Genomic DNA, 144,179 nt, shown 5'->3' with positions numbered 1-144,179 from the left:
AACCGCTGTCCCCCGAAACACAACTCCACGGTCCTCGTGCCGTAGGTGCGGATCGGGTTACCGTTGGCGGTCGTCAGTCGCGGACCCCCCCCCCCGCCGGCGGTGTCCACCACCGTCGCCGGTAGGACGCTCCTCTGTGCTCCGGTGTCGCAGAGGAATTCTCGACCAGAGAGTGTGTCCTTAATGAAGAGTAGCCTGTTCGACGTACCTGCGCTCACGGCCGCTACTGGGCGCAGGTGTTGGCGTTTCCCGCCCTGACAAAAGTACAAGGCGGGCGGCACTTCGTTGCTTTCGCGCCGAAGCGTGCATGGAAATAACACAGGCCTGTGTCATTATTGCCGTCGGCCGCGGCGCCCCTCTCCATCTTCGCCCCTCCCCCTCTGGGCATGTGCGCCCGTGTCGGGGCCAGCACCTCTGGGGCTAAGTGCTGCGTGGCCAGGTAGAACCGATCTGCCTCCTCCGCCAGAGCACGGGGATCCACAATGTTTGTATTGGCCAGCGCCGTCTGTACCCGCGGCGGCATGTGTCTGAGGAACAGCTCTTTAAATAAAAAGTTCGGCTGCTCGGCGCCCAGTAGATTCAGCATCATTTCCATATGCACCGACGGCTTGCTGTCTCCCAAGCCACGTATATCCAACAAGCATCGGGCCCGCTCAGACGGCGACAACTCAAAAATCCTGAGCAGGTGCGTCTTAAACGCCTCATATCTATCCCGGGCCGGCGGAGCGGTAATGAAGCCTACCGTTCTCGCCGCCGTAGTGTCGTTCAGACTCGAGACGGCGTGGAAGTATCGAGCGGCGTCATCCACGATTCCCCGTAGGGCGAATTGCGCCTCCGCCTGGGCGCACCACGCGGCCGCCGACTGCTCCCAAAACTCAGGCAGTCTGAGAAAACCAGCGTTGTTTGCCATGTTCGTCGTATTCTCCGTCTCGGAAACTTCCTCGAGACTAATGTCGGGGTCACCAGTGTAGCGCTGAGAAGAAGGAGTCGGAGGCGGTGTCTCGAAGCTAAACCTAATTCCTTTATTCATCAGCGTAACAACAAATCGACGTAGTCGTATCGACAGTAAAATAAGAATGCCGGTGGCAGGAAGTGCCACCCTATAAATCGTCCGGGGGGAACTACCATTCCCAACGAGTTCCGTGTGAATTATGTACAGTCACTACAATACTCTCTTTTCTAGACTATTTTTGTATCACAGAAACAGTACTGTATTTGCTAATCTGGTATGTCATAAATGTCTAGATGTAGCAGTAGGCCTATTGTCTATCTGTATGTCATGTATGTTATGATGAATTGAAAATGGGGGACCCTGATGTAAACAAGACGAAAGTCTTTCTCTGGTCTGCATCCCCTTAACAATTGTGTGTATTGAGCTGTACTATTGTACTCATTCTGCAATCTGTTAATAAAGTGTTCAATCAATCAATCAAAACCAGCCCTGATTCCAAACTCTAAGCAAATATCGGAAGTGTTGCGGTGGTCTATAATATCAATGCGGACACCATCCCAGCAGATGGCGGTAGTGAGCGAGCACTTAAAACAGTGCAGGTTCGTGGCTGCCTTCGAGATACTTCCTTACTTTCCGCCAATCAGCGCACGTCCTGTGGCTGGCACAAGCTTGCCAGTGAGAGGATTATCCAGGGCTGCAGCTGGAGGCTACTCGCAATACGACTAGGCTGTATCGTGTCATCCCCTGTAAGCTACCTATATTAAATCACCATCTATGCTCACCTGCCTACCTCTCGTCTTTTCTACAACTACGACAATCTTTGATTGATTGATTGAAAAGTTTATTAACAGATTGCAGAATGGGTACAATACAGTACAGCTAAATACACACAATTGTTAAGGGGATGCAGACCAGGGCCCTGTTCCTCGTACCTGGCTAACTGAGTTAGCCGGATAATTTTCAGGATAGCTTGACTTAAGCCAGACCTTTCTGGTTTGACACCGACCCCAAACGCAACGACACAAGAGAGTAGGATTCAGAGTTGCCAAAAACAAGGGCTTGTTTATTTACACTAAAAAAACAGCATAGACTTGGTAGAGTTCAAACAAAGACTGGAATACAAGCAAGGATGAATGTTGCTGCTCTGCAGCTTCTCCCGGGATGGTAGTCTGGGGAAGCAGACGATGACGTCAGAGCCGCTCTGCAGACTTCTCTCGGCAGAATCTCCGAGGTGGTTGCGGGACCGAGAGGGAGAGAGGGAGCGAGTTAGCTCAGAGTGCAGTTGGAACAGAGCAGGTGACAGGAGAGGTGACTTGTACCCAAAAACAGAGTTATCCAAGTGACTGAATCTTCGGTGTATATACACACTGTGAGTAACGTTCCAAACACAATCCCACGTGATAGAAATCTTCGGTGCAAAATAAACACTGTGAGCGAAGTCCCAAAATACAAATCCAAGTGATAATATCTTCGGTGTGTAAACACACAGTGGGCGATGTTAGGCCAAAATATTATCCCAATGAAACAATCCAAAAAGGCTAAACGCTGGGTGAGTGACTGTCTGATAAAAAGCAGGAAATCTTCAGTGTTATATAAACACACGAAAAACGGAATAGGATCAAAGACAGTCATAAAAACTCACCCAGACGCTGTGCGTAAAGAGCGTTGGAACAGAACGGAGCGAGCGCGTCGCCACGGGGAAAGGGTGTCCAAGAGGAATGCTTCTTGAATATCCTGGAGGCAAAGCACAGGGAAAAAACAGCAGGCAAGGCAGGAACGGCGAATGCAACTGAAATATCAAAACGATCCAACAAAACTTGAATGGGGAAACGGGGTATAAATAATCAGGGAAAGCTTAATTGACAAGCAGTGACAGCTGAGGGATGTGATTGACAAGCGTGTGGTTGGGGGAGCACCAATCAACGACGTCTATGGGAAGAAGCGTGTGAATAGGGGAATGCAATGATTAACAGAAAACTAATGGAAACAGAGCGAGTAGGCTTAAAGGAAACGAGCGAGTAAGTGAGCAATGGACAAAAACCTCACAGTACCCCCCCCTCCACGGGAGCCACCCGGCGACCAGGCCGACCCGGCTCGTCAGGATGGGCACGATGGAAGTCAGTGATCAAGCCGGGATCCACGATGAGCTGCCGGGAGACCCAGCTACGCTCCTCAGGGCCGTAACCCTCCCAGTCCACCAGGTATTGGAACCCCCGGCCCCGCCGACGAATGCCCATCAACCGGCGGACCTGCCACTGGGGGTGACCATCCACCAACACGGGAGGCGGAGGATCAGGAGCTGGAGGCATCAGGGGACTGAGGGAGACGGGCTTAACCCGGGAGACATGGAACACGGGGTGAATGTGCATGGACGCAGGAAGTTTCAGGCGTAGGGCCGCCGGACTGAGTACCTTCAGGACCTCGAAAGGTCAGACGAAACGGGGGTTGAGCTTCTTGGCCGAGGATCGAAGCGGGAGGTCCTTTGCGGAGAGCCACACCCTCTGCCCAGGGTGGTAAGTCGGCGCAGGAACCCGGCGCCGGTCGGCCCCACGACAGGCGCGCTCAGATGTCCGGAGCAGCGCGGTCCTGGTGATCTCCCAAACTCGTCGGCAGCGGTCGAGGTGGTCCTGCACGGAGGGAACTGCCACTTCCGCCTCCTGTGCGGGGAAAAGAGGGGGCTGGTAGCCCAGGGAAACCTCAAATGGTGAGAGGCCGGTGGCAGAACTGACCATTGAATTGATGGAGTACTCAACCCAGGGAGGAAACGGCTCCAGGATGCCGGTCTCTCGGCTGCCACACACCGAAGAGCAGACTCCACGCTCTGGTTCATCCTCTCCGTCTGTCCGTTAGTCTGGGGATGATAACCAGAGGAAAGACTGACCGTCGCCCCCAATCCCTTGCAAAAGGCCCGCCATACCTGGGAGGTGAACTGGGGCCCCCGGTCAGAGACGATGTCCTGGGGAAACCCATGAAGGCGGAACACGTGGTGAGTCAGGAGGTCCGCCGTCTCGGCCGCCGAGGGAAGCTTGGAAAGGGCCACGAGGTGAACCCCCTTGCTGAATCGATCCACCACGGTCAGAAGGCAAGTGTTCCCCTGGGAGGAGGGAAGACCGGTGACGAAGTCTAGCGCCACATGTGACCAAGGACGGCTTGGAACGGGAAGTGGCTGTAAGAGCCCGGAGGGTGCCTGGTGCGAGGCCTTGCTGCGGGCACAGACCGCGCAGGCCAATACGAACTCCTTGACGTCGTTCCGCATGGTGGGCCACCAGAAACGACGAGCCAGGAAGGAGAACGTGCGATGGACGCCCGGGTGGCAGGCGAACCGGCTGGTATGGCCCCAAAGCAGCACCCGGGACCGGACAGAGTCGGGGACGAAGAGACGATGAATCGGAACGTTGCTTGGAGCACGCTGGAAGCGTAGGGCACGTCTAACCACACCCTCGATGCCCAAGGTGATGGCTCCAACCACTCGGGCCTCCGGGAGGATGGGAGTCGGGTCCTCAGAGGGTGGAGCCCCCTTGGAGTGTAACCGGGACAGGGAGTCGGCCTTCGTGTTGCGGGAACCGGGGCGGAAGGTCAGGGAGAAGTCGAACCGACTGAGGAAGCTGGCCCATCTCGCCTGCCGACCGTTGAGGCGCCTGGAAGCGCGGATGAACGTCAGGTTCTTGTGGTCCGTCCAGATGGTAAAAGGCTCCTCGGCCCCCTCTAGCCAATGACACCACTCCTCCAACGCAGCCACGACCGCCAGCAGCTCCCGATTGCCGGTGTCGTAGTTCCTCTCGGCAGGGAGGAACCGACGCGAGTAGAAGGCGCAAGGATGTACCTTCTGGTCCGAAAACGAACGTTGGGATAAGACAGCGCCCAGTCCAGTATCCGAGGCGTCCACCTCTACAATGAACTGTCTCTTGGGGTCAGGGTGGAGCAGGATAGGGGCGGAAGTGAACCTCTTCTTGAGGGAGCGGAACGCAGCACATGCCGCTGGGGACCAGTCGAACGGCAGAGCGGGAGAGGTCAGTCTGGTAAGTGGCTCCGCCACTTGACTGTAGTTCCGGATGAACCTTCGGTAGAAGTTGGCGAACCCGAGGAAACTCTGTAACTCCTTCCGAGTGGTGGGTTCAGGCCAATCCTCCACAGCTTGGATCTTGCGAGGATCCGCTCGGGTCAAGCCCTTCTCAACGATGAAGCCCAGGTAGTCGACGGAGTCGGAGTGGAAACGGCACTTCTCCGCCTTGACGAAGAGCCGATTGTGGAGGAGGCGCTCCAGCACACGGCGGACATGCTGGATGTGTTCCTCGAGGGTCCTGGAGAAGATGAGGATGTCGTCCAGGTACACCACCACGAACACCTCCAGCATGTCACGAAGGACGTCGTTCATGAGTGCCTGGAATACCGCCGGGGCATTGGTGAGGCCGAACGGCATCACTAGGTACTCGTAGTGGCCCCTGGGGGTCTTGAAGGCGGTCTTCCATTCATCGCCCTCACGGATACGGACAAGATGGTAGGCACTCCGGAGGTCCAGCTTGGTGAAGACGGTAGCCTGGGTCAGTGGCTCGAAGGTGGAGTTCATGAGAGGTAGAGGGTACTTGTTCTTGATGGTGATCTCGTTGAGCTGGCGATAGTCGATGCAGGGTCGCAGGTCCCCATCCTTCTTCCCAACAAAGAAGAAACCGGCCGCCACCGGGGAGGAGGAAGGCCGAATGAGTCCTGCTTCCAATGACTCAGAGATGTACAGATCCATCGCCTTCTTCTCCGGAACGGTCAGACTGTAAAGGCGGCTGCCGGGAAGGGGAGCCCCTTGGCGGAGGTCGATGGCGCAGTCGTAGGGGCGGTGAGGTGGAAGGGCCTGAGCCCTGGATTTACTAAAAACCTCCAAGAGGTCGTGGTACTCGGGAGGTATGGAAGAGAGGTCCGGAGGCGACTCACCAGCGGACCTCCGGGGCGGGGGACAGGACGCCGCCTGCAGACACAGGGCGTGACAGGAGGAGCTCCAGCCCTTGATGGTACCGGAGGACCAGGCGATGTGGGGCTCGTGCAGCGTGAGCCAGGGCCTACCCAGGACCACCGGGACAAGGGGGGATCGGGTGATGAGGAACTGGATTCTCTCGACGTGGTTCCCAGCGATGGTCAGCACGACTGGGCCGGTGCGTTGAGAGATGTCGGCCAGGCGGTGTTGGTCCAACGCAAAGATCTCCAAGGGCCTCACAAGGTCCTCAAGTGGAATGTTGGCTCGGGTAGCAAACTCGAAGTCGAGGAAATTCTCGTCTGCCCCAGAGTCGATGAGGGCCTCCACCGTGGCTCGTTGGTCCCCCCAGGCCAGGGTGACGCTCATCAGATGGCCAGGTGGTGCGCGGCTCTGGGAATGGGAAAAACGGCTCACCAGGATTTCCCGGGGTCTCGGCGAGCCTGATCTTTTGGCCGGGTGGGGCAGTTGGCGATTCGGTGTCCCTCCCCTCCGCAGTAGAGGCAGAGACCGGACCTGAGCCTTGCCTCACGTTCAGCCTGGCTCAGATGAGAGCGTCCCAGCTGCATGGGTTCCTCCTCGCGAACCGAATGGGAGGATCCGCTACCACCAGTCGTGTTGAGGGCAGGGCGTCCAGGAGTGACGTCATGCGTCCGGGGAATCCGGGGTACCTCAGGAGGTAACAGTCGGGTCCTCTCGCGCCTTCTCTCCTGGAGGCGTCCGTCGATGCGGATGACGAGGCTAAACAGGTCCTCGAGGGAGTCGGGCACCTCCCGGGTAGCGAGCTGGTCCCTGACCGTGTCACTGAGCCCCCTCAGGAAGGTTAGGCGAAGTGCAGGGTCGTTCCATCCACTCTCCACCGCCGCCAGTCGAAACTCCAGGACGTAGTCAGTCACCCCGCCGCTCCCCTGTCGGAAGGTCCCCAACCGGGCTCCAGGGTCCAGGCCACGGGCTGGATGGTGGAACACTCTGCGGAGCTCCGCCACGAAGTCTGGATAGGAGAAAACAAAATCTGCATCCTTTGCCCAGGAGGAAGTGACCCACTGGGCAGCCCGGCCTGAAAGCAAGTTTGTCATATAGGCCACTTGGGACCCTCTAGAAGTAAATCGGCTTGGTTGATGACGGAAAACCAACTCACATTGCATGATGAATGTGGCACACTCCTCGGGATTGCCGTCGAACAGCCGTGGGACGGAGAGACGGGGTTCCCGAGGTGCGGGATCGGGGTACGTGGGAACTGCTGGGGCTGCGGGGAATGCTCCTGAAGGAAGTGAGGGGAGTAAAGCGTTAACGGTGTCACTCAGCGAGTGAAGCTGAACGAGAATACCAGATTGTTGTCCTGCCAGAGCGGCCAGTGAACCTTGAATAGGCTGGACTTGTTCCCTGAGATCCTGCACCGCAGCCGCAGCCCTCTCTAGTTGGTGACTGTGATCCTTGGTCAACTCGATCTGATTAGCTAGTGCGGTTCTGACCCTCTCTGTGTCGGCTGGGGTCGTCATTTTGGTTGGATCGTAATGTTATGGTTTGACACCGACCCCAAACGCAACGACACAAGAGAGTAGGATTCAGAGTTGCCAAAAACAAGGGCTTGTTTATTTACACTAAAAAAACAGCATAGACTTGGTAGAGTTCAAACAAAGACTGGAATACAAGCAAGGATGAATGTTGCTGCTCTGCAGCTTCTCCCGGGATGGTAGTCTGGGGAAGCAGACGATGACGTCAGAGCCGCTCTGCAGACTTCTCTCGGCAGAATCTCCGAGGTGGTTGCGGGACCGAGAGGGAGAGAGGGAGCGAGTTAGCTCAGAGTGCAGTTGGAACAGAGCAGGTGACAGGAGAGGTGACTTGTACCCAAAAACAGAGTTATCCAAGTGACTGAATCTTCGGTGTATATACACACTGTGAGTAACGTTCCAAACACAATCCCACGTGATAGAAATCTTCGGTGCAAAATAAACACTGTGAGCGAAGTCCCAAAATACAAATCCAAGTGATAATATCTTCGGTGTGTAAACACACAGTGGGCGATGTTAGGCCAAAATATTATCCCAATGAAACAATCCAAAAAAGGCTAAACGCTGGGTGAGTGACTGTCTGATAAAAAGCAGGAAATCTTCAGTGTTATATAAACACACGAAAAACGGAATAGGATCAAAGACAGTCATAAAAACTCACCCAGGCGCTGTGCGTAAAGAGCGTTGGAACAGAACGGAGCGAGCGCGTCGCCACGGGGAAAGGGTGTCCAAGAGGAATGCTTCTTGAATATCCTGGAGGCAAAGCACAGGGAAAAAACAGCAGGCAAGGCAGGAACGGCGAATGCAACTGAAATATCAAAACGATCCAACAAAACTTGAATGGGGAAACGGGGTATAAATAATCAGGGAAAGCTTAATTGACAAGCAGTGACAGCTGAGGGATGTGATTGACAAGCGTGTGGTTGGGGGAGCACCAATCAACGACGTCTATGGGAAGAAGCGTGTGAATAGGGGAATGCAATGATTAACAGAAAACTAATGGAAACAGAGCGAGTAGGCTTAAAGGAAACGAGCGAGTAAGTGAGCAATGGACAAAAACCTCACACCGTTCCCCGACGTCGGATTGTCTAAATCGCTATGGCAACAGATCAAAAAGTTTGAACCTGGTCGAGGGCAGGGTTTAGTTCAGTTAGCTGGATAAACCATGGCCACGCCCTCGCAAAGAAATGCTAGCTCCCTTCCTGAAATAATTCTCACAGTCTAGATCCCATTATACCATTCTGAATTATGTTTTTGTGCTTCGTTCTTCTAGAGGGGGCTTTTGAAATGTAAAATAATAGACCTAAAATGCTGATAATAAATTTACTTTGTCCTAAATAATGCACGTCATATATACGGCGCTCGTGAGGTGCGATACACACACTATGTGGTTATTTTAATAACGCGGAGCATTGCAAATGTGAATCCCGCTGGGATATTTTTAATGAATGAAACCTATCGGCTTTTGGCTCTGATTAGTTTCATCTCCGCTGTTGATGTATTTGGTTAACGGAGCGCCCGGATTGTGTTTCATTCAAGCATAAATTGAAGCGTCTTTATGCGTGCCGTGTGGACTGGATTATGAATTACGAGGAATCTGAATCTGTGGATTGTTGAATTGTATCACTGTCACTCACACGTTATTGTGATATTGTAACTGGGATTAAAATTTCTGAGATGCGCTGTCTGACGGATTTGAGAAATTGAATGAGCCGTTTGACGTTTTGACGAATGAATTTGAGAAAATGCATTTATCTGTTCAAGCACTGTTATCTGATGATGAACATGAGGTGTCACTGGTATAAACCAAAGGTTAATCAATTCAATGAATGTATGGATGATGTCCGAAACAGATTCAAACCTGATTAATAGTGAAACTGTATAGTCTCCCTCCAAGCCTCTCTGACACCGTTATTTTGGGGGTCGCGCCTTGAAAACGTTGTTTATATATAAAGTACATGATACCTAAGCCGAGCACATACAGTACAGATATCCTCATAAGTATCTATTAATTCGTATCAATTAGATACTCTTTGTGCTTGTTTGTATCTACTTATTCTGAAAGAGTTGAACAAATTATTTTCGCTAGCAAGATCTCATTCGATTATTCGTTCCATTAAGCCTACTGCCAGCAGGCACATTTAAAGAAATATAATCTGATTGATTGGGGTAATGAGGGATTTAACATTAGCCTATAGATTATGCATTTAACTTGTCGGCGAGGCTATTGAGCCCTACTGTATTGTACCCATTCTGCAATCTGTTAATAAAGTTTTCAATCAATCAATCAATCAATCAATGCCGTTAGAAAATCAGGATTTCTGCTATCAACACCTGCTGTCTTTTCAGGTGAGGCGGCCACGCGCAATTATCCTGAGTATCAAGTCTGGTTCGAATTAACGAGACTGAATCAGCGTTCGAGGAACAGGGAAAGCCTGGATTCAAACATCGGGTTAATTGAATCTGGATAATGGGACTTTTGATCAACTTAGTTGAACCAGGTACGGGGAATAGAGCCCAGAGAAAGACTTTCGTCTTGTTTACATCAGGGCCAAAGAGGTTCAAACTCGAACCTAATACATCACAGCATAAACACATACTATTGCAATACAGGCTGCTAAAGTGATGTTCATCCTGGCCGTTATGTGTTTTCCTTTCACTTAATACAAACACTCATTTGTATTTGTAGTCAGCAAGCAACAGCAATGTCCGCCATACAAAGAACAGTGACTTTGGTTCCTGAAATAGCTCATACATTATAATTTAATATCATTGAATATTATTAAAGGAGGATTAACTAGAATCAACGATCTGTACACTGTGTAAGTGCTACACTCATCTATGGCTACACTGGCATTGACAAAATAAACCTACCGCAAACCGGAAATTGATCATACGCCTGGGCGGATCCAGAGCCGTCCACCCATGTACATGCAGGTGAGTTAAAGGAGAAATGTAGGTGTCATGGGGGGGGGGGGGGGGGGGGGTACAGGTATGGACAGGGTAATAGTAGAAAGACATAAATACAGGCAATAAAATGTCATCTGAATATAAAAAATATGAGAAAAATAAACAGTATTATTCAGGCGAGGGTCTGTACCCTAACTGGCATGATATACATTATAGGTGCTGCAGGTTTTGGTGGTTAAGAGTCAGACACAGTTAGCAGTCAGACATTCCTAATAGTCGTGCAGCCATTAGTTCTCCAGCTGCTGGCAGCAGCATCTTTGAGGGAACAAAGTGACAACTAAACACACATCCTCCAACTGTTGACACACTGACTCTATTATTACATGTCTAGATGTAACATTACTGTCTATGTATAATGTACCTATGTAAACGAGACGAACCCCGCCCCCCCCCCCCCCCCCCCCCCCATTCGCAACTACTTGTCCAGACCACTTATACTTGTCCAGACCACTTATACCCGTCCAGCCTGGCTCTGCGGCTCTGCAGATACCCCCTACTCGTATGGGCGGATCGCCTCACTAATGGTAGCGGCCATTTCCGTACAGTAGGTGGCGGTATGCGCCTTTTGTGGTCGCGACCCGCCATTAAACCCATTGAAGAAGAAGAATAAGCGGCCATTTCCTACAGGATTAAATCCACTAGCGGCGGTATCCTCCCGAGTCCCGACTCGAGTCCGTGTGTATGTGTTGGCTGTGTTGGCTGTGTTGTTGTTGTTGTCAACAGAAACACGGCTAGCTTTGACCTAGGCTAACTAACGTTAGCTCAAGTTAGATATACATATTCAAGGAGGGAACAGGAACACTATCAGATCAACTTGAGCTGGTAAGTTGTGGTGAATAATTATTACGCTATAGCGTTAATAATGGTAAACGTCAGCAACACATTGCGTAGCTAGCTGCTGGTTAGGCTGCTATACCAACGTAATGACAACCTGTTGTATGCAGTTGGCTTATGTAACGTTAACTTAGTATACGTAAATGACGTTAGTAGTATTAACGTCAGCCAGTTGAGATTGATAGCTAAGTTAGCTAAAAGACTAACTTAGTTAATGTAGACATTAATACATTCGTCTATTACCATGGTAATGCTAACGACAACAAATAAAATGCCAACTATCAATGTTAATATACGTCAACGTTAGCTAACGTTATCTTCTGTAATATTTCCTCATTCACCAAGTAATTTATTATTTAGCTAGTTTGCATACATTGTTTTTTTCTGAGTTTAAGTTAAACTAATCCACATTTTCACACGTTCCACCGTGAAAGTGTGACCTTACATTCGACATAACGTTACTAATCTTTAGATGGATATAGATAATCGTATCAGTCACTCACTAGAATGGATGTGTGTATTCAACACCGCCTTTCATTTGTTTTTCAATTATCCTAGGCTCTGCTTTAGGCTCCAGCCTTGGCACAGATTGATTGATTGATTGAAAACTTTATTAACAGATTGCAGAATGGGGACAATACAGTACAGCTCAATACACACAATTGTTAAGGGGATGCAGACCAGAAAAATACTTTCGTCTTGTTTACATCAGGGTCCCCCATTTTCAATTAATCAGGACATACATGACATACAGTACTGCTACATCTATACATTTATGACATACCAGATTTGCAAATACAGTACTGTTTGTGATACAAAAAGAGTCCAGAAAATATATACATTTGACGTAAAAACGTGGAGTGGGGGGGGTGGGCTGAACATTTGGGGTGGTGGGGGGGATAAGGAGTTGAGACATTGGTCTAGCTAGCAACAGAGTGCCCTGCCATAGTCGTTTGCTTGCTGGTTAACTGACTTTGAATGAAGTTGATTCCATAGAGTTTAACTCTCATGTAGTTTGCTGAAGAATAGTTAGTCAGCACCAACCTTTTTTCCCCCTCAGCAATGATTTGTGCAATATGCATGGATTGGTCGCCAGAAATTCGGTGTAAATTGTGTAGTTCTCCAGTTATAGATCCCCAAAAGGTATTGCATTACCTAGATTAGGCTGTTTTTTAGTCTTTTTATATTCCACTGATTCATGTCTTGTTACTACTGTTAGGAAATGTTGGGGTATATCTGGCAGTATGTCTATGCATCCTTCCTTCGATACTGGCTGAAGTGGTTCATCAGACACGCTACAGGGACATGTGAGCTGCAGAGACTATGTGCTGGGTACAGGCCTGGGGCCACCAGGACAACAAAAGCAGGTGAATTAAGATATCCATTCAGTCAACTCCTCTCCATGCTCTTTTTAACCATAGTTGTGTAATGTGCACTGTGTTTTTGTACATATTATTAACCTCTTGTTGTTACATTACAGAATATTCTCTCCAGTCGTCAAAGAGCAAGGTAAGAAATATCACCATTCACTGTCTAGTTGGGTGTGTTTGAGCTACAAATGCAGAGTTATTGTGTGAGGTTTACCATCACTTTTATCTGTCATAGTCATACTTTTACAACTTAAGTCATACATTGATCACTATACGCTTAATTGTGGTGGTTATAGCTACCTAAGCACTAGAGATGCGGTGATTTGGAAATCTCACTAGTTAGTTTCTATTTAGTTTCTTGGGGGTCACGATTTGATTAAAATCGATTCTTGATTCAATACAAGTGTGGATTTGATTCTAGACTGCTATTTTGAGTTACTTTTCCCATTTGACTGCGGCAGACACTTGAATAGTGAAACACGGGGGGGGGGGGGGGGATCTAATGTAAACCTTTACTCAATGTCCACTCAATAGGAAACGTAAATGCAAATAATTTAAACAGAAAGATGATAAATACATTTTTGGAATTTGTGAATGGATTTTGAACGAGTAGTGATGGAATCACAATTCTTATGTGAATAGATTTCTTTCCAACACCCCTACTAAGCACATTCTGATCAACAGTCCACTCAGTGTGGTGACAGACGTATCCTTTTGCAGTGCTGCTGAGTTTGACTTTGGTTTACCCTATATAGCATGGCTTTTGTTGAAAACCATCAGGGCCATTATTGGCCTGGTAACTAGTTATACTGTAAATGCTTTACTTTGCTCTTACATCCTCCTTCCTTCTCTACATATCTCCCCTTTCCCTTCCCTCCTCTGTAGGTCGTAAGATGTGCCTTGCAAGCCAGCGAGGAGAATCTGGAGCAGTGTGTGGATCACATTATGCGAGAGAAGAATGTCAAACCTGCGAAAGATCCCAAGTAAGGTTACCTCCTATCTAAAGTTGCCGTATTGTCATAAAGGTTGCTCCTGTATCCAAGTCTTATCAACTCAGTGTGGTTCTCTGTATTTTGTATTGTTCGGTTTCTTTTTGATGTTCATGCCTTTCCTCTCCACCCCCCCCCCCCCTGTCCTATAGGTTCAAGAAAAACTTGCATCTGTGTCTTTTACAAATAACAGGCTACAGGAGCCTATATACGTGTGTGGAAGACTTAAGAAAGGAGGTCTTTGACTCTGAGAAAATGGAACATGAGGACATGCTTTTGAAGGTATGGTGGATTATACTGCATTCCTAATTATAGATTCAGTTGTTTATTAAAGCCATGGGAGACTCGGATCAGAGCCTTTCAGTTGTGTCATTTTGTTCGCTTCAGAAGCACGAGAAAGAAGCTATAGCTTTGATTCAAGATTCAAGGGTTTTATTACATACATACACAATACATGCAGTGAAATATAGGTGGCCATGCCCGCCTGGATTGTGCAAAAATACAATGCAAACAATAAAAAAAATAGACATAAAAAGTAATAAGAATAAAACAGTCCTAAATGTAAAAAGTAATACTATACAAATATACAGTGGATTTAGAATATAAAATATGTGCAAAGATGTATACAGTACAGTTTTTTTTAAAGTGACATTTTTTGTAGTGTATTATGTATGTAGGGGTATGTGAGAGGGTGTTAGTGAGGATTTGTAGTGTGTGTGGAGAGATCAGTGTTGAGTGTTCTGATGGCCTGAGGGAAGAAGCGTCTCAATCTCTCTGCTTAGAAGAGCAACAACAGGAGTTGAAAATGTTGACTTTGCCACAATATAATCTATGACTCAACAGTCTTTTATGTTGTAAAAGTCTACTTTGGCTGCCAAGTAATTCAACTGGCAGGTGAGGTTCTGAATTCATTAGTCACTGTGGTGCGAGCCACTGAACATTTTCAAGAGATAATCGTCCTCTACTACCTGTTACATTACTGTATATTTAACAGCCTGTTTTTCTCTCCTCCTTTTTTTTTTTTAACTAATCGCCTAACTGTGATATGATTTGAACATAACTGGACATTAACTTCCTAATTTAATAGCATAGACATGGCTCATAACTTCCACAAAAAATGCACTGAAACTAGTTGACTATAGATTAAGAGAAACAACACATCCCACCTAGTGACCCAAAAACGATTTGACTGAAATAATTGAAATTCCCAAATGTTATCCAATACCTTTTGGACAGATTGTACATTACCACCATCTTACCTACACCTCAACAATCTTCAATACATTGAGAGTGAAGATAATTAACCATATAATCTTTTGCTCATATTAACGATATTGTCCTCTCAGCTGTGGGACCTGTTGATGCCAACAGTCAGACTGGAGTCGAGGGTTACGAAACAGTGGGGTGACATTGGTTTCCAAGGAGATGACCCCAAGACCGACTTCAGGGGAATGGGCCTGTTGGGCCTCATCAATCTTGTGTGAGTGGCATTTGAGTAATGAAGATAAGAGATTTTTTTCCCTACTAAATTGTATTGTTTATTTTTCTCTGTAAAGTGTCTGAGCATTCGGTAAAGCGCTATACAAAATGTATTTATATTTTGCTACGTGTGTTAAAGCTTGCTGCAGTACAAATTTCCCATTTTGGGACAAATAATACTTGAACTTGAGCTTGAACTAATGCCAGATGGCCACCTCTCTTAACTCCTGATCATTCGCTTAAAAGGGTATCAGCTGGAATTTGCCACCCCTGGTCTATCTTAAAATATCCCCTCCCTAACGATACAATATTGAATAACAATGGTATAAATGTTTTTTTTCCATCAAATCATTCAATAAACTACTGAAAATGGCTTAGCAGCACCTCTATACCTTTACATACACATTGAAACGGCAAGGATCTATGAATACGCCAATTGGTGCTGCTGTAAAGGTTGTATTTGTTACTAGCCATTTGTGACAAATCTAAGTCAGTTTGATTAATTGTGAATGATAATTTGACTAATGAATTTGTGGTTTGCTACAGGTTCTTCAGTGAGAATTACACGGATGAGGCTTGTCAGGTGCTGTCTCATGCAAACCATCCCAAACAAGGGTAGGAACTTTTAACTACTACTACTACTATTACCACCACAATAATATTGTGTGTCAAAGTGGTCTTACTGCTTACTGCTATTAATCCATCTCTAGATTTAGCTGAAGCAGTAAATATTCCTGTCGTCATTTTAGTTGTATTACATTGTATCTAGTCTCTTGGTGGCACAGAGTAATGTTTTGAATACTACATTATTCCAGGTACTCGTATGCCATAGTTGGGATCAACCTGACAGAGATGGCCTACAGTCTTGTAAAGAGTGGCGCTCTGAAACCCCATTTCTACAACACAGTGCCGGGGTCAGCTCAACTACAGCACTTTCATCAGCTATACTGTGAGTCATGTGTTTTTATTTTATATTAACACTTTGATCGCCATGGTTCAAATTCATAATTTACCATCTCTAGCCAGCTCTATTTGTCTATGGAGAAGTTCCCCTTCTTTGCAGGGCTATAACTTTTTAAATTCTATAGCTAAATTGCCATTATTATGGCCCATTCAATGTCCTATATCCATTGTTCAGGGTGTAGCAACGATATACTTTTTCATTCACATATTCATACTAAAATATGGTCTAAAGTATAAGTATGTTTTTATCGTTTTCTGCAGCTTTCTCCAGAACTTGATTTATAGCTCCAAATGCATTATATTGATGATCAAATACAGTTTGGTAGCGATCGTTGCCAGATGAAAAATTTCAACTGGAGGTACTTCTAGAAGTTACTACGTATCATCTGATATTGACCGGATGGGCGAGGGGGCGTTTATAATTCCGTGGGCAACGTTATACCATTCATCTAGTGTGGGTCATATGATCATCAGATCAGTTAGTATAGAATACGTTAGAAAATAACGCTGGATCTTACCGTATGTTCCTCGCGCCGTTGGACGATCAGCGTGGAGTAGACAGTTTTCGATTATGGGATGTTGATCCTGATGAACCATTTCCAGGTTGTATAATACTATAATACTTTTTTGTAAACAAAAAAAAAATTGAAGGAAATCGAACATGTCACCAACGGACCGCAGGATCCACAGCACGGCGGCATACCAGTTGAGCTAAGCGTTGAATGAAAAACATCGGGGATTACGGCTACATAATGCCACAAGCTCTGCTCTGCGGCTGCAGCGGGGCGTGTCGCAGCCAATCAGGGAAAACGCGGAAGCACTCGGCAGCACTCTTCCGCTGGGAATAAAGAATAGGCTGCCTGGACGGATTATGGATGAGCACTTCCTGTTTGGCGCGCCCCTCCCTCTTGGCCGATCGGCCACCAGATGGCGCTCTTGAACCGTTAGGCAGTTGAGTGGATCTCACCAGTACATCTCATGTCTCCGGAGGAGAAATATGATTTCGATCACAGATTTTTGAATTATTGATATCAAAGACGAGTTACGGCGTCTTCGGCAGAATGAGCATGGCGAGGAATGACGTCTAAACACGTCATCGGCGATTAAAGTGTTAACAGGTCTCTTGAAAATTATATATTTTGTCTGACTTTACACACAAAAAGAATATATTGGTAACACTTTACTTTAGGCGGCACAGTTCATTATTAACTACCTGGGAACAAAAAATAAAATAAATAATATATATATGATAACGTACATAGGAATTTACCTATATCAAACCCCACCCTCTTGTTTGTCCGAGGGAAGCTACAGTTGTGATTGGAGGATCAAGAAAAGGTCTTGCACGGAATGTTTATGTACCGTACTACCGTAGTTCCCTTTCTTTCACAGTAGAATAGTAATATGCTTTCCCACTGCACAGAAATATTTTTTGAAATTGGTTGCAAATTGGTGTGTTCCTTTAAAATGACCATGTTTTGTCTCAGGTTACCTGGCGTACGAGTTTGATAAGTTCTGGCTGGCGGAGGAGCCGGAGAGCATCATGGAGTTCAACCACTACAGGGAGAAGTTCCACAGCAGAGTGAAGACACAGCTGCAGGACCCCACCGTGTCCCTGGTCGTCAACCCCCAAAACTAACCTCCAGGAACCCCCTCGGACCTCCATACCCCCCTAATGTTTACTTCAGCTTATATAGAACTACAGAGCTACAGTACCAGACCAATGCTGTCCAAATATGGACAGTTCACACCAAAACTGCAATTTCTTTTGGATAGGGCTAACAATACTGGTATCCGTTATCACGCCGATACCAGGCTAAAACAGGGTATTGGTATCTGATCATTTCCCCAATACAAAAAATCTGGTACCAAAAACATGTAACATGTCGGAAATCAAAGTAAAGGGGGAAAAGGAAATTCATTTTTGACACATGGAAAGATGGTAGATCTCTCTAATGGTGAAAATGTATCGTATCGCAAGTTTTGTTCAATGACCTCAAAGTAATGGTCAAAGTAAAATTTACATTTTAGACTCCGAATTGGTATCGGCAGTGGAAAAGTGGCATCGATGTCATCCGTAATTTCGGCGCAAATCTCGGACCACTCAATAAGTGTTCTTCAAAAACGTAATGTGTGTGTTGCAGCCTGATAGTCACAGCTAGTTTTATTTTTTATGACGGTGGTAGTTGTAGAGGTTTTACAATAGAGCACAAAATGTAAACCCTATACCTCAAAAAGTGACCATTCCAGATGTGATCTGAATGAAGGGAACGTGAGATAGAAAACCATAGTCATTAGTAGTAGGGTGCGCTTGTGATTTTCTTCTAGTGATGACTTGTGCACCTTTCAGTGGACAGGGAACCAAACAGTTTACCCTACATTCTTAACAGTAGCTATAGAAGGAGTGTTATTGAAGATTAGCAGGTAACAAGGCTTGAAGTTTATTTAATCCTATTTTGAGCTGTCTTTGTGTGCGTGTATTTATACAAACTTTGTTCTCATAATTTGTCCTGCTCAGGAATTCAATATTTATGTCCAGAATGTCAGACATATGTAGGGAGCGCAGTAAGGAATAAATACAATTGGTGCTCCATTTTGTTGTTCACACACGATTTAATAAGGTCTGCATGTTTTAATGCTTTACAATTGATGCCATTAATGTCATCTATAATATAGGTGGTGTTGATCACAATGGTTGTCTTACTGTAGTTACCGACCATTTCACACATTCGTATGTGACCTGAGGCTGAAATAATATTATCTTTGCCTGTTATTTATACAGTGTATGCTGTGATCTGCCTTTGAGGATGATTTGTAATTTTGTACGCCCAAAATTAATTACTTTGTAATGACTGACGCATCTTGCTCAATGTTAATAAATACACATTTTGATGTGCGTGTGTGTTTGTGTGAAAGGGATAGTTTGAACAAATTGAAACAAAGCAAGCATGGTATGTGTAAATACAAGTCAAATATATTTACATAAATATATGGCTTTACATTGGTCATTGTACATACACTAACTGTATATCAATGTATGGTGCACTTGCTCAAGCTGCTCAAATGAGATCGGCAGAGTGATTTTGAACTGTAGGTAGAATCTAATGTTTGTTTGGTTGTGATGTGTGGGTTGGAGTAAAGTAAGTTATTATACTGTGCATTTCTCCAGACCTCTCGGCGGAGCCTGAGGTGTGGCCAACAATGGCAACCCTTTCCGCTAACTGACCCACACATCAGACAAAAACAAAGAATTTAAACAAAGTGCAATACCAATGCTGTTTCAACAGCATTACAGATTTGACCTTTAAAGTGTTAAAACAAGGGAAACCATGTCTTATTTCTCTGCCTGGTATATTATGAGAGTAGATTATCCACAGTTGTTCTTCAGCTACCATGATAATGGCTTGTTAGGTTTGTTAGTCATCGGGAAGCTCATGTTACCTACTTGAAGTACCAAGACGGAAACATTTCCCCTACAAAGTGAATGTGCTTGGTGATGAAAAAGAACACTAGGAGTCAAAAGGTCAAAGTATCACTTTTAATTCTCCAAACAAGGTGAATATAGCAATACACACTTCACATTCACTCCAGGTTGGAAAACTGGGCTCAATAAGATCGGTCATAATAAATATAAAAAGGCAAATACCCCTCGGAACAATTCTCCCTAGTATAGTTTACAATACTGCGAGTTAAAGGGGCACTTCACCAAAAGAAAATGCTGATTTAGTTTGCACATAATCGCACACATCCAATAACTAAACACTTTGCACACATTCATTTACTTTGCGTTATTGAGAGTAAATTAGTTTTGATATATGGCCACCAGTGATGTCGTCTGAGACATTCAACCCTTGTGTGTATTACAGCTCAATGAAATTATAAGGTAGCTGGCCCTATAAGACGAGGTACACAAGGATTCAATGTCCCCGATGACATCACCAGTGGTCATATTCAAACATAGCCACATACTGCTCAAGGTAGACTACATGAGGCATACTCCTTTTTCAACAAAGGATTTGCTTATTTTTCACCACAGGGCAAAAAGCCTGGACAAAACAAATAATGATGCATTTTATATTGTGGTTATAACCTACCAGTGTGGTTATAAACCCAACAGTGTGGTCAAAGCATCTGATTTTCTGTCTGCAGCCAGTTGTGGCTCCAACCCTGTGTGGCTTCGGTTTCTTCAGTTCATTAGACTTTTGTTTTAATGAACTGAAGAATCCCTTTAACCCTTCGTGGCACACCTCAGTGTCCGGCTCCATATAACCATTGAAGTCTCTACTTTGGTAGAATCTGATGCTGTCAAACAGCAACCTCTAGGATCATTGGTGTTGCCCTTTGTTTAAACTTTTTTGGGTTGGGGATAGGGGAGGGGTTATGTTCACTAATATTTCTTAGTCCCACAGGAATAAAATGTATAAATTCAGAAAATGGGCATAGTTCCCCTTTAAGCTGCAACACATGGATGTCAGTAAAGGAGACGTATGCAATTCACTTAATTCAAAGTGAAACCTTAGCTTAAGTGTACAACTGACCTTTACATAGCCATCTGAACAGGGAACCATCTGATTCTATGTGGTTTCTACCGTCGTTTAGACCACTGAGGTTTTATTACAGATCTGTGATGTTAAGACAACCACCAGGACATCAGACCTGTGCCATAAAGAGTTAAATAATAATTGTGTCTGTTTAATTCCGCTCAGTTACTGGCCTCCTCCATCTTCTTCTTTGTCATCATCATGCCCCTCTTGATCTGCTCAAACGACACAAACATCACTACGTTCCATGACCCCAGTCGCAGAAACGAGGGCACAAACCTACAGGGAGCAAGAGAAAATAGTCCTTTAGTTCATTGGATGGCTCTGTGTGTAGCCTATATGTTGCACACTAGGAACAATAAGAACACTGATCTCTCCACACACAAGCACACATGAACACACACACCACACATCCTCACTTGCACTCTCTCACACACAAACACACTACAAAAAAGGTCACTTTAAAAAACACAACTGTATATTTGTATATTATTGTATATAGTACTCATTACCTTTAATTCTTAAACTTAGCATTCTATTGTATTTTATTCCTATTACTTTTCTATTCTATTTTATTATCTATTCTATTTTATTATTTGTATTTTTTGCACAATCAAGGCGGACATGGCCAGCTTCATTTCACTACATGTCTTGTGTATGTATGACAAATAAATCTCTTGAATCTTGAATGGTGCAATAAAGTAGCTTCATCAAGTATCTCTGTCATCCATGCTTTGATGGACTGGCCTGTAGTGCAACGTGAAATTCTTCTTAGATGCTCAATTGCCCTTTTACACCAGTGAACTGCTGGCAAAGCACCCCTCCCCCCCAGCCAAAATGTGTGTGCGTGTGCATGGATTGTGCAGAGAAAGGACTCTACCCTTTGGCAACAGCATTAATGAGTATAGGAAATAGGATGTGTGTCCAAAATTCATGTGCATGTGCGTGTGTGTCTGTGCGTATGTGTGTGTTTACCCTTTGTAGAAAGCCGTTGGCCCCTCTTTAGTCACCATGGTCCAGGAACAGTTGATGGCACTCTTGTACTGTCCAGGTGGTGAGTTCATGTACCGAGTCTTCACCACATCCACCGGAGAAGCAATCACCGTGGTGACAAAGCCGGCACCAAAAGCAGACACAAAGTGACAAGGCAGGTTATCTGTGGGGAAAGATTTGAGGTATTTCATTGAGCAGTGAGCCACACAAAATATAACATGATAGTTGGCAGGAAAAGTAAACCTCCCCATATTGTGGAAGTCTTAAGACACACTTACAGAAGAGATGCACAAGTCATCACGTTTTAGTCTTAAAGTGAGAATCTGCAAGATCCTTATTTTGACAACATCTATTGGTGATAAGCGATCATTGCTGTTTTGTTTTTGCACTGTATTGACTTGCTTTCCCTCTTGAAAATTCATGCTAATGAGTTTGTCTTCTAATAATTCCCAAAAACTGCTGCTGGTGAAACACAGTAAAACATCACTTCCTGTGTGCCAGATGATTTTCCCGGGAATGTCCGCTGTTTAGAACAGCCAAGAACAAAATGTTAAAGCACTCAGGGACTGGGTATGGGTCAGAATCACTATCGTCTCAAATCAGTTGGCAATAAGAGTGGCAAAATAGACATCTATTTACCTGATATTTACTTTTCGCTTACAAAATAGTAGCATGTTAAATGAGACCACAATGTTATTTTCAAAATGGATTGTTACGGACCCTGTCCTTATGTATGTATATAGAGGGAGTTATGTATGTTATCTGTTATATATATAGGCATGTTTTGTTTGTTCTTGTTTTGTCTCTCTCTTGTGTCTACATATCCCCATTCTCAGGTGTCTCAGTTCCAGCAGCAGCTGGTCAATCACCATCTCACTCCAGCAACAGCAACAGCAGCAGCAGCAGCAGCAGCTGAGGCTCGTCAGGCAATCAAGCTCCACACCCCTTCTTATGTCCCGGTCGCTTGAAGCCTTTTTACAACGCATCCGCGTTTCCGGGTTCCCGTTTTGCGTGGGACGGCAAGTTTCTACACTGGTTAAGCTTAGGCACTCTTCGAAGTTGGTTAAGGTTAGAGTTTGTCTTAGAGCGTGACGGCAAGTTATTTCGCCGGTTAAGCTTAGGCACTCTTTCGAAGTTGGTTAAGGTTAGAGTTTGTCTTAGAGCATGGCGATAGAATGCCAGGTAATTTGCAGGCTGTTCGACGCGGAAATGGGCAAACACGCTATTGGGCGCACATGTCACATGACCTGGCCAATCAGAGCGCCGGAAACGCGGTTGCGTTGTAAAAAGGCTACACGCGTCCCAGTCTTTGTGTCAGTTCCCTCTCTCTGTTGTTTGCTATAGAGCCGTGGCTCTTTGGGGTATGTTTTGTAGAGCTGGTGAAGGCTCTGGTCTTCTGTAGAGCTGGTGAAGGCTCTGGCACTTTGTGCTGTTAGTTTGTAGGAAATAGCTTTAGTGTTGTTCTTTATTGTAAAGCTGTATCTTTAGTGTTGTGTGTTCTGTAGAGCTGTGTCCTTTTAGGCATTCGGTTGGTGTAGAGCTGGTACCTAAAGCTCTGGTTATTTGTGCTATTGTTTAGTGGAATCCTTGTATATTTTGGTGTTTGTAGTACATTTCTGTTTAACCCTAACCCTGTGTATATTTATTCCCTTGTCACCCAGCCTATGGTGATTGTCTTTCTTTTGTATTCATCTTTTGTTTCGCACACAGGGACAATTGAGGACAGGAAGATACCCTGGGGTCTACATTTTGCATCACGTAGGTGACCTGATGTTAAAGACACCAGCCTTAGAGTGAGCACCGCCACCTGTACTTTTGGGCGTCAGCGCCTGTAAGGGGGGGTGGGATTTCATTTCCTTTTATATTTCATTTGGTGCCACTGGTAGTCCTCCTTGATCTCTGTGTTGCTGTGTTTGTAAAAATAAATACTATTATTTTGCAAATTGTTTCCCTGGTTTTGTGTCACTGCACCCTCACCTACCCTGTCTGTGGCCTTGTGTTGAGTCTCCTTACTGGGGTATGTAACATGGATATATAAGTACCTTTTAAAAATACATTTCTTATCAGGTATTTCATAAAACAATGAACCGGACATAATCTACAGGACAAGGCCTTTGTTCTGAGCAAAGTGAATGAGGCAATATGAATCACTGAGATAAGTGCAGCATTAGTCTTGTACAACAGAGTGTACTGTACCGGCGTGTGTGTTATCAGCTGGGGACGACGCAAGAGTCAAAGGGAGGACAGGGGGTGTGGAATTGTGGAATTCTGCCCCATCAGCTGTCTCGTTTGATGGGCCTGTGTGTGTGTGTGTGTGTGTGTGTGCTTGTGTATGTGAGATAGAGTGTAGTGTATGTGGATATACTCTAAATATCCAAAGAGGTGGGTACAGGCAACTTAATAACTCAACTACTCCACTCTGTGTGTGTGTACACACGCGGGCATGTGTGATCACTCACCTGACAGCAGCTTGTGTTTGAGGATGGCCTCCTTGATAAGGTCATAGGTCACCAGCTCTGTGCAGTTGACCAATGCGTTTCTCGTGATGTTAGGTAGTGTGCCTGGTGGGGGAAGTTTGGTTTAATAAACACTAATCATCATTATCACACAGCAATATGGAGGTGTAGTGGTTACGTCATTGTTGTTTCGGGCCGGTCCACCTCGCTTGAAATTGCAATGTATTTCCAATGGACACATTTCTAAATCGTCTCGTTTAAAACAAATAAAGCATGAACATTGGCATGGTGTACCTTTCTGTGTGTATTCATCCAAAATCTATAGCTCAACATGAAACAATTCGCAATTAATCGTAAAATAATTAAGTATAATTTTATTTCAACCAAAAAAGCTTAAACAATAATGTTAGTGATAGAAGGGAAACTAAAGTAACGTCAGACTATAAATGGTAAATGGCTGCATTTATATAGCGCTTTTATCCAAAGCGCTTTACAATTTGTTCCTCACATTTTACCCATTAATTGACACATTCACACACACCAATGGCAGAGGCAACCATGCAAGGTGCCAACCTGCTCATCGGGAGCAATTAGGGGTTAAGTGTCTTGCTCAAGGACACTTAAACACGCTGCCCAGGAGGAGTGGGAATCGAACCGGGAACCTCTGGATTTCCAGGCGACTGCTCTACCTCCTGAGCCACTGTCACCCTAGACCTAGACTATACCTCCCTATTGGCTTATCAGGAGCTTATCATTCACAACGACCGATGCCGGATACAGAGTGTGAACGCGATAACTCACTGTGAACATTCACCACCTCTAGAACCCTATTGATTTTTGTGACCCCATAACCTTACCTCTAGCGCCACCATCAGGCCAAACCTTACATTTTCAAATGAGTGTATCTCCTGACCCCTAGTTAGTTGTACAGTAAAAAAAAAATAAAAACGATGCCCAGAGATGTGGCTCCTCATTTGACAATACATTTGCCGTAAGGAGGACCTATGAAGTCGGCAATTTCCACAATTTTTTATTTGTTTGAGGATGTATTTTTCCTCTACTGCTGCTAAGCGATTTACCCGATTCTCACAATGCCTGCTATGTGGCATGTAGAGGGAGCAACCTATATTTTACTGGCAGATCCAATTGCATTTTGGAAAAACGTTGTGATCTCGTTGTTCGATTTGCACCAAACTTGACAAATATGTTTGTCCTTATATAGCGAGGAGGCCTGTGAAACTGCCTCATAGTGGCGCTATCTCACAAAACTAAAAAAGTTCTACTCCTCAAAGGCATGACAGCATTTGAAAACTGTCATATCTTACTTATATACTCAATATGAAAGACTTCATTCTCACTAAACTTCTTGTGTGGCATCTATGGGCAACCATCTTTAAAAGTTGCATAAATAAAAGGTAAAAGTCTAGTTTTTAGATAGATGCTCAAAACAAGGGTATTGGAAACATTCTTAATTTAGACAAATGAAGAATGCTGCACTCAATATTCAGCTTTGCTTTGTTGTAATTGTCGGTCGATGTCTTTCGACACAAGACATTTCTCTCGAGGCTGTCTCTTTTACAGAGATGTCAACAGACGATAAAGAAACAGCAACTAAATTCTAAATGCCAAGAAAAAGCTCTTAATCCATAAAGCACAACGTGCTCCTTCATTTCGAGTCACAGGTATTGAACTAATGCGTCTGAAGCTGCTATTCTCAAAGGCCACCAGACAACATCAGCCCTGAATCACTCACACTGTACAGCAGCCAAGAGCATCTGGCTTTTATTTCCTTACACATGGCTATTAATACCCAGGTAATACATCCGTATCTTAAGTCAGCAGCACGTGTAACTATAACAATATATATATACTAGATGGTGCAAGGCGGAGTCTCCATCCAGCGTAGTTCACCGGTGGCCATCTTGTCACAGTCAACTATTCTGGTATATTCTATGGTAGCTGTTGTAAGGTGAGTGATCTGCTGCACAAACAAAAATACTCTTAACTCGCTGAAATCTTGACGGATTTACAAACGGTTTGGTTTATTACAAACGTTATTAACGTGGCTATGATACGATAGTTGGACGCGTTGAAATAATTTTCATATGAAAGTCCATTGTAAGTATGCAGTATGATAACTACATCTCTGACATGTATAACAAACCAAACCGTTTGAAAATCGGTTGGACATTTTGCAAGCTATGGTTATTTCAATAGTACATGCACCATAAACATTCACGTTATGAGTGGGCAGCATGTTATAAGTAGGGATGGGAATCGAAAACCGGTTCCCATTGGGAACCGGTTCCTAATTGGCCGATGCCTGGAACCGTGTGGCTCCTGTGACTTTCGATTCCCTTATCGCTGCCTACAGTTGCGCAATAACGTTACGTTAGCATGTAGCCATGGCAGACTCTATTTGATTCCTTAAGGGCTCGAAATTGCCTGGGTTTTGGTAATATGCTCCCGAAATGCTCCCGCTGTTTGGCTACTTCTATGTGCAGTGAAAACTACTTGAATGCTTTAGAACATAGTCATTGATTTAGTTTAGGGTGAGCTAAAATTAGCCGCGGAGCTATCGCTAGCTAACGTGAGCTAACGCTATTTAATCAAGCTCACAAAGAGAGATAAACAGCTGACAGCGGATAGTACAGGTACAAATACAATAAAACAGCGGGTGGGGACTGTTGTGTAAACCTTGTACTCTTTAGTTCACATATAATAAGAGCCGGATTGTTTGTTTACTAAGTCTCTACTATATAACTAGTGCTGCCTGTGGCAAGATGGCCGCTATGTGGCAACGTCGGTCTCCTTTGGCCAGCAGCGCGAGTGAGTAATCTAGCCTTTATGTCTATGACTATAACTACCAACCGCCACAACAATGTGGAACGCCCTACCCAAAGCTGTAAAGGAATGTAAATCACTACCCACCTTCAAAAACACTCTCAAAGAACACCTACGGGAGACTGCAATTCAAAACTGGCCCCTACAAATGTCCTAACCCAGTTGTACAATAAAGACCAAGCATGGCTTTGTCAGTATTCCAATGTACAGCCCCACCCAACCCCACCCCACCTACCCAACCTCCTCCAATGTACAGTTTCCATGTCAAATGTATGTCAGTATTCCAATGTACAGTGACCCCCCCCCCTACCCAACCCCCCCCCCCCCCCCCCCCCCCCCCACCTCCAATATACAGCCCCACCCCACATACCCAACCTCCCCCAATGCACAGTTTCTATGTCAAATGTATATACTCTTCTTCTGGATTTTTTTTAGTATCACAAACAGTACTGTATTTGAAAATCTGGTATGTCATAAATGTATAGATGTAGCAGTACTGTCTATCTGTATGTCATGTGTGTCATATGATGAATTGAAAATGGGGGACCCTGATGGAAACAAGACGAAAGTCTTTCTCAGGTCTGCATCCTCTTAACAATTGTATGTATTGAGCTGTACTGTACTGTACCCATTCTGCAATCTGTTAATAAACTTTTCAATCAATCAATCAATCAAACCTTTCCAGAGGCCACGGAGGCCCTCGTTTTGGAAGATGTGCCTGTAGGCCTGCATGGTGCCGGTGTAGCGGCGGGCAGCGCCGTCCAGGTTCGACTGGGCCTGGAATCGAACCTTCACCACGTCGGTGGGCTGAGCAAAGGACACGGCCATGGCCCCTGTGGTGCAGCCGGCCAGGATACGTATCAATATGCTGGCGTCTGGTCGACAGGAGCAGGAGAGAGGAGGGTTAGTGAGCCTTAGGCCAACGTTACAGTCCAACATACCAACGGCCCTTTTACAAAACATGAATGAAGTATTTAATTTTTTACTTTCAAATAAAATAATTCATTTTACATCATAGAATACCCATCGATCATCCTTAGCAACACTACTATCACCGACATCCAAGAAGGGGGATCCCCCCTTGAATGGCCCTTCTAAAGTTTCTCTCCTCCACATTTCCTGTGGTGCTTTTTTCCTATTGCTAGGTTTTTAGTGAGTTTTTCCTTACCTTCGCTGGGGTGTGTCTGGGAGTGCCGTTTTGGATTTCATGATGTTTTTTTTTTGTTCTTGATTTATTGTGATGTTTCTTCTTGACTTGTTTAAAGAAGACTTGTCCAGCCCATGGGGACATTAACGTGTGATTGCGGGCTTTACAAATACATTTAATTTTATTTGATAAAACCCATAATTATTCACATCATATGACAATAGTATTGTCAAACTGTAGTATAAGAAGGTGGTTTATATTCTAGGTATATTTCCTGGTGTATTAGGTCTATAATATCTACTACACTGTGGAGCCTTATACAGCTGGCATTTTCTCCACCACCAATGTTCAGGCGTGCTCAAAGTCCTGCCTCTTTTAGAGAAACGCTGTTTGAAAAAGGTGCTGCCCATAACTGCAATATGCTGCCAACTTACTGTCCGCACCCCCGGTGTAGAAATCTCTCACAGTGTCGTAGAGGCCGATTCTGATGGAGGCAAAGCACACCTGCCTCTGTAGCCCAGCTATTAGCCCATTATACAGAGACTTGGGCCCCTCTGTCCGGACCATGGTGCTGATTGTACCAAACACCCCCCTGTAGCGGATGCCTTTCGCTGCCTCTTTCTCCCCCTGAATCTGGCGTCACAAGATGGGTAGAATTAGAGCTGACCGCAGTAGTGAAATGTAAATGTGCTGCATTTATGGTAAATGGCTGCTTTTTTATATAGCGCTTTTATCCAAAGCGCTTTACAATCTTTTACTCACATTTTACCCATTCACTCACACATTCACACACCGACGGCGGAGGCAACCATGCAAGGTGCCAACCTGCTCATCGGGAGCAATTAGGGGTTAAGTATCTTGCTCAAGGACACATCGACACGCTGCCCGGGAGGAGCGGGAATCGAACCGGGAACCTCCGGATTGCCAGACGACTGCTCTACCTCCTGAGCCACTGTCATCCACTGTCACTCCTGGTAGTAGAGGAGGTGGTTGTATCTACTGCTAATGGGAGGTGGTACTCTGACCCTTCCATCCTGTATTTTTATGGGAATTATCAGCACTTAGGGATATGTATATTTAAATACAGAGCACAAGAGGTGGGTATATATGTACACAAACACGGTGGGTTCACCGTGTTTACCATGTGTATACAACTAGTAGGCTACTTAACTTTAAGGCCAAGTTTACACTGCAGGACTAGGTCGAGTATTGAGATTAAGCACTGTATTCATTACAACTGTGCAGTATTGCTACTCAATGAGGAAAGTCAAAGCTATACTGGTTGACTATACCATCCACACCATCAATAAGCAGCTTCCCCTTGGCAGATAATTGGAAAACACAACAATATATCCCAATAGCACTATAGACGACGAGTGGAACCAGTGATACTGGAGAATAATCTATGAGGTGAAAGTATTTCTCAATATACACAACAGCTCATTGTGTCTTATATCTTATGTCAGTGAGTCAGATAAGGTTTCAACGGTGGCGGGGTAGTTTCTAATTGGCCCCAAGAATAGATGTTAAGATGTTATTAGCTTGTTAGAAGAGCCTCTAATGGCTAATAAACTATTATAACGCACTGTGAATGAATGAAGGGTTTATTTTGAACAATAAATATAATCAAGAAATAACAAAACAAGGATAATTTGCTGTGAAAAGAAATAAAATAGTAAGATAAAATAATAAACAAAACAGTATTTTGTTCGATAAGGAATAGGAAGAAGCAATATGCTTATCAGGTCCTACCCCCTTATTGCAATAAACGCGTAACAATCTTTTCAAACAGTGTTAATTTCTTTCAACAAAATCATCTGCAAACAAAATAGCTTATCCATCGATCAAGTTAATATAAATAATAGTTATCAATTCATAATATAAATAAATGATGGCTGCATTTCTTCCTCCCTCTGGTGTTCACTACTGAATAGATGCTGTATATATACTGTACATACCTGCAGTCGGACTTTGGCCGTGTCCAGGGGGAAGGTGACCAGGTCAGCTATGCAGGCGGCCAACCCGGCACTCGCCATCTTCACCCCCAGAGGAGGAGGCACGTCCGAGGGCTTTAGTCCCACCATGGTCCCTTCCACTGATACACACAGACAGGCGGGTTGTCACTATTTCACTTTCCCTTTCTCTCTCTGACAGCCACTACTGCTAGCCACTAAACATACACATCAAACTGGTCTGTCAAGTTGGTGAAATCCTGGCTGAGAGTTCAGTTCATTACAATTGTCAATATGTATCGCTCCATTGCCATGTATTTTTCTGACCACCATTGTCAAATATAACATTTTAATATATTTACATTTACATTTTGTCATTTAGCTTTAGCGGACGCTTTTATCCAAAGCGACTTACAAGTTCTGTACAACAAGTCAGCAGGAAGGGTACAACTCTTTCAGCTGAGATATATAAATGAACTTACATTGTTTTGTCCAAGATATTAAATTCCTTTAGATCCTTGGTTTCTGGCAGGTTTCGAGGGCCAGATTATAATCCAGAAGGATCCCAAGGAGACACTGGGGGGGAAGGAAGGGTTCATTTTTTGCTCCGTCTTTATATGATATCTAGGTGACTGGTGTTTTTATGACGTCCCTGGCGGGAGGCGTTCCTGTGTACAAGCGTAGAGGCAAAATCAAAGTCCACTCTCTGAGTGAAAGTCAATGTTCAATTCCTCCCTTTAGTTTAGTGCTGCACAATAGCAAATTATTATTATAGAATTATAGAAAAACTATTATTGTGTACATGGACACAAGTCTAATAATTTTATTTCTATTGCCATTTCTTGTCTTTGTATACCCTTGAAAATTACTTTAATATAAAATAGGATTTTGGAATTGTGTAATAATTTCTTCAGCTCTGTGTCTGGTACTAACTCAATTAAGTCATTCATTATTCCAGGTATCTGTCCTTAACAACAGTCACAGCGTCTAGAGAGAACCATCCGATAGGTTGATGTTGAGAGGATTGTCTTTACTCTCAGCCAATGACTGATCAGGTGCTGATGGGCACAGGGGTAGAGATAGGAGCCGATTGGCTAAGAGACCTCCTGGGTACCTCTGTTTCAAATAGGTAAGCCAGAAGGGTACCGTTTTTTGAAGATGCATTACCCAGTTGTGTTGAAATATAATTAATTGTACTTTATCTGTAGAATTATATGGTAATAATTTGGTCTTTTGAATGACTTGCAGCAATACCAATAAGCATTCTTGCAGCAAAAGCAATCTCACAGGAAGTTATTTCACGAACGGGTTGGTCTTGTACCTACGTAGTATAGCTTATATTTACATTAGTTTGTGCCAGAGGACTGTAGATGTTTTTAAATTATGTTGTATTGTGCTTTAATCTTGTCCCCAATGTAGTTATGTTGTAATTATATTTAAATATAGCTGTAACCAACGGAGGGACTGGGAGACCCATGACCAAACACTCAGTAATGGCACCTTTAAACTTTGGTAAGCTCCATTTAGTAAACTCTCAATCAATTACAACCTGACTGCTGCCCGTTTGATTTCGAAATGACAACCAGCTCACTTCTTGGTCACTATCGGACACCGGATGGTGAATGTGGACATCACAAAAAGGGTGTTGAAAAACATATTGAGCAAAACGATTTCGTCAATGAAGAGGTTACAGAGGGTTGTAACGTGAATGTGCGTCTAAAGTGCATTGTGGGACAGATAAGAGCCTTGCATCAGGTATTCTCCCTCTCAGCTGTGTAGAACTATTGCCCCCATTGCATAATTCCATCATCCCATCCCCTAATACTACCTATAGGGTGAGAGGGGGGTCATTTCACTGAAGTGAGACTTTCAAACTGTCTCAAAATCACTAAAGCACTGTGGTTGAGGTTAAAAATGGAAACAAGCTTGGTCATCTCATAAAAACACTACGACTGAACAACCTGCCAATCAGCTATATTCTCCGTTTGTCGCTGGATCACCACTACAATGGGAACACAAAGGGCTGCTTCACGTCCAAGTGTGCTTAGTGTGCACCAGGATTTTAGTTTTTGAGTTAATGGATGCTGAAAATTTGGCATTACGGTACTTGCTAGTGGAGGTCAATGGGGGCATGAAGCATGCACGTTGCCTAGCAACAGTGTGGTGTATTGAAATACGAAATTAAGTATGCAATTGGCTATTAACCAATAAGCATTCTACCTCGGTTTAAAACAGTGTCATATAAAACCAATTTTATATGTAGTAATAGTATATTATAGTAATAGTAATTGTTTTGATGCCCTCTATGGTGATTGGTTTAGACAGTCAGGGGAACTGAAGGAGTCACATCTGTACTGGGAGTAACTAAAGAAAGAGGCAGTAAGGGGGATGTCCGCAGCCCACGGACTGGTAGAGGAGCTGGTATTGGACAATGGACCACATCAGGTCTCAAGAGTTTGAGACTTTCTTAGAGCAAACCAGCCACCAGCCAGCTTCAAATTAATTAGAGTAGTCCTTAAACTACCTCCACGCACTCACCTAGGGCCAACTTTCTTTAGGCAACTAAACTGGCTTCCGGTCAATAAAAGGGTAATTCACATCAAATTAGGTCTCACACACAAGATAGTTCAAAATACAGGTCTGAAATATCTATCTAATTATTTTAATCGATTCCGTGACAATCATTCATACTCCACTAGAAGGAGCAGTACGGATTTTATTCTGCCAAGATTTAACTCCCTAATGGGCACAAATACATTTTTATATTCTGCAGCACTGGAGTGGAACAAGCTTCCAGTGGCCCTGAAAAACATCGAGGAGGGGGGAAGTTTTAGACGTGCCACAAAGAAATGGCTAGCCAGTGAAGTATAGAATAGCCATAGGAAGGAGAGGGTAGGAAGTGCTTTTTTGTATGAGGTTGCTATTATGTTTTATTCTGTTTTTTATTATGATGATCTTTGTTTTATTATGATGCTCTATGTTTTATTATGATGCTCTATGTTTTATTATGATGCTCTATGTTTTTATTATGATGCTCTGTTTTAGTATGTTTTATTATGATGCTCTATGTTTTATGATGTCTGTCCATGTCCAAAATCAGGGACCATGATGGAAATAAGTGCTTGCACTTTCTCATGTTTTTATCCCTTGGATGCTGTCTTTTACTCCACAATAAAAATCAATCAATCAATCAATCAATCAAATGGAGCAGCAGAGAGGCTAGTTCAGAATCCAAAACAGCCTGTAGAGAAGCAGAGGGTCGGGGAGGTCACTGCAACATGTGATGGACCGTTTTATAGGAACACACCACATGCAACTACAGGTAAAACTCCTGAAGAGTGGTTTATACAGTAGGAACACACCACGTGCTACAGGTAAAACTCCTGGAGTTATTTATACAGTAGGAACACACCACGTGCTACAGGTAAAACTCCTGGAGTTATTTATACAGTAGGAACACACCACATGCAACTACAGGTAAAACCCCTGCAGAGTAGTTTATAGGAACACACCACGTGCAACTACAGGTAAAACCCCTGCAGAGTAGTTTATACAGTAGGAACACATGCAACTACAGGTAAAACCCCTGCAGAGTAGTTTATAGGAACACACCACATGCAACTACAGGTAAAACCCCTGCAGAGTAGTTTATACAGTAAGAACACATGCAACTACAAGTAAAACTCCTGCAGTGTCGTTTATACAGTAGGAACACACCACGTACAACTACAGGTAAAACCCCTGCAGAGTAGTTTATACAGTAGGAACACATGCAACTACAGGTAAAACCCCTGCAGAGTAGTTTATAGGAACACACCACATGCAACTACAGGTAAAACTCCTGCAGTGTCGTTTATACAGTAGGAACACACCACGTGCAACTACAGGTAAAACTCCTGCAGAGTTATTTCTGAAATGAAAGGTTCTCACTAGTGAAGCCAAGCTTCTCAACAGAGATGCAGGAGACAGGATGATAAAAACAAGGGGAAGCCAGCACTCTTTTCAGGACAAGCAGTGTTTGTCCGAGATTACAGGGGAGGAGAGGAGGAAATGGGAACCAGGGAAGGTGAATATGATACTAGGCCCTGCAATCTACCCTGTGGAGAGCAATGGAAATGTGTGTAAGAAACATGTGGACTACTAGATGATGGAAAAGCACAGAATGAACAATGGACACAGTCCGACATGTCGGAGAGGAACGCGTCACAGCGGAACATTGCAGAATATGGACATATTGGAAAAACATATTGACACTGAGCAACATGGACTTGAAACTGAGATCACAGTGAGTCCAAAGAGGAGCCTCCTGCAAGATAATGTGGACTGACAGGGATGCGATTCTGAAAACAAGAAAAGAGCACTTTTATGTTGCGTATGCAGTTAAACTGTAACCTAATGTTGCTATGTTCAGTTTGAAGCAAGTAGGAGATGCAAATATTGCTTATACACATATGTAATTATGAAACTAGGTTTAAAGTTACCGGGGAGGAGTGTGGTGTATTGTGAAATTTAGTATGTCATTGGTTACATAGGCCTGCCTAGCTCACAGTCACGACCACTCAGACAACATTAATTGACCTGATGTGACGTGCAATGAGAAAAACGATTTAACCTCCTCATGCCGCGGCTGCCCATGTCGCCCGTGCCTAAGTCTGCCACTGATTCTACCTCTGTTTAAAACAGTGTCATATAAAACCAATCAGAGTAATTGTTTTGATGCTATATGGCGAGGTCCATTAGCATGAACACACACATGCAGGATTTAGATTAATCATCGCTAGCTACGTTGGTCCCTGGGGAGGCATGACAGAATCACAGAATCCATAGATGGGTCATTCCTGTTTATTGGTGACTTTTCCGTCCTCAGGATATAACTCGTTATATATTACTTAAAATGAATCACAGGTTTATAATGAAAGGCTTTTATTATAGATTGAGGTCGTTTTTATAACATTAACACAAAAATGCATGTACTATATATATATTAGGGGTGTAAAGGTACACGTATACGTACCGAACCGTTTCAGTACTGGACCTAAGGTTCAGTACGGCTGTGTACCGAACGAATACAATGGTATGTTAACCACTAACAACCGCCCACCGGGGGCTGTTTTTTTCACAATCTAATTTATTTTCTCCGATCGTGAAAACCGATCGATGACACGCGCGAAAAACATGATCCAATTCTCAGCGGAGTTTCTCACTCGCTGTCTTCTCTCACAGACTGCTGCTTTGAGAAGGGTCCAGCTGCACAGCCGGAGAGCAACGCTCTCAGGGCCGCGCTGTGACGGCCACGCTGTGAGGGCCGCTCAGCAGCGCCACCCACCCAATGGCTGAATTGGTTGGAGTATTGCAGCTTGGTCTCTGTGCACGAGACTGTGAGGGACGCGTGGCTGCTTCTGCTACAGCAGTGCACGCCTTGCCCCTCCCCCCACAGACCCGTCATGTCAACAAATGCTCCGGGCTCCGGCAGCATCGAGTCTAGTGCAGCTCCTCTTTCAACATAACAAGCATTAAACAAAATTGCCCAGTCAATTCACTATTCACGTTAGTTTAATGCATGATGCATTGTCTAATGTTATCTAGCAGGCTAACTACTGAATGAATGAATGAATGAATGAATGAAAACTTTATTTAACAGATTGCAGAATGGGTACAATACAGTACGGCTCAATACATACAATTGTTAAGGGGATGCAGACCTGAGAAAGACGTTTGTCTTGTTTCCATCAGGGTCCCCCATTTTCAATTCATATAGACATTTATGACATACATAACATATATGACATTTATGGCATAGGGACATATAGGTATTTAGTACTGATACATTTGTGACATAGGCGGTATTCAAATATACAGTACTGTTACCCCTAGATCCTGACAGAGTATATACATATGATGGGGAGGGGACTGTACATTAGGAGGGGGTGGGTGGGTGGGAGGGGAATATACATACGGGGGACCCTGATGGAAACAAGACAAACGTCTTTCTCAGGTCTGCATCCCCTTAACAATTGTATGTATTGAGCCGTACTGTATTGTACCCATTCTGCAATCTGTTAAATAAAGTTTTCATTCATTCATTCATTCATACGGCGGGGAGGGAATATATACATGCGGTGGGGAGGAGACTGTCTATTAGGAGGTGGTGGGGGTTTTGGGCATTTACGGTGGCCAGTTTCGAATTGCAGCCTCCCGTAGGTGCTCTTTAAGGGCGGTTTTGAATGTGGGCAGGGATTCACATTCCTTTACAGCTTTGGGTAGGGCGTTCCACATTGTTGTGGCATAATTGCGAAACGTGTTTAGTCCCTTGTTTGAGCCGAATCTGGGTTTAACATGATTTGTTGAGCTTCCTCTGGTGTAGTGGTTGTGGTATTCACTGACCTTTGGGAAGTATTTTGACATGTACATGGGCACCCCGGTCGTATAGTGTATCTTGTAGACCAGGCCCATTGCAAGTTGCTGTACTCTGTCGTCTACTCTAAGCCATCCTAGGTTGGCAAAGTGGGCAGGGGTGAGGTGGGTTCTGGGGTTCAGGTCAAGTAGTAGTCTGACCAGTTTGTTTTGTGATGTTTGTAATTTTGTTTTAAGCGCCTTTGAGGTGCTTTGGTACCATGAGGTGCACGCATAGTCATAGTACCCTTGAATGAGTGCTCCTGCCAGAGTCCTCAGGGTATTCTTGTTTACCAGAGAGGAGATCCGGTACAAGAATCTAGTTCGTTGGTTGACTTTTTTTATTACATTGGATGCCATTTTGTCTGAGCTCCTGATATCAACGTCTGATATCATCAGTTTGGCATATTTGTTTTCGCAGTTGTTGGCTAACTAGCTATCGTTGTTCCGTGAGCTAACGTTAGCTACCTAGCTAACGTTACTGTTTAAACAAAATTACCCAGTAAACTATTCACTTTAGTTTAATACATGATGCATTGTCTAATGTTATCTAGCTGGCTAGCTACTGATAGCTCCTGATATCAACGTCTGATATCATCATTTTGGCATTTGTTGGCTAACTAGCTATCGTTCCGTGAGCTAATGTTAGCTACCTAGCTAACGTTACTGTTTAAACAAAATGACCCAGTACACTATTCACTTTAGTTTAATACATGAGGCATTGTCTAACGTTATATAGCCGGCTAGCAGTAGCTACAGATAGCTCCTGATATCAATGTATTTTGACATCATTCCTTTTTGCAGCTGTTGGCTAATTAGCTATTGTGCTTCATATAGCTGTAACTGAACACTGAGAACATCTTATAAGTTTCAGTTCATAGGAAAATACTTTGACTATAATGGTCAGAAGTAAATTAACTTAGATACTGTTATGCTTAACACCCAGTACTATTCACTTTTCTAAGATTAGATTAGATAATTTAGACCGGACTTTGAGAATGCCTGTGTTAGACCTACATACTGCCAGTTGCTATAAGAAAACCAAAAACGATCGGTATCGGCCAATATGACTCATAGACGATCGGTGATCGGTATCGGTGGCAAAAACCGTGATCGGGGCATCCCTAATTTCAATATAGAATATTCGTTGACAGCCCTACAAGTACAATTAGTTACTGCACACTACATCACCCCTGAGTGGAACATGGAAAGCTAAACTTTCCCCAACTGTACCGAAAACCCGTACCGAACCGTGACTTCAAAACCGAGGTACGTACCGTACCGTGGTTTTTGTGTACCGTTACACCCCTAATATATATATATATTATTTTAAATATTTTTTTTTGGCACATACACCCCTTTTTACAATGTCCCCAAATGTTTATATTGTCAAGTTGAAAAGGTCTATACGATTGCATTATAATAATTCTCTGTCTCTCTCCGTCTCACATTCTTGAATTTTGTTTCAGGTAAGTATGACAAGATTTCAGGCAATCGGGTAAGTATAGGATATTTTGTATTATATTTCAGGCATTCTATTGTCTTAATAACTAATTCATTGCAATACTTGTCTACATTTTAGGTAAGTATAGACTTCAATCCATTTAAGGCTTTCGTTACATTAATCTCTCTGCCTGTCTCTGTCTACACTGTCCAGATAGATTCCTCAACGTATCTCCATGTTGCTATATCTAATTGCACCAACCTTTTGTTTATTATTATTTGTAAATTATTCTCGCCTTGGCCTCGCAGAGATCTCAGCTGGTATGTTGACAGTCCGGTACTGCGCCCGATTGAAGAGCCTCAAGCACTAAACAAAAGGTCAAATCCAGCACCGGGTACAGGTGGGCCCAGATGGCCGATGGGTCGTGCCTCCGAGAAGGGGAGATGGAACAAAAGCTCAGAGGGGACTGGGAGGATGTGTACATAACACCAGTGTGGAGGGTGGCTTGCTGATGGGATCCCCCAAAGTGGACAGACTGAACCTCATTAGTGTACGTGCAGCCATAATTCTCACTGAAGTGATCTTGGAACTGGTCTACTGCTTTATCCTCTGTCAGCATCATCTCTTTTTTGACTGTCACAACAGACATTTTTTCATCTTTATTGACATCAGTAGATCACTGAGTGAGACCAATAGGATCTGTTGTCACAGGCCTAACCAAAGGAACAGCAGTGAATTGGCACAAACACCATAGACACAATCCTTCACATTGGGATCGCAGATGATGGTATCTGCCATCTTCTCTACACCTTTAGTGGACAGAAGCCCACTACTGAAACGGCTAGTAGACATGAACTGCAGGTTCTCGTGCGTCTTGCACTGACATGTTTCCCGGTCAGCTTCAGTTGGTGCTACAACCCAAAATGGCCAAAATGCCCCGCAGAGATCTCAGCTGGTATGTTGACAGTCAGGTACGTAAATGGATTGAAGTGTATACGTACCTAAAATGTAGACAAGTATTGCAATGAATTAGTTATTAAGACAATAGAATGCCTGAAACATAATACAAAGTGAAATCTTGTCATACTTACCTGAAACAAAATTGAAGAATGTGAGACAGAGATAGACAGAGACAAATGGAGAGAGACAGACAGAGACAGATAGAAAGGCTGACAGAGACAGACACAGATAGGTAGAAAGACAGACAAAAACAGAGAAAGACAGACGGACAGAGACAAATTAAGAAAGACACAGGCAGACAGAGACAGAGAGAAACACAGACACAAAGAGACGGAGGCATAGACAGACAGATAGAAAAGCAGACAGAGATAGGTAGAAAGACAGAGCCAGATAGAAAGGTGGACAGAGACAGACAGATAGAAGACAGACATAGAGACAGAGACTTGCATGTAAATATGTTGAAAGTTGGCTGTGGATGTCCGAAGGTCATAGACATTGTTGGTAATTCCACCCCGTTAGGGTCCTTTCCACCCTGTTAGTCACCTTTTCTTTTTAAATAACCTAACAACTATGTTAAATGTTTGACATGTTTTTATGTTAATTTGCACAGTTGAAAAGGATCAACAGCATACATGTTTTTTATTAGTCAAGATTGTTTAATTATTTACCATTTGGGGTAAATTGGGTGCAGATGTGATTGTTCTGAATAATAAACAAATGTTCTACTCCACAATTCTTGTTTCATTATTATTCAAATAAAACCATATATAATGAAATAAGGGACACATAAGGTGTAAGAAAAGCTAAGTATTTTATATTTACATTATTAACACTTTGCAATAGCTATGTATATGTCCCTAACAGGGTGTGACTCTCACGGTCAATGGCTGAACAATCCACCCATAATTATTATTATTTAAGTGCTTGAGCTCTACCAATACAAGTACCTGAAGGTTAAACATGTTATTTACCTGATATAATTCTAAAAGCGCAAAAAAAAAAAAACATGATTTCCCCCCAAAGGTTAGTACATTGAAAAGTCATCAATAGCCAGGAATGACCCAGATAGCACTAGGAAGAAAGGCCCGCTCTAGCGATGAGCTGCGATTGGTCAACCTCAGCAAACACCCCCAGGTATCTGGCCCACGGGGGAGGGGGGGAGGGAGAGTCCATATACCACTAGTGTAGGTTGTGAATTGTGTCGAGCCTGATTAACTTTTCAACACGATTTTAACTTTTGCTCAGCAATATGCACTCCGAAACAGATGATGAATGAGGGCAGGACCTAATCAAGACCAATAAGACATCCGACAGATCTGACGAGCCATCCCGCCACCTGTCCCATCATGGCCGACAGCTAAAATCACAGTAGTGGCAACATAAAATAACTAGTGGCCTGAACTTCCTCCTTTCCACCACCAGGTGGGGTAAGATTCAATACTGTACTTTCCCCAGAGGAACTACAGCTGATATGACCAAAAACAATGGGGGAGAAAAAAGGGCATTTGAGGCACTCTTTTATGTAGCATAGAAATCATACTGTTTAATAAGTTCAGTTGAAAGTGATACAGTACGCTTCAGAATCACAAGCATGTGAATCTTCACTTCAAAATAATGATAAAAAATTATTCACAACTTAAAAATAAAAATGCAGTGTAAAAACATACAACAAAAAAGGTAAAAGCTGAAATAAAAATAACAATAAGACAAGCTTTCAGTGTGCGACACAAGCAGGCTGCATGTTAGTGTAACTCTTGTTGTAAACATTTCTGTTATGGAGATAAAAACTAAGAAAGTGCAGGTGCTCCTTAAAGGGATATTTCACTCGAGTATATTTATATAAATACTGTAGTATTTTCACTCTTTCGCACACGTACCTCGGTGTGAGCGCATGGATATTCAATCGGCAATAGCTGGCTGTCCTCTGGGTATCTGCTCGTCACTTGTTTTGTTTCGAGACCCGGGTGGCAGAGGGCATGATTGTCAGAGAACCAATTTGTGCCTGGAGGGTCGCCGGTTGGAATCCGTGAATTGGCGAGGGTGAAGGGAGATCCGCTCTCCCCTAAACAGTCTTGTCGAGGTACCTCCGAGCAAGGCACCTAAACTAACCACTCCAGTGGGGCCAACAGTACCAGACTGTTGTATGGGGCAGCTCCAGGGATTTTTGTGTATATATATGCGTGTGTGTGTGTGCGCATGTGTGTGCGCATATTTCCCCCTACAACAAACTCCCCCAGGCTATTGCTGTCCGAATATGTTCCTAGTCGTCTAACCGGGTTAGTAGAAAATATTTAAAAAAGAAAAAAGTTTAAAAGTCCTACTTCGAACAAGTACATAAACTATGTTGAAGAGGACCCAGTTCCCCTGTGTCCATGATTGCAATAAAAAAAAACTAGTAATTTAGCCTATTTGTGATTATTGATGAGTCAGGGGAACAAACCCTGGATACCTGTGGTGACTATGGCTCCCTGGAGGGTGTGTGCGTGCGTGTGTGTGCATGTGTGTGTGTGTGCATGTGTGTGTGTGTGTGTATGTGGGGAGGTTATAATGTCTTGAGGTGGACTGCTCATGAACTCATGCGATAGTAAGTGTGCTAAAAAGTTAATATACCTGCCAAAGTGAAACCTCACTTTTAAAATAGTTGTAGATGTCAATAGTTCAGTGGATAAGCCTCCATATAAGCCTCCATATTAAAGTCCAGTATCGTCACCGGACCACTTTTGATTTTGTATCGTCTCAATAAATTAACTTAATTAGCAGCAAAAAGGAACTGTGATGTAATAAAAGTTTTGACCCTGTATCATATTATTAGCTGATCTTGAATAAACCTTTTATCGACTTCCCAGTTTTACGACTGTGCCGGGTCTGTGGACATTAACACCTATATAGCCTACGTGTACTTGAGACTACAATATCGACGCCTAGAGGACATGTTCTCATACGGTACAGATACGCTCAGCTACAACAATGTTCACAATGGATTCCTCAGAGCTTCAGACCCCCTTTTTACAGGCATTTGCTGTTCCCTTGTCGTCGGACAGTATCTACTAATTCTAATAATAAAAGTCTTTTACATTTAGTAAAATACATTGCTGAGAGCAGTATTTGTTGTTCAAATACAAGTATCGTACACATATATTTAGTTTCCCCAAAGACGGAATGGTCTCCTTAAGAACATAGTTATGACTTTTTAGCACTAACTGGAATAGGAGTCTTTTGTGTGAAGTGGCTCTTTTTGAGGCCTCAACCAGATAGGGAAATTTCATAGTCACTGGTGGACAGTAGGGGGCGCCCTACTTTCCTCACATTCTTGGCGTTTGTTATACGAGCCGCCACCTCCACCGGCTTCTCAAAGTACTGCACCAGGGCATGCTCGGTGAGCACAGAGGCGAGGAACTGCTCGAAGCTGATGGCCCAGTCCTTATCGATGCTGGTGCTGTGGGGCAGCCCACCTCCGTCATCGCGGGGGCTCCCTCCGGTGTGAGGCCCGTTCCCCCTCTCCCCCTTGGGGCCGCTGCGCACCAGCACCGTGTCGTCCGTGATGTCCTCGCAGTGCAGCTTCTCGTCCAGCTCGTGGGAGCCGGCGCTCAGCACCGAGTAGGACGACATGGACGTGTCGTCTTTGGCTTCGTCGTCCGAGATGAGCATGGCGGACGACGCCCCCGTGTCTTTGGGAGACGAGTCCTCCAGCTTGATGTCCTGCATGGGCGGCTGCTCACCCTCTCCGTCCGCCTTCTCCACGCCACAGGGCCTGGGCTCGCTCTGCTCCACGCCGCCTGGGAGGAAGGGCTCTGTCTGGGCCATCTGCCGGAGCCCTCCGCCAGGCTTGGCCCCTTGGCTCAGTTTGGAATGTGTGGCCGTGTCCACGTGACGGCTTGGCTCCAGGTTGCCCTCTTGGTCGTGGTCCTTGGTGCCCGGGCAGCAGAAGAGCTTGCCCACCTCGCCCATCTCCAGCAGGAGACTGGCGACGGTGGCCGTGGCATGATAGAGCTGCTGCTCCGCCGCGTCTTCGCTGAACATGCTGTAGAGCGTCTTGCACAGCTCGATGAACTGGCTCTGAGGGACACACACCAGGGGACACTCTGTTGGCCATTGACCACAATAACAGTTCCAAGAAATGGCATACAGCTTCTTAAAGGAACACGCCAACATTTTGGGAAAGCTTACAGTCTTCTCCAGAGAGAGACAAGAAGATAGATACCAGTTTCCTCTCTGTGCGTTCAGTAGGAAGCTATCTGGCTGCATGTTAGCCTAGCTTAGCACAATGAATGGAAGTGGACATGGCCGGTTAGCCTTCGGGAGAGGTGTTAGTTGGACAATGCCTAGGCTAACCGGCCATGTCCGCTTCCATTCATTGTGCTAAGCTAGGCTAACGAGAGGAAACTGGTATCTATCTTCTTGTCTCTCTCTGGAGAAGACGATAAGCTAATTTCCCAAAATGTTGGCGTGTTCCTTTAACAAACACATTATAACTGAAATTTCACATTATATAGAAAGAGTGCTGATGGTGTACTAGGTCAAGATGCTTATTATAGAGTCCAACTGCTGCTATGATGATGGAGCTACCAAAACTGTATCCTGTGTGTCAGTTTTATACCGATACTGTGTTTTTGTTTCGTTTTTAACTTCACTTGCCAAGATCCCCGTTTTTAACTTTGACTGTCTTGTTTTGCTTTGATGCCCTGTAAGGTGACCTTGGGTGTTCTGAAAGGCGCCTCCAAATAAAATGTATTATTATAATAAAAGAACACAAAAAAAAACAGAAGATACATAAAGGTACAAGCCAGCAGTGCCTGTGCTATACAGAACAAGTTCCTGTAGATACCGCTTGGACTGCTGCAGCAAGTCAAGGCTCAACGTTACCTGGTTGAGTTTGGGAATATCCTTCATGTTCTCCAGTTTGGACTTGGACTCATGGTTCCACAGTTTCAGGTAATGGCGGTAATCAGTGGTTTGAAGTTTCTTCACTGTAATAAAATATATATATATATGCAGAATATAAAGTCACAAAGGAGTGTTGCATCAGTCTTCGGGAACTTGTCAGAAGTAAGGTGAACCCATGCTCTCAGAATTTACCACTCACACAGTGGCCATTTTGCTCAAGTTGGGATTCCTTTCCAAGACCAAAATGGTCACCGTGTGAATATGGTCAATGAGACCATCTTGAGGAGAGGATAAACTTCAGAGGGTATTGACTACAGAAGACAAACGTTTCAACGCACCTGTGTCTTCATCAGAGTCAACCCTAATGAACAACAGAAATGGTGAAGATGCAGGTGCATTGAAACATATTTTATAGTCATTATCATTAATAAAGTGGTTGACCTATATAGGTTTGGTCTAGTCTACTAAGCACTAAAGACTCTCAGAAGTTCATCCTCTCCTCAATGTTGGCTTGTTTTTGTGTTATCATGGAGACTTGCTGATTGATTGAATAAAAACAAATTGTGCTCAAAGTTATTCTGGTACATGGTCAAAAATACTTCTAATATAAAGGACACATTAAAAGCTGCACCACTGGGATGCAATTGGAACAGTTCCCGTCTCCTGAGTGGATGCTTTTCAAGAAATAGCTCATTCAGTCGCCCAAAAAGACTAATGAAATAATAATAAAAATAACTTAACTCAACTAAGACCCTAACAACCGGTTGCAAATTGCTTTCAATTTAATTTAACGAGAAAACATATTGCCTTTTCATAATAACAAGAGTTGCAAAAACAGGTACATTTGAACTGAAAACATGAATACAAAGTTTCCCTTCAGAGGAAGGGAAGGATCATTGGATTCAGGGTCATGGATGACTTTACAACCAAGACACATCGTGTACAGTCTATAAAGAACAGACCCTTGTTTTTTCCTAATGATCATAATGTGTTTATCTAATGGATTGTATTGTGTGGACCAAGGGGATTTGATTGGCTGCTGCTCAAGTCAACACTCAAATCATAATTTAATTCATTCATGAAAGAATTGGCTAATTAAATGAGACTAACCATCCTAAGCAGACTAAACTACATATAAAATATGTCTGTGACGTTTTGAGTATCTTTTTTTACCTTTTTCAGTCTTGAATGTAACTCTGACAAAGCCGTCATCCTTCTCACTTTTGCACTTAGGGTCATGACCTGAGATGAGAGGTAGAGGTCAAAAGTGAAAGTCTATTGATTGATTGATTGATTGAAAACTTTATTAACAGATTGCAGAATGGGTACAGTACAGCTCAATACATACAATTGTTAAGGGGATGCAGACCAGAGAAAGACTTTCATCTAGTTTACATCAGGGTCCCCCATTTTCAATTCATCATAACATATATGACATACACGACATACAGATAGACATTGATATTGACGAAACCATACTTGGTCATTTACTGTACATTGGAGGGGGTTGGGTTAGGACATTTACAGGGGCCAGTTTCGAATTGCAGTCTCCCGTAGGTGTTCTTTGAGAGTGGTTTTGAAAGTGGGTAGTGATTCACATTCCTTTACAGCTTTGGGTAGGGCGTTCCACATTGATGTGGCATAATTGCGAAACGTGTTTAGTCCCTTGTTTGAGCCGAATCTGGGTTTAACATGATTTGTGGAGCTCCCTCTGGTGTTGTGATCGTGGTATTCACTGACCTTTGGGAAGTATTTTGACATGTACATGGGTACCTTGGTCGTGTAGTGTATCTTGTAGACCAGGCCCATTGCAAGTTGCTGTACTCGGTCGTCTACTCTAAGCCATCATAGGTTGTCAAAGTGGGCAGGGGTGAGGTGGGTTCTAGGAGTAAGGTCAAGCAGTAGTCTGACCAGTTTGTTTTGATTGGCTAATTAAAATGGTGGACACATGTTGAATGATTTGTCAACTCAAAAATGTGCATGTTTGCATTCCCTCGTCCATTGGGCATTTGAATTAGACCCTGGGTAGAAAGGTATTTTCACAAATAACAGTGTTTGTTTTAACCTGCTTAGAATACCACATGGGTGGTGTTTGCCTCACAAAACAATGAGTGCTAATTTGAAAGTAAATGTCTTGTGATCTACATTAGTTACTTACTGACACTATCTGAATTGTCCTGATGCTGTGAACCTTAGTCACCTGGAACTCCAAGCAGGTTAAAACAAACACTTAAGAATGATGCAAATAGCACTCAAACCAGGTCTGATCTGAATTACCACAAAAGTGACAAGTGATTTTACATTCATGTAAGATGTTCTGTAAGTGACGCTTACAGTAAAGGTGGAGGAGTAAAACCATGACTGTTTGGTTGGTTGGTTCATTGATGGGGGGGGGGTAACATACATACAGGGGTAACATCCCAGGGAATAAGCAAAACCACTAGTTTCCAATGTGGTCACCGATAATAAAAAGCAGGTTATAATAAAACGCTGCATCAGACCAAAACAAAGAGTGAACTATGACCTCACCAAGGGAGGTTTCCGGGGTGATGTCCTCGAAGAAGTACTGTGTGGCCTCAAAGGCAGAGTCAGGCTCCTCCTGGGTGACCTCTGGCAAAAGAGGGGTCATAATATTTACATTACAACATAGGTACCATCTTGCACTTGATGCGCTTTGATTTTGTATGAACACATATTTCTTATGTGATGTTGTGCTATTTAACAACAACGTTTTTCATTTTAAATGTTATTACTTCACCCAAGGTGTGCGTCTCTGGTGCCATAGCATTGACAGCATCGGTAGGCTGTAGGCCTACAGTATATGCTCGCAGTCTGCGGTCGCAAATTATATATTGACACTCTTTCTCTGCCAACAACGATTTTATGTGTTTGTCCGCCAATCGTTGAACGCCAACCACGTATATGTTATTTGATCGTTATTTCTTTTATTTGCCATTTCCATCCATTATCCATCACGGAGCCTGGTGTTACCATAGGGAATGAGTCTGAGATCGCAAAAGTCCAATACCGCCTCCTGCTGGGATGCGGCCGGTATTGCACTTCCTTTGAGACTGTGTATGGGGCTGTGCGTCGATTATATTGGTCCGGGCGGACTTTTCTAGTAACCTGAACCAAGGGCTTCACCCGATCGCACCCGGGACCCCCGATTCATTATGCTATGGTGGGTTATGTCGTGGGCCAAATGGACATACGATCTACCAGATGGCAATCAAATAATTGGAATATTCTTTTTGGAATCCCACTGGCCACAGGTAAGAGCAATTTAACGTCAATTTCAGTTTGCCACTCTTCTTCCCACTCTCCAAGACATTTACAACAAGCGGTGCATGGGTAAGGCTAAGAGAATAATCAAAGACTCCAGCCACCCAAACAACTGCCTCTTTGAACTGCTGCGGTCAGGCAAGCGATACCGGAGTCTCATGGCAAGCACAGAGAGACTCAGAAGAAGCTTCTATCCTCAGGCCATCAGGATGCTAAATGACAATAACACTATGTAACAACCATCAAATACACTCACAGCACACACATCCATACGCACACACTCACTTTAAACAAACAACTCACTGCAGCACCCACTTTAGACACTTAACACACTTTATATTTATTGGTAAAGAATTTGCACTACAACTCATACCTCATTACACCTTACTGTAAATTGTACCTAAATTGTACCTCATCCCATTTCTGCATTGTACTGTATAGTATATTGTATTGTAACTCAGTTACTTTTCTACTCTGCATTGTATATATGTATATATTGAACACTTTTGTCTACGTACTTGATTTGTATTTTATACTTATTATACTTATTTTATACTTATCTATTTTTATCTAGCACAATCTCTGGAGCAAAACAGAAAGAAGCATTTTATATAAAAGTATTCTGTACTTTTGTATGACAACTAATAAAGAAACTTGAACTTGATTGTGCCTTGTTTTCATAGCCATCGTCGCCCTGATCAGCATATGTTGTTGTACTAACGAATGCCGTTATTGACAATCAATTAATCAGAAACAACCCCCCCCCCCCTTTCATGCATTCATGATGGAACATAATACCGATCATATGCATTTGAATTTTTAATTGTAGTGTGTATAGGGATGAAACGCCAATGGATTAAGTATAATATACGTCGCAGGCTATTACTAGCCTCCCAGGAATTACCCTAAACCGCTCTAAAACCATACTTATTCACCACGGTATAAAACGGGAATGTATGGATGGAAATTTCTTTTCTTTTTCACATCTTGAACGATAGATACTCGATGTCAAATGGGCATCGAGTATTGCATCCATAGCTATAATATAGAATATAGTTATAGCCCTGCAAACAAGGTGACTGACTCCATTGGTTTAATGCGTGGCAGCACATAGCCATATCCCGTTCCCAGCGTGGCAGAGAAAGAGTTAACTAAATAAATAACATAGGGCTGCATATCCTCTTATGCCAGGTCCGCACCATTCTTACATTTTGATGGTAGCCTAACGGACACATTTAAAACAGAAAGTTGATAAATGCCACATGATTAGCTAGTTCATAATCACAACTTAATGAAGACCGTTGTTGAACACAGAGAATCCTGTGGATTCTTCTCTGCAGTGTAAAAAAAACGCCAATACCAGGTGAAAGGTGGATAAAGAACATCAGTGGACTGGACATTGATAATCATTAATTCTACCCTGGGTCTGCTACAGCAGTTTAACCCGGATCCACAGTGTAAAGAGGGCTTGAGACTATAATATGTTAATGCCAGCTATGCCACAGACCAACATAAGGAGATTTGAAGGAGAGTTTAAAAGCTGGTCTCTATGCTGACTCTACGAGAGAAACCAAACATACCAAGCCGGGGTTAGAGTTTAAAGTGCTCTTCTCTCTCTTACGGCCTACCCTAGCTGAGCTTTCAAACCCCGCCGCGTGTGTGAAACCCTAATGCAACAGTGAGTACCTTTGACATCTATATCTGATATATTTTGGACCCACCGCTCGCTTTTAAGCAGTGCTTGATGGTGCACATTAACCTGGCTACTACGGTCGAATAAGTGACTGCGTATTCTAGCCCCTTGGCTTGCATCACAGTCACGAAAGGGGCTAGGTTAAGTCAGGGGTGTTGTACCTTTGTGGGCCTGTGAAGCCCATTGAGACACGTGATGTGGTTTCTGGCTACACAAATACATCTGACTTGACTAGAGGGGAGTCTTGTGACATTGAGGTGCAGCTACTCCCATCTGTCCAGCCGAGTGAGACGGAGACCAAACCTATTCCTCCGTTTTGTTTTTACAGTTCCTAAATCCCCAGTGCACTTAAATCCCCCCTCTTTCATACACCCCCCACCACTAGAGATCCCCTGTCACCACTTCACTAAAGTGTGACAGTCAGAAGAATATCTTTCCCCCCTCTAGACTGCTCTCCTTTTCCTACCAGCATCGAGACTCTCGTCTCATTGCATACAGTACATACTCATCTAGTCTCATTGCATACAGTACACACTCATCTTGTCTCATTGCATACAGTACATACTCTCATCTCGTCTCATTGCATACAGTACATATACTCTCATCTTGTCTCATTGCATTCGGTACATACTCATCTTGTCTCATTGCATACAGTACATACTCATCTTGTCTCATTGCATACGGTACATACTCATCTTGTCTCATTGCATACAGTACATACTCTCATCTTGTCTCATTGCATACAGTATACTCTCTCATCGCGACGCATACGGTACATACTCTCATCTCATTGCATACACTCATCTCGTCTCATTGCATACCGTACATACTCTCATCTCATTGCATACCGTACATACTCTCATCTCATTGCATACAGTACATGCACTCATTGCATACACTCATCTCGTCTCATTGCATACCGTACATACTCTCATCTCGTCTCATTGCATACCGTACATACTCTCATCTCGTCTCATTGCATACAGTACATGCACTCATCTCATTGCATACAGTACATACTCACCTCATTGCATACAGTACATACACTAATCTCACCTCATTGCATACAGCACATACTCTTATCTCATACAGTACATACTCATCTCATACAGTACATACTCTCATCTCATATAGTACACACTCACCAGGGATCACGTGCATCTTGTATAGGAGCTTCAGTTTCTCAGTCAAGTCGCCATGGTAGAGGATACCTAGAAAACACGTCATCTTCTTTAGATAGTCCGCATATGCATATGAAAGGCTCACAAAAATCCATGTGTCATTATGGCATAAATATAATGATTTAAGTGTTTGTTTTAGCCTGCCTTCAGCACCAGATAGGTGGGGTTGAGCAATTCAGATACGGTAGTGTAGTGTTGTTGTCATCACAGAAAACTACACCACTTTTTTTTTTGTAGCCCTCACTCTTGATTGCATTGTCCTATGTGGCACACCCCGCCTGCCTGGGACCCCAAACTGGTTAAAGCAAATGCTCAGAATTATTTAGAAATACCATTTGAGCCAGGTTTGGTTAAAATACTATAATAACACTTTACATAGTATTCGGTTGTTAAGTCGATTCGGTCGTGACGTATCTTTCTGCGTTGGCTGAGGCTTTTGTATTTTCGATGTGCCTCAGTGCTGTGTCCATTGTTGTTTTAATAGATCAGAGTCATAAAAAAACTGTTTGGGGGTTTGTGCTCCTAGTATCTCCCGCTGTCTGAAGCGGAGGGTTTGGCCCCCTACATGAATATACATGAATATGATGCGTGGCGTCAGACTTAACCCAATAGATGTAGGAGCAGCTACAGTATATAGACCCTTTCTTTTCATCATCTCCGGCTCCGAGCCGCACATGCATCCTCTGGGGAGAGACTCACATGGTTTCATCCAGACTCTCCCCGCAGACCAAAGTGCGTGCACATCACAAAAACTGCCACATTAAGACCATTATGTCTGGTTATTGATAACCATATTGCATTGATCGCATGATATGAATGATAAATATCATAAATAAATTTCTACCAATACGAGTTCAGGAATAACACCAGTAACCGATACGACTACACAATAACACATTCAGACACAAAACCTTTTGCCCTCTTACTTCATGCATGCACACACACACACACGCACAAAACTCTGCCTTTTCGCTCAGAAATACGAACAAACCTGCACACACAAACACTCTCTCTCTTCATCTTCTATCTCATACCATCCCTCTGCCTCCTGAAGCCACTCACCCAGGCCGCTGATGAACTCGCGGAAATTGATGAGGGCGTCTCCGTTGTGGTCCAGCAGGTGGAAGAAGCGCATGGCCAGCGGGTCGGAGTGGGCCCCGTTGGCCCAGGGGTAGAGCAGGACGAACAGGCCCTTGAACTGCTCCAGGTCGATGCGGTACTGCTCCAGGTAGGGCAGGCTGGGGTCATGGTGCTCCATGGGGTTGCTGCTGCCGCCCCCCCAGTAGCAGCTGGTCAGGTGCTCCGCCTGGCGGGGGGGGGGGGGGGGGGGGGGGGGGGGGGGGGTAAATAAATAAATGGTAAATGGCTGCATTTATATAACAGCTTTTATCCAAAGCGCTTTACAATTTGTTCCTCACATTTTGACCCATTCACACACTGATGGCGGAGGCGACCGTGCAAGGTGCCAACCTGCTCATCGGGAGCAGTTAGGGGTCAAGTGTCTTGCTCAAGGATACTTTGACACACTGCCCGGGAGGAGCGGGAATCGAACCGGGAACCTCCGGATTGCCAGACGACTGCTCTACCTCCCGAGCCACTGTCGTCCCTTCTCTGGGTCCAGAGAAAATCCTTTCTTAGCACCATGATGTTCTCCATGATGTTCTCCATGCCGTTCTCCATACTGTTCTCCATACTGGGTACTGGCAACAGCCCGGCTAGTTTGCCACAGAACTAATGGACGGTGAAGTCATGGGGCCACTCCTCAGTCTGGACAAATAGCCCTGAAACCTGCTCCACAGTGGCAAAGCAAAGCAGTATGTTTAAGTGATTTTTATAGTGGCCCTCTGCATTAGTTTTGCGGCTAACTAGCTGGAGCTGAGGTCCAGTAGGGATGTGATAATGTGTCGACTAAATTACTCTGATTAATGTAAAGTCCAATCAGTAAGTGTAATTACTCAAATGTAATCAAATAAAGCAAAATAATGAAAAAGAATGTAAGACATAACTGACCGTAAACCTTTTAATTATATTTTATCAGCATAACCCAGCTTACAGAGCGCAATTTGATGCACAACTATTATATCATAGTTCATATCCCAGTTATTCAGGATAAGCTATTATATGCATATTAATTTTCCAATCACTAATATCCCTAAATCAATGGCATGAGGTGCATCAGTAATCCAAATCAATATGGGCCATATCCCAACTGTCATAGTTACAGTTCTGATAGCTCTCATCATCTTAACACATGGCAGTAGAATAACTTGTATCCCAAATAATAATGTGCTTGTAGACAGTAATTGGTGCATATTGTAAATGAACCCAGGGATGTACTTGTAGAGCTACCGGCTCTTCCCCAGCCACTGTTCCAGCTACGTCAGGGAGTAAAAGATGGGAAATAGCTATTCATGTGCATTACCAAATTAATAACAACAGCCCTAAGCGTGTGGCCTCGCTGTGACATCTATGCAAAGTACAACAGATTGCCAATTGGATCCTTGGAACCAATTTCACGCTTGAATAATCTTAATCATTATGAACACCGTACATCATCAGTGCCGTGGCGAGTCAGTCATTCCCAAGTTCTTCTACAGAGCTGTGCAGCTGTGTGTGAACATAGATTGTAGTAATGGAGAGAAGCCTAAAGGGATAGTTTGGGTCTTTGGACATTAAGTTGTACGAAATACTTGTGCAGTCGATGTAAAGTTAGCTTACTTCCAGAGTCCCGTGTGTCAGGGTTCTTAGCGTAACGGGGTCACGAAACCCAAAAAGGTTTTAATCCACAACAAGCAGGCAAAGGGTTAACCACCTCCAAAACAAAACCACGGTCCACCAGCATGTTTGAAACAGCTGAAAGGCTGCGTTACCTGTGAACAGGCTCCAGCACGTAATGATACACTGGCTTTTTTCTAGAAACAAAATAGTGACTGCAGAATTTGTAATTCCAATTGTGTCGGAAATAGGCAACCCTTTTTGCCTGCATGGTTGAGACCCAGTTTGCTTTCCAGTTGGCTCATAACCCGGCCAGAACTCAGGGCCAGGGGACTCTGTAAGTTAAGGTCAAATGCTGCTATGAAGTCCAAGTCATGACAGCGTTACTGTGGCAGCCAAGAGTAGTGAGGATGCTGACGCAAAGGCTCCTCCTGTTAGAATGTAGGGCTGTCCTACAGGTTGGCCTGGCTGTCACTCACCTTGAAAAGGACGTAGAGCTCCTCCAGTTCGTCAATGCTGAAGGCGGTCTCCGTCACAATGGTTCTGACCTGAGAAGACAAGAAGCGGACCTCAACACAGATGTAAGGGGAGGATGGAGTGTGTATTATCTAACTAGCTGCAGACAATCCCAGTTGCCTCAACATAGTTTAACCCGACAGCCCAAGAGGCTTTGAGAGTTTAATCGTAGACCAGACAGTAATTTGTCATCTAGTTCAATGACGTCTTTCACAACCGTAGGGGCAGTTTGGCAAAACGTTCGCTGCATCTTTCTACCAATCTCTGCCGCAAGTCTATGATTGTAGGTGGCATACATTTAGAGGATGTGTAAATAAAATTAGCTGGTTAGTGAGTATTTACCACGTTGCGTTTAGTGGTGTCTTCAATGGTTTGGATGACCCGCAGCCTCTGCTTGAAACGCATCTGCTCAATCACATCGGCACGGATAGAGCCAAATTTCTGAGAGAGAGAGAGAGAGAGAGAGCGAGAGTAAATTAACATAGTTAAACACCATTACGCTAAACACCTGACAGCTTGTAGAATAAAGTTGTATTGTTGGAATTTTATCCCACAGACAATGTACCGTACTCACTCTCACTCTGGTGAATGTTTAAAATTAGGGATGTCCGATATTATCGGCCGATATCGGCATTAAAATGTGATATCGGAAAATATCTGTATCGGTTTTCAATTATTTTTATTTCTATAGAAATGATGTCCGATATTATCGGCCTACCGATATTATCGGCCGATATCGGCATTCAAATGTGATATCGGTTGATATCGGTATCGGAAATTAAGAGTTGGACAATATCGGTATAGGTAAAAAAGCCAATATCGAGCATCCCTATTTAAAATCTCTAATAAATCTGACTTTGCAACATCACAAATGTGATCTTACATCACAGGTGCCATAATGTGGACATGGCAGAAATGAATGGTCTTTTCCCTTGAAGCAGTAATGTTGTCCTTGAAACTGCATGTGGGGTTAATGGGAAATGTGCATTTCACCAAAGGATTTAATGTTTTGTTAACGTTCCAATTTTTAAAACCCTCCTTAAAAATGTGTACAATTCAAACCCCCTGCCTCATCAGAGAGAGAAGTGTATATTAGAAGGCCTTGTTCACAGGGACCACAGCCGGCATGAACACGGACAAAGCTAGGAGTGATCTATTAATAGTCCATTAATTTTCCTACACTGTAGCTGCTGCAAAGCCTATGTCTGCTGTGACCTTTCCAGGTTAGTTTGGAGCCCTGGCTTACTTTCTAAATCACTTTTTATAATGTCTCTGTAAAGTGTGTGGTGACTATTCTGTATGAAATGCACTTTATATTGATATTGATTTGACCCGACAGTTATTATCCAGTATCCCTCCATTACAGCCGACTTACCTCATAGGAGCTGCGGACCAGCTGGAAAATGTCCACCTCTGGATGGGGGTCCCCGTTGTCTGTGAGCAGAGAGTGCAGGTGGGGGATGGGAGGCAGGGTGGAGTCCTTGTTGGTCACACTGTCCAGGTACCTGCAGCCACCGCCCAGAAAGGCATTCACAAAGTAGGATTACAGTTTACAGAAAACTTAAAAAAAAATATATATATATATATATAATAAAAAACGAGGGAATAACATCTGATATTTGTTCATTATCAATAGGTATAAATGTATTATATTCCTAAACCTAATAATCAAGTTCAGTGTTACATATTACAATCCGAAAGATCAAGAGTTAGTTAAATCTCTTTCAAAGTTAATTAGCTAATCCTAATCCTGCCAATCCTAATCATGCTAATCCTTCGTCAAATGCCGCCCCAGGAAACAAGAGACATCAATGATATGCCGACAAAGCCGTGTGTAAACCACAGGGAGGTGAACGTGGAGACTTTCAAGTCGCTGTGGGTCTGACATACATGGCTCCATGGTTTGAGAGTTACAGTGGTAACTGTGTTTGTGCAGTGATGAATAATGGCTGCAGCTGTAAGGCCAAGTGCTACAGAGCTATTTCACTTATTGTGATGTTTCTTCTTGACTCGTTTAAAGAAGACGTGTACGGCCCATGGGGACATTAACGTGTGTTGTCGGGCCTTACAAATAAATTTGATTTGATTTGATTTTATTTAGAATGTATTGTTTATCTATTTCACTTATGTAGAATATATTGTTTATCTATTTCACTTATGTAGAATGTATTGTTTATCCATTTCACTTATGTAGCATGTATTGTTTATCTATTTCACTTGTAGATTTGATTATTCATAAGCATAGATTTCTGACCATGTCACCGATTGGTGTGATATTTGTTGTGAGGCACCACACCACTATCAGTGTGGCAAAATGCATGCCTCAATCATGTGATTCTTGTGAATAGCGCCACCATGTGGCATGAGTAACAAGCCTTAATTTTTTTTACTGGGTGTAGCTGCAGTCTGTGGCTAGTAACTTTTTGAATTAAAAAGTAAGGATAGGTGGATATGTGGATGACGATTTGTGTCCATTAGACCTACGGTGTAGAAGTTATGGCTTACCAAAGTACATTTTTCTTATTGTGCCACCATGTGGCTGATTGGTGTGATATACTGTATGTTGTGATGTCTTGACATATCAATGTCCATCAATTTGTGACACATGTCATGTCTATAGCAGGTACCATTTGGGCTTGTGTTGGGCTCTCCTACAGGAATTTAAATAATAAAACACCCAGACACAGACACTAACTCTACGCTCCTTTTTATCATTCCATTTGGGCTGTGGGGGGTGCTTAATGTCTGAAGGAGTCGACTGAAGGCTTCTTGTCCTCTGCAAAAGCATGCAATTGGTCCACTGATGGATACATCTTGATATTTGTCTAGTCTGTGTGTTCATTAGATGGGTGAAATCCTCTTTCAGTGCCTCTGTGCCTGTTTTCATAGGCAGTTAGCCTCTGGTATGCATGCCATTAGCGTTAGCCACGTTTCTAGGCCTCTTTTCTTTTGGAAAGAATGATTAAAAAAATAAAAAATATTTTTTTTATAAAAATATTTTATATATTTTTTGTATTCGACTAAGAGGTTGGCAGTCGACTACGGCTCCTTTCGACCTATTAGTCGACTAATCGACTAATAGGGGTCAGCCCTAAAGTCTACTCTGATTAACACCATATATCACAGCATGGTAAAAAAGTTGGACAAAAGTTGGGACAGACAGACTTATACTAGCTGAACCCCCCCACCTCACCTGCCCAGCACGGTCATGGCCTCGCCGTCGTCCTTGCAGCAGAGCAGCTGGTGGATGTTGCCGTGTAGCACAGAGAGCGCCAGCTGGAAGATGACCTTGATGCCCTCGTAGAAGAAGCAGTCCACCACCACCACGGCGCTCTCGAAGGGCATGACGGACAGGAAGAGGGTGAGGAACCAGGAGAGGGAGATGGTGGAGATGACGCCCAGGTCCTGCATGCAGTCGTACAACTGGGGGACGTACTCCCGCGCCAGCTCCTCGAACACCCCCTGGTCCACCAGCGCTCCTGGGGAGAGACCACCACATTAGATTATTTATTTGTCATTGCACAGGGTGGAAGTACAGAGTACAACACAATTAAGTTTGCATCTAACCACAGTGCAAACGGCAGCAGAGAGCATAGTGGTGTACATGTATAGCATGTGTGTATACACTGTATGAAGTGTTGTAGTCAAGTCACTAAATCTCGAGTCCCCACATAGCGGTCACCCTTTCAAAAAGGGAGTTTATTTACTTTGTGACACAATAGCCAAACAAATGCCCTAGCCATCAATATCGTATGCCAAATGATTAGGGCCTATTACAAAAAATCCAGAGTCCGAGTCCGAATGCAGTCGATGCTCGAGTCCGAGTCGTTGTTGCTGTAAATGAGGAGAACCTCAGCTTCCTACGTGTTGAAATAAAGGTTTGAAATGAATGAAGAAGCTATAGAATAAACTATGGTTAATACAACCAATCTATCCAGTGGTTTAAATAATAGGAGTAGATATAGATATAGGTATATATACAGTGTGTGTGTAAATGGTAAATGGCTGCATGTATATAGCGCTTTATCCAAAGCGCTTTACAATTTGTTCCTCACATTTTACTCATTCACTAACACATTCACAGACCAAAGGTGGAGGCAACACTGCCAACCTGCTCATTGGGAGCAATTAGGGATTAAGTGTCTTGCTCAAGGACACTTGGGAGGAGTGGGAATCGGACCGGGAACCTCTGGATTACTAGACGACTGCTCTACCTCCCAAGCCACTGTCGCCCCTACGTGTGTGTGTATATATACAGGGGGGGGGGGTTAAATAAATGTTATCTCAATCAAACATTCATACAAGTAAACAGGAAGTGATGAGTCTTTAGTAACTCGCTCTTTGGAGAGATAATGGAGGTCCATGGTGCTCATGAGGATTCACAGCGGGGCAGCGGTGGCCTAATGGTTAGAGAAGCGGGTTTGTGACCGGAAGGTCGCCGGTTCGATCCACGGGACCGGCAGGAAAAATCTGCCGCTGAAGTGCCCTTGAGCAAGGCACTTAACCCCCACCTGCTCCAGTGGAGTTGCTCAGTGGCCAATGGTGTCAGACTGTGGTTGTACTGGGCAGCTCCCAGGTATGAATGGAACTGTGTGAATGTGAAGCAGGGCATAGCTGAAAAAGAGCATCTGTGCTCAGCGAACCTACCCTGGGTAAATAAAGGTTAAACAAACAAACAAACACTTATTAAAAAGCTTTAGTTGGGCTAAAATGCATGTACACACATACAGTACAAGTTCACACACATACTACCCAGCCAGCTCCTTAAACACCCTCTGTCTGCCAGGCTTATGTGGGGTTGGTACATGGTGGGGGGGGTCTTATATACAGTTAATCAGAATATACCCATTTAATTGATCATACTGGCCATGAATCTGTGAAATTGAATAATTTTTTTTATCTAATTTGGAAAATTATGATAAAATAAACAAAACACTTTTGTGTGCTGTGGACTGAGACCAGCTTCCTCAGGACACGCACACATACACACACACACTTCTGGATCTCACACTGACCTACGACCCTGGTGTTGTAGTAGTCAGGCAGCATCCTCTCACAGAGCGCCACCAGCAGCCAGAAGGCCTCCTCCTCTTTGGCGTAGAGCAACAACACTGATGTGACTATATTCATGGCCTGAGATGATATAAGACAAGAGATAAAACAAGATAAAACAGATAAGATAAGAGTGATAAGATAACTTTGTCAAAAGCACGACACGACGTGGCATGGTTGGGAAAAGATGCAAAAAGGCAAATAAAAAACCTAAAATAATTGGAACATAATAATAATATAAAAATATCATAGAGGTAGAACGTTAACATACGGTAGGTTTAGGTACCTGGTTACATACTGGTTTATCTATAGGACTCAGCAAATATCTAAAGATATAAACGGAGTCTTGCACATAGTGAGCATATTTGAATCGTGTTATTGTGGATGTGTGATGCTATTGTAAATATATACTGTACATGTGTAGAGTAGCCTATATACAGAAATATATGATATGGTTGAACTAGTCCCTTCAGACTGACTGAGGCTAGAGACCCAGACAGGTCAGACAGGACTGAATATATACGTATAATATATAATATATACAATAATAGTATACATTTCTGGAGCTACACATAGAACACCAGTGTGAATATCAGTGTCTAGCCATATCTTGACGGTTTCAAAACCAAGCCTTGCAATATTGTTTCCACTGTGTTTCCGTTGTGTGGTCAAATTATAACTAAAGTTACCATATGAATTGTGGCTTCCACCCCACGCTGTGCGAGCGCGTTTTACAGAGCCTGTGGTCTCAATACCCACGTGGAGCCTATGTAGCAGGCCTCCAGTATGTACAGCAGCTTGTGACGTAAAAGTGTGTGTGTGTGTGTGTGCACCTGCCTGTATGTTTGTGTGTGTGTGCGCCTGTCTGCGTGTTTGTGTATGTCTGCCTGCTTGTGTGTTTGTTTATGTGTGTGTATTAGCCTGTGTGTTTGTGTGAGTGAGTGAGTGAGTGTGTGCCTGCTTGTGTTTGTTTATGTGTGAATGTATTTGCTTGTGTTTGTGTGAGTGTGTGTGTGCCTGCTTGTGTGTACCCGACAGTAGCCTATATTGGGGTTCCTGAAGGCGTATGCAGTGAGGACCTCTGTGTGTACCTGACAGTAGCCTATATTGGGGTTCCTGAAGGCGTATGCAGTGAGGACCTCTGTGTGTACCTGACAGTAGCCTATATTGGGGTTCCTGAAGGCGTATGCAGTGAGGACCTCTGTGTGTACCTGACAGTAGCCTATATTGGGGTTCCTGAAGGCGTATGCGGTGAGGACCCTGCGGAGGGCCGCGATGCCCATCTCGTTCTGGAAGGCGGGGTGCTCGGGGAGCGAGCGGTGCAGGTCCCTCTCGATCTCCTCCGTGGCCAAGTTGTACTTCCCCATCGACTTCTCCACCAGGTCCTCGTAGTAGCCGGGGTGGGTGGCCATCTCGTTGATCGCACCTGAGGGACACAATTACCATCAATTCATAGCTGTGCATTTTTGTCTAAGGGCTCATTCAGATCTAAATACATGCAGACAATGCAGCACCTGGCTGCAGAGTGGTGTAGTGGTGTGTTTGGGCTATTTGTGTGACATCATGCTGTTTTAATTAATGAATGAATCTTCAGGGCACACACCAACACAAGCCCAAACCTGGAGATGAACCCAGAGTTTAAACAGCCAGTTTTTTTTTTTTTTACTAAATCAAGAATTCCATCAGGTGGGCTACACATTCCAAAGCAGATGGCAAGACCTTCTATACCTCCTTTGTAAACTCCCACACAAGAGACACACGTTTCAACTCGGACTGACCTAAAACTGTGTTGCAGCTGCCAGTTAAACCACTTACAGAGCAGCAGCAGTCCTGGTTCACGAAGCTTTCAGACAAACACTGACGCCTTCAGTTCAAGATAACTTTCATTCCTAAATGAAATATCTTCCTGACTTTCTCTTACTAAATGATTACTGGGATGGAAAGTACAGCTTGCTTTGGAATAATTAATTAGTAAATAGAATACATTTTAAAACATATATTTATTAGTGCTGTCAATCGATTAAAATATTTAATCTGATTAATCGCATGATTGTCTATAGTTAACTCACGATTAATCGCAAATTAATCACATTTAAAAAAATATATCGTTTTTTTTATACACCTTAAACGGATATTTTTCAAGTTCCAAGTTTTAATACTCTTATCAACATGAGTCAACAAATGCTTGCTTTATGCAGCTATTTAACACAAAAGGATGACCCTCATGCATTGCAAATTTGCATCAAATTCAAAACAGAGTGATGCACAAAATAACTTAAAAGAAAATAATAATTTAAAACAATGAATAAAGTGTGCATGAAATCTCTCTCTCTCTCTTTCTCTCTCTCTGGGTAACGCGTTAATACCGCGTTAACTTTGACAGCCTTAGTATTTATTAAATAGTAATACATACAAACAAATACTTATTTTTTTGGGAGGGGGGTAAAAATAGTAGCATCTTTTAGGGTGGATTCATCCCTTTTAACTTTAATACTGGAGTAATAACTTTCCTGTAATTATTATTTGTCAAACCAGTTTGGGATTCTGGAGTGCAACCCTTCAACTAGGCCCAAGTGAACACACTGCGTGTGGGCCAGTCCGTGTAAATAAACGCCTCGCCCGGCCTCGAAGACACCCGCTGAGTGTGCCCTACTGCAAGTAGGTCACCGAGGAGAGAGCGAGCCTCTTGTGTGGAACCTAGGGTTCTTCTAGATATTCTGGTTCAAATTATTATTATGTCAACAATGTACAGCTGATATAATCTTAAACCACCTTAGTTTAAGTGTCAACGCACACTGTAATATTGTACAGCATTTCCCACAGGTCTGTAGAGCAGAAGGAGGCTATGAGCATGAGCAGCACGTTAAACACTGCTGCATAGTTTGTAAGATGTATTCATCCCCATCTCAGCGGTACGTCTATGTAAGGAGAGCGCTGCTCGTCTATGTAAGGAGAGCGCTGCTCGTCTATGTAAGGAGAGCGCTGCTCGTCTATGTAAGGGGAGCGCTGCTCGTCTATGTAAGGAGAGCGCTGCTCGTCTATGTAAGGGGAGCGCTGCTCATCTATGTAAGGAGAGCGCTGCTCGTCTATGTAAGGAGAGCGCTGCTCGTCTATGTAAGGAGAGCGCTGCTCGTCTATGTAAGGAGAGCGCTGCTCGTCTATGTAAGGAGAGCGCTGCTCGTCTATGTAAGGGGAGCGCTGCTCGTCTATGTAAGGGGAACGCTGCTCGTCTATGTAAGGGGAGCTCTGCTCGTCTATGTAAGGGGAGCGCTGCTCGTCTATGTAAGGGGAACGCTGCTCGTCTATGTAAGGGGAGCTCTGCTCGTCTATGTAAGGAGAGCGCTGCTCGTCTATGTAAGGGGAGCGCTGCTCGTCTATGTAAGGGGAGCGCTGCTCGTCTATGTAAGGGGAGCGCTGCTCGTCTATGTAAGGGGAGCGCTGCTCGTCTATGTAAGGGGAGCGCTGCTCGTCTATGTAAGGGGAGCGCTGCTCGTCTATGTAAGGGGAGCGCTGCTCGTCTATGTAAGGGGAACACTGCTCGTCTATGTAAGGGGAGCTCTGCTCGTCTATGTAAGGGGAGCGCTGCTCGTCTATGTAAGGGGAGCTCTGCTCGTCTATGTAAGGGGAGCGCTGCTCGTCTATGTAAGGGGAGCGCTGCTCGTCTATGTAAGGGGAGCGCTGCTCGTCTATGTAAGGGGAACACTGCTCGTCTATGTAAGGGGAGCTCTGCTCGTCTATGTAAGGGGAGCGCTGCTCGTCTATGTAAGGGGAGCTCTGCTCGTCTATGTAAGGGGAGCGCTGCTCGTCTATGTAAGGGGAACACTGCTCGTCTATGTAAGGGGAACACTGCTCGTCTATGTAAGGGGAGCGCTGCTTCTGCATAGAGTGAGAGTGGAGCGTTTTAGAGGCAAAAGGTTACAGTAAATGCTGCAGACGCAGAGTCAGCCGTGCTGCCAAGTTAAAACTTGTGCATTTTTTATGAAGAGTTCAGCTCAGCTTGGTCTGGTAGCACACGGAAAGTTAGTATTTATAGTTCACCCCATCCCAGCCAGTGTTCAAATACATTAGGGAAATTGTGCTGCAAATGTATAAATTTTTTGTATTAATTTTTTTATTATCTGGAAACCGTATTCAAATTCAACATCAAAATGTTGTGAGTTTTGTGTCTTGCCCTACGCTGACCCATTGCAATATTTGCATCTAACCTTGTGGAATTGTCTGCTTTGATTTCTTTGTGTGTGGCGACACAGGCTGCTGTACAGGTTGTGGTGCGAGTGTCTCATAGAGGCTGTGATCTCCATACACTACCTGCATGCAACTGTACAGGTTTAGAGTGTGAGTGCGAGTGTCTCATAGAGGCTGTGATCTCCATACACTACCTGCATGCAACTGTACAGGTTTAGAGTGTGAGTGCGAGTGTCTCATAGAGGCTGTGATCTCCATACACTACCTGCATGCAACTGTACAGGTTTAGAGTGTGAGTGAGAGTGTCTCATAGAGGCTGTGATCTCCATAAACTACCTGCACGCTCGGCAGACACAGGCACATGTGTCACTAACAGCTTGTGAGACAAATAGACATGTGTGCATTTACGATTCTCTCTGTGTCACAGGTTAGAGGTTTGTTTGAGTGGGATGCTGCTGCTGGCGATCAATAGCCTCTTGTCCACGGTGGTGCTCAAGACATAATGAGTCATGTCAGTGGTATGGCTTGCCCACACACACTCACACACACACACATGGATTCAGTCGGGTTCCATTTGGTGTTTCACAGTGCTTAGAACGTAGTTGGCCTACTACTAGCTTCTTTGGCCTGCTACAGTAGCTTCTTTGACCTTCTTTCTACCCTGTAGAGTGTAGACCTTTTGGAGCTCAAGTAGGCCCGGGGGTTGCGTTTTAGTTTTTGTTATTGCGCATGGCAGGGTTGATGTCGTGATGTTGTTGTGAATAATGAATAAGGAATATAAACAGAGGCTTGCATTCAAGGCTCAAAGCACCGGATTTTACTATATGCACCCCTGAGTGGCTGGGAAGCTCTTAGCAAACAATTGCCTTGCCGTAGACACATATATGATGGAATGAAAAATATGCACTTGAGATATATATTTTTTTTATCTACTTTTTCTCCCATTTTCAATTTTTCTCCCATCCCAATTTCGTATTGTCCAATTCTACCCTCCCCTGTCTCGAACGCTGTTAGGCCATGCCTCCCACTGGTCGGCTGCAGTGAGGACCAAGCCTTGCATCACGTGTCCCCTCCGGTACACGAGGAGGCAGCCGTCGCATCTTTTCACCTGCACAGCGCGATCTCTCAGTGGCGAGGAGTAACGCGTGGGAGGGACACGCCGCCCCCGTTGCTTCCTGATTCTGCTGCGCAGGCGCACAAACCGACCTGTAAGAGTCGCTGTCCACAACGTCCAATCCCACCCACCAGCTTCCCACCCCTAACACTGCCAATTGTGTTAGTATGAACGACCAGCCAAGCTGGTAGCAATGCCGAGCATTGCTACCAGCATCTCCTGCATTAGTGGCGAGCGCCTTGCCCACTGCGCCACTTAGCCGCCTTGCACTTGAGATATTTATGCACTTCTATTACTATCCTTTTTTGAGTTATCATCAGTGCTTGTGTGTGTGTGTGTGTGTATGTGTGTGTAGGTACTGAAGCCAGTCTACAGTGCTGGCTTAACACTCAAACTCACCAGAAAAAAGCAGCCACAGCTCTCCTCTCATGTTCTCCGGGATGCCCTTGAGCACCAGCTCCTTGGTCTTCTCCGTGCGGTACATACACACTCCCTGGCCGTACTCTGTGAAGTGGTTCTTCCATGCCTGCTCCTTCAAGAACTCCTTAGCCTGAAAGAGAGGGGAGCATATGCCTAAAAGTTCATACTGCCTTCTATCCACTAAATACTAGGATTTAGATGTGAATTGTTCCTATAGCTATATTACACACAGTGCAAGATTTAATTAATCTTTATGAATAGCTTTGAGAAACGCATGCGCGTATGCATTTCACTAGAGGTTTAGGCCAAATATTATGCAGATAACGATATTAAATACCGAAATCAAGGGGATGAAATTGTTTTGTGCCTAGCGGTGTGCTGTACGAGCCAATCAGAGACCTTGTTATATTTTGGATCGGTTGAACATTGTTACTCAGCTGATAAGAGTTGTGCCCTTCCTGATGACTTGTCGTACAGAACTTGTAAGTCGCTTTGGATAAAAGCGTCAGCTAAAATGACTAAGGGCCCGTGTCGACCGGGGACGTTTTATGAGTTGTCAGCTCCTTTCTGTCATTCATTTCTATGCTACAGACGCGACAGGCGGGCTCCTTTTCCCAGTGCCGCGCGTTTTAGCGCTCTCGGCGGCCAGCGTTTTTGGGCGGAGCGCTCCCAGCGCATAAAGTTAAAACTAGTTAAACTTTTGGAGAGGAGCGCGCTCATCAAGGTAACTTTTTTCGACCAACCAATCAACATCGAGCAAGTGGCGGAGCCGCGGCAGTCGCGAAAAAAACGTCCCTGGTGGACACAAAGCCTAAATGTAAATGTAAAGAAATGGCAAATCACCAGCCTTACATCTTTGAACAAACATGCTTGTTGGCTCACTGACACAGATGACATTAACTACTTGGGTATCAAAACTTGGTATCGAATGACAGCCGCCAGAGGCATCGGGGCACAAGGTCAGCCATTAACGCTGCCTCTGGAGCGGGTAGGGCTCAGCGTCTCGCTTAAGGACACTTTGACCTTCATGTCATGGGGAACGAACCCATGACGTTCCAGTAATGTGGCGGTCAGTCTAACCACCAGGCCACCCTGCCCAGTAGAATTGTAATCGTAAATGTAAACAGGTTCACGTAATGCAACACTAGTATCTGTATGAAACTGGTTCAATCCGTGAGCGTTTTTTACTGGGATTCAGATTAAAAACGGTCTGAGCCAGTAAACTCAAATTGCCTGTGTAGTATGAGGTTTTACAGATACAAATATCTTCATGACATAGCTTTGTGCAATTAGATTTTACACAGTACACACAGTTCCACCTGCAAGTAGGGCTGGGAGATGTGGAAGAAATTAATATTCTGATAATCACAAGGACATTATACAGTATTTCAGTATTTGACACATTTTCCAATATCTGCTCACATGTTGGATAATCATATTGATGATCACTGCATTGAACTGCATGGTCAAGTAAAGTGTGATATCAAAACCAAAGCTAATATTGTGCTTGTTATAATGAATCATGCATTTAGATAACATAATTGTGTATGACGACATCACAACACCATAGTTTCATTATGATATGATTCCATTGAAAGAAGATTAACGATCAACAATTGAATTATCTACTCCATATCAGCAGCTTGGACGAGCCATTTGACCTTTGTGCTTAATCATCTCCCCTTTTTGGTCAATTAATCGCTTTTATCCAAAGCGCTTTACAACTTATGCCTCACATTCTACCATTTACTCACACATTCACACACCGATGGCGAAGGCAACCAACTCATCAAGAGCAGTTAGGGGTTAAGTGTCTTGCTCAAGGACACTTCGACGTGCTACCGGGAGGAGCCGGAATCAAACTGGGCACCTTCCGATTACCAGACGACCGCTTTACCTCCTGAGCCACTGTTTCCTAGTAGAAACTCTTAATGGTTACTCATCATGTGATGGTGACACTGAGAGGTAACGGTTATTATGTCGTAGCCAGGGTCACATTCTCATTGAACACAGCAGTCTGGTTTAGTTTATAGGCTGACTTAGGAAGGTGTGTCAGCAAGTTGTTGCCAGCCATAGTTTACATGCATTGATATAGGACCACTTGCATCTACACACACACACACACACACAAGGGATGTCAGCAATAATACAATTCAACTATGAATAGGCTGAAATGAGGCAAATTCTATTGCAATTTGAATATTAATAACATTTATATATTATTAGTACATCAAAGCGGGCGTAATATGCCTACCGTTAACAAGTGCATTGTTTTTGCTATTATGGGTAGTACCAATAGGAAACTATAATTAGGCATTGGGCTGTGCAACACCAATTTATTTCATCAATCATTCTATATGGTCAGTGTCTTTTCATTCGTGACCAGATAAAGTGCTGTGTTACGTTGTGACCAAGGCAGATAAAGTGCTGTTACGTTGTGACCAAGGCAGATAAAGTGCTGTTACGTTGTGACCAAGGCAGATAAAGTGCTGTGTTACGTTGTGACCAAGGCAGATAAAGTGCTGTGTTACGTTGTGACAGAGGCAGATAAAGTGCTGTGTTACGTTGTGACCAAGGCAGATAAAGTGCTGTGTTACGTTGTGACCAAGGCAGATAAAGTGCTGTTACGTTGTGACCAAGGCAGATAAAGTGCTGTGTTACGTTGTGACCAAGGCAGATAAAGTGCTGTGTTACGTTGTGACCAAGGCAGATAAAGTGCTGTGTTACGTTGTAACAGAGGCAGATAAAGTTCTGTGTTACTTTGTGACCAAGGCAGATAAAGTGCTGTGTTACGTTGTGACCAAGGCAGATAAAGTGCTGTTACGTTGTGACCAAGGCAGATAAAGTGCTGTGTTACGTTGTGACCAAGGCAGATAAAGTGCTGTGTTACGTTGTAACAGAGGCAGATAAAGTGCTGTGTTACGTTGTGACAGAGGCAGATAAAGTGCTGTGTTACGTTGTGACCAAGGCAGATAAAGTGCTGTGTTACGTTGTAACAGAGGCAGATAAAGTGCTGTGTTACGTTGTGACCAAGTTCAAGTTTCAAGTTCAAGTTTCTTTATTAGTTGACATGCAAAGATACAGAATACCTTCACATGGAATGCTTTTTTCTGTTATGCTCCTATGAGGATCATAGGACGCTTGGATCATACACATACAGCTCATTACAGTAATATTCCACAATTATTACATTTTAGATAGTAATAATGGTACAGAGCCTTGAGACAAACATATGCATATTCACCACCGCAAACAGACTGGCAGCCGTCATAGGCAGCGCCATTTACGGAAGGCAGATAAAGTTCTGTGTTACATTGTGACCAAGGCAGATAAAGTGTTGTTACAGAGGCAGATAAAGTGCTGTGTTACGTTGTAACAGAGGCAGATAAAGTGCTGTGTTACGTTGTAACAGAGGCAGATAAAGTGTTGTTACGTTGTGACAGAGGCAGATAAAGTGCTGGGTTACGTTGTGACAGAGGAAGATAAAGTGCTGTGTTACGTTGTGACCGAGGCAGATAAAGTGCTGTGTTACGTTGTGACAGAGGCAGATAAAGTGCTGTGTTACGTTGTGACAGAGGCAGATAAAGTGCTGTGTTACGTTGTGACAGAGGCAGATAAAGTGCTGTGTTACGTTGTGACAGAGGCAGATAAAGTGCTGTGTTACGTTGTGACAGAGGCAGATAAAGTGCTGGGTTACGTTGTGACAGAGGAAGATAAAGTGCTGTGTTACGTTGTGACAGAGGCAGATAAAGTGCTGTGTTACGTTGTAACAGAGGCAGATACAGTGTTGTTACGTTGTGACAGAGGCAGATAAAGTGTTGTTACGTTGTGACAGAGGCAGATAAAGTGCTGTGTTACGTTGTGACAGAGGCAGATAAAGTGCTGTATTACATTGTAACAGAGGCAGATAAAGTGTTGTTACGTTGTGACAGAGGCAGATAAAGTGTTGTTACGTTGTGACAGAGGCAGATAAAGTGTTGTTACGTTGTGACAGAGGCAGATAAAGTGCTGTGTTACGTTGTGACAGAGGCAGATAAAGTGCTGTATTACGTTGTAACAGAGGCAGATAAAGTGTTGTTACGTTGTGACAGAGGCAGATAAAGTGTTGTTACGTTGTGACAGAGGCAGATAAAGTGCTGTATTACGTTGTAACAGAGGCAGATAAAGTGTTGTTACGTTGTGACAGAGGCAGATAAAGTGCTGTGTTACGTTGTGACAGAGGCAGATAAAGTGCTGTGTTACGTTGTGACCAAGGCTCGACATTAACCTTTTGGCTCACCAGCCACTGTGGCTAGTGGATTTCCAAAGTCACTAGCCACTCACAATTTTCACCAGCCAAATATCCCTGTGCTCACGCCCCCACCCAAAAAGTTATAAATATAGGTAATTGGACAATGTAACTGCATGCATTTGTTTGGACATAAGATTTTATTTGAACAGAAACATCTAAAATAACATCTAATCCAAAATGTCAGTAGTGTGGTGTGTGCCAAAATAACATCGAACGCCAATTGGGAGGGGGGGTCAAAGGTCAATGTTTCCTGACCTCCACAGGCGGGCAATAGGGAGGTGTAGTCTGAAGTCACTTTAGTTTCTCACACGGTCCACCCGTATAGGGATTATCATTGGGAAAATGTATATCGGCTATTGTAATAATTCTGCCTCATGAACATAGGCAAGCTTTCCATTTATGCCCAAAATTAGTTCCCTTCTATCACTAACATTATTGTTTAAGCATTTTTGGGTGAAAAAAAACGGATACGTAATTATTTTACGATTAATTGCAAATTGTTTCATGTTGAGCTATAGATTGTGGATGAATACACACAGAAAGTTACACCATGCCAATGTTCATGCTTTATTTGTTTTAAACGAGACGATTTAGAAATGTGTCCATTGGAAATACATTGCAATTTCAAGCGAGGTGGAAACAACAATGACATAACCACTACACCTATAGAGCACAGGTAAACGGCAGGAGTAACTATGACTCTCTTAAGGTAGCCAAAGGGGGGCAACTGTGATTTTGCGCGAGCTCCCACGCATGCGAGAAAATATTCACGGGGTAGATCTCGTCGGTTCTACAACTTCCCAATGCCCTTCCATCAGCGAAAAGCAGGGGAAAAAGTTTTGCACGACATGGAATGATTTGGGTGATTTGCGCGAGCTCTCACACGCGCGCCTGTGCGCGGATCGACGCAAGATTTCTCCCAGGGGTACAACTCGGTGGGAGGCACGATTTCCTAATGCCGATTTTGCGCATGCCCGCATTCCGATCGGCGTGAAAATATTCATGGTGGTAGATTTCCTCGTGGGACACAGATAAAGTGCTGTGGTACTGTACGTTGTGACCAAGGCAGATAAAGTGCTGTGTTACGTTGTGACGAAGGCAGATGAAGCCCTCTCCACGTACCAGCTTGGGGTTGAAGTCCTCAGGCGAGCGGCGTCGGTACATGGTCATGAGGGCCTGCGTGGCGGTCGGAACGCGGTTGTCGTTGAGATTGAACTGCCGCTCGTTCTCGGAACCCAGAAAGCGTTGGGGGCTGCCGGAGACCAGGGAGCTGGACTGGGAGCCAGACTGGGAGCCAGACTGGGAGCCAGACTGGGAGCCAGACTGGGAGCACACCTGGAGAAAGACACAGAAGCCATCGTCACTGACCTTGGCAGCTTTAAATAGTCGTTATAGGACCCTTTTCACACAGTGAAGCCGCTTGTTCAGAAATGCGGCACATTTTATTGTATGAAGGTTACTGAATGTTGGTCTCAAGTGGCTTTCCTGAACAATAAGGATTGACTGAACTGAACTAGACTTAGTTTAGCTAATCCAGTACATTTCTCCTCTAGACTTCGTCTCCGTATTCCACTCTGTCAATCACAATGAATGAAAAAGTCGCAGGACAACCCCAGATTTTAAATCCGGGTGACATGACAGATTAATTTGCTCTCTTTTTTCTTTTAGCTTAAAAGGTATGTAGTTAATGTAGTTTTGGGAGAGACATTTTAAACTGAAGATTTTAATTTAGTTTTAATTTAGAAAGCTACTTCAAAAGTTACTGTTTCACTGTAGTTTACAAAGGCAGAACCAGCTATTTTAATAAGTAGAGATCTCCTAGGCTTACGGTGCCTCAAAACTATTTTGTTTTGGTTTATGATGACATAAGACATGGCATCAGCCCCACCCTGCAAAAACTCCACTGGCTCCCCATCAACTACCGAATCCCCTACAAGATCCTCCTCCTCAGCTATAAATCCCTGCACGGGTTGGCCCCTTCCTACCTGACCAACCTACTCCACCCCTACACTCCAGCACGAGGCCTCCGCTCCTCCAACTCAGACCTCCTCACCATCCCCCACACCAGGCATTCCACACAAGAGCTTTCGCTGTAGCTACCCCCAGGCTTTGAAACTCCCTCTCCCCCACAATTCTGAGAAATGTATGTATAGTAAATACAGTATGCTTTGTAAACTAATTGCTGGCTCTGTAAACACACGCAATCTCCCCATAATGTGCCTTTAAGGAGAGAGTGGTGCATGGACTGTCCTGGGGCACAGGAAGAACACAACATGTACTGTCCTGGGGCACAGGAAGAACACAACATGAACTGTCCTGGGGCACAGGAAGAACACAACATGAACTGTCCTGGGGCACAGGAAGAACACAACATGAACTCTTGAACCACACTCCATGGAGCCATCCTGACCTCGTCGTCGGAGCTGTTGAGCTCTCTCTCCAGGTAGATCTTGGAGGTGGTCTGTTGCAGGAAGTCAGAGATCCTCTGGACCAGGAAGTCCCGGTCCTTGAGGTTGGCAAACAGGAAGGTCATGCGATTCTTGGTGCTGATGGACAGCGGGCTGGGCAGCACGTTGGAGCTGTCTGCCTTCTCCACAATGGTCACCTGGTGGACATAGCAGAGATTGGATAAAAAACACGTTTACTATAATATCTTGGTTAAAAGATTATAATAATAATAAAAACAGTTACGACAGTCACAAATATTCATTGCCGGCGAGTAAATAACATGAACATCCAGTTAAGTTCCTTCTTCATTAGTCGTTTCTATTTTGCAAGTAACAAGGAGCAGCGTCTTTCACATATTTCTCATCACTCACAAAAAGTGAGATGAAGAAAAGGTTCTCAACAAATAGTAGAACTGGAACTGAAAAACAACCAGCACTTGCAACAAAATTATATTAAATGTGTCTTTATTATTGTTATCGCTGCATGAAGACAGTTAATTATTTCCTTTTTTCTTTCTTGTTTTGCTGGCTATTTTTCAAGGTTCACAATAAAAGAACAAACAGGCAGCCATATTAAATAGTCATTATTAGGTGTAGGTTTTTAGGTTTTTAGGTGAATAAATTAACAAGGGGAATGTCACCGCGGTGGAACCATACTCATCAATTATGTCGTAGAGACGGATCTTCATGATCAATATGGGTTTAACAGTGAAACACATTATACAAACAAGGTACATGTAGATTAAATGAGCTCGGCTGAGGTGTTTCCACTGGGAGACACTGAGGTGTCCTAACTATTGTTAGGACAAACAAAGGGGTTCCTCCACATCACCCATTTTAAGAATTTATGTTCCTGTGCCCCGGGACATTCAGTCAGTATGTTCTTCCTGTGCCCCGGGACATTCAGTCAGTATGTTCTTCCTGTGCCCCGGGACATTCAGTCAGTATGTTCTTCCTGTGCCCCGGGACATTCAGTCAGTATGTTCTTCCTGTGCCCCGGGACATTCAGTCAGTATGTTCTTCCTGTGCCCCGGGACATTCAGTCAGTATGTTCTTCCTGCGCCCCGGGACATTCAGTCAGTATGTTCTTCCTGTGCCCCGGGACATTCAGTCAGTATGTTCTTCCTGTGCCCCGGGACATTCAGTCAGTATGTTCTTCCTGTGCCCCGGGACATTCAGTCAGTATGTTCTTCCTGTGCTCCCGGGACATTCAGTCAGTATGTTCTTCCTGTGCCCCGGGACATTCAGTCAGTATGTTCCTCCTGTGCCCCGGGACATTCAGTCAGTATGTTCTTCCTGTGCCCCGGGACATTCAGTCAGTATTTGTGAATACGCATTGGCTCTCTCCTACAGCTAGAGAACAAATAGATAACCATCCAGTTGGTGATCTGGGGCAGTTTAATAGACAATGAATGGGTCTCTGACTTCATGAGGCCATAACGTTTCTGTGAGTTACTATATCCTAGCATTGTTAGAAGGTGTGAACCTGAACCTCACAGCTGTGTGATCACCTCATAAAGTCAGGAGCTCCATTAACTGTTGATTGAGCAGCCTCAGATTTTACATCCCAGTGACATGGCCAATTCGAGATCTCTCCCTCTCTCTGGAGAGAGTGGGTGTGCGTTCACAAAATACTGACTGAACTATCCTGGGGCACAGGAAGAACATAATATGAATTCTTAAAATGGGTGGCATTCCCCTTTAAGGCGATTCTCATTCGCAATGACCATGAGACGCAACCGTTTTAAAACATCACTTAACGGTAGCTTCTATTAAGCACCTAAATAAAACACAAACCCATATTAGTAGTCTATTCATATCCCACCCAAGCGCCTGATTAGGCCTGAATGTTAATTTAAGATGGCCGACTGGGATTAGATCCGATAGCTGTGACTGAGAGTGAGAGAGAGAGAGAGAGAGAGAGAGAGAGAGGGTGTGTATGTCTAGAGACACTTGCTCTTTCAAACTGCCCCACATCCTACACCTAGCCACCTCAGGCATCATTAACACTACTCCAAAGTGTTGTTCCTAATTCAGCGTGTAAAAAAAAAAGAAAGAAAAAAAAGCTAGTTTATTAAAATGTTCACAGACAATTCAATGTGAAGTAGGTTTTTTTTTTCTTTCAAGGTCAAAGCGTGTACAGGTAGACGTGTTCAAAGTGTAGAGTACACAAAGTGTAGAGTACACACTGTGAGTATGTGTGGTGCAGTCGAGTGTTGAGCCAAAGTGTGATCAGTGTCTAGAGCTGGTAAAGTGCCAGCATTTCCTGGTGAACCTGCTGGATATGTTGTGAGCCTAATTCAACAACATCTGTGATGGCAGGTGTCCATCGCACCGCCTGGCCACCACACCAATACCTGCACTCATTTATCCAACATCATTTCTACAGTATCCTAGTTTAATAACAGAGGGCCTGGCTACATTAGATACTGTGTAGTAGGTAATTTAGTCAACTTAGTAAACTCATTGGTCGTTTAGATTTAGTCTGTGTTTATTTTTTACATTTAAAAAAAGGTGTCCTCTCGTGTCACCGCAATCATTTACATTCATTTATGGAGGGACAATAATTTGATAAACACTATTTTAGCATTTTTTCCTCAATTAAATCAACTAATGTATTAATTTGCAAATATAGCCAACTAAGAACTGCTTTAGCTGCAAGACGGACTGAGAGGCAGGCAGGCAGGCAGGCAAACCAACAAACAGACATATCAGCTGACCTCTCGTAGAGGGATGATGAGGCTACACAGGGTCTCTTCCTTGCTGGTGAAACAGATGTAGTTGGTAGAGACAAACATCTGACCCAGGATGTGCATCTTGTTGAAGGGGGTCCACAGGGTACAGTCCGTGTGCCCGTCCAGTTTCTCGTCTTTGGGCAGGCGGAACAGGGCCCGGTAGCGCTCGCTCTTAGCCCTGGCGTCCAGATCCCTGCGAGGAGAGACAGTAAGGCCTGGTGTGAATTCAGGAGATGGAGAGCAAGTAAATTAATAAACCACAATGAATGTGTTCGCAAGGCCATCGACCTGGTCAGCGAACTAGGCACCCCAAGGAAACAAACTGGAGGACAACATACATTTGATTGTATTTATTTATGATAATGTGATTTCCGTCTGTCCACCTGTCTCGGTTCATCCGTCTCGTGTTCATGTAGTTGTTGTGTAGCCCTAATTGCAGTTACCCCAAAGGGGATTAACACAGTGACGCCATTATGGAAGCCTAAAACTCTCGCACGGCAAACATCCCGTTATCAGGAATAAGGTTTAGTAGTACAATACAAAATAGGATTATTTAATAATGTTTAATGGCGGAACTTGCACAACTATTATACAGTCTCCACTCCCCAAAAGGATTACATACATTACTGATAAGCCGCTTACAGAAAATGTGCTGAATGAACAAAAGAGGGATTTTCGAGACGGCTTCACTGGCTTGGCAGACGGACACTTTTTGCATAGTTAAAACTACAGCTGCCTAAACTAAAGCTCAGCTTTTATTGAGCAGTTCAATTTGCAGTCTAATATTTGATATTAGCTGTCCTCGAGGTATTGACTAACATATCACTATTATGGCTACTACTTCACATTGACATTTAAACGTTGAAATAAAAATGTATTACCACAATCCTCAAACGTGTGCCATTTTACTTGGATGCTCATGGCTTTAATCCTATGCATACATTTCTAATCTAGATAAATACATTCAGTCATAATTGGGCAAAAATGTATCCAAACTACAATATAAAACACAACAAACCGTGCTACTGTTTGATAGATGACAAAACCTTCTCAAATGTTTCACCTATGTATACCCGCTCAAAATCTATTCTTTACACATTTGTACCCGATGCTATCCAGAGATGGATTTTCTCTTTGGTCTATTTTGGTCCAATTATAGAATTATAACTTTTAACTTGTAACTATTATAACATTCTGACCGAATACAATTGTCATTTACTTGTTACTGTTAACTCAATCAGCGCCAGGGGTCGGGGCGCCAGGGGGCGCTAGAGCGTCATCGCTTTAATCAATGGGGAGACTGCGACATTTGCGAGTGGTTAAAATATATATATATTTTTTTTATCTACTTTTTTCTCCCCATTTTTCAATTTTTCTCCCATCCCAATTTCGTATTATCCAATTCTTCCCTCCCCTGTCTCGAACGTTGCTAGACCATGCCTCCCACTGGTCGGCTGCAATGTGGACGAAGCCTTGCATCACGTGTCCCCTCCGGTACACGAGGAGGCAGCCGTCGCATCTTTTCACCTGTACAGCACGATCTCTCAGTGGCAAGGAGTAACGCGTGGGAGGCTCACGCTGCCCCCGATACTTCCTACTTCCTGATTCTGCTGTACAGGTGCACCAACCGACCTGTAGGAGTCGCTGTCCACAACGTCCGATCCCCACCCATCGGCTTTCCCACCCCCTAATACTGCCAATTGTATTAGTATGAACGACCAGCCAAGCCGGAAGCAACGCCGAGAGCTGGGCTCGAACCCAGCATATCCTGCGTTAGTGGTGAGCGCCTTGCCCACTGCGCCACTTAGCCGCCCTTGCTTAAAATATATCTTATATTATAGCTATGGGTCTAATACACCCATCGATTGTCAGTGAGTTGCTTCCAGTCAACATGCACAAAACAGATTTTTTCATCCGTACATTTCCGTTTTATACCGTTTTGAATGAGTATAGTTTGTGATTCTTAGTAATCCCAGGAAAAGACGCGATAATAGCATTTTAGTGGAATACACTTATCACGTTGTCATTTTTCGCCTGATTATCGAATCTTCCTTCCCCTTTTTTTAATACAGATGTTTTTAATTTTCCCTTTTTTTTACATGAAACAAGACAAACAATACAGTAACAGTTATAATCAACAATAACTCACGGACAATAACAGGAATAATAATAACAGTCCAGTAATTAAATCAGAATGAAAGTAGACTAAGGCCCCGTTTAGACGGAAACGCTAGCAGGTGAATCCGCAAAAATATTTTTACGGATGTGCCTTTCATTTATACGGAAACGGCGTTTTTACGGGGTGAAACCGCAAAAAAGTGAGACTACCTTCCAGGGTGGAATTCCTAGAAACGCAAAAGCTTTGCGCTCTCGTCTAAACTGTAAAACCGTATAAATCTGTTAAAACGATGACGAAAGGGTTGTCACGGCTCTGGTCGCGCGTACTGCTTACGTCACAGGTAGCAGGTATGCGCCAGTAGCCGAGACGTAAACAAAGCAAGTATGTCTGACTATTATCAACGGAGATCACCTGAAGGCTACATTGGCAGTACTTTTAACCCTTTCACTGCCACACGACAGAAGGTTAACCCTTTACTATCACACAACCGGCTGTCGTGTGGCAGTGAAAGGGTTAAATACACAAGAATCTGTCCCGCGGCGTGAGTGGACCCACTGTCTGTGAGTGACTCGTGCTTTGGTCCAATCACATTCCCCATCCACAGTCTGCGAATCAAAGGCAGAGTAGGGCGGGTCTTCACAGCACGTCATGTGACATATGCGCCAATCGTGTGACAGCGGGACTCCGTCGTTACAGCGTCGTCTGCACGGAGAATTCCACCCCAAAACGCTTGTCTAAACGTAAAATTAAAAGTGAAACCGCAAGATGACTTTTGCGGTTTCTGTTCACAAAACGCTCGTCTAAACGTAGCCTAAAAGACATAAAAAATTATGCTCGCTCGCTCCCCCCCCCCCTCAGGACCCCAACGTGGGCTATACATCCACTTCATTCAACACCAGAAAACTCCAAATTTATATGCGTTCCTTTATCTTATCCACCACAGCTACCCAGACTGCGATGCTGGCTTCATTAACACCTACATTTCGCGCAGTAGATATCTCTAGATAAATCACATCGAGATAGGTGAGAATCCATACCTTCGGGCACATTTTATCCGGTTGAATCCAGCGTGACGGTATCAACTTTTTGGCAGCTGTAAGACCCGCCAAAATGAGTCTCTTTACAAGTACAGAGGTTGATAACTGAGAAACATCATTCAACAACAGTACAGAAGGCAGTGTCGGTATGGTCAGAGATAAAATCTCTGATAATTGAGTGGTAACATTTTCCCAAAAAGTCTCAACAGGAGGGCATTCCCAATACATATGCATATATGTACCAATAGCACCGTTTGAACACAAGGAGCATCGAGAGTCAGGTCTGAGACCCATTAGGTACAATCTTCTAGGCCAGGGGTCAGATAAGTCCTATGAACAAAGTTAAGATTAATCTGTTGGTGATCTGGGTTGCGTGATGATAGCCGCATTCCAATCCATGATTATCGAATCTTCCTGAAATCAACGCTAGATTATCATTATTATGTCTCCTCGTGCATACATGAAATGGCCCTCGTAGCGCGATGAAAAATGAATGGATATAGCTAATAAAAGAAATAATGATTAAAACCCGACTTTTCTCGTGATTGGCGCTGAATGGTTGGCGAGTTAACCCGACTTTTTCCGTGATTGGCGCAGAATGAGTTAATATCCAGGTGCATTCGTTGTGCTGTGCAAAGGTTGGGCTCCTCTGATCCAACTCAGAGTAGAACATGCCGCAAGAACTGCCAGTTAATATTTAAATTTCCACTGGGGTTATCCATGCTAAATATACTTTCATCATGGTACTATATAGCACTTCAGAAAAAAACATCCACCAAATGGTATTTGTTACCTTCTAAATGTCCACCAAATAATATCTTACCTTCTAAACGTCCACCAAATAATATCTTACCTTCTAAATGTCCACCAAATAATATCTTACATTCTAAACATCCACCAAATTGTATGCGTTACCTTTGAAATGTCCACCAAATGTTGTAAGTTACCTTCTAAAACATCCACCAAATGGTATACGTTACCTTCCAAATGCCCACCAAAATAGTCTACATACCACCTTCTAAACAAAGTATTAGACCAAGCAGGAATGTTTCCACCAAAATCACCGGCAGACCTCACCTCTTCAGCGCAGACACCTTCGTGGGCGACTTCCTCTTCAGCTTGGGCAGGGAGCGGTCCTGCTCGAAGCCCTTGTTGTCCAGGAGCTGCCGCATGGCGATGTTGGCCAGCTGCTCGGCCAGCTTGAAGGTCTCGTTGATGTTGAGGAAGACGGAGAACACATGCTCACTGCTGCGCGTGCTCACCTTGATGGCGTCCGGCAACAGCATGGTGGCGCTCTTCTCCAGCTGCGTGATGTCTGCCCAACGGACCACCAGCTTGGCTAAGAGAGAGGGGGAAGGGGGGGGCGAGAGTGAGAGTGAGACTGAAACTGAAAGTCCAAATGGCTGTCAGGCCTGCGAGAGAAAGTAATCATCCACAGAGAGATAAAAAGGTGGAGACAGAGAAGGTGAGCGTGTGTGCATGTGTGTGTATATGTATGCGTGTGTGTGTGTGCGTGAATGTATGTGTGTGTGCATGTCTGGCAAGCGTGGCTACATGAGTAGAGCTCCATGATCGAGACTTCGAGCCCCGGTCGAGGACGTTGTCGGAAAGTGGTGTTGTTGTCCAGCAGGGAGCATTCCGTCCTCTGGACTCGTCAGTATCAATGCCCCTGTTATGGTGATACGGACACCAGACAGCTGCGAGTGCCATCCTTCGAATGAGACGCTAAACCGAGGTCCTAACTGAATTCAGTTCCTTAAAGTTCCCGGCCAAAATTCCCCATCAGGTCTCTGACATCAATGTCACCTAACCATCCCATGGGGGCGACAGTGGCTCGGGAGGTAGAGCAATCGTCTGGCAATCCGGAGGTTCCCGGTTCGATTCCCGCTCCTCCCAGGCAGCGTGTCGATGTGTCCTTGAGCAAGACACTTAACCCCCAATTGCTCCCGATGAGCAGGTTGGCACCTTGCATGGTTGCCTCCGCCGTCGGTGTGTGAATGTGTGAGTGAATGTGTGAGTGAATGGGTAAAATGTGAGGAACAAATTGTAAAGCGCTTTGGATAAAAGCGCTATATAAAAAAGCAGCCATTTACCATCCCTCCCCCTTAATTGGCTGATATCAATCCCCATCTCCTGAGCCGTTCAGCCATTGTGTAGTGTGATGCGTGCCTGGTGCCAGTGTATGGCACCCATTGTGCCTGCGTAGCCCAAGGTTGCATGCTACTAGTGGTGGTGAAGGAGGCAATTTCCACCCTACATCGTGGGGAGAGATTTGAGTGTCTAGAAAAGCGCTATATAAATGTAATGACGATCATTCATTAATTCATGTATGTGTGTGTGCGCATATGTGTGTGTGTATATGTGTGTGTATATGTATATGTGTATGTGTATGTGTGTGTGTGTGTGTGTGTGTGCCTTACCCTCCTTGCCCAGCAGGTAAGAGTAGAAACAGACGTGGTTGATGCTGAGGTACAGCCAGCCCTGGCGCGGCACGCGGCTCTTCCAGTAGCTGCAGGAGTAGTAGTTGACCAGCTTCTCCTCCTCAGGCATGCAGAACAGCTTGCGGAACTTGGCGATGGCCTCCTTGAACTTGTCCGTGTCATCGTCCTCCTTCACCTCCTGGTTCTTGTTGTACTCTGCTATGATGCCCTGTGGCATGTAAACATTGCAAATGCAGTAGACACTTGCTCAATTGACCATATTCACATTTAACAGGAAATTGTTGGCAAGTGCAGTCTAAATAGAGCTCTTTAGTCTTTAAATGGTGTGCTGACCTCAATGCTGACCGCATTTCAATTACAGATTGGACGTAGGGGTGGACGGTATAAACGGTATACGGTATAAATGGTATGAATTTGTGCTACGGTATGGATTTTGACTATACCTTCATACCTTGTGACCGGTAGACTAGAGCAGCTAGTCACAGCAGTAGCAATGACGTTAACGTTACTTGACAATTCACTCGACGTTTGCAGTGGTCGTTGCATAGTGTTTAATTGTACTGAGTTTTTCTCCACTTGCTCACGGACCTTGCCATATAGTTTTTGCATTTCAATTTGGCTAAGGAGGCTGAGAGGAGACTTGCTTTAGCGCAGCAATGTTCTAACGTGACTCCGCGGCACCAGTTTCATTAGTGAGGAAAGGGGGGGGGGGGTATATTGACGAGGCTTGACAACAGAGGTTCAAAGATAACTTCACATTTATTGGCTATTCATTCTTGATTTTATGATTGTAGTAGTTTATGTTGAGTTTATCACAGGGATAATAACCCAAATCTATTATAAATTTCCTTCAAGAATAACATATTTAACTAATAACCGCTCTGGTTTCCATTTGGGCTATGGGATCTTTGTGTCAAGACTCTGCATGCACTTTGCATACACAATAAAAACGCAATATGCAATCAATCTGACTGCCGCGTGAGAAACAGGACTTTGTTGTGACTGAACAGAAATAAATCCCATTTGATTTCTATGTATTTAATAGATATGTTATTATCCCGTTGATGACACGATTTGTGTGTGTGTGTGTACGTGTGTATTCATTATTTTGGCATCCACATAAATAGGGTTTCTAAGCTACATACAATGCACCAAATAACCACATTTTAAGTTTTAAAGTTGAACTCCACAATGAAAAGTGTGTCTTTCTTCAGTAATCTTCTTCAATCTTATAATTTGTATTCAGTAAAAAAAAAGGGGGGGGAATTTGATTATTTCCTTGAAATATAAAAAACGAATTGTTTCACTCACTGACGACATGATGTTACAACAAACCATGCCAGTGTCCACCACAAAATACTAAAGATTACGCCACAACCATTACCATCCCTATGGTAACATCAAATACACTACATGCAACACCTACTAGAGCAACTTCTTCATTCAAATAATTTTTTTTGCCACAGCAAATGTCAGTAGTTACCTGCACTTTGCCCTTGACAAAGGTACTGATGTCATTCTCGTTCTCAAAGATGGAGAGGGTCTGCAGGAGGTTGTGCTCCAGCCACTCCCAGTGCTCTGTGATCTTCTTCCGGGAGGTTCCTGGAGGAGGAGGAGGAGGAGGAGGAGGAGGAGGAGGAGGAGGAGGAGGAGGAGGAGGAGGAGGAGGAGGAGGAGGAGGAGGAGGGAGTGGAAGGGAAAAAGAGGGTATGATTGAGACTTTACAATGAGCTACTATGCTATATCCCTACTATGCTAAGTCCCAAAAGTGAAGTGCAACATGCTTCAGCAAAGTCTCGAATAAGAGGACTTCAGTGCTCAACAGCAGAGGATAGTACATATAAGCAAGCTTTTCATCTGGAGGGGGGCCATAGTTTCCACGGTTTGGCCCAGGAGAGGTGGTCTTGAATGTTGTAGGGTCGTTGTGCGTGGGATAGGGTGCTTGGTGACATGGGAGGTAGCGGGCTTGGCTCGGTGGGGGGGGGGGGGGGGGCGGGGCGGGGTACCACCCCTCGCTCCTCTACTGAGCCTGGCCCAATTCAATTCAAGGGACCCGTGTCGCTGAGTGCTCGGCCCCGCATGGGACGGACCTGGAATGTGGGAAGCCCTATTTCTAGGGGTGGATGGCGGGGTCCCTCTTATGGGGGTATTAGCGGCTGAACGCAGCCATATTAATTCAAGGGGCCCATGTCTGTATACTGTTGTGTTATTGATGTTATTGTAGGTATTGTCTGAGTGTTGTATGTCTGTAAATGTGAATACAAATTAAGTAAAACGTTTTTTTAAATTAAAAACAATAATAACCACGCTGACGAGGGAGCTCCAGTAGCTCACCACGTACCGCGAGTGCTATTTCAGCGCCGTGGACAACCGCGCTTGCGCGGATCTGGGGCTGAGCGCGTTCGAATCCCGGACGGCAGCCGTGCCTTTCCCAGAGTGTCTTTCCCCCCATCTGAACCCTTTCAGCCTGCTTCTGTCGGTCGAACTTGACCAAGTATGAATGCGACGAAAAAGCGATAAACGCTAAAAAGAACCAGCTGACTGGTCAAAGTTTTAAAAAAAAATAACCACGCTGACCATAGCTAGCAGAGTAGACAATAATAAACATGGGTGAGGGGTCGACGTCTACTTTGAATAAACATAGGTCAGGATTAAAGACCTACTGTAGTCCCGGCAGTCCTAGTAAACTACAGACCCATCTCAAACCTCCCCTTCCTTTCCAAGGTCCTGGAAAAAGCAGCAGCTGCACAGCTCCAGGACCATCTCCAACGCAATAATATCACAGAGAAGATCCAGTCTGGCTTCCGCACCGCCCACAGCACTGAAACAGCACTCGTCAGGGTCACCAACAACCCGTTGATGGCGGCTGATGCTGGCTCCCCTTCACCCCTCATCCTGCTTGATCTAACCGCAGCCTTCGACACCATTGACCATCAAATCCTCCTCAACAGTCTACTCTCCATTGGACTCTCTGACTCCACCCTCAACTGGTTCCAATCCTACCTCTCCGACAGAACCGAGTACGTCTCCATGGGAGGAAAAAAATCCCGGACCCTCCCTGTCACCTGTGGTGTCCCCCAAGGTTCCGTCCTCGGCCCAGTCCTCTTTACCCTCTACCTGCTCCCCCTCGACCGTCATCAGCCAGCATGGAATCTCTTTCCATTGCTACGCTGATGACACACAACTGTACATTAAAACAGACTCTCCCCCCTCTGCAGCCCTGCCATCACCACCCCCATCATCTGAAGCCCTGCCATCATCATCCACCCTCACTTCCTGCCTGGAGGAGATAAAAGTCGTGGATGAAATCAAACTTCCTACAGTTAAACAGCTCAAAAACAGAAGCCATCCTCATTGGTACCTCCCACCAGGTCCAATCTTCCCCCATCACCAGCATTTCCTTCTCCGGCCATGACCTTCCCCTCTCATCCACCGTCACCAACCTTGGTGTAAAAATTTACCATGACCCCCACCTAAATTTCAAGACCCACATCAAACACATTTGAAAAACCTCCTTTTTCCACCTCAGGAACATTTAAAAAAATCCGTCCCACACTCACCCTCCCAGATGCTGAAAAACTGGTCCACGCCTTTGTCTCCTCCAGGCTGGATTACTGTAACGCACTTCTCATCGGGATTCCTAGCAAGAGTCTCCAGAGGCTCCAATACATTCAGAACAGCGCTGCTAGGATCCTGATGAGTGCGTAAACACGACCACATCACACCCATCCTCCACTCACTTGACTGGCTTCCCATCACCACCCAAACTGAAATATCCCTTCTGACCCATCAATGCATCCATGGAAATGCCCCCCGCCCCCCTACCTCCAAAGATCTCCTCACCCGAGAACCCTCCACCCGTAACCTCCGCTCCGTCAACACAAACCGCCTCCTTCCCCCCAGGACCAAGCTCTGCACCATGGGCGACCGGGCCATCTGCACGGCTGCTCCTCGCCTATGGAATGCCGTCCCTGACTACCTCAGAGCACCACAGACCACCGTTTCCTTTAAAAGAGGACTTAAAAAACATACCTCTTCACGAAAGCCTTCCCTTAGTTTTAACCTTTTTGTCTGTTTTTACTCTGTAGCACTCTGAGATTTGGTTTCCAAATATAGAGTGCACTATAAATCGAATGTATTATTATTATTACTGTGAATAAACATGGGTCAGGAGTCAAGACCTACTGTGAATAAACATGGGTCAGGAGTCGAGACCTAATGTGAATAATAATAATAATAATTCATTGTATTTATAAAGCGCTTCTCAGGAACCCGAAATCGCTGACATTAGGTGGGGAAAACAGAAAACAAAGAAACAAAAGGAACATAAGACCACAGGGGAAACAGGGAGAACAGCATGATACACAGATAACATGAGGCCACAGTAACAAAGATCAAAACAGGTTGGAGGGGGGGGGGGGGGTTAAGGTTGGGGAAGGTTGAAGGCTAGGGCGAACAGGTGGGTTTTGAGGCGGGATTTGAAGGTGGAGAGTGTGGGGGAGTCTCTGATGGTCTGAGGGAGGGAGTTCCAGAGTCGAGGTGCAGTGCGTGAGACGGCCCGATCACCAACGTTTTTGAGCTTCAATGTCAGACCTTGCAATCAAAAGTTAGGGGGCGCACTGAAATTATGGCAAGGGTTATTAGCCCCCTAACTTTTGATTGCAAAGTCTGACATTGACCCCCTTTTCAGGAGTTGACCTAGAGCCCACCAAGGTCATGCATATCAAGTCAGACCTTGCAATACACTGTAAGGCACTGTAAGGCTACTGTCCTGCCTCACTTCCAGTGATGAAGCTAAGCTATGCTAACGGAGCGTCTATTCCCAAAGCTAAAATGCACGCACAGAGACAAAAAAGGTATGTATCTTCTTGTCTAACTCCAGGGAAGATGTTAAATAAGCAAATTTCCCAAAATGTTGGAGTTCCCCTTTAAGTGTATCTATAGTGTATACTGGACTGTATAGGACTCTGAAGCTATGTATCCCCCACCCTGTATCCCCCCCCCAGGATGCTTTGACACCCGAATTTCCCCAAGGGGATTAATAAAGGATCATCTTATCTTACTCAATAATGACCCTGCCAATGCTGTAAGGAGCTCTTTAGCCTAAATGAAGACTAATCTAGACAGCCATGCTCTGCACTCTAACCATTTAACGCCGTGGTTGACTACAAGCCACATCACTAGGGATGGGTACCGAATTCGGTACTTTTGAGGTACCGAACCGAAACACGTCGGTACTACCGAGTATCGATTCAAGTGAGATACCAAAAAAAAAAAAAAAAAAATTAAATTACTTTTCATGTCAACATTCACACGCACAATATATGCTTACCTAGGATTTGACTTGATTCAACAACAAAGCAGTCGGAGCAATGGCAAGCCGAAAACTGTCGAAATTGTAGTTATTTGAAGGTTGGATTTTTTTTCACGACTGAGGTAGGTAAATTAAATTTCTTGAGACTAAAGTACAGAAAAAAGGTACCGTTGGGTACCGGTATCGATTCACAGGTACCGGTACCGTATCGGTTCAAATGTGAAAAGGTACCCATCCCTACACATCACTACTGGCTGATAGCAAACAGCTTTCTTTAGAAGCATACTCACAGATGTGTAACTAGACCCAAAATTCTTTGTCCAAAAGATACTAATTTAGCGGTAACAACTGACTGAGCCCAACGCAACTACCCACATTCAAAAGAAGGGGAAACTTACTGGCAGGTTTGATCAGCCCACTTCCACACCCTTCAACTAAATCAAAATGTCATACAACCAACTGCACCCCCTGCTACCACCTCCCCCCTGATTCCCCAGCGGCACTCTTCACAGTCTGTGAAGAGGATCAGCTCTTTCCCCAGTGGTACCGACAGTGTCTGTGAAGAGGATCAGCTCTTTCAGAGGGTCAGGAAGGCACCGGGCCCAGACGGCATGTCGCCCTCCTGTCAGAAAGTCTGCGCTGACCAGCTGGCACCGATCTTCACACGGATCTTCAACAGAACACTTGAGCTGTGTGAAGTCCCCTCCTGCTTCAAACACTCTACTATCATCCTGGTCCCCAAGAAACCCTCAATCACTCTGTTTTTTTTTATTTTTTACGGGGCTTTTGAGGTGATGAAATCACTGCGCCCAGGCAGCAGTGGTTCGGCAAAAAAAATTCGGAGTATATATCTGCTTAGAAAATTAAAATGTCAAATTATACTTTTTTGATGTGGTAAATACACAGGTCACAACATGTTTACAGGAACATTTTTAGAGTTGTATTTGAAGTGTATTTCGTGACTGTGGGGAACTAGGCTACACTGGCACACCTACTTCCAGTGAATGACGCTAAGCTAGACTAATGGTGCGGCTGTTCCCTAAGCCTAATCCATGCACAGAGAAGAAAAGGGTATGTATCTGCTTGTCTAACTCCAGGGTAGATGGCAAATAAGCTAATTTCCCAAAAAGTTGGTGTGTTCCTACTTCCTTTAACTTGGGACTGCACTACATCCTGCAACACCTGGACTCCCAAGGGACATACGCAAGGATCCCGTTTATGGACTTCAGCTCACACCATCATCCCAAAACTCCTCCTCACCAAACTCCCCCAGCTCACTGTGCCGGCCTCCACCTGCCAGTGGATCACAAACTTCCTGACAGACAGGAAGCGGCAGGTGAGGCCGATCAGTCAGCGCTGGTGCCCCTCAGAGATGTGTGCTCTCCCTGCTGCTCTTCTCCCTAAACACCAACGACTGCACCTCAGTTGAACCGTGTTCCAACTCCTGAAACTTGCAGATGACGCAACGCGGCCTCGGCCTCACGAGAGACGGAGAGGAGTCTGGCTACAGACGGGAGGTGGAACAGCTGGTTGCAACAACATGCTCAAAGGTGTGGAGACGAGAGTGGAGTTCAGAAAGAGATCTATTCTGTACAACTTCAGAGTCAGGAAACAGGCTGGGGAAATCACTGCAGACCCCTCACACCCTGGACATAATCTGTTCCGACTTCTCTCCTCTGGTAGACGCTACAGACATTACTATTATTACCTCTTCTGCATGTACCTCTCCTCCCCCATTCTGCGATGACACCTGAATTTCCCAAGGGGATTAATAAAGGAACACTCTTCCCTCCTTGCTTTATTTGTATCCTGTTTCCAGCTCACAGGAATGGTTTCACCTGTATACACTGTATATATTATAGTTATCCCTTGTGTATATATCTGAAGATTGTTGTGCTGTTATTCTCAGACCCTCACCTGCACCTTTGTTTACACTGTTTATGAGTTAATTATATTGTTTACACAGTTAATTTTTTCCTCATATCTTTATATTCAGATCAAATTGTATTGCCTATATTTATGTTTTTCTACTATTACCCTGCCCATACCTGTACCTCCCCCATACCACTATGATGCCCGAATTTCCCCAAGGCGATCTTTGTGTAAGTAATACCAAGAGCGACTAAGCCAGAGTAAAAATTCCTTGCATGTGTAAACACACTTCTTTTACACTATTCTGATGATCAAGTTTGAATATGTCCTCCAGTGATGTCATCAAAGGACACAGAATCCTTGTGTGGTGATCATTACAGCTCAATGAAATGGAGATGAAAGAAATAGTGATCACTATCCCCATCACTTCATTGAGCTGTAATTAACACAAGGATTCTGTGTCCTCAGATGACATCACTGTGTAGGACATATTCAAACTCATTGGGCCTCATGCATGAAGCGATATAAGAACAGATTTCGTTCTTAAGAGTTAAGAGTAGCATTTATTCTTATTTTGTTCTTACCTGGGATTCAGCATTGTTTTCTTATTGTTGCTTTTCTCTCAGGCAAGACCAAATTCTAAGAGTGGTCGAGAGCACTCTTACCCATATTAAGAAAATGTTACCCAATTATTATTTTTTTATTTAAAAATCATACCATTGGTTAATTGCCCCCAAATACGACTTTAAAAATACAGAACCTTTCAATTATTATTATTATTATAACTTATTGCGTGCGTTCTGTCTGAAATGGATTATATATTGCAGTTAGAACAGTTATGCTCTGGCCGCCCAGGCCATTGATTGATTGAAGATTTTATTAACAGATTGCAGAATGGGTACAATACAGTACGGCTCAATACACACAATTGTTAAGGGGATGCAGACCAGAGAAAAACTTTCGTCTTGTTTACATCAGGGTCCCCCATTTTCAATTCATAATGAAATTTTATGACATACACAACATACAGATATACAGATATATCATGACATTTATGACATACAGATATACAGTACTGTATACGTAGCAGAGAACGCATATTTAGAGATAGTCTATATCAGTGGTTCCCAAACTTCTTGTTTATGCGGACCACTAGATTGTTATTGTGGACCACCTCGTATGCAAAGGGTAAATAATAAATAAATAAATAAACAACCGACTCTGACTCGCGTCGCGGGCACTGCGTTCCGTTCTCAGAATGGATTTGAGAGAGATGTGCCAACCAGTCTGACTTGGAGCACGCACTGTACTATATATGCGCACTGCCAGTCAGGCTTATATGCGGAGATATTCAGACTCTAGATCTATTTGCAGAGCCAGATGAGTGGCTGCTTAACCTTTAAGTATTTCCCAACCTACTGTGCTATTGGCTCTTGAATCGTTCAGTATTGACAAAGCCTGCTTTGCTGGAACGATTCATTTTGCATGTACTGTATATATACAGTACGTGTGCGCGCACTGCGGGAGGTGGCCAAAAGCGTGCAACTACTATTATATTACTACTATATTAATACAGTCTATTCCACTATATAGCTATAGGTGCTGTATGATGATTGACAATACATTTGATTACTATCTAATTTTGATCCATCGCAAAGTGCTCCAGCGCTTGAATACGGCCGGGGGATCCGCTCATACAATGCAGACCCAAGTTCGCACACAGCTCTCGTATTATAATGAGCCCGCGAGGCGTGTCTCTGTATGCAAATGACTTGCGCGAGAACACGCATTCCCGTTTAGAATGAGTGGGATTCAAGGGCGGTCGGGTGCGCTCGTCACCAATGCAAGAGGCTGCGGTCTCGACTCCCGGAGTCAGCATTGCCTGCGGCTTTGGCCGATCGTCATACTAACTCGTTTGGCTGAGTTAGCGGGAGGGAAGTCGTGGGTGGTAATCTGCCGTTGTGGACAGCGACGCCTACAGGTCAGGTCTGGGCGCCTGCTCAGCGAAAGGCAGGAAGTGGTGAAGGAAGCGTGACCTCCCACGCGTTACACTTCACCAATGAGAGCCGCTGGCTGTCTCCGCATGTGTCGGAGGAAGCATGTGGTAGACTTCAGGGTTCCCTTGTACCGACCAGTAGGGGGAACATGCGCACAACGACCAGGTAGGGGAGGGGGGGAATTGGCATATCGACTAAATTGGGATGGGGAGAAAAAGCATAGAAAATCAGGCGGAGAAAAAGATTTAAAAAAAAGAATGAGTGGGATTCATCATTCAAAAAACCTGGGTAAGAACAGATTTGGACTTTAAGAACGGCTTGATAAATGTGGCGGTGGCTTTTCTTATTGTTCTCTTAACAGACAGGTAAGCAAGAATATAAGAAAAATAATAAGAGTATTGTTGAATGAGGCCCATTCATCATAATTGTCTTTATTTGCCCTTAAAGTAAACGCATGGGCAAACGAATGCAGACACTCACAGTTCATGTTCTGTACTTTCTTGATTCAAAATGATAAACAATGTCTCTCATATTAACAACTGTACTGTTACTTAGCAGGTTCCTTTCACTGCTCAGGTCATGAACTGTTAAATAAAACATCTGCCTTTCACAAACCCTGTGTGCTGTGCATGATTGCCTACAACAACCCACGTGCAAATATTCATGTGAATGCATGCAAACCTAAACATGCAAAAACCATATAGTAGCCTATCCAACAATATAGCGCACGCGCACGGTACACGCACTACAATGCACATGTTGGTGCAGAGGCTTTTTGGCAAACAGCGCTGACATCATTCCACAGCCTGCTGGCAGAGTATAGATGAAGACACAAAGAAATGCAACCTTTTCACTCAAGTCTCTCCAGTTACCTTCCTGTCAATCTGCACACATTACTACCACAGATTATCTCTCCCCCCCCCCCCCCCCACACACACACATTAGCTCTGCAGATGAACACAGATGAGCACTTGCATACATGATGTGGTTTGTCGGACATAATGGAGTATGATGATGACCTCACTGTCTAAGGCAGCAGATGTGTCATAGACACTCTAGAGTGGACCCCCCCCCCCTCCATTCCCTAATGAACTCAAGACATTACCCCCCGCCCCATTTCCTAATGAACTCAAGACATTACCCCCCGCTCCCCGATATTGATCTATATCAAGCCCTGCCCTCAATATAAAAAAAGAGGGGCTTGAGATTAAAGCATCGATTCCCTGTATCCATCTCTATATTTGTGCACTTTTGAGAGGGTTGATATAATGCATGATGTAATGCATACGGCGGCCAACAGGGGGCTCATCAGGATGCGAGAACATGGTGTGTAATGTGGTTGGTGGGATTCAGACAGAGAGGTAAAAATAGTCTGTCTGCACACAGATGGGACGGGAGAGCAGTGAGCACAGCTTGAAATGGCTGTGAACGAGGGGGTAATAGAGTAATGGTGACATGTTAATAAATAATAAAAGTACTATATTAATATTCACAATTGTTTATAGTGCATTGTAAGTGTGGTTATGGTTCATAATCCTCGGTCAAGACCTAAATGATGGCAGCTTCTAAATGATTTAGCAAAGAAACATAGAACATGGGACTTCCTGGTTAAATAAAGGTTAAAAAAAAATTATGTAATTATATTTGAAAGAACCCCTGATGGCTCACACACTATTATAGCACATTCATATCTGTTCTACTGGCTTAAATAAAGCGGTACCTCTCTAAGTCTCTGACCACAGCCGTTATCTCAGAAAAACAACTCTTTTATTGCCCTTCCCTCCTTAAACCTCATTCTCCCTCCAGGTCACACATCCCACGCCTTCAATTGACACGGTTCTCCTTCACCCAACAACTATTAAGTGTTATTATAACTTATAAGAGAAGGTTACCCCCAATCAAGTATGGCTCAAGATGATATAATTCTATGGTGAATTCTCGCTAAAGGAGCTACGTACCATGCGCGATGATCCAGTATACTAGAGAGTCAGGCGTCTGGTACAGGATCCTGTACGGGGCCACTCGAGCACTGGAGTCCAGGACTACATCCAGGGTCCCCACCAACAGACCTGTGAAACGAGCACAAAACACTTATTAACCCTTTCACTACCACACTGCAGAAGGTTAACCCTTTCACTAGTACCACACAACCGTCTGTAATGTGATAGTGAAAGGGTTAAGGCTAGGGGTGTAACGATGCATCGATTAATCAAAATGCATCGATTCTAATGTGTTAGAATCGATGCATCGATTTGAATATGTTTGAATCTATTATAATCGAAATTGAAACTTTTTTTTTCTTTTTAGGTTTTGTTTTGTGTGTGTATTGTTTTTATTGACCTATAGTCCATTCATGCTGAGTGAATCAGTTCCCCCAGCCACATTTGTGTATTCAATTTTTTTTGGGGAATTAACTGATCGAAAATTTATAGAAAATTAATAGAATCGAATCGTGGTCAAATGAAGAGATTTCATGATGCATTGAATCGTTGCCTGAATAATCGTAATCGAAATTAATCGTTGTGAGGTTGCATCGTTACACCCCTAGTTAAGGCAAGACATGTTTATTTTATATAGTACATTTCATACCTAGAGGAAATTCAAAATGCTTTACATAAACTATTTAAAAAGAACACAATGAGAAAGAGGAAAAGATTGAAACAGCATAAAAAAGCAATTATCAGTGGGCTGCATTCACAATAATTACATTTCAAGTAAAGGCAATGGTGAACATAAATGTTTTAGACTGTTTGAAAATAGTCAAGAGTTTGGGCAGATCTGGAATTATACCTCTTAAAAAAGTGGTTTTCTGACAACTGGTTATCTTTTATTTTGCTATGGCTTCTGGATGTCATGCAATACTCTCTTTTCCCTGCATAGGGATTCAAATTGGGTTCCAGTAGTCTTGTTTTTCACCCAAAAAGGTTACTGTGTGTAATAATAAGAGAGCCTCTAATCCACAAACCACCATGGAAGAACTAGAGGCAGATTCCGTAGGATGTCGATGTTTTTTAGGGCTGACCTTCGAAAAGAAAATTGGAATTCGAAGCAGAGATTCGATTTAAATTCGAAGCTTCGACATCAAAAAATATATATATTAATAAATAGTCTTTTATAATTTTTTTTTATGTTGTGGGACTTGTACAGCACTTTGTTCAACTTTGTCAGTGCTGTAAAGTTTAAACCTTTTTAAATCTTAGACAAACAAAACACTTTGCTTTCATGAAATATTGTAAGCAGTCATTTGAGGCTTTATAAAAGCAGCACAATGAACACAAATCTGTCAGTGCCGAGTCCAACCTCATCTTAAATAACAAACGGCATTGCTTGTTGTAGTTAACAAAGAGGCAGAGTTGATTTTCATATTCGAATCCCATGCCCATCGAACAAAGCTTCGAAGCTTCAAAGTTATGCCGATGATACTCAACTCTTCCTCTCCTTCCCTCCCTCAGATATCCACGTCTCTGAGCGGATCTCGGCCTGTCTGTCCGACATCTCCGCCTGGATGACGACCAACCACCTCAAACTGAACCTAAGCAAAACAGAATTGCTCCACCTGCCAGCCAAATCCTCCCCCCTGACCGACCTCTCCATCACAGTCGAGAATGCAGCTGTGACCGCGTCCCCGACCACCAAGAACCTTGGTGTTATCCTTGACGACCAGTTGAACTTCTCTGCTCACATCGCAGCGACAACCAGAACCTGCAGATTCCTCCTGAGCAACGTCAGAAGGATACGCCCCTTCCTGACAAAAGAAGCCACCCAACTCCTCGTCCAATCAACAGTCATCTCCCGCCTCGACTACTGCAACGCACTGCTAGCTGGCCTCCCGGCCACTGCCACCAAGCCTCTTCAACTCATTCAAAACGCAGCGGCCCGCCTGATATCAAACCTACCGAAGTCGGCCCATGTCACCCCACTTCTTAGGGACCTGCACTGGCTCCCCATTGCTGCACGTATCCGCTTCAAGGCCCTCGACCTAGCATACCGTGCAGCAAAGGGAACCGCTCCCGCCTACCTCCGGTCAATGGTCTCTAACTACACACCCTCAAGACCCCTACGCTCTGCATCTTCTGGCCGCCTCAGACCTACTCCTATCCAAGCTCCCGGAGGGTCATCAAAGAGAAGCCGCCTATTCTCAGTCCTTGCCCCACAATGGTGGAATGAACTACCCATCCCAGTTAGGACAGCCGAATCCCGTCCAATCTTTCGCCGTCGACTAAAGACTCACTTCTTAAACCACTATCTGAAATGATTAAAAAAAAAATAAATAAAAAAAAATCAAACCCTGACTAACCTTACTGTCATGCACTTGTCCTAATAAACTAACCTACACTGTAACACGCAACACTTGATGAACATTGTTACTCAGCTGATAGAGTTGTACCCTTCTTTCTGTCTTGTCGTACAGAACTTGTAAGTCGCTTTGGATAAAAGCGTCAGCTAAATGACTAAATGTAAATGTAAATGTAAAGTATTTAAGACAGCCCTAATGCTTTTATTACGAAACTCCATCTCTTTGAAAAATGTGGGTTCCCTATGCTTGTTTTTTTTTATTATTCTTTATTTCAGTCTCCTTTTGTGTTTTCTGTTTGTAACTATGTGTTTATTTGTATGCTGCTGTCTGCCTGTCTTGACCAGGTCGCCCTTGGAAAAGATTCATCTCAATACGATTTTCCTGGTTAACCTTTTAATCGCCAAGGAAGAGTTAACACGTCATTCTCCGCCATGCGTAATCTGCCAATGACGCCGTAACACGTCATTGAGATCAATATTTCAAAAATCTGTGATGGCAATCATATTTCAACCGCGGAGACTTGAGATCTCCTGTTGATCTCCTCTCAACTCTCCTGTTGATCTCCTCTCAACTCTCCAACGGTTCAAGAGCGCCATCTGGTGGCCGATCGGCGGATCGCCCAAACAGCAAACCGGAAACCGAAAGTGGTGCTCATCCAAATTCGGTCCGGCCACTCGCTATAGCTCCCGGGGCTCCATCTCGACACACTGGATAATCAATCGCTCGCCCTAACTCAATAAACAACGTTATTTGGACGTATATAGTATTATACAACCTGGAAATGGTTCATCTAGATCAACATCCCATAATAGAAAAATGTCTACTCCAAGCTGATCGCCCAACGGCCCGAGGAGACTGGGGTAAGTTTCAGCGTTTATTATTACCGTGTTCGATACAAACTGCTCTGATGATCATATCACCCACACTACATGAATCATCCAACGTTGGCCACGGAATTATAAACGACCCCCCCCCCCCCATCCGGTCAACATCAGATGATGAGTAGTAACTTCTAGAAGCACGTACAATTGAAATTTTTTATCTGGCGCCGATCGCTATCAAACTGTATTTGATCATCAATATAATGCATTTAGGGCTATAAATCACGTTCTGCAGAATGCTGCAGAAAACGATAAAAACATATTATACTTTAGAGTAGACCATATTTTAGTATGAATATGTGAATGAAAAAGTAGAACGTGGCTACATCCTAAACGATAGATACTTGACATTGAATGGGCCATAGTAATGTCAATTTAGCAATACAATTTAAAAAGTTATAGCCCTGCAAAGAAGGGGAACATCTCCATAGACTTTCAACAGTGGCAGATAGGGGTATATGATCAGAATAATCCCTGGCAGATAAAGGGTTAAACAAAAAGGTAAACACATAACAAATGTACACCATTACCACAAAAGCCTCTGCGAATCCCAGTGAATAAGAGCTGGGGGAATAATGGACAAAGACATCCTATACAACTTTTTTAAAATATCAAGAACCTTTATCTCGACTCACAAGGACGGAAAAGAAACAGCTCATTCAGCTAGAAAAGTTAGAGGGCGAAACAAATCATGACTCCTCTCTCTCCCTCTAAACATTATGTTCAAACACACAGACAATAAAGGGGGTTACTGTTAAAAAGCCCTTTTAGGTCGAGTCGCAACCATCAGTGGCCATGTGAGACGTCAGACAGATTAGGTGCAGTGATCCCTTCTTGAGGCCATTTTCTCATGCTTCATTTGAGAGCCCAGGGCCAGGGGCCGAGGCAAACCGAACAACAGGAAGTGTGTGAATTAAAAGGGAAACTGTCACGAATCCCAATTGTACCTTCCAGTATGTACTTGTTTTTACCCTCCAGTATGCACTTGTTTACCTCTTTGTTTAAAAGGGTCTGAGGCCTCTGATATCGGTACAAGGTGTTTGCAATCAACAATGTGAGTGTGATCAAGGCTCCGAGTGAGACTAAATGGGATTAGACGGGTAGCAGCTGTGGATTTCCTGACCGTGTACTGTGTGGTGGCTTGAAGTCGGTCCGAATAGGTGGAGATCAGATATCCGGCGTCCACTCTGTGTGTGACTGATCAATCGATGAGCTGAGAAGGTGAGTGAGGAGAGTCATCGGAGATAAAGGACGACGGGCCTATTAATCTAATGAATGACGCAAGAAGGACAGACACATAATAGAGCAGCGTAATGCATCTTAAGGTTCCAATAACGCCCTCTTATCGTACATAACAGCTGCACACCTCAAGGCGAAATAGAGCAACAGAGAAGGGAAAAAAAGAAAGGAAAAAAACTGTAAAGACTAAGAGAGAACGTAGATATTGAATTCTAGATATAGAATATTCTGGTTTTAAATGACAAACACTGAGATTTCCATAAATGTTTGAGTAGAAATTATGACGATCCTGGTTCAGGTACAGACTACAGATATAGATTACTGTTGACAACTCCACCAGCTGCTGTGAATACCGTTCCGCGTGAACGCCGCCGGAGGCAGTGTCCTACGGGGAGGCGGACATGTTGTTTTTTGATGCTCATCATGGGGCGCATGTGTATGTAGTATGAGTCACACACACAAACGGAAAGAGAGTGAGCAAGAAGACTGGAGAGAGAGAGAGAGAGAGAGAGAGAGAGAGAGAGAGAGAGAGAGAGAGAGAGAGAGAGAGAGAGAGAGAGAGAGACAAAGGCAAAGAGACAGAGACAGAGACAAAGACAAAGACGGAGAGAGGCAGAGAGAGAGAGGCAGAACCCTATATGATCCAGACCCGGCCCCTGTGATCCGTATCCATCTGACTTCCGTGCAGAATGTCTGCGCCAGGGGTGGGACAGCTCTCGTCTTCAACTAGCTCCACTAATGATCTCTGGCTGTATTCACAGGTTTTTTTGGTGTATGAGTCCTCCATGTGCTCCCCCTCCTCTTTACCATGTGTGTATAGTAGTTAAACAGTAGATTAAAACCCAACAGACAAAAACCTCGTAATACAGATATATGAATTATTCATTTCATCAAGGTTACAACTTCTACAAAACTAAATAGCTTGATTGGAGAGAAAAGGCTTGAGGAAAATAACTTGACTTATGTGCAATAAAGTTCATTCGTCACCATTTCCTGTCCTAATAAAACCAGAGCTAATGAGGCTTTGTTGTCTTCTACTGGCGAGACAAACAACTGGTTGTGGATACAAATAAATAAATAAAAAAGGGTAGTTTCCCGGTTGTGGATAAAAATAAATAAATAAAAAAAAGGGTAGTTTCCCCGTTTGTGTCTCAGTGTCACAAGGAGGAACCAGTTGTTCCTGAACCAGTAATCGGCCTGCCGGGCGAACAGGCACCGGTGACTCGGTAGGACGTGACAGCTGTGGACGTCAAAGAGAAGTGCCAAGAGAACGTCAGCTCATTGTCCTGGAAATATTGAGTGAATCAGGAAAGCAACTATGTGCTATCTATCTCCAAAGCTTTCCCACTCAAATTGGGAGCTGAATCCTCCGAACAATATGGAAATAACCATCACAGAAAACAAGCATCACAAGCAACACTCTTTATTCAATGAAAATACTGTATCAATAGTTCATCAGAACACTAGCCATGATTCCTTAAGATATTTTGGAACATTGTCCTACACCCAAACCCACTACACCCAAACCCACCTGATCTAGTGCATTGTCCTACACCCAAACCCACTACACCCAAACCCACCTGATCTAGTGCATTGTCCTACACCCAAACCCACTACACCCAAACCCACCTGATCTAGTGCATTGTCCTACACCCAAACCCACTACACCCAAACCCACCTGATCTAGTGCAGTGTCCTACACCCAAACCCACTACACCCAAACCCACCTGATCTAGTGCATTGTCCTACACCCAAACCCACCTGATCTAGTGCATTGTCCTACACCCAAACCCACCTGATCTAGTGCAGTGTCCTACACCCAAACCCACTACACCCAAACCCACCTGATCTAGTGCATTGATTGTCCTACACCCAAACCCACCTGATCTAGTGCATTGATTGTCCTACACCCAAACCCACCTGATCTAGTGCATTTTGTAATTAACTGTCAAGTGATAGAACTTCATGACTAATTCTGCATGTGAATCAATGTAACAAGGTTAAGAATGTGGTGTTTAACATACATGGTCACATGGTGCTGGTGAGCGGAGCATTCGTGGTTTGACGCTGCCGGAGGACAGGTGCCGAGCGCAGAGTGCCTACTACTAACCTGGTGACCATGGTTACATGAAGACTCCAGGCTGAGGTTTAACACTACTAACCTGGTGACCACGGTTACATGAAGACTCCAGGCTGAGGTTTAACACTACTAACCTGGTGACCATGGTTACATGAAGACTCCAGGCTGAGGTTTAACACTACTAACCTGGTGACCATGGTTACATGAAGACTCCAGGCTGAGGTTTAACACTACTAACCTGGTGACCACGGTTACATGAAGCCTCCAGGCTGAGGTTTAACACTACTAACCTGGTGACCATGGTTACATGAAGACTCCAGGCTGAGGTTTAACACTACTAACCTGGTGACCACGGTTACATGAAGCCTCCAGGCTTAGGTTTAACACTACTAACCTGGTGACCATGGTTACATGAAGACTCCAGGCTGAGGTTTAACACTACTAACCTGGTGACCACGGTTACATGAAGACTCCAGGCTGAGGTTTAACACAGGAAACACTGGTATTGAACACTCACACTTCCTCACTAGGGATGGGTACCGAATTCGGTACTTTTGAGGTACCGAACCGAAACACGTCGGTACTACCGAGTATCGAATCAAGTGAGAAACCGGAAAAAAAATAAAAAATAAATAAAAAAAAATATTTTTTATAATTTTTTTTTTTACTTTTTTTTTTTTTTTTTTACTTTTTTCTTTTCATGTCAACGTTCACACGCACAATATATGCTTACCTAGGATTTGACTTGATTCAACAACAAAGCAGTCGGAGCAATGACAAGCCGAAAACTGTCGAAATTGTAGTTATTTGAAGTTTGGATTTTTTTTTACGACTGAGGTAGGTAAATAAAATTTCGACAGTTTTCGGCTTGTCATTGCTCCGACTGCTTTGTTGTTGAATCAAGTCAAATCCTAGGTAAGCATATATTGTGCGTGTGAACGTTGACATGAAAAGAAAAAAGTAAATTTTTTTTTTTTTTTTTTTTTTTTTTTAGAGTACCGAAAAAAGGTACCGTTGGGTACCGGTATCGATTCACAGGTACCGGTACCGGTATCGGTTCAAATGTGAAAGGTACCCATCCCTATTCCTCACACCTTCTCTATAGAAAACCAAACACGGAGAGGGTGTGAGAGTGAGATGCTCTGAGAATGACATCTTTGTTAACTCAATGGACGCCACGCAGTTAAGCATCTGTGTACTTACCACGCCAAGCTCTAAGAGATGGGAATAAGTGGCAGTGTTTGCAGGGCTATAACTATATTCTAGCTATGGTGTAACTGAGGGGTACAATTCCCTGACTGTATGGTTAGATATGATACTTACTACCACTACCTCTTGTACTTTAGACTCTGGCCACCCAGTACTAGGTATGAATATGTTGAACACTCCCACCTGATAAACGGATCCAACACAAATGTACCAAATCGAAAGTTTGAGTTTTAATACATAGCAAAAGGTATGTACAACGATCACTTAATTACATTTATGATTTGAAATAGTATGCACTTTTATGGCAAATGAGTATTCGTAGGTAGATCAATATCGAATGTCCAATCTCTGATTGCGCAGGAAGCAAATATACAACCTGGAATATTTAGGGAACAATAGCAATGATACTTGAATGATTATATAGCTGGATACACTAGGGGAAGGTTCCGACTGCTTGTAGGACAGCTGGAGGGGGGGGGGTTAGAGAGTCACTGGCTGGATCCCGTCTGGCCGAGGGTATCTTGGGAAAGTCCACAGTTGTGCGACACGGTGCCCAACGATCCTCGATCCACAGATGAATGCAGTTGGACCCTCTGTGGCCGGCGTCCTCCGGTCCACGACGGAGAGACGTGAGGCGACCTCACTGTGCAGAGCGCCGTCTCACCTGTCGTCCTCTCCGGGGGGGGTATTTCCAACACACCGCAGTGTTGGCCTTTATCCATAGAATAATCAAAGTACTCAAAGCATAATCCAAGCCGGGGAAGGCTAGCCGTCGTCGGTAGAATAATCCAATATACAGGTCCACTCGCTCTTTGGCCTGGAGCTCCTCGGGTGCAGCTTCACGTGGGGTCAACCACCCTGGATAAGCGTCCAGCTGATGCCCGAAACGATGGGGGTGCTGATTACTATAGAACTCTTACCGCACGAGGCACTATATATGAATAGACTATTATTAGCTTAATAGAATACGTCCAACTCGACGATATAGTGCCAAATATGACTATTCAAATATTAATATACACAATGTCTCAATGCCGATACTGGGCCGAATTGGCCTTACTGCCCACACGTGGTTCGCGGGGAGGCTTTTGCGTCTGTCACTCTGTTGGAGGGTAAGGAACTGGACTAAAAGAAAGCTCTACTTTAATAGCGCAGTATATATACGCACTATGAACAAATAGTACCATTAGTGGTGCGGTAGACATATTCCTACGCGGAACTAGGACTTGTCCATACATGTTGAGCGGTACGATTGAACCTGGTCTGAGGGGTATGGCGACCTGGCACCAAGGTCTCGTCCAATGGTAGAATGGAGACTATTATGGGATGTTCAGTAGACTAGAAGGGATATTCAATGCATATTGTACAAGGAATATACAAGGAATATCAGGGGATATACAAATACAATTAAATATATATATATAAATAAATATATATATTCGGTTTAATCTGATCCTTCAGAACATATGGATACAATACTATTGCGCATTTGACATCGACTATCATGCAATATGTGTTAAAGAAATAATTTTCTCATCCATACATTCCCGTTTTATACCGTGAGTATATATATGAGTATAGTTTTAGAGTTATCCTGTCTAATCCCAGAAAACGACGCTATGCAGCAATACGTACATTTCACTAAAAACGTTGCAGTTTCTCGCCTGTACATGCTACTATTTCTAAATCAAATCTATATTATCGGTATTATGTTTCATCATGAATGCATGCAAGGGTGGGGGGGGGGGGGGGGGGTCGTTTTTTGATGCTTCAATCATCACCAACGGCATACGTTGTGGAGTAACGTTACACACATGTTGTGATCGAGGTGAAGTCATGGTCGGATCACAGCAGGATTGATATCATATAGCCCTTACCTTCACTAGGATGTACCCCAAAAAGAATATTCCAATTATCTTATCGCAAGTCCCAGTATTGGTGTCAATCGTGTCGCCAACATAATCCGCCACACATCATGCATCAGGAGCATTTCACGCTTCTCAATCCGATCGGGACAACCGCTCCATTTGCCCGACAATGAAAAGTCTGACCGGAGACTTTTGATCGACGCACAGGCCAAGATATAATGTTTCAAAGGGTGCTCGATACTGCCACCTGGGTGGATGCGGCCGGTATTGCACTTTGGAATTCTCAGGATGATTCCCCTTGTTAACCCCGAGTTCATGTGCCTGTAATGAATGGAAATATTGAATAAAAGAAATAACAATGAAAACCCGACTATACTCTGGTCTGGCACTGAGCGGTTGGCGAGTTAACCCGACTTTACTCGGGTCTGGCACTGATTGAGTTAAGCATTTATTTTTCTCAGGGAGAAAAAAAATAAAAATATTCAGTGTGCTGCGACATCATACTGGCATCAGGGAACAGGAGGCATGTTGTTTACAATAATATAATGTCCCAAGTACTGTATATTTGCACAGGATAGACTTAGGTTAGCTATATATATTGTACCAGGACTATATTTCTATTCTTATTATCCTGGCTTGTTTGGATTCCTCTCCTGTGCTTCGTTCCCTTGGCCGTTGCCGCTTTGACAACCGAATTTCCCTACGGGTATTAATAAAGGTTTATCTTATCTTATCCATCTCATCTCTCTATAGTCCAGCATCGTGAGCTCAACAATAAGACACGCTTACATTACACTTAACCGTCCAACCGTGAGTTCCTATTCACTTGTGTTGTGTATGGGAGGGTGGGGGAGAGAGGCAGAGCAGCAACACAGTGGCCTGTAGCCAAGGAGAAGCAATGGTGACAGACAGCCATGTGATGCTTTGTGCTTCTCCAACCACAGAGAAGTGGAGACACAATCAAGACTTTAGATGAAAACAGCTCGGCAACTCTGAAGCCACACTGTTTTTTTACACCCACGGGCAAAAGCGCAAAAGGGGCTATTATAGCAGCTCACATGTGCGTCTGTCTATAAATGGCAATAACTCGAAACATTCCTCATCCTATTTGGCTCAGAAACTATTGACAACATAGGTCAGCAGTCAGCCAAGGCCCTTGTGGCAGAATAGTAAACGCCCTCCCCCATCCATTCACCCTTCACCTCTCACCTGAACCCCCCCCTATCTCCTAACTGACCCCCCCCCTTCCTCCCCCTAACTGACCCCAGTCATCACCCACATAATAAACCTCTCCATAAAACAGGGATACGTGCCCAAAGACTTCAAAATTGCGCAAAAAAGGCAGCAAATTAGATGCAGGCAACTACCGCCCTGTTTCTATTTCTATTTCTAAAATGTCTACGAACAGGTCGAAAAGTACCTTGCGGGAAAAAAAGCTGATCTACGAATTCCAATCTGGCTTCAGACAATCCCACTCCACTGACACATGCCTCCTCTATTTGAACAACCACATCAAACAAGAGGTGAACGTGGGCAAATACTGCAGCATGGTCATGCTGGACCTTCAAAAGGCTCCATTCTGATTGACAAGCTGAATTGATAAGATTTTATCGATACGATTCAATTATCGATTCTGCTTATCGATCAGATTCTTTATCGATTCCCTTGTCGATTCCTGATACATTTATAATTTAAATAAATAAATTGGAAATGCAACAGAACTAAGCTGGTTAGAATAACAACATGCAACTTGACATTTCTGATTGTCATTTATTGTTGAGCCCCCATGTCAGAAAAATACAAAAACTGTAAAAAATGAATTAACTATACACTTAAATAAAATAATGTATTTGAGAACAAATTTAATCTATTGAACTGTAGTTGCATTCAATGCAATGAGCATGGCTATTTAGCTAGCTAGCAGCTAACGTTACTTTACCATGTAAATTAATGACTAGGATGCAAAGCACTTTCAGTTTTCACTGCACACACAAAAAGGTCGCAATATCGAGCCCTTTAGGTTTTCCTAGTCAAGGAATCAAATAGTCTGCTATGGCTGCATGCGTGGCGCTAACGTTATTGTTTTTAAATGAGCAACTGTCGGAAAAATATGGCATCGATAAGAGGAATCGATAGTCACAGAGGCATGCGATTCCAGGAATCTGACAATTAGGAACCGGTTCCCAATCGATTCCGATTCTCATCCCTAATGGAGACGCAGAAAAAAGCTACCAAATCCATTCCGAGACAATTCCGAGACTGACTAGCATCGCGCGTAACAAGTCTCAGGGCTAGATCCACAAAGAATGGATTGCACGGTGCTAATTCCACACTTACAATTCATTATGAATTGAAAATGGGGGACCCTGATGTAAACAAGACGAAAGTCTTTCTTTCTCTGGTCTGCATTCCCTTAACAATTGTGTGTATTGAGCCGTACTGTATTGTACCCATTCTGCAATCTGTTAATAAAATGTTCATTCAATCAATCACCTTGTTAATATTTATTTACCTAATTTATGTGCAATCGTTTCATTTCAGCTCAGTGTAGAGAAATGCACCAATACTAACAACCGCCTTACTGCGCGAGTCTATGACGACACCACGTATCCGTGACACGCGCGCCCCGTGAAAACACTAGTGGTTTTGGGGGCCTACCACCCCCCCTGAAAAAAATCCTATGGGAAACACTGGTGGGTGACAATATTGTCACAAGGAAAGATGAAATTACCTACCTGGGTTACATCCTAGAGGCAAATATTTCCTGTGACAAAATGGCAACCAATGTAATCAAAAAAGTCAACCAACTAACAAGATTCTTGTACCGGATCTCCTCTCTGGTAAACAAGAATACCCTGAAGACTCTAACAGGAGCACTCATTCAATTGTACTACTGTACGACTATGCTTGCGCCTCATGGTACCAAAGCACCTCAAAAGCCCTAAAAACAAGTACAAACATCACAAAAGAAACTGGTCAGACTACTGCTTGACCTTACTCCTAAAACCCACCTCACCCCTGCCCATTTTGACAACCTAGGATGGCTTGGAGTAGACGACAGAGTACAGCAACTTGCAATGGGCCTGGTCTACAAGATACACTACACCACTAAGATACCCATGTACATGTCGAAATACTTCCCTGGTCAGTGAATTCCACGACCACAGCACCAGAGGGAGTTCCACAAATCATGTTCAACCCATATTTTCGGCTCAACCAAGGGACTAAACACACATTTCGCAAATATGCCACAACAATGTGGAACGCCCTACCCACAGCCGTAAAATAATGTGAATCCCTACCCTCCTTCAAAACCACTCTCAAAGAGCACCTACGGGATGCTGTAATTCGACACTGGCCACGGTAAATGTCCAGTTATGTTAGGACGATTTTCAAAAAATTAAAAAAATTCCAAATATATATATTTTTTATCTTTTTTGAATCCCCTTTTATTTTACAAAAGTGGTGGTGAAAGTTAGATTTGCACTTTATTAATCCCAATAGGGAAATTCATTCTCGTTTGATTATCAAGAGGCACCTTTTATTGGTTTTAAGTGAAGTTTGGTGAAAAAGCTAGTTATTGCACGATGTCCAGACGAAGACGGATCCGATCTTTTTTGTTTTCATTTCGTTTATTTTAAAAAAAGTTTTCCGTAAAAATGAAATCATCAAGAAATAAGTGCGGGCCGGGCGGCTACGTGGCGTAGTGGGCAAGGCGCTCGCCACGAAATGCTGGAGACGCTGGGCTCGTCAGTTCGAGCCCAGCGCTCCACATTTGCTTTCAGTTTAGCTGGTCGTCCGTACTAATACACATTGGCCGTATTAGGGGGTGGGAAACTGATGGGTGGGGATCGGGCGTTGTGGACAGCGACTCCTACAGGTCGGTTGGAGCGCCTGCGCAGTAGAATCAGGACGTGTCGGGGGCAGCGTGAGCCTCCCACGCGTTACTCCTCGCCACTGAGAGATCGAGCTGCGCAGGTGAAAAGATGCGACTGTTGTTACCTCAAGTACCGGAGGGGACTTGTGCTATGTATGACTTAGTCCACATTGCAGCCGGCTTGTGGGAGGCAAGAAACAGCGTCCGTGACAGGGGAGGGTTGAATTGGATGATACGAAATTGGGATGGGAGAAAATATAGAAAATGGGAGAAAAAGTGGATAAAAAAAAAAGAAATAAGTGCGGGCCACAAATGTACAAAATAAATGTATTTCCCGTTTTAGACGTCGCTCTTTTATTTTGAAACCCCCCCGACCGGAAGTGTTATCGTTGTTTTCGCTAGCGGAGTAACTTGTGTCGTCCGATTGTGTACTTTTGAGCTGACGCTAGTTTCCAAAGGATATGAGACACACTGCGGCGCAAATGGAGCTACATGAGGAGGAGGAGGAAGAGCTGCTGATCGGCAGGAGAGAGTGAGCCCGTCAAAGCCGTATATAATATAATAGCCCCGTGGTGCGGTCGGAGGCAGCTCGAAATACCTGTTGTATTAAATTAATTGATTCGACTAGCTCCACCCGTGCATTGTAAACAATGAATGATGTTACTGTGTGTTGTAGCTATGTTAATAAATTCTGAATGGCATTAACGTTAGTTGGGTAACGTTATGTTAGTGCTAATGTTGATAGCATTGAATAGCATCAACGCTAGCTGGCTGGCTACAACAATTTCTCACAAGATGGCATCGAAAAATCTCAACACCAGCCATGGGAATACTATTTACTAAATTATGGAGGCTTTTTAAATCGTCAAGGTAAGAGAGGTTTTGTCATGATCAACTGAAGGTGTATGCTATGGAACAGTCTATGTGCTTGGCTACTTAGCTATCTTATTTGGGTTTTTCAGAAAAAAGGCCTGCTATGTGACGCTAATCTCTAGCGTGTATTTCATCACAGTAGCCTCCCGGTCTTTAACACTTTAACTGCCGAGGTTAAATTCATGATATACCATCCCTTGCCAGCTCTATTTGTCTATGGAGAAGTTCCCCTTCTTTGCAGGGCTATACCTTTTTAAATTCTATTGCTAGATTGCCATTATTAGGGCCCATTCAATGTCCTATATGTATTGTTCAGGGTGTATGAACGTTAAACTTTTTCATTCACATATTCATACTAAAATATGGTCTAAAGTATAAGTATGTTTTCATCTCTTTCTGCAGCTTTCTCCAGAACGTGATTTATAGCCCCAAATGCATTATATTGATGATGAAATACAGTTTGATAGCGATCTGTGCCAGATAATAAATTTCAACTGGATGTGGTTCTGGAAGTTACTACATGTCATCTGATGTTGACCGGATGGGCGAGGGGGCGTTTATAATTCCGTTATACCATTCATCTAATGTGGGTCATATGTTCATCATAGCAGTTTATATCGAACACGGTAATACTACACGCTAAAACTCACCCCAGTCTCCTCGGGCCGTTGGGCGATCAGCGTGGAGTAGACAGTTTTCCATTATGGGATGTCGAAATACCCAATCTATTTCCAGGTTGTATAATAGTATATACGTCCAAATCATGTTGTTTTTTCGAGTTATTTCCACCGATCGATGTTCACTGTGTGAAGACTGAGTCTCTCTAACATTAGCGAGTGCCCGGACCACATATGGAGTGAGTCCTGCCGGGTTAAAGGTTGACATCCGGTTTCGATCTGCCGATCGGCCACCAGATGGCGCTCTTGAACCGCTAGAGGATTGAGAGGAGATCAGAACTGTGTGTCAAGGCTGCAGAGGGGAAATATGATTCCGATCACAGATTTTTGAAATATTGATATCAAAGACGAGTTACGGCGTCCGCGGCAACTTGAGCGTTTTCGGCAGTTAAAGTGTTAATAAAAACTTCTAGCCAGGACATATAAGACATATGTATCATGTTTCTTTTTTGTTGGCTGGGTTTGCACATGCGGATTAAGGGAGATGTCAATCTGTTGTTGACGGTGGGGCAGTACATTTAGCTGTAAAAGCCAGATCAAGCTCATAGCTTCTGTAACACGAACGCAACTACTCTGTACGATGCCATTGTTGTTGTTGATGTTGGCTGAGTTTGCACATGCGGGTTAAGGGAGAGGTGGGCTATCACGTCATCAGTTCAGGAAAAGACGGCAACGTAAGGGGGGCGTCTTCAGATTTGCCCACTCTGGGAGCCGGTCTCAGAAAATAGCGTATTCGGGCTCCCAGAACGCAGTTCCGTGTGGATGAAAGGTGCATACGATAAAATACTTTGACTGATACGACCGAAATCGGTTTTGTCTGGACATGGCCTTAATCCCAATAGGGACATTAATCTTTGTTTGATCAAGAGTAACCTTTTATATATATATTATATATATTTAAAAAAAAAATTAAGTGAAGATTGGTGAAAGTTAGGTTTGCACTTCAATCCCAATAGGGAAATTCATCTTGGTTTGATCATTTTTGTGTCAAATAAAAACAAAGCTTATTTGAATGATTTCCTTGGCGTTTCTAGTTTTTAAGAGAAAAAAATCGATTAAAATTGTAAATCGAATGTGGTGTGGAAAATTCTGAGATTTTATTTTTAGGCCATATCGCCCAGCCCTACCCTGACGTAAACAAGACGAAAGTCTTTCTCTGGTCTGCATCCCCTTAACAATTGTGTGTATTGAGCCATACTGTATTGTACCCATTCTGCAATCTGTTAATAAAGTTTTAAATCAATCAATCCTACCTCACCTTTCACCTCTCAACTGAAACCATCGCCCCCTCCTCATCTCTTAAACTGCCCCCCCCCCCTTCCTTACCTCATTCCTCTCACCGATACACCCCCCCCTTCCCCATCTCCTCACTCACCCCCTCCATCCAACCCAATTGTCTCTCCCACCAGGACACACCCACTTCTATGAAATAGAATAGACCATCGTTTTCCCTAGTCTCAGCCCGTTTATGGGACCCCCCGGCCAGGCGCGTTGCCGGGTCTCTCCAGCCAATTCTCCTGGGTTGTAAAACTTGTAAGCTAATAAACCTTATCAACTGAGGCCTTGTCCAGACAAAAACGATTTTGATCTTTTTCGTTTTCATTTCGTTTTCATTTAAATAAAGGTTTCCGTAAAAACTAAATTGTCTCAAGAAATAAGTGCGTGCCACAAATTTACAAAATGTCTTTCCTGTTTTAGACGTCGCTCTTTTATTTTGACACCCCCCGACCGGAAGTGTTATCGTTGTCTGTTATCGTCCGGTTCTGCGATTTTGAGCTAACGTAACGTTTGTTTCCAAAGGAGTGGAGAGAGAGAGACCGCGGCTCAAACTACCTGTGTTGTATTAAAGTAATTGATTGATGTTTAACTTGTCCCTGTGTCCAGTCATTTCGACTAGCAAACGTTGTCTGTATTTAACGTTACCTCAGGATACCACTGTCTATTGTATTTAGTTGGTTAGCTATTTAGCTAATGTTGATAGCATTTTGAATAGCATCAACACTAGCTGGCTGGCTACAGCTCAACACCAGCCATGGGAATACTATTTACAAAATTATGGAGGCTTTTTAATCGTCAAGGTAAGAGGATTTGTCATGATCAACTGAAGGTGTATGCTATCAAACAATATGTGCTTGGCTACTACTTGGGTTTTCAGAAAAAGGCCAGCTATGTGACGCTAATCTCTAGCTAGTATCGTGTATTGCATCCTCCCCTCTCTCCTGTGTGTGTGTGTGTGTGTGTGTGTGTGTGTTTGTGTCTGTCTCAGAACAGGAGATGTACTCAGCCGTTTTTCAGTAGTATTGGTGTTGCAGCACGCTGCCACTCAACTTATGCACTCTGTACGATGCCATTGTTGTTGTGATGTGGGAGTTTGCACACGGGGTAAGGGAGAGGTGGGCTATCGCGTCAACGGTTCAGGAAAAGACTTGTATCGCTTGTAACGACAGCAACGCAAGGGGACAGTCTTCAGAACTGCACACTCTGGGAGCCGGTTTCAGAAAATAGCGTCTTCAGGCTCCAAGAACGCAGTTCCCTGTGGACGAAAGGTGCATACGATCAAATACTTTGACTGATACGACCGAAATTGGTTTCGTCTGGACATGGCCTGAGTCTACCGTTGTCGGAGTAAATCCTTACTCGCATTCACCCACACCCTGCACTGTTTTTTTTATCCACTTTTTCTCCCATTTTCTATTTTTCTCCCATCCCAATTTTCGTATCGTCCAATTCAACCCTCCCCAGTCTTTGAACGCTGTTTCATGCCTCCCACAAGCCGGCTGCAATGTGGACTAAGTCATACATAGCACGAGTCCCCTCCGATACTCGCGGTAACAGCATTCGCATCTTTCCACCTGCGCGGCTCGATCTTTCAGCGTCGGGGGTCTGGGCTTTGGAGGGGCCCCGCCCCCGTCGCTTCCTGATTCTACTGCGCAGGCACACCAACCGACCTGTAGGAGTCGCTGTCCACAACGCCCGATCCCCACCTCAGTTTCCCTCCCTCTAATACTGCCAATGTGTATTAGTGCGGACGACCAGCTAAACTGAAAGCAATGTGGAGCACTGGGCTCGAACAGGGAGATGATCCGTTTGAGCCCAGCCTCCAGTATTCATGGTGAGCGCCTTGCCCACTGCACCACGTAACCGCCCCCCACACCCTGCACTGTTGAATTGTATGTATGAACATAGATCTAGGTTCAGGTTTTTAGCTATTGATGTACAGGTTATAGAGTAAAAACCCAGAGGGATACTCGATGGAAGCGCAAGCGAGGCGTGATGCAAGGTCTACTCAAGACTACATTATCATAATGAGTCACCTTCTCCTAAATATTCTTGACTGGAGTGTGCGGTTTATTAAAAGACAGGAGTGTAGGGTTACAGGTCGGTATGCACGTCACATCTCTCCAACTGCCCTTCTAGTTTAATTTAATAACGATACAGCAGCAACAAGAAACACGTTTATTATGGTCTGTTTATATCCTCTTTGCCCGGGCCTAGCGCTATATATATATTGCTTATGGGACAGCCGCTGGTACAAGCAAAGGAGCATAATCCACCCCCCCAGGATAAAGATCGATAGCGTTTCAGATAACAGAAACCTGATCCGAGGTTTAACCCCTGCATGAGCGTTACACAACGCATCCACGAATACAGTGCTTTTCTGCTCTTCCCCATCAAGCACACGTTTTCCGGGTCATGTGATCAGACACACAAGTCGTAGAGTAGGAGATAATTTGCATAAATAATGGAAGATGAGAAAAAATTATAACCGTTGTGTAGAGATAGAACGAGGGTCAAAGTCAAAGCGTGTGTTTCAGTCAAGCGGATGATACAGCTCAATTCCAGGTGTAGAAAACGTTGCATTTAGAGAATACACAACCGTGGGGGTTTCATAAATGGTGGCAATTTCTACTGTGAGCACAGTTGTTTTAAGAATAGTCATGACGAATTACACAAATGTTTGTTTGGGCCCGATGATGTAATGACGTAGAGTAATGCCATTTCTTTTCCTGACACCCAACACATTGATACCGGACTCCAAGCTGTATTTAGACTATATAAGGACCCTGCTGCCTCAGACTCTCCATCCCACCACAACCCCTGAAAATAAATAATAGATTACGAGCATTAAACGCTGAGTATTTTTAATCAGGCTATTATTGTGCAACAAGATAGCCTATATAGAACATAAATAGCCCGTCTCAGACTCACATGGTCCCAATTTATTTGTTCTTGTTGAGGAAAATCAGCATTATCGACATGGTCGGGTGTCAGTGATTTTCCCTTGCTTATTTTCCAGACACAGAGGTAGTTGCCTCGTAACATCGTACGAGGCAACTACATCGTAACATATCATTGTTTGATAGTAGATCAAGTAAATGCTTAACGATCAATCAATCTACGATTAATTGTTAACATCCCTAGTTCTAATATAGGCTGCTGAGTTGGGAGAAGAGTGGGGACAGCGCAGTCTCATCGCACTTCCTAGTAGAACTCTTAAATAGCTTTGTGTTCAGCAGGAACCAGCTACAGACACACAGGGGTTGAACAGCAGGGCGTCATGTACGGTATTAGATCTGTGACGTACAGTAGCTTAAAGTAGGATAATGTCAAACGACAGCTACCCCTATAGGCTACCGTTTCTGCCACTTAAATACACTGCCCAATGTTGAGGTATTATAAAGCATCACTGCCATTCAGTCACCTTGATTAAACTAAACGACACGTTTAGAAACCTGATCCTGCCCCCTCTTCTCTCGATCACAGTCAGCTATTTAGTTGTTTTTCTAGTCTCTGCCATTTCACTGTGGAAGTAGCCACTTGAAAATGCAGACTAGGCTAGGCTAATCATTTACATTGTGTAATTTAGCTGACGCTTTTATCCAAAGCGACTTTTGTACAACAAGACAGCAGGAAGGGTACAACTCCATCAGCTGAGTAACAATGTTCATCAGTGTTGAGTGCTACAGTGTAGGTTAGTATATTAGGACATAAGTGCATGACAGTAAGGTTATTATAAAAAAAAAAGTCAGATAATGATTGAAGAATTGTGTCTTTAGTCGACGGCAAAAATTCTGAATATTTAAAACTGTTTCAATACTCATTTCCCTAAATATCGATATTTAATTATTCATAAAAAATAAATTAAAAGAAATGTGTAAGGAAGTTGCATTGTTTATTTCAATACCTGTAATAGTACAGTAGTCCACACACACACGTGCATTCAGTTAAGTCGGAATATGACTGTAAGGTACATGCAACACAGATTACAGTGTTTACATCTGTCTGCTTGAGAAAATACCATGTTCTGCAATAAAAATTATTGAAGTGAGATGAACAGTTATTTTTAAATGTGTGATCTAAAGATAAACAAAGGGTTTTAAAAGTGTTATATTTATCTTCTCTTATAGTACCAGAGAGAAGCTGAGGAGAATCAACCAGTAACAAAAGCAGAATGTATTTATTTTTTTTATAACATTTTAAGATTGAAAAATGTTTCCCTGTGGTATCGAAAATGGTATAGAATATAGATACTTTTCAAGGTATCGTATCGAAGTTCGAAATTCCAGTATCGTGACAACACTCAAAGTGCTTTACATCAGTAAGAAGATATGAGTCAGTCGGTACCAACAGAAGCACCGCTCCCTACAGAGAAAACTGAGGGAGATAAGAGAGGTGGAGTGGCCCAGATTGCAACCCGTGTATTTAGTGTCCAATGTCCATCATAGTAAATGACAGGAAATATAGACAGTTGAGATGTCTCCAGTAACGAGCCGAGCCTGAGGCCACCGTAAAGCCCAAGCATCAATTTGGTCCTGGCCTCTGCCTTAGATTAGATTACCTCCCATGTGCCCCTGGGCCGGTAGTGCTGTGAGTCCCGGTCATCTCCCGGGCGGCCTGCTCCTGGCCAGTGCCAATGATGCACCCTGGTTCTCAGTGCCAACTGGCATGTGGAGCCGGCCCACTCATTTACATAACAATGACATGACATCACCCCCCTACCCCCCTCCCCGTCGCACCACTCAGCAGCAACTCACCCTGCGTCGCTCCCTAGTCACATCTTCCACAGGGATTGTGACGGAGAACTGGAGGTTATAGGTCAGCTGTTGTTGGTATGACAACGGCTCCACATTATACTCAAATACTATCAGTCAAAGTAGATATTCTACTTTGTACAGTACAATGTACATAATTATATGAGCTTACTATACTGATTCTGAACGAACTTTTGTTGAAATCTGAAATTGGCGAGGGGGGCTCATTCGGGGAACGGCTGTGATTGTTGAGTCAACACATGATAGATTCCATTGCCATCAATCAATGTGAAAACTATTGCAAAACAGATAGGAAAGGAAAAGGAAACGCAGACCAACCAAGGAACTCAATCTTCATTTTCTCCTTTCAGAATGTTTTGGCAATTGGCAGCATAACCATAATCCATTGTTCAAGTACATGTGGTGGTAATACTAATAGGAGCATGGTGTAGTGTGCAGAGTGCAGACAATTTTTTTTAATTAATAGCGCAGGTAGGTTGAACCTGGGTGTCTGTGCTGGAATACCAGTCAGGACGTGAGTCATATCAACTACTGAGGTGAAAGGTTACTAGAGTACTGGGACAAGACCTTCTCAGTGGCCAGCATTTAAACCTGACCCACATGTCTCCCTTATACTCCCTCTCCAACAGTTTCCAAGTAACAGCAACGTATCTGGTCTTATATATTCTTATACTTGAGGGAGCTTCAAATTACAACCCAGTTGCAGTCATCCAGGTCACCGTGCTTCTTTGACCATGAATTAAACATCGACAGACTGAATCCAGGTCAGGAGGACGTATGAGACAAAAGCCACCACCTCTTCTGAGAGAGAGAGAGAGAGAGAGAGAGAGAGAATATGGCTGTAGGGCAAGGGCAAGGCTAGAGCCATATGAAATCCGCGTTCACGGAATAGCGGACGGAATCGCGGAATTGACCAATAAAAATGGAATAAACTGTAAAACGTGGAATATTGCAGAATGTGCCCTAATCTGGACTGAAATTCCGTGTTCGGGAGAATATGGAACGTTTGGTGCAACGCGAACATGATCGGGGACAAAAGGGCATCCAAGGAGGTAATAAAAAAAGTCAACCAACGAACTAGATTATTGTACTGGATCTCCTCTCTGGTAAACAAGAATACCCTGAAGACTCTGGCAGGAGCACTACAACTATGCTTGCACCTCATGGTACCAAAGCACCTCAAAGGCGCTAAAAACAAGATTACAAACATCACAAAACAAACTGGTCAGACTTCTACTTGACCTTACCCCTAGAACCCACCTCACCCCTGCCCACTTTGACAACCTAGGATGGCTTAGAGTAGATGACAGAGTACAGCAACTTGCAATGGGCCTGGTCTACAAGATACACTATATGACTAAGGTACCCATGTACATGTCAAAATACTTCCCAAAGGTCAGTGAATACCACGACCACAACACCAGAGAAAGCTCAACAAATCATGTTAAACCCAGATTCAGCTCAAACAAGGGACTAAACACGTTTTGCAATTATGCCACATCAATGTGGAACGCCCTACCCAAAGCTGTAAAGGAATGTGAATCCCTTACCCACATTCAAAACCGCTCTTAAAGAGCACCTACGGGAGGCTGCAATTCAAAACTGGCCACCGTAAATGTCCAAACCCCCCCATCCCCACCCCGTCCTAATAGACGGTCTCCTCCCCACTGCATATATTCTCTCCCCACCGTATGTACAGTATATTTCTCTCCCACCCACCCACCCCCTCCTAATGTACAGTCTTCTCCCCACCGTATGTATATATTCTCTCCCCACCATATGTATATTTCTCTCCCACCCACCCACCACCTCCTAATGTACAGTCCCCTCCCCATCATATGTATATACTCTGTCAGGATCTATGGGTAACAGTACTGTATATTTGCATATCGTATAAGTCACAAATGTAACAGTACTAAATACCTGTATGTCATGTATGTCCCTATGCCATAAATGTCATGCATGTTGTGTATGTCATAAATGTCACTATGAATTGAAAATGGGGGACCCTGATGTAAACAAGACGAAAGTCTTTCTCTGGTCTGCATCCCCTTAACAATTGTGTGTATTGAGCCGTACTGTACCCATTCTGCAATCTGTTAAATAAAGTTTTCATTCATTCATTCACGCTACAGCGTGTTACACACAACACGGAGAAATATCCAAGCATCTGGCTGCTTCGGTGCGTCGTTAACGTTAACGTCAGAAGAAATTCCACACTAAGCCTTAAATTCAGAGCAGAGCAGTATCCTAATGACTTTTATGCTTCAGTCGAGGTGTTTTGCAAATTCTGTCAACATACCGTGGGGACTGGACCCGCAAAAACATGTGCGAAGATCACTTCAAAAGCCATGTCAGGAACAAGGACCGTGCTTCCCAAAACACACCAACTCTCTAACAATGATCTCTGGTGATCACAATAGATACAGCTAGAGGGCTAGGCTAATCACTGACACTATTGTGATTTAAATAGCTATGTAATGTTACAGTACATAGGACTATAGATGGAAATTATAGCTTCTTGCTAAATCTGGTGCACCCATCTATTTGCAAATGATTGTCACCCACCACCTGGCCTACACACTGTCCTTTATAAATGAAATAAACTAAAGGTGCATAAATTATGCATTACTATATTCCATCACAATAGAATAGATATAGCTAGGCTACTGACATTGTGATAAAAGTAGCTAGCTGTATCTTGTTTACACTTGAAATGTGTATTTTTATTTTGTCACAATATTATTTGAAGCGTATTGTGTAAAATTGAACTGTATTTCTGAGTTGCAGCACTTAAAAACATTAAATGGACCGTTATATCTTATTCAATTGTGGACATTTATTCATTCCCACTTATTAGACACTATTTCTGATGGTAAAATGGGCGTAAAAGGCAAAATACAGAATTCTGAAATATTAAAATGGAAAAAACAGAATTTGGGAAAAATGTTAATGGAATTTGGAAAATAATCAAATGGATTTCATATGGCTCTAGGCAAGGCCCCACCTATGAACCTTAGCCACTGACTCCTGATCTCCAGGCCTACCTCTCACTGTGAGGCCTATTGTGGGTGGAATAAGCCAGAGGGAAGAGAAGAGACGAGGAGTGGAGGAGGGAGGGAGAGAGAGGGGAAGAGAGGAGTGGAGGAGAGAGGGAGAGAGAGGGAAGAAAGGAGAGGAGTGGAGGAGGGAGAGAGAGGGAAGGGGAGGAGTAGAGTATGGAGAGAGAAGAAGAGGGATGATTCAGCATAAATAAACAACACTACCTCTCATTCCGTCTGTCCGTCTGTATGATGTTCAAACATCAGTGTTCTCCATTACAACCGTTAGCATTGCAAAGGATACAGTACGTGTTCCAATAACTAGTCTTTAGTTTTAATCAATTACAGTGATTAGAGAGTTGTTGTGGTTCTTACAGTAAGTTGTTTGTGGTGGTGACAGGCTCGGCGGGGTAAGATACACATTGCCTCGTCTCCGCTAGCCACGGTTTAGGCACGTTGAGGCCTGTCTGGTACACAGGGAGCGTCTCCCTTGTCTTTAGAACCTAGCCAAACCTCTCTGGGACAGACACATTTCACAACCTGGCCAGACCTGGAGCAAAGCCGCCTGGGACTGTTATCATCGTGGTGTAGCTTGTAGCACAGTTGGTGGTGTGAATTTAATAAGAAATGCATTGGAGAGAGAGAGACACAAATCCAACCATACCATACCATGCTAGACCATGGCTAGCCCCAGCCAGGCTGAAAGTAGTTATGGAGACAAAGCATAAACACATGGAAAGGATTGTGTGTTAGCTGGAAGTGTATATAAAATATCATATGCAATTATTTTTGTCAGATATTGCAGTTGAAACCTTTAAGTCTAGTTTTAAGTCCACATTACCTGCTGGTGTGATCTGGACTGTGTGACTCTTTCAATAGCTCTACCACAGTAAATTGTAGTATTAGGCCTACCTTTAGAGTATCTCTGATCAGTACCTCTGATCAATCTCCGTCTCCTCATAGGCTATGCAGAGTTTGAGGGGGAAATCATGGCTGCCAGATACTGTTCATTGACACATGCGTTGAAAACACACCATTCTACCGACGGCTACAATGTAATAAGAGAAAGAGACAGACAACATCGTAACATATCATTGTTTGATAGTAGATCGAGTAAATGCTTAACGATCAATCAATCGATCTTCGATTAATTGTTAACATCCCTAGTTATTTTTTTTTTTTTTTATTGGTCTTTTTCCCCCTCCATTTTCCTCCGATTTTCTCCCATCCCAATGTTAGTCGTATGCCAATTCCCAGTCCCTTCCTGATCGCTGCGCACTTACCCCCCACAGTCAGATCATCTGGGAGAGTGGAGGCTACCACGTGCTTCCTCCGACACACGTCCAGCCAATCACTGCTTCTTTTCACCTGGCAGCGCGGATTCTCATTGAGAGGGCGTAGCGTGTGGGAGGACCACACTATCCCCCTCACGTCCAATCCGCGCTTAGCAGGCGCCCCGACCGAACTGTAGGAGTCGCTGTTTACAACGACCCGGACCCACCCCGCCAGCTTCTCCCACCCTCTGATACAGCCAATTGTATCAGTGCAGACGGCCAGCCAAGCTGGTGACAACCCCGGAGCTGTGAGCTGGATTCGAACAGGCGAATCGAGCTCACAGCTCCGGGGCTGGTGACGAACGCAATCTCCGCTCGGCCACCTAACCGCCCTAACATCCCTAGTTCTAATGTAGGCTGCTGAGTCGGGAGAAGAGTGGGGGTAGTGAGGTCGCATCGCACTTCCTAGTAGAACTCTTGTTTAGCTTTGTGTTCAGCAGGAGCCAGCTACAGACACACAGGGGTTTCAACAGCAGGGCGTCATGTTGTAGAAATGTGTGCATTGAAATGTCTGTAAAGTCTTGACGACATTGAAAATGAGGGTGACCTCAATTGTCTGACTGAGTATAAATAAAGGTTGATGATGATGATGATGATGTATTGTACGGCATTAGATATGTGACGTACAGTAGCTTAAAGTAGGCTAATGTCAAACTATAGCTACCCCTATAGGCTACCATTTCTGCCACTCAAATACACTGCCCAATGTTGAGGTATTATAAAGCATCACTGCCATTCAGTCACCTTGATCAAACTAAACTTGCAGGCATGATACAAAATATATTTTAAAATGCCCATATTGCAGCCTTTAAGATATAGTGTTGTTTCATGTTGCAATACCAATATGAATGAAATGTCCTCCAGTGTGTGCAACACAGGGTTCTTACACGTTAATGTTAACAGTGTCCAACTGTCCGTTTGGAGACATATTTTGTGGTGGGCCCGTCTGATATTTAATTTCAAACCTTTATCTAAACTCAAAAGGCAACTGAGGTTTCTGTAATTTACAGTCACGTGACGTCAAGTGTAGATACAGACATTTAGAGAAAGAAAAATGCATATAAAATCAGACAGCATATAATATAACAATAAGACGACAAGGCGAGGCAAAAGCAATGAAATCAAATAAATTAAAAACATGTACAACTTGATGGCAAAGATTGGAGATCAAGGTTTTAAACTCTGCAACAAAGGGGAGAATCTCAAGCTTTAAGGACTGTTGGGACTCATTCCATGAGCAAAATGCCTATTTACCCTGTTCTGAACAAGCTCTGCAGACCTTAAGGACCAGCCATAGTCACTAGAATGGGTCCCATAGGTTGCAAAATTCCATTCCAATAATAATAATTTAGTATAAAGAGGTATATTACCAATAAGGGCCTTACACATTTACAAATACCAGTGTTTGTAGTGGATCTGCCACAATTAAGTATAAGGAACATTGCCCTTGCTGGCAGGAGTTCATGGGGTCAGTCTGAAGATAGGAAGCCACCTCGTCATTTGGTATAGGTTCCCATTTGAAGGAACTAGGAGGGGAATTCAATAGTGGGCGTATTCCCTAGAGGGGTTCTATTCTTGTGTTTATATACACAATGCTGCTTTAATCCCATCAAGTATGGATTGGAATGTCCATCAGTGTAATTGTTTTTGTTTTCTGTCATGCGTTTGTTTGTTTGTTTGTTTGTTTGTTTGTTTGTTTTGTTCAGCACAGCATCCACGTCACAGGGTAGGTTAGCCCATGCCTAGTCAATAACATTGCAAACTGACCCCAACTGTCTAGGACATCACCAATAGCATGTTACTTTCCTGTCTATATGTCACGTGAACCCCCACCCAGTGGTGTTGAAGAGGGTATATGAACACCTACAGAGAATGCATCCCTTTTTTGAGTATGGACATTTTTTTTAGCCTAATTACCACCTAGGTGGGGACCGGGTCACAGTAGTCCACACACTACACCCACCTCCGAGGCCACCCACCGCCAACTAACACTACACCACTATTCATTCATGCATTCCAGGCGGCCACACCGTCCCCATGTGTCACACTTTTGACGGATCATCACTCAATCACTTCGCACTGATCATTCCACTTGCGTCTCCATTCCACATCACTTAGTTACGTGAATGAATGAATGAAAACTTTATTTAACAGATTGCAGAATGGGACAATACTGTACGGCTCAATACACACAATTGTTAAGGGGATGCAGACCAGAGAAAGACGTTTGTCTTGTTTACATCAGGGTCCCCCATTTTCAATTCATAGTGACATTTATGACATACAGTACACAACATACATGACATTTATGGCATAGGGACATACAGGTATTTAGTACTGTTACATTTGTGACATATACGATATGCAAATATCCAGTATTGTTACCCATAGGTCCTGACAGAGTATATGATTCACCTCGCTGTGAATAATACTAATAATGTTGACCACTGGGAGACAATTACTATGTGGGATCATGGCTCAATTTGAACCGTTGTCGTTGGCCGGTTGGAATCATTAGTACCACACTACCTACCTACGCGTGTTGATTAGGAATAGTGGAACAGAGTAGGAGGACTCACCAGCCAGTCCTCCGCCGCCACCATCCCCACCATGGCCCTTCCGTTTCTGGAGGATGAAATAGGGATTGGCTCGTTCGGTGATCCACAAAGCACCCGCCAACAACACGTCCTCCGGGTTGACCCACATATTCTCGTTGATATAGTTAGGGGAACATTTAATTCGCACGATTTTAACGGCAACTATATAAAAAAAAAACAGGCAAACTAGATTTGCTGACACTGTTATTAAGTCTATAGTGCACAATATCAGCTCCTACGAGATGTGCGCTGTTGAGCACAGGCCTATTTAACCTACAGCACTGGTCTAATAAGCCCAATGGTGGTGTCACAGTAAAAGTACTTCAATATGTAGGCTAATAATAGGCGATCAGAACGCAAACACGTTACGCAAATGAAGGCTGCTCAAATTAACCGTTCCAAACTTCCACGCACGGTTCCGCGCGTGTGGGACGGTGGACGAACACCACCCGCGAATATGCTAATATTATATTATATACTGTGCAGAAATAACCTACTAGTTGCAATGTATGCTATAAACAACACGACATTATTTGGCTTCTTCGTGGATAGCCTACGGAGCAGCAGCGCAACGGCAGTCTTTGTTGTCCATCCTCCGTAGCAGGTGTGTTATTCGATTGCTTGTACTCTGTGACACGCACTAGTCTATCTGTAAGTAACTCAACACAGCCTATCTGAAATAATCACAACAATCTATTTTATATATCGCCCCAATAACACCGGTCGTCCCTCTCTTGATTAATCAGCGTAATTTCCTAAAACGATCACAATCGTAGCCAAAGCAAGCCCACCACACAGACAGCGCAGCAGCCGCACAGTCGCGCAATATCAACTCCGGGCGTCAGACTGGCCACATCGTGACGTCACCTTGTGGGAGGTGAAAAGCACATGGCATGAATGAAGAGATTTGCACCTAGCCCTCATATAATATATCACAAACGCACCTATAGCCTGCAAACTGTCTGTTGGTAACTTTATAACAAGCCCCAAAAGCAGGACATTGATGAAAGACAGGATAAATTCCCATTTGCTGTTTAATCTTTTAAAGCAGAAGGCCAGACAGTACCTGCTATTTCACCAAGGCATTTTTCATTAGGCCACACAACCCCAAAGTCTGAAGCACTTTGTAATGTTTGGAATAAGAATGTATTCATCATTACTATACTACTACATACTGTGCTAATAGTCTATACTACTATGCACTCAGAGTGTAGCAGCACTCAAGCTCAGCAGTGCTAGATGAACAACGCCACTGACTCTTAGCCGCCAATTATGTACCCCTCCTGCTGACTTGTACACAATTTGTAAGTCCCTTTGGGAAAAAGCGTCAGCTAAATGACTTAAATGCAAATGTATCATTATCATCATAAATGTGTTTTGATGATTATTTGGATAATTAAAAACGACCTCATGAAGTCATATTACAGCATTGCTTTACTGCAACTGAATGCCCTCCAACTGACTCTGAAGGTTCTTCCTTCTTTTGCTGTATTTAAAAGTATGATCTCCGACCACTGTGTGTCGACTTGTTACTGTCTTAGCTCATTTCTTTTTGTTTTATTTATAATAAATAACTTGTTTATTGTGCCTATATGTATGAAATTGCTGACAAACTATGTCTTGTTTTGTAAGCTCGATGAGGGTAACCTCAGTGTCTTACATGTTGAAATAAAGGTTTGAAATTAAATGAAAACAACAGAGACAGGACAGAGAAAGCATTTAGTAAATTCTTGTTTTGTATATTTTGTATAGTGTTTGGTCTTTATTATTTTACTTTTTACTGTATGAAGCACAATTTCAGGAGGGTCATACAGAACCAAACATTTTACTATAATTATGTACCATATGTGACAAATAAAACAAAACTTGAAACTTGGAGGACATTCCAAGCACTAAACAAAAGGTCGGTGCAATTAGAGACATGGAGATACATTGAGGAATCTATCTGGACAGTACAGACAGAGACAGGCATGATTAATGTAACGAAAACCTTAAATGGATTGAAGTGTATACTTACCTAAAATGTAGACAAGTATTGCAATGAATTAGTTATTAAGACAGATAGAATGCCTGAAACATAATACAAAGTATCCTATACTTACCCAATACCTGACATCTTATCATACTTACCTGAAACAAAATAGAAGAATGTGAGACAGACAGAGAGACTCGACCATCTATTTAGATCTTGGTGAAATGTATTGTATGTGCCTGTAAAGTTAGTTGTCTGATTAAGGGTGGGATAAATCTCGATGCCCAGGTATTTAAAGTGTTCAACTATGGGGATGTCGGCCGGTAGTTTCACCGCTTTGGTCAACTCATTTAGAGGTAAACAAGTTGATTTGGGCCAATACATTTTGAGGCCTGATAGTTTACAGAATGAATCAATTATCCTGAGTAAATTTGTAGCCGATTGGGAGGAGTCTTTCATAAACATTTGTAAAACATCCGCATAAAGTGCAATTTTAGGTGGGGTATCTTTAATTATTATAGGGACGATTTCTTCTGTTTGTCTTATAAATTGGGCTAATGGTTCGAGGGAAAGCGCGAAAAGTCCCACTCAGAGGACAACCCTGTCTAGAAGATCTAGAGACCGGGAAGAGTGAGGAGCATATTTTGCCTGTCAGTATCATTGCTGATGGTGAGGCATAAAGTACTTTAATCATATGTATACATTTCTTTTTCATTTTATACACAAAACAAGACAAACACAATACAGTAATAATAATAACAAGACCTCACAATACCACAATAATAATAACAATAATGACATTAGCAATAATACAAATAATACAGAACATAAATTGACTTATACTACAGACACCAGCATATTTCTAATTATATTACAAATGTTTCTAATTTAAACTGAATGTTGCTTTGGGGACATTGTAAAAAGGGGTGTAAAACAATTCCCTTGTTTACAGTCTCTTAGCAAGGCAATAGTCAGTTATGCTATGATCTGTCCAAGACTTAAGGCCTCTCTAAACATCAGACAAAAAAACATGGGGGGGGGGGGGGGATGGAAGTTCTCTCTCAACTGCAGTTTTATACTTTTGTACCTGCACAACTCTTACAATAAAGAAAGGTATAAAAAAAAAAAAAAAAAAGGATAATCATTTGTGACTTGTGATAATGCTCCGACTCATTTGTGACTAGGATATCAATTGAGAAACCAGTTACCAAACAAATAGTTTCTTGCATTACACAATATCCTAACAATTAAAAATAGGATTTAGATCTTATAGAGATGTATGATGCTGGTACAGTATTAATATCCCTGTCGCGGGGAGTTTTGAGGCCAACAAACACCAGCAGTGCAGAATTTCAGTAACATGACTATTTATAAGATCATTGTGTGTCCAAACCACAGATAACCATTCAAAATCAAGCTCTTGGTACGGATGTACTTTTACTGTTGAACAGTGACCCTCTGACTCATTCTGTCAACAACATCTGTCACGTCCCTTTCTAATGAACTTAACCTCACATGGTGAAGTTAGACTATAGACAATTCTAAGCACAGGGCTGTCAGGACCCAATCAGTGATCCAAAACATAAACAAATGGGTTGCCCCACCATCAAAAATAACAAATAAGAAGGAAGACATGTTTTCATTCTCAAGTTATTGACTGAGCTCTTAAATGCAAGTCAAGTCAAATCAAGTCAAGTCAATTGTTCCTTTACTGGAAAATTCAGGTGTCATAGCAGCATGGGCATGCTTGTACAGTTGTACAGTGTTTCCCCCCCCAACCCCTCCTACCCAACCCCCCCACCCAACCCCACCCAACCTCCTCCAATGTACAGTTTTTACGTCAAATGTATATACTCCCTTTTCTGGACTCTTTTCGTATCACAAACAGTACTGTATTTGCAAATCTGGTATGTCATAAATGTATAGATGTAGCAGTACTGTCTATCTGTATGTCATGTATGTCCATATATGTCCTGATTAATTGAAAACGGGGGACCCTGATGTAAACAAGACGAAAGTCTTTCTCTGGTCTGCATTGTTATGGTTTGACACCGACCCCAAACGCAACGACACAAGAGAGTAGGATTCAGAGTTGCCAAAAACAAGGGCTTGTTTATTGAGACTAAATAAACAGCACAGACTTGGAAGAGTTCAAACAAAGACTGGAATACAAGCAAGGATGAATGTTGCTGCTGTGCAGCTTCTCCCGGGATGGTAGTCAGGGGAAGCAGACGCTGACGTCAGAGCCGCTCTGCAGACTTCTCTCGGCAGAATCTCCGAGGTGGTTGCGGGACCGAGAGAGAGAGAGGGAGCGAGTTAACTCAGAGTGCAGGTGGAACAGAGCAGGTGAACAGGAGAGGTGACTTGTACCCGAAAACAGAGTTATCCAAGTGACTGAATCTTCGGTGTAAATACACACTGTGAGTAACGTTCCAAACACAATCCCAAGTGATAGATATCTTCGGTGCAAAATAAACACTGTGAGCGAAGTCCCAAAATACAAATCCAATGTGATAATATCTTCGGTGTGTAAACACACAGTGGGAGATGTTAGGCCAAAATATTATCCCAATGAAACAATCCAAAAAAGGCTAAACGCTGGGTGAGTGACTGTCTGATAAAAAGCTGGAAATCTTCAGTGTTATATAAACACACGAAAAACGGAATTGGATCAAAGACAGTCATAAGAAACTCACCCAGGCGTTGTGCGTAAAGAGCGTTGGAACAGAATGGAGCGAGCGCGTCGCCTCGGGGAAAGGGTGTCCAAGAGGAATGTTTCTTGAATATCCTGGAGGCAAAGCACAGGGAAACAACAGCAGGCAGCAGGAACGGCGAATGCAACTGAAATATCAAAACGATCCAACAAAACTTGAATGGGGAAACGGGGTATAAATAATCAGGGAATGCTTAATTGACAAGCAGTGACAGCTGAGGGATGGGATTGACAAGCGTGTGGTTGGGGGAGCACCAATCAAACAGCGTCTAAGGGAAGAAGCGTGTGAAAAGGGGAATGCAATGATTAACAGAAACAATTGGAAACAGAGCGAGTAGGCTTAAAGGAACAGAGCGAGTGGGAGAGCAGCGGACCAATCATCACAGTACTTCAAGAAGCCCGTGGTGGGGAAAGAACCAAACCTTACATGCATCCCCTTAACAATTGTGTGTATTGAGCTGTACTGTATTGTACCCATTCTGCAATCTGTTAATAAAGTTTTCAATCAATCAATCAATCAATCAATCAATCAATCAATCAATCAATCAATGGGAGAGGGTCGAGGAAGGTACAGGCAGAAAAGTTAATAGCAGTAGTAATAGAGTAGAACATAGTAATAATAGTGGAATGAATCAGTCAGTAATCATAGTGATAGTATAGTATACAATAGTAGCATGTAGTTTAGTTTAGTATTAAGAGCCAGACAGTCCTAACAGTTCTCTAATTCTCCCAATTGGCTACTATGGCACAAAGGACTGGCCGAGGCGGTTTGTGGTGTGTCGGGGGATACGTCTATGGCCAAATGTGCTCCTCAACATGGCTAGCTCCTCATAGAGGGTGTGGGAGGGGTTTTCCAGTATAGCATCCAGCTTTTTCCTCCTCTCTGCCATCAATAAATAATAAAAATAAAGGCGAGGGACTGGTATACAGGTTTCTTTTTTTGATCTACTTTTTCTCCCATTTTCAATTTATCTCCCATCCCAATTTCGTATTGTCCAATTCTACCATCCCCTGTCTCGAACGCTGTTAGGCCATGCCTCCCACAGGTCGGCTGCAATGTGGACCTTCCTGATTCTGCTGCGCAGGCGCACCAACCGACCTGTAGGAGTCGCTGTCCACAACGTCCGATCCCCACCCACCAGCTTCCCACCCCCTAATACTGCCAATTGTATTAGTATGAACGACCAGCCAAGCTGGTAGCAATGCCAAGAGCTGGGCTCGAACCCAGCATCTCCTGCATTAGTGGCGAGCGCCTTGCCCACTGCGCCACTTAGCCGCTGGTATACAGGTTTCTATACAGATTAAATTAGATTAGAATTAGAAGTTGGCATCTAACCAGAGTGCAGGTATGGGCATGGTACATCGTGGTACAGAGTTCAGAGAGATGACAGCTGACAGGAAGAATTCCTGAGCCAGTTTGACTTGGAACAGAGATTCCTATAGTGCCTCCCAGAGGGAAGGAGGGCAAACAGTCCATGACTGGGATGAGAGGTGTCCTTGACAATGCTGCATGCGTTCCTCAGACACCGTTTGTGATAAATAGACTAAATTGTAGGGAGTGATGTACCGGTGATGTGTTGGCTGGTTTTCACCACCCTCTGCAGTGCTTTCTGGTCTAAGGCAGTGCAGTTGCCATACCAGACTGTGATGCAGTTGGTGAGGATGCTTTCTATGGCCCACCGGTAAAAGTTCACCAAAATCTGAGTAGACAGGTGGGATTTTCTTAGTCTCCTCAGCTCAGGAAGAAGAGACGCTGGTGAACATTCTTGACCAGTGACAAGGTGTTGAGGGTCCAAGAGAGGTCCTTGGAGATGTGGACAGTCCACTGGACACCCAGGAATTTAAAGCTATAGAGACACGCTCGTCCTCTTCCCCGTTGATATGGACGGGGTCGCACGCGCCAGCTATGGTCACCCTGAAGTCCACGATGAGTTCCTTGGTTTTCTGGGTGTTGAGGCCCACCACCGCTGTGTCATCTGCAAACTTGATAATGGTGTTGGTGTGATGTACAGGAGTAGAGTCGTGGGTGAAGAGGTCTCTATACAGGGTTCTGGGACCTAAGTTAAGTGAATTCAATCCCAGTCCTGGACCCAATCCATTTACTAGAATTCTTGGGTCCTTCCCAGCCAATCCAACAATTCTTTGACATTTTTAAAGCAAAACTAGGCAAGCCTGAGCCAGACCTGGTTACGACACTCACGCATGGGTGTTTCTGTTTGCACAATGGGGAGTCAGCCAGTCAGTCAGTTAGGGACATTTGCTATTGTAGGCCGGCCCTCTGGGTCGGCAATTACTAACTTTGTTAGTTACCAGGCATGCGTCACATTATAGCAGAAAAGTTTCTACATTTGTCCTGTCACTACCCTATAGTATTCTGGTATTTAATTTAATGTATGTATGTATTATTATATGAAGCATTTTCCATTGAAACGAATAAGTACTGTACTGCTACTGTAGCTAATTGGCTATACTGTATATAGATATAGACTGAACTAGAGGTCTGATTCTCTGCCGGGACCGGTCCGTGGGTCGGGTTGAAATTTCACTCCATTTCCTCAAGCCGGGTGTCCTGGTCATACTGTATAATGTCATACAGCATATGAAATATGAAAATTCATGATTAGATTTTGATTGACAAAACTATAATATAATTTTTAATATCATTTTGTGGGATAATCTGAATATTATATGTATTATAGGAATTCTGTTGCTAGGGAACAGTTTGGACCCAAGTGTGTTTCCTGTCAAATATTGAATTAGCAAACACTGCAACAGGAAATTTACTTTGTCCTTTTAGATTGTTATCGTTATCGTCACTTTGAAACAGTCTATAACATTGTAACTTCTATGTTACACAGTGTAATCGATACATAATAAAGTTAAGTTATAATACATACAATGATTGTATGTAGAAGTTAGATTTTCTGCCAAGAATCCAAGAATTGTACTCCATGTCCTCGGGCCATGCTGGGCTTGGACAGAACATGAATGGGCTCTGGTAGGGTCGGGCTTGGACAGAACATGAATGGGCTCTGGTGGGGTCAGGCTTGGACAGAACATGAATGGGCTCTGGTAGGGTCAGTCTTGGACAGAACACGAATGGGCTCTGGTAGGGTCGGGGTTGGACAGAACACGAATGGGCTCTGGTAGGGTCGGGCTTGGACAGAACATGCACGTTCTCTGGTGGGGTCGGGATTGTTTCTTTGGGCCCAATCTAAACTGAACTGTCTGAGGTAATTTTGTTATGGTGGATTTTCCTTTGAAGGCACTCTTTCTTATTGGACAGTGGCGCCACCGACTGGATACTTTTGTGTACTAACAATAGAGGGGCAGGATGGTTAACTGGTAGAACTTTGAACTGTCCTTCAAAGATAAGATCGTAATTGTCCAGTTTTGTCCAGTTTTCCATGTGCTTATCGTGATTCATTCAAGCATCAAGCTACTCTGAAAGCATAGTTGTGCAAACTACCAATCACTTCACACTGGAAGGAGTTGAACTACAGCAAAGCTACCCTTTGGTTAACTGCTACCTACTGTATAAAAAGCCTTTGTAATATAAAATACTAAAATACAAAAAAAAATTATAATAATAATATATGCATTCATTGTAATACAAAGATGATCTGCTGGTCATACAGTTTGGCATAAATAATACATTTAAAGATGTTGCTAGATGCAGCAGTTTAAAAATGGCGACAGACTTCTTAGATTGATAGATTGAAAACTTTATTAACAGATTGCAGAATGGGTACAATACAGTACGGCTCAATACACACAATTGTTAAGGGGATGCAGACCAGAGAAAGGCTTTCGTCTTGTTTACATCAGGGTCCCCCATTTTCAATTCATAATGAGTTGAAATGAATGAATACAAATCTGATCCAATCAGATAGGGGTTACAAGTTTTGAACTCCTGGGGATAGAAGCTCCTTCTGAGTCTCTCTGTGCTTGCCATGAGACTCTGGTATCGCTTGCCTGACCGCAGTAGTTCAAAGAGGCAGTTGTTTGGGTGGCTGGAGTCTTTGATTATTCTCTTAGCCTTACCCATGCAACGCTTGTTGTACATGTCTTGGAGAGTGGGAAGCCCACCTCCAATTGTGCGTTCGGCTGAGCGGGCCACTCTCTGTAGTCTGCTGCGGTCTTGTGTGGTGCTATTCCCAAACCAGGAGGTGATATTGCCTGTCAGGATGCTTTCTATTGTGCATGAGTAGAAGTTCTTAAGGATCTTCTGACTCACGTTGAACCTCCTTAGGTCGCCTAAGGAAGTAGAGGCGTTGTCGTGCTTTCTTCACTACACTGTCAATGTGTGTGGTCCATGTCAAGTCCTTGGATATGTGGACTCCGAGTTACTTGACCCCTGACCTCCTAAAGTCCACAATCATCTATTTTGTTTTGCTGACGTTCAGGGAGAGGCTGTTCTCCTGGCACCATCCCGCCAGAACCTCTACCTCTTCCAGGTAGGCCCTCTCGTTGTTTGCAGAGATTAGGCCCGGTACAGGAATCTAGTTCGTTGGTTGACTTTTTTGATTACATTGGATGCCATTTTGTCACAGGAAAGATTTGCCTCTAGGATGGAACCCAGGTATATAATTTCATCTTTCCTTGTGACAATATTGTCATCCACTATAACCGAGAAGCCGTTGGTCTTGCTGAGTTTGTAATTTGATCCGAAGAGAATGGACTGTTTTACCCAGGTGTAATGATAGTTTGTCATCAGCGAGCCAGGTGCAGATTCTGCCGAGTTCCGAGCTGAGGTTTTTTTCAACCTGTAACTTGTTCTTGTCAGAGACCAGCAGGGCTGAGTCGTCCGTGAACAGGAACAAGTTGCAGTCACAAGCTGACGACATGTCATTTGCATAAATTAGGAACAGTAATGGTCCTAGTATGCTTCCTTGTGGAACACCACAGCTCACTGGGAGGGGGGGGGGGATAGAGTACAGTTTACCTCCACCATCTGTTCTCTCCCCTCCAGGTAGGATTGCATCCAGCTCACTGATAAACCAAAACCAAGATCAAGATCCTTATGGCAAATCTGTTGTCCAGAAGGCGCCGCATCTCTGGGTATCGGTTTTATGACATGTTGGACTAATGAATCTAGGAGATCACGCGCATGACAATGTAGCCATTACTTTTCTAGATATCTTGTTCACAGACAGACAAACAAACAAACAGGGGTGAAACATAACCTCCTTGGTGGAGGTAATGAAGGGGCACAAAGATATCCCTTTTGTTACACTGTATGTTCATGGTCAAGTCAAGTACAGGCAAATAGAGCTGTGTGCGGAATAATTGGAAGCTTCTTTTCGTAACCTAGTATTCGAATGATGGATAAACATTTAAAGAGAAATTTTGTCCATTTTTAACATTCTGTTATGAGGAGGAGGATTTACCGACATGTTCTGTGTCTTGAGAGCTTGGCATCGCCACTCTGAGAAACTAGAATTTGAAATATTGACAGCAGACCACTATTTCCTCAACTATTTCTCACTATTTGGGCCTACTACAGTTGAAGATATTTGACTAAATAGAATGGTTTGCAATTATGTCTGCTTATGATATGGTAAAGCTTTTATGTTTCTATCTGCATATGACATGGTATGTATTTACCCCTATTTATTCCTGTTAAATCCCATACATTCCCGTTATACTTTCCTATTAGTTCTATTTGTTAATTCCCAAGGAGAGTTTCCACCTTTGAATATTCAAAATATTTTGCCACCCACCATTGAATATTGTATAACGGTATATATCATATCAATTTTATGATTATATAATTGAATAATATACCTAGGATATTTTGCAACCCTACATGTGACATACCTTTCCCCATTTTAATATATATATATATTTTTTTATTTATAATAATAGAAATTATATTTATCGATAATTTTGTCCCAATTTATCGATTCTTCCAAATGGCATATCGTCTCAGCCTTATAATTAACAATAACTTGGTCTTAAACCCATTCATCAGATGAAGTTTCCAGTGGAAGAAATGTGGATGTGCCCTGTAAACTTGGGACTCACTGGATCTTAGTGGTTCGTTACCTTCCTTTGCTTATTTTACAGTGCAAATTCTTTTTTTTACATGAGACCTATTTTTGCATGTATTGCTTTCAATTGTTAATTCTTCTATTTGTGCAAGACACGGGCTGATACAATGCAACATTGTTCATCGTGTACACCTGATGAAAGTCAGATTAGCCTAAATATATGATGATATTGATCCTATATGTGATAGATTGTAACGATCCTAGGTCCTGGGGGGCCTGGGTTAAGGAGAACAATAACACTGGACATTCTCTACCTCCTTTCAATGGTCTCATACCACCCTCTAGTGGTCACCAGCAGATGGTGCAGGCCGGCACATTAACCATGTTGACAAATGTAATTAATATAATTAATAGTATGATTAATGTGATTTCATGGTGTGTGCTGTTGTTGACTTTCCCTCCCCTTGTTTGCTGTTGTTCCCCTGTCTGGTTGTGTTTTGGTAATTATGCTTTTGTGTCCTTGTGGTTAATGATTTGTTTTAGACTGGCTTGCCAGCTGTTGTCAATTTGTAATTAGTCGGATATTTAAGTGTGTGTCTCCCTCTCCTCGTCGTGGTGTCATTTCCTCCAGTTCCCTGTTTCCTGTCCACGTCGTTGCTCTCCCTTGGTATTCTAGTAAGTGTAGTGTTTTGTTTGCCGGTTTGTTTTACGTTTTCTCCAGTGTATTGTTCTAGTGCCAGCTCGGCTGCGCCGTTTACTTTTTTTTGTTTTTTCTTTTTGTTTATCGTACCAGCAAGGCTGTGTCGTGTTTGTCCTATTTTCGTGTAGTGCTTGTGAACTAAAGTAAAGTCATTATTCTACACGAATCCTGCCATCTCTGCCTCTCATCATCATTGTCCGCAGTATTGGGTTCTCTCTCCTCTCCACACTAGCCCCACTCGTAACAGAATGACGCCACCACTCAAGAACCCAGCGGACAAGGTGACTGAGACGATGGCCATCATGAGCAGCATGCTAGACGGGGATCTGACAAGCTACTCTCCTGCTAAATAGGTCTTCTGGTTGAAGATGATCGACTATGTAGTGAAGGAGAGTCTGACACAGGCGCCTCAGATGAGGGTTATGGCTGACCAGGTCAGTTCTCTTATGGAGACAGCTAGGCAAACCTCGTTTGCTAGATTAGCCCCTGCAGCTAGCCAGGAAATTCCCAGCTAGCATTACCCTCACGGTTAGCCTAGCTCCTGAAGCTAACCAGGCCTCAATGGCTAGCACAGCCTCGCCCGGTAGCTATGCCTCTGCAGCTAGCCAGGCATCCACAACTAGCACAACCCCGTCTGCTAGATTAGCTCCTGCAGCTAGCCAGACATCCACAGCTAGCACAACCCCGTCTGCTAGCTTAGCCCCTGCAGCTAGCCAGGCATCCACAGTTAGCACAAACCCGTCTGCTAGCTTAGCCCCTGCAGCTAACCAGGCTTCCACAGCCAACCCAGTCTCTACTGTTAGCCTAGCTCCTGCAGTTAGCCACGCCCTCCCAGCTAGCATTACCCTCACGGTTAGCCTAGCTCCTGAAGCTAACCAGGCCTCAATGGCTAGCACAGCTGCGTACGATAGCCTAGCCCCCACAGCTAGCCCAGGTCCCACGGTTAGCCTAGCCCCCGCAGCTCGCAGACCACCAAGGCCTAGCAAGGCTCGGAGGGCGAGCGGGGCTAGTACCGCTAACAGGGCCTCCACAGCTGATCCGGCCGTCGCTACCAGCCTGGTTCCGGTCGGTGTAGCGCCGGCTGTCACCGCTTCCCCGCCGGCTTCCACGCCCAGCCCAGCCGCTACGACTGATTCGGTTGCTACGTCGTGTTCCGTGCCCTCATCTCCGGTCTATACGCCATGCCTCATCGCCGAGACCGGTCCAGTCTCCACGCCCTGCCCAGCCTCTACGCCTGGTCCGGCTGCTACACCGGGTCCAGGCTCCTCATCCCCGGATCCTACGCCACGCCTCACCGCCGAGACCGGTCCGGTCTCTACACCCAGCTCAGCCTCTACGCCTGGTCCGGCTGCAACGCCGGCTGCCACCGCTCCCCTTCCAGCCTCCACGCCGCACCTAGTCGCCACAACCGGTCCGGCCTCCACGCCACACCTCGTCGCCACAACCGGTCCGGCCTCCACGCCCAGCCCAGCCTCTACGCCTGGTCCGGCTGCTACGCCGGTCCCTGGCTCCTCGACTGGTCCTGGCTTCCCCTCTGGTCCAGCCCTATGCCGTGATCGGCGCCCTGGTCCTCGCTGTGGTCTTCGCCGTGGTCTACGCTGGATCCTATTCCGGGGGTCGTCGCCGTCGCACCTCCGTGCCGGCTCTCCTGATCCAGTCCCTGGTCCGGCGGCTTGAGGGTCCCTCGTCCGGGATCCTGCCCCGGGGTCCTTACCCTCGCCCCTTGGCTCCAGGTTCCCTGAACGGCTCCCTGTTTCTCTCCCCGCCTCCCCTCTCCGGGTCTCTGTTCCCGTCCCCACCCCCCCTCGTCGGGCCTCTGTCCTCGGCTCCAGCCCCCCTCTCCGGGCCTCTGTCCCCACCCCCCCTCGTCGGGCCTCTGTCCCCTAGTCCAGCCCCCCTCTCCGGGCCTCTGTCCCCGTCCTCACCCCCCCTCGTTGGGCCTCTGTCCCCGGGTCCAGCCCCCCTCTCTGGGCCTCTGTCCCCATCCCCACCCCCCCTCTCCGAGCCTCTGCGCCCGTTTTCAGCCTCCCTGGCTGCTATGCCCCTCCTGGGTTCTTTGCTCGGGCTCCCGGCCCCAGTTCTCCGGGTCCTCGCCCTCACCTCAGTCCGGAGTCTCGGCCTCCTGCCTCGCCCATTCCCGGACGTTATCGAGCGTCTGGAAGCCGCCCGTTAGGGGGGGGGGGGGGGGTACTGTAACGATCCCAGGTCCTGGGTTAAGGAGAACAATAACACTGGACATTCTCTACCTCCTTTCAATGGTCTCATACCACCCTCTAGTGGTCACCAGCAGATGGTGCAGGCCGGCACATTAACCATGTTGACAAATGTAATTAATATAATTAATAGTATGATTAATGTGATTTCATGGTGTGTGCTGTTGTTGACTTTCCCTCCCCTTGTTTGATGTTGTTCCCCTGTCTGGGTGTGTTTTGGTAATTATGCTTTTGTGTCCTTGTGGTTTGTTTTAGACTGGCTTGCCAGCTGTTGTTTGTAATTAGTCGGATATTTAAGTGTGTGTCTCCCTCTCCTCGTCGTGGCGTCATTTCCTCCAGTTCCCTGTTTCCTGTCCACGTCGTTTCTCTCCCTTGGTATTCTAGTAAGTGTAGTGTTTTGTTTGCCGGTTTGTTTTACGTTTTCTCCAGTGTATTGTTCTGGTGCCAGCTCGGCTGCATCTGTTTACTTTCTTTTGTTTTTTCTCTAAGTCGTTTTGTTTATCGTACCAGCAAGGCTGTGTCGTGTTTGTCCTATTTTCGTGTAGTGCTTGTGAACTAAAGTAAAGTTATTATTCTACACGAATCCTGCCATCTCTGCCTCTCATCATTAGTGTCCGCAGTATTGGGTTCTCTCTCCTCTCCACACTACCCCCACTTGTAACAATAGATGTCATTTGGCTCCAGCCACATATATTCACATGTTTTGGTCATGCCCCTCCTTGCACAGGTATTGGACAGATATTTTTTAGACCATCTTGGGAAGTATTGAGACAAATTTAAACCAACTGTATTGACAGCTCTTTTTGGATATTCTCCACCTACTTTATCACTATCAAAGTGCACTTTGTGGCATTTACCACTCTACTCTGTCCCCTTGTTCTACTCTGTCCCCTCGTTGAGAAACCTGCCCGCCGTTCCCCACCCAGTCCATGGCTGACAGATCCAGTGAGAGAACAAAGACAGGTCCTGAGAGGAAGTATAGAAAGTCACACCTCACTTCTGACATCGACACATATCACAACCTCTTGTTAACATTCTCCAAAACCATTACTAATGCCAAAGCTTCTTTCTTTCACCATAGGATCGAGGCCTCTGCCAAGAATCTTCGCAAAATGCATGCTACCATGTCCTCCCTCCTCACTCCCCTCCCCCTCCTCCCTCATCTTTCTCTGCCGAAGACTTCGCGATCTTCTTTGAGGAAAAAGTGGAGAACATCCGCAGCTCCTTCTCCCAACCCCCACCCATTCCAAATGCTGAATCGAGAACCTCATCCTTCACTCTGTCATCTTTCTCTCCCATTACAGAAGCCGAGACCCTGACACTGGTAACGTCGAACCATCCGACTACATGCCAGCTGGACCAGCTACCCTCCCCACTCCTCCAGATCATAGCGCCAGACATCCTCCCATTCCTAATTGCAACCATCAACTCCTCACTCAACTCGGGGGTGGTCCCCACCTCCCTAAAACAAGCCAGAGTCATGCCGCTCATAAAAAAACCCAACCCTGAACCCCACCATCATACGCAACTATCGTCCTGTCTCTCTTCTCTCCTCGCGGCCCTCGCAGGAATGGGAGTGGCTGGCTCTGCGCTGACATGGCTGACATCATACCTCAATGACCGCTCCTACCAAGTGTCATGGAGAGGGACCCTGTCGGCCACCCGCCCCCCTGCGGACGGGTGTCCCCCACGGCTCGGTTCTAGGACCCCTTCTCTTCTCCCTCTACACTAAATCACTGGGTAACATTATCACGTCTCATGGCTTCTCCTATCATTGTTATGCCGACGATACTCAACTCTTCCTCTCCTTCCCTCCCTCAGATATCCACGTCTCTAAGCGGATCTCGGCCTGTCTGTCCGACATCTCCGCCTGGATGACGACCAACCACCTCAAACTGAACCTAAGCAAAACAGAATTGCTCCACCTGCCGGCCAAATCCTCCCCCCTGACCGACCTTTCCATCAACCGCCAAGAACCTTGGTGTTGTCCTCGACGACCAGTTGAACTTCTCTGCTCACAGCAGCGATAACCAGAACCTGCAGATTCCTCCTGAGCAATGTCAGAAGGATCCGCCCCTTCCTGACAAAATAAGCCACCCAACTCCTCATCCAATCAACAGTCATCTCCCGCCTCGACTACTGCAACGCACTGCTCACTGCCACTAAACCTCTTCAACTCATTCAGAACGCAGCGGCCCGCCTGATCGCAAACCTACCAAAGTCGGCCCATGTCACCCCACTTCTTAGGGACCTGCACTGGCTCCCCATTGCTGCACGAATCCGCTTCAAGGCCCTCGACCTAGCATACCGTGCGGCAAAGGGAACCGCTCCCGCCTACCTCTGGTCAATGGTCTCTAACTACACACCCTCAAGACCCCTACGCTCTGCATCTTCTGGCCGCCTCAAACCTACTCCTATCCAAGCCCCGGGAAGGTCATCAAAGAGAAGTCGCCTATTCTCAGTCCTTGCCCCACAATGGTGGAATGAACTACCTACCCCAGTTAGGACAACCGAAACCTGTCCAATCTTTCGCCGTCGACTAAAGACGCACTTCTTCAACCATAATCTGAATTAAAAAGAAAAAAGAAAAAAAATATCTAACCCTAACTAACCTTACTGTCATGCACTTGTCCTAATAAACTAACCTACACTGTAGCACTCAACACTTTGATGAACATTGTTACTCAGCTGATAGAGTTGTGCCCTTCCTGATGACTTGTCGTACAGAACTTGTAAGTCGCTTTGGATAAAAGCGTCAGCTAAATGACTAAATGTGTTAGGGTTTGAAACCGACCCCAAACGCAAAAAACGGCACAGAGAGAGTTGTTTCAGAGTTAGCCAAAATCAAGGGCGTGTTTATTTACTGAGTAACAAGAATGAATTAGGTGGTGAACAGAACAAACTGGGAAACAGGCATGTGAGGAATGTTTGCTGCTCTGCAGCTTCTCCCAGAAGGTGATGTTGTGGAATTTGTCCGTGACGTCTGAGCCGCTCTGCAGATCCTCCCAGCATATGCTCCAGATGGAGGCGGAGAGGGAGAGAGAGATCCTGAGTTAGCTCAGCGCACAATTGAAACTGACAGGTGACTGGTGAGGTGAATTGTCCAAACAAATAATCCAAGTGACACACAGTGAGCAGTGTCCAGAGTGAAAACAATTAGGTAATCCAAACGTGTAATTCCAATAGACAAAAAGGTGAGAACAGTATGAACAAAAACGGGATCTCTTCGGTGCCTTAAAAACACACAAAAACGATAGATCCAAAAGACTGTTTACAAAAACTCACCAGAGCGCAACTCGTAAAGCGGGCAGATCAAACGAGGCGGCCGCTTCGTAACGGGGAAGCAGGTTCTCCAAACGGAATATTTCTCGAGAGTCCTGGGGAGCAACAGAACAGGGAAAGCAGCGACGGGAAGGAACAGGCAAATGCAGGGAATGTTTCAAAACGATCCAACATCAATATTAGGGAGATCAGGGTATTTAAAGCCACGGGGCGCTTAATGACAAGCTGTGACAGCTGCGGGATGAAATTGATCATTGCTCCAGAAGCGTGTGGTTGGGAGAGCACCAATCAAACGGCATCTTACAGGATAGAAGAGTGAGGCGCGGAATGCAATTAATTTAACAAAATACCTTAAAGGAACAGAGCAAGTGGGTGGGCAGCAGACAAAACCTCACAGTACCCCCCCCTCCACGGGAGCCACCCGGTGACCAGGCCGACCCGGCTCGCCCGGATGGGCACGATGGAAGTCGGTGATCAGGCCAGGATCCACGATGAGCTGGCGGGAGACCCAGCTCCGTTCCTCCGGGCCGTAACCCTCCCAGTCCACCAGGTACTGGAACCCCCGACCCCGCCGTCGAACGCCCATCAACCGGCGGACCTGCCACTGGGGGTGACCGTCCACCATCTTGGGAGGAGGTGGATCCGGAGCAGGAGGCATCAGGGGACTGAGAGAGACAGGCTTAACCCGGGACACATGGAAAACGGGGTGAATGTGCATGGACGCAGGAAGCTTAAGACGCACCGCCGCCGGACTGAGTACCTTCAGAACCTCGAAAGGTCAGACGAACCGGGGGTTAAGTTTCTTGGCCGAGGACCGAAGTGGGAGGTCCCTCGCGGAAAGCCACACCCTCTGCCCAGGGTGGTACGTCGGCGCAGGAACCCGGCGCCGGTCAGCCCCACGACAGGCGCGCTCTGATGACCGGAGCAGCGCGGTCCTGGCGATCTCCCAGACCCGACGGCACCGGTCGAGGTGGTCCTGCACGGAGGGAACTGCCACCTCCGTCTCCTGTGCAGGGAAAAGAGGGGGTTGGTAGCCCAGGGATACCTCAAAGGGTGAGAGGCCGGTGGCGGAACTGACCATGGAGTTGATGGAGTACTCGACCCAGGGAAGGAAACGGCTCCAAGAAGCTGGTCTCTCGGCAGCCACACACCGAAGAGCAGACTCCACGTTCTGGTTCATCCTCTCCGTTTGTCCGTTAGTCTGGGGATGATAACCAGAGGAAAGACTGACCGTTGCCCCCAATCCCTTGCAAAAAGCCCGCCATACCTGGGAAGTGAACTGGGGCCCCCGGTCCGAGACGACGTCCTGGGGAAAACCATGGAGGCGAAACACGTGGTGTGTCAGGAGGTCCGCCGTCTCGGCCGCCGAGGGAAGTTTGGGAAGGGCCACGAGGTGAACCCCCTTGCTGAACCGATCCACCACGGTCAGAAGGCACGTGTTCCCCTGGGAGGAGGGAAGACCTGTGACGAAGTCCAGCGCCACATGTGACCAAGGACGGCTCGGAATGGGAAGCGGCTGTAATAGCCCGGAGGGTGCCTGGTGGGAGGCCTTGCTGCGGGCGCAGACCGCGCAGGCCAGTACGAACTCCTTGACGTCGTTCCTCATGGTGGGCCACCAGAATCGACGAGCCAGGAAGGAGAACGTGCGATGACCGCCCGGGTAATCGATGGAGTCGGAGTGGAATCGGCACTTCTCCGCCTTGACGAAGAGCCGATTGTGGAGGAGGCGCTCCAGCACACGGCGGACATGCTGGATGTGTTCCTCGAGGGTCTTGGAGAAGATGAGGATGTCGTCTAGGTACACTACCACAAACTCCTCCAGCATGTCACGAAGGACGTCGTTCATGAGCGCCTGGAATACCGCCGGAGCGTTGGTGAGGCCGGACGGCATCACCAGGTACTCGTAGTGGCCCCTGGGAGTCTTGAAGGCGGTCTTCCATTCATCGCCCTCACGGATACGGACTAGATGGTAGGCACTCCGGAGGTCCAGCTTGGTAAAGACGGTAGCCTGGGTGAGAGGCTCGAAAGTGGAGTTCATGAGAGGTAGAGGATACTTGTTCTTAATGGTGATCTCGTTGAGCTGGCGATAGTCGATGCAGGGTCGAAGGTCCCCGTCCTTCTTCCCAACAAAGAGGAAACCGGCCGCCACAGGAGAGGAGGAAGGCCGAATGAGTCCTGCTTCCAAGGACTCAGAGATGTATTGATCCATCGCCGCCTTCTCCGGGACGGTCAGACTGTAGAGGCGGCTGCCGGGAAGGGGAGCCCCTGAGCGGAGGTCGATGGCACAGTCGTAAGGCCGGTGGGGCGGAAGGGCCTGAGCCCTGGACTTACTGAAAACCTCCATGAGGTTGTGGTACTCGGGGGGTATGGTCGAAAGGTCCGGAGGCGGCTCACCAACGGATCTCCGGGGCGGGGGACAGGACGCCGCCTGAAGACACTGGGCATGACAGGAGGAGCTCCAGCCCTTGATGGTACCGAGGACCAGGCGATGTGGGGCTCGTGCAGCGCGAGCCAGGGCCGGACCAGGACTACTGGGACAAGAGGGGATCTGGTGATAAGGAACTGGAGTCTCTCAACGTGGTTACCAGCAATGGTCAGCAGGACAGGGCAGGTGCGTTGAGTGATGTCAGCCAGGCGGTGTTGGTCCAATGCGAATACCTCCAATGGCCTCACTAGGTCCTCAAGTGGAATGTTGGCCCGGGTAGCAAACTCGAAGTCTAGGAAACTCTCGTCTGCCCCCGAGTCAATGAGTTCCTCCAACGTGGCCCGTTGGTCCGCCCAGGCCAGGGTGACGCTCATCAGATGGCCAGGTGGTGCACGGCTCTGGGAACGAGAAAAACGGCTCACCAGGATCTCCCGGGGTCCTGGCGAGCCTGGTCTTTTGGCCGGGTGGGGCAGTTGGCGATACGGTGTCCCTCCCGACCGCAGTAGAGGCAAAGGCCGGACCTGAACCTCGCCTCCCGTTCAGCTTGGCTCAGATGAGAACGTCCCAGCTGCATGGGTTCCTCCTCGGGTACCGAACGGGAGGGAAAAAAACCACCAGTCGTGTTGGGAGCAGGGCGACCAGCAGTACCGTCATGAGTACGGGGGGTCCGGAGTACCTCAGGAGGTCCCTGTCGGGTTCTCTCACGTCTTCTCTCCTGGAGGCGTCCGTCGATGCGAATGGCGAGGCTGAACAGGTCCTCGAGGGACTCAGGTTCCTCACGGGTCGCGAGCTGGTCCCTGACTGCGTCGTTGAGCCCCCTCATGAAGGTAAGACGAAGTGCTTGGTCGTTCCAACCGCTCTCCGTAGCCGCCAGTCGGAACTCCAGCACGTAGTCGGTAACCCCGCCGCTGCCCTACCGGAAGGTACCCAACCGGGCTCCAGGGTCCAGACCACGGGCTGGATGGTGGAACACCCTGCGGAGCTCAGCCACGAAGTCTGGGTAGGAGAAACAGAAGTCTGCCTCCATTGCCCAGGAGGAAGTGACCCACTGGGCTGCCCGGCCTGAGAGCAAGTTAGTCATGTAGGCCACTTGGGCTCCCCTTGAAGTGAAACGATTGGGTTGATGACGAAAAACCAACTCACATTGCATGATGAATGTGGCACAATCCTTGAAGTTGCCGTCGAACAGCCGTGGTTCGGAGAGACGGGGCTCCCGAGGTGCGGGATCGGGAGGCGCGGGGCCTGCCAGGGCTGCGGGTGATGCTCCGGCCAAGGCTCCTGAAGGAAGTGGGGGTACAAGCAAGGTGTTAACGGTGTCACTCAGCGTGTGTAAGTGGAGGAGAATACTTGACTGCTGGCTAGCCAGAGCGCCCAGGGACCCCTGGATAGGCAGGACCTGCTCTCGGAGTTCCTGTACTGCAGCCGCAGCCCTGTCTAGCTGTTGGCTGTGTTCCTTGGTTAACTCAATCTGGCCTGCTAATGCTGTTCTGACTCTCTCTGTGTCGGCTGGGGTCGTCATGGTTGGATCGTAATGTTAGGGTTTGAAACCGACCCCAAACGCAAACGGCACAGAGAGAGTTGTTTCAGAGTTAGCCAAAATCAAGGGCGTGTTTATTTACTGAGTAACAAGAATGAATTAGGTGGTGAACAGAACAAACTGGGAAACAGGCATGTGAGGAATGTTTGCTGCTCTGCAGCTTCTCCCAGAAGGTGATGTTGTGGAATTTGTCCGTGACGTCTGAGCCGCTCTGCAGATCCTCCCAGCATATGCTCCAGATGGAGGCGGAGAGGGAGAGAGAGATCCTGAGTTAGCTCAGCGCACAATTGAAACTGACAGGTGACTGGTGAGGTGAATTGTCCAAACAAATAATCCAAGTGACAGATCTTCGGTGTGAAACACACAGTGAGCAGTGTCCAGAGTGAAAACAATTAGGTAATCCAAACGTGTAATTCCAATAGACAAAAAGGTGAGAACAGTATGAACAAAAACTCTCTCTCTTCGGTGCCTTAAAAACACACAAAAACGATAGATCCAAAAGACTGTTTACAAAAACTCACCAGAGCGCAACGCGTAAAGCGGGCAGATCAAACGAGGCGGCCGCTTCGTAACGGGGAAGCAGGTTCTCCAAACGGAATATTTCTCGAGAGTCCTGGGGAGCAACAGAACAGGGAAAGCAGCGACGGGAAGGAACAGGCAAATGCAGGGAATGTTTCAAAACGATCCAACATCAATATTAGGGAGATCAGGGTATTTAAAGCCACGGGGCGCTTAATGACAAGCTGTGACAGCTGCGGGATGAAATTGATCATTGCTCCAGAAGCGTGTGGTTGGGAGAGCACCAATCAAACGGCATCTTACAGGATAGAAGCGTGAGGCGCGGAATGCAATTAATTTAACAAAATACCTTAAAGGAACAGAGCGAGTGGGTGGGCAGCGGACAAAACCTCACAAAATGTAAATGTAAAATGTAAATGTACTGGCCAGGCGTCTGATTGTTGAAATGGAGGTCCTCTGCTCCCCCCTCTTACCTTCACTGGATTAGAGATGTACTCTCCTTTATCAAATTAGAAAAGATGATATGTACTCCGAGAGGTTCTTCATCCAGGTTCAAGAAAACGTGGGGTTCCTTCCTTGTGCTTGTGGAGGATGTACAGTTCCATACTATTCAAGAATAGCAATTCTTGTGCTGCTTCCTTGCATTCATCTGTGGGTACTATAATATAGCATGATCTATTTGAGATATATACATTGGGGAAGTGTGTTTGGGTACTTTGACATGTACTATATCATGTATATGTATATGTATGCTATACTATATGTATATATATATACTACCAAGTCATAGTGTTCGTTTGTTTTTTTCCTGTTTAATGTTGTCGTTATACCAGGGTTTTATAAGTCAACATTGACCCCTAGGGGTAAGAATATATTACTTATCCATTCTGTTCATGTTTCATTCTTAACTAGAATACTTCACCTTCCCCTCACTTAGCGGTGGTTTGTTGTAATATATTACTTTCATCTGTCCTATGTGGGCAATGGCAATTTAATAATGCATATTTTTTCTTGCATGTCCTCAAAAAAGTATAATAATAATAAAAATAAATAAATAAATAAATAAATAAAAGCACTCTTGCTGAAAGATTTAATTAATTAATTAATTGGCGGGACTGCCGCCAGCGGGCTAGTAGGTCAATTGGGCGGGCACAGCCCGGTCTGGCCCGCCCCCAATGCCGGGTCTGCACGGGCTGCCTATTGGGAACCCCTGATATAGACATATCGTCGGTAGGTAATTTAATACTACTTCTAGATGGTAGCCTATGATAGAGCTTAATATTACTTCTAGATGTAGCCTATGATAGAGCTTAATATTACTTCTAGATGGTAGCCTATGATTGATATGATTAAGCTTCATATGATAGAGCTAATATGGGACCATTATTGTTCGAATCCAATGTTATTTGGCAATGAATGTACTGTATATGTGGAGAGCTGTGTAACTGTATCTCAATCTGTAAATACATACAGATCTGTAAATACACACAGATCTGTAAATGCATACACAGATCTGTAAATACATACACAGAACTGTAAATACATACACAGAACTGTAAATCCATACACGGATCTGTAAATCCATACAGAGATCTGTACATGCATACATAGATCTGTACATGCATACACAGATCTGTAAATCTGTACATAAATCAGTAAATCTGTACACAGATCTGGAAATGTCTATACAGTATATCATCAGTTACAGGTCAGGCGAGCCTCTCAATTGTCTGTCTTTTTAGTTTTTACATGCGATTGTATTGCACTTCTGCCATGGCAGAGATCTGCTAATGTCTGTTGCGATTTGCACATGTGTGGAGATGTGTCTGTACCTCCAGGCTATACAGTCATAGCAGCATCTTGTTCATTATCACGTGTGTTCCAGGTCTGCTTAGTTTCAGCTTCAAAAGGCTCTGTGGTGAATTCAGTTCATCTGGAGTTCTTTGGGCTACAGTAAATCCTCTTTTTCCATCCTCTGCGAACGGAAGGCTCTCTTCACCTTTGATTGCTGGCTCGTGGGCCAGGCCTTGGCTGAGGCCTATGAACCTTCGTTCCTACAGAACTCATTACATCATATCCCCATTGTAGTATCAGAGACAGAGACTGAGAGAAAGAGAGACAGAGGGAAAGAGAGAGAGACACAGAGGTAATTTCCTGGTGATCTCATTTGTCCATTCCTTGTGGATGTACTATCACATCATAATCAATAGGCTTGTTTGAGATGACTTGATGGCTTGCCTCGAAAGTAGACAATTGTAGTCAGGTGAGCAAGCCTAAAGTCGGACAGCTCAGAGTTGACAACAGAAATGACAGACGGCTTAGAGTTGACTACAACAGAAATGATACAACAGAATGATGCCTTAGATGGCTGTAATTATAGATCAATCAGAGATTAACTGCTATACCCAGGGGAGGATCCAGAGTATTTTCAGAGGGGGGGGGGGCACAGGGAGGACCAACAGTTAAATAGGGGGGGCTCCCTAAAGGCAACAACTAAAATGAAGGTATTGTATTGTTCATGGTGGTGCGCAAGTTATGTTTGTGCCATGCTGTGCAATGTTTTGTGTTGCTGTGCACAGTAGCACATCAGAAACTGTCTCGACACTTTCTGTTCTCTTCCACCTTTTTTTATATTCTTTGTCCATTGCCTGTAGTAAGGATGTGTTGTTCTCAACACCCCTTTTAAACTCAGCCCATGCCACCATTGCATTAAGATGATGCTCTGCCTTGGCTTGCTCCTGGAATCCTCCACTTTTTTCTAAAGCCCTTTTCCAGTTTGAAAAAACAGTACCAGAGGAGAATGTCGTCTCCAGAGCAGAGGGCAGTGAAAAATGCCTGCACACAAAACAATGTGTGGCATTCTGGCTTTGAGACTCAAGCCAAGTAAACCCCCTGTACCAGAGGGGTTAAAGGCTCTCCTCCAACCATGTCCCTGCTGACTTCTGGGGAAGACCTTTAGGACAGGTTGTGCAGGGCCCGCAGCTCTTGTCTGAGAAATGTCTGTAAATACAAAGAGTTTAAAAAAGAGTCTGTGTTAGTAACTAATGCTCATGGTCCATACTGCAATTGTCTGGGTGTAGGTCATTGTTAAGCAAAAAATAACATACAGTGGTGTTCAAGCTTTACTGTTTTCACCCAAAATGTACTAAGAGACACATGCATTCCAGAGCAATAGTATTCTACCTTGGGGACCTTTAGGAGAAGCAAATGTATAGTTCCTTGCACACCACCAGGGGTGGGAACTGGGAGGTTCCTGCTGCTGTCGCTGCCTAAGGTCTCGGCTCTGTCCAAGGTCTCCTCCCTGGGTAGGCCTACATCTAAAAATATTTATTGAGATATAACATTTTATAGATATATGGTTTTTAAGGTAGACTAACCAAGCCATGGAAAGGAAGCAGGACATCCAGGATTTCATTGTAAAGAAGAAACCAGGTCAGAAAAAGAACAGTGCAGGTCAACAAGATAACTTTCATAGCAGCCATGATGGCTAAATTACTAAACCTTCTTTTTATTACCAAAGTAAACGGGTGGCATTGCGTTTTATAAATATGGTGGCTTTGTTAAACATCTCACTGCATCATTTACACTTAACACACCCAGTGCCGTTAACGTAGATCTACGTTTCTGTGGCCAAGTGGTTGAGTGCCAGAAACATAGATCTACGTTTCTGTGTTGTTTTTCCTTTTTTTCGATTTTCCTATGCTTAATACATTTACATTTACATTTAAAATTATAATTTACATTTATATATATATATAAAAAAAATTAACTGTCAATTTATATTTTTAGAGGTATCCAGGGAAGAGACCTTAGGAGATGCATCCGTCAGCAGGCATAATCAGGGCCAGACCAGCATCCATTAACCCCCAGTTAATATTAATTAAATTCTTTACCATATTTGCATGTGTTATTTCTGCACATTACAAGTTTTATTTTAAAAGTATAATTTACATTTAAACCATAGACCAGGGCGCCCTCATGGCGCACCGCATAGTGCCTCGCACACCTACGCGGCCGTCCCGGGTTCACCTCCTGCTCCCGGGCTGATTTGTCGCATGTCCTCCCCAGGGGCGGGGCTAGGGGGTGGCTACTTGGGCTCAAGCCCTGAATGTTTTCTGAAAAGCCCTGAATCTATTTAAAAAAAATATATATATATATTATAATTTTTTTTTCTTCTTTTTTTTTTGTTGTTGTTGGCAATTAATCATTGTTACATGAAAATATGTTTGCATCAGATTTAGCAGAAGCTAATTTCCATCTGTAGTCTATCCAGCTTCTAACTGTATTTGAGTGAGTTAAGTCTTGGTGTTATGGTAGACTCAGACCTAGCTTTAAATCACAATCAACAAGTTGACAAAAACATAATTCTTCCACCTTAGAAACATAGCTAAAGAACGGCCATTTATAAATCAAAAGGACGCTGAAAACCAGATCCATGCCTTTATCTCAAGCCGACTCGACTACTGTAATGCACTCCTTACCGGCCTCTCGAAAAAATACGATGATAACTATTTTATTGCAATGCACTATTGCATTATTTTATTCTATTTTACTAACTATTTTATCGAGTTAACCCTAGATCTTAGATCCTAATATGAAAAACGATGTGATTTAATGTTCTATGTCTTACCTTGACTTTGTCTATTTTACTGCTATCTATTTTATGCTTTATGTCTGCACTTTATGCATTGCTCTTGATCTGCCAATGTTGTGCTCATTTTATGCCTGTCTTTTTGTACTGCTGTG

At 44.4% G+C, this 144,179-nt stretch overlaps 3 protein-coding genes across 4 annotated transcripts; 1 reads left to right on the top strand and 2 right to left on the bottom strand.

Annotated features, from left to right (window-relative positions):
- The first annotated feature begins 11,059 nt into the window (after window positions 1-11,059).
- On the top strand, window positions 11,060-18,898 carry elmod2 (ELMO/CED-12 domain containing 2). The gene is made up of 9 exons (XM_084318761.1): window positions 11,060-11,215; window positions 12,447-12,594; window positions 12,708-12,736; window positions 13,483-13,580; window positions 13,739-13,868; window positions 14,933-15,066; window positions 15,612-15,680; window positions 15,881-16,014; window positions 17,516-18,898. The coding sequence occupies exons 2-9, from the start codon at window positions 12,450-12,452 to the stop codon at window positions 17,665-17,667; spliced, it is 891 nt and encodes a 296-aa protein (XP_084174887.1). The 5' UTR covers window positions 11,060-11,215; window positions 12,447-12,449; the 3' UTR covers window positions 17,668-18,898.
- Window positions 18,899-19,573: 675 nt separating this feature from the next.
- Window positions 19,574-30,581, bottom strand: ucp1 (uncoupling protein 1). The gene is made up of 7 exons (XM_084318540.1): window positions 30,444-30,581; window positions 29,968-30,104; window positions 28,444-28,642; window positions 27,540-27,737; window positions 24,022-24,123; window positions 21,545-21,725; window positions 19,574-20,848 (listed from the first exon to the last, which is right to left on the bottom strand). Exons 2-7 carry the CDS (start codon window positions 30,091-30,093, stop codon window positions 20,731-20,733), a joined length of 924 nt encoding a protein of 307 aa, XP_084174666.1. The 5' UTR covers window positions 30,094-30,104; window positions 30,444-30,581; the 3' UTR covers window positions 19,574-20,730.
- Window positions 30,582-40,307: 9,726 nt separating this feature from the next.
- On the bottom strand, window positions 40,308-118,888 carry tbc1d9 (TBC1 domain family, member 9 (with GRAM domain)). Of its 2 annotated transcripts, XM_084319198.1 has the most exons (21): window positions 118,062-118,888; window positions 90,012-90,122; window positions 80,354-80,472; window positions 78,850-79,078; window positions 77,507-77,768; window positions 73,259-73,466; window positions 70,502-70,696; window positions 69,214-69,426; window positions 63,780-63,930; window positions 59,293-59,507; window positions 58,045-58,162; window positions 56,223-56,508; window positions 54,405-54,534; window positions 53,372-53,470; window positions 52,993-53,061; window positions 50,861-51,104; window positions 49,763-49,828; window positions 46,172-46,252; window positions 44,816-44,884; window positions 43,622-43,725; window positions 40,308-42,814 (listed from the first exon to the last, which is right to left on the bottom strand). In XM_084319198.1, exons 1-21 carry the CDS (start codon window positions 118,186-118,188, stop codon window positions 42,002-42,004), a joined length of 3,909 nt encoding a protein of 1,302 aa, XP_084175324.1. In that variant the 5' UTR covers window positions 118,189-118,888; the 3' UTR covers window positions 40,308-42,001. The 2 variants fall into 2 exon arrangements, with proteins under 2 accessions (XP_084175324.1, XP_084175325.1); XM_084319199.1 differs by lacking the exon at window positions 46,172-46,252.
- Between the last annotated feature and the right edge of the window lie 25,291 nt (window positions 118,889-144,179).

Source organism: Notolepis coatsorum (genome assembly GCF_963971535.1).
Source record: "Notolepis coatsorum genome assembly, chromosome: 7".
Lineage (NCBI taxonomy): Eukaryota > Metazoa > Chordata > Actinopteri > Aulopiformes > Paralepididae > Notolepis > Notolepis coatsorum.
This window is presented reverse-complemented; position numbering and strand designations above follow the sequence as displayed.

What these genes read in the sequence shown, in the direction of transcription:
- tbc1d9 (XM_084319198.1), bottom strand. Translation starts at nt 118,188, where the DNA reads ATGTGGGTCAACCCGGAGGACGTGTTGTTGGCGGGTGCTTTGTGGATC. An exon ending in CGAGTTCATCAGCGGCCTGG is followed by an intron (nt 49,829 to 50,860) that starts GTGAGTGGCTTC and finishes CGTGTTTTCTAG; the next exon opens with GTATCCTCTACCATGGCGAC. An exon ending in CAAGATGCACGTGATCCCTG is followed by an intron (nt 46,253 to 49,762) that starts GTGAGTGTGTAC and finishes CTCTTTTGCCAG; the next exon opens with AGGTCACCCAGGAGGAGCCT.
- elmod2 (XM_084318761.1), top strand. Translation starts at nt 12,450, where the DNA reads ATGTTGGGGTATATCTGGCAGTATGTCTATGCATCCTTCCTTCGATAC. An exon ending in CACCAGGACAACAAAAGCAG is followed by an intron (nt 12,595 to 12,707) that starts GTGAATTAAGAT and finishes GTTACATTACAG; the next exon opens with AATATTCTCTCCAGTCGTCA. An exon ending in GCACTTTCATCAGCTATACT is followed by an intron (nt 16,015 to 17,515) that starts GTGAGTCATGTG and finishes GTTTTGTCTCAG; the next exon opens with GTTACCTGGCGTACGAGTTT.
- ucp1 (XM_084318540.1), bottom strand. Translation starts at nt 30,093, where the DNA reads ATGGTGGGACTAAAGCCCTCGGACGTGCCTCCTCCTCTGGGGGTGAAG. An exon ending in CGGCCAAAGTCCGACTGCAG is followed by an intron (nt 28,643 to 29,967) that starts GTATGTACAGTA and finishes TTGTGACGCCAG; the next exon opens with ATTCAGGGGGAGAAAGAGGC. An exon ending in CCTCCGTGGCCTCTGGAAAG is followed by an intron (nt 24,124 to 27,539) that starts GTTTGATTGATT and finishes TTCCCCCACCAG; the next exon opens with GCACACTACCTAACATCACG.